The following is a 144,179-nucleotide window of genomic DNA, read 5'->3' on the forward strand; positions in this document are numbered from 1 at the left end:
CTGGTTTGTGTCTTGGTTGGTCAGGGCCTCCTCTGGAGGTGCTCATTCAGGTGAGAGGGGACCAGCACATAGTGGTACAGCCGCTGTGACAAGGGACTACTGGGGCTGTAGAGGTAAATAGCCTTGGGTGAGAATGGTTTGAGGGAAGAACTGAATTGTAAACAGTATTTTTGTTATTCAGTTCTCAGCACATCTCCCCTTTAGAGAGGCCTTCTCTGACCACATTAGCCGAGATTCCCCACAAAGCTCCTTTCTTTCACACCTCCTTATGCAAGCTGAGTGGTGATGGTGAACAAGATCTGTGGTGCTAGGCCTGACCTCAGAGTCTTTCCCAGTGCTGGGGGAGAGGCAAGAAAGAAATAGTGGGCATGGAAATAAAGACAGGGTTCCCTGAGGTGGCCAGTGGTGAAAGGAGAAGAGTGGCCGACAGGAGGAAAGGTAGCTGGAGATGAGGCTACTTTACATTGAGTGCCTGGGAAGATGTATCTGAGAAGTTCTGTTTCAGGGGCTTTCTCAAAGCCACACAATAGTGACAAAGCTGGGAGGAGAATCTCATTCTCTTGACTCCCACAGAAAGCTTCTGCCCCACACGCATGCCCCATGTTCTATGTCCCAGTGGTCTTTTACAGCAGCCGTCCCCAGATGCACATCACTGGGGCCTGGGGCTTTCCACTCCTCCCAGCTGCTCCAAATGTGTTAGTAATAAAAACTTTTTGTCTGGTTTGTATTGCTGAAGCTTTTTTATAAGCACAAATGAAGAAAACTAAAGAAGCAATTACAAACTCTCTACAGCACAGGCCCAGAATTCATCAGTGGGAACTGTCTTCAATAGGGACATCTATTCCTGATGGGTTGTGACAACAAGTGGTGGCTGTGGTGTCCCCATTAATTTGTTACAAACATGTACACACCACTCACCATTTTCAGGCAGCTTTCTAAGCCCTTTACATATAGCATCTCAAACCACTGTTATCATCACCGGTTCACACATAAGGAAACTGAAGCAAGGAGAGATTTAAGTAAATTTCCCAAGGTCACAGAAATAACAAATAGTGGAGCCAGAATTTGAACCCCTTTAGAGCTCTTGTTTACAGCAGTGTGGTAAGGAATGAGCAGAATTCAATGCATGTGGTAAATAATTATTAATTGCAGTCTTTGGGACCCATACCATCTCTTCTCTGTAGTCAGCAGGGGGAGCCAGAACCCCTGACTGAAAGTGGAACTGCATTTGCAAAAGAGAGATGCCCAGTTATTCACACCTGGTTTGGGGTATTTGAACGAGTCAGATAGAGTTGCCCCATGCGTGGGGATCCCCAGTTAGTGAAAGATAAATCGCCTGAAAATTATTTACCCCAGAGGAAGCCTCAAAACGAAAAAACCAACTGTCTTGGATCATGCAGCTATTAAGTGGCAGATCTGGGACTCAAGACACCAAAGTCTATGCCCTGGAGCATAAAGGAAGACACGTATTCAAATGTTTCCTGCTGTATCTGTACCCAGCACAGGGCCCCACACATCTTCCTCTTCAGTGTGGGTTTGATGAATGTGTGAATGAGGAGAAGCTAGAGCCAACTGAAGAAGATTAGCCAGGGAAGAAGGGAGGTTAGTCAAGGAAGACTTTTCAGATCAACTCCTATTGGGTGGTCTTGAAGGATGAATTAGGAGCTTGCCAAGTGAAAAGGAGGGAAAAGGCATTCCAGGCATATGCAAAGGAATAAGAGGGTGGAATAAAAAGTCTCTCACTTGTTTTAAAAACATCAGAACCTACAACACACACACACACACACACACACACACACACACACACACAAGCACACACACACAATTAAAACTTTATTATATACAATGTCCTCTTGCTTTCTGGTCCATTTTCATTTTTTAAATGTTAATGGAAATCCACTGATTTTCTGTGATGTGGAGGTGTTGGGAAAACTGGAGATTGGAAGGGAGTTTGGAGCCAGTCTGTGAAGACCTTTGGAAATCAGCATGATCATCTGGACCCTTTTTAGTCCTTGCCTCCTGCAAGGTTAGACCCTAAAAACCCCTTGCTCTTTTTCTAGCAATTTGAGGAACTGCCTTCTTTCCTGGCTAATCTTCTTCAGTTGGCTCTAGCTTCTCCTCTTCCCCAGCTGGTTCTTTAACTCATGCTGAGTTCCTGGGGCTCTGTGCTGGGCTCTCCACACTGGGCCTCCTTGGCCTCCCACAGCACCCATTCTCATCTTGGTTTGAATGATGGCTGCTTCTCACTGTGGAGTTCTGCCACTTTTGAAGGCCCTCCCTTTTGAGTGCCAGACACACACAATCAGCTGCCCTCCCACTAACTTACAGATACCTCAAACTCCCAACCCACTTCATCACCCTCTGACTGGCTCCTCTCCCATCCCAGCTCCATGTTGCCCTCACTAGTCCAACACACTGTCTCACAGAATAGGATCTTGTCCTTGGAGTTTCCTCATCATGCTCATTCTTCTCTCAATTCCCTCTGCTTCTTTCCATGCCATCTGCCACTACCCGTGTCCAGGCTGGGCCCTTTCTCTCCGGATAACTGTTTTACCACCTGCCTTTGTCTCCTGCCCCTTTCTATTGATGCCCCATAAGAGCTGCCATGAGCCTCTGAAAAAGAAATCAGATCATGTGACATCCCTGCTTTAAACTTATTGATATTTCCTAAATGTATTCCCAGTCCTCCTCTGGGCCCCTTCTCTGAAACCTTTTCCACTCCACTATCTCTAATGCTCTGTTCTTTAGATCCATGGGCCCTGCTTCCTCTGGCTTCATAACCTCTACCTAGTTAACACCAACTCATTCCTTCTGGATCCCAGTGTAGGAACATCTCCAGGAAGCCTACCCTGATTCACTCAGGTTGGATTTATTGACCCTGCCTCTGTGTTTCCACAATCCACTGTGCATCCCCCAGCTTCATGCCTAACACCTCCTTTTTAATTGCAGTGGCCCAAGTCTGTCTTTTCCATCAGATGGGCAACAGAATTGAGGGGTTAAGGGCAGATGTCAAAGCCAAACCACATAGGTTAAAATCCCAGCCCTACCATGTATAGGCAATGGGAGTTTGGAACTTTATTTAATCTTTCTGAGATTTGCTTTCCCTCTACTGTAAAGTGTTGGTAACTATGATTATAATAATGATATTAACAAGAAGAACAGCTGTTAGAGGGTTAAATGATGCCTGGCACATAGCAAGTGCTGTGTCTTTGGTGATTTAAATCAGAATTCAGACTAGTTACTCCAGGAGAGCAGATCCTGGATTTATTGGACCCACCACTATGTCCCCAGCTCCTGCCCCAACATCCTGGTTATGAGTGTGACACAAATGCATCTTTGGTCTCAGAGAATGGTGATGCATACAGATAAGAAAGAAACATTTGAGAAATGCTTTGGAGGAGACTGTTGAGGGCTCCTTGTGGGTGAGACAGGAGGAGGAAAAACCTGACAAGACAAATCTGTGACGTATCCTCTCAAATATTCGGCTGTTTCAATTCACACCCCCCACCCAAGCACTCATTGGCACCTCGATCCATGAAGTACTCCAGCTAGCATAAGAGTCATTGTATATTTCTCTCTTCTCTTTCCCTACCCCTACTTTTCTCCAATGAGTCCAAGCCCAGCGTTTTCTTTCCTTCCTCCCAATTCTACCCTACTTGTTCCAAATAGGATTGATGTGTCACAAGTAACAGTAACACAGTGGCGTCAAACAACCATTTCATTATCTTCACAAATCATGGGGTTCAGCAATTTAGACAAAGGCACACTGGGGACAACCACAGAAGCAGTCTACAGAGCCTTAGCTGTGGAGAGTCAAAGGCAGGGGTGACTGAATGGAGGCTCCTTCACCCACTGTCTCGCACCCAGACGGGTGATTCCAATGCTGAACTCATCTGGGAATGTGGACTGGAACACGTACATGTGGCTTCTAAATATGCCTGGGCTTTTTCACAGTGTGGCCACCTCGGACCTTCCTTGGTGGGTCAGGGCTCTAACAGGTATTCTAGCTGAGGCAGAGGCTGCACTGCCTCTTATGACATAGCCTTGCAAGTCTTGCAGCATCACTTTGAGCACATCTCGTTGGTCAGAAATCAGCCCAAATTCAAGCAGGAAGAGCACAGAGAACCCATCTCTTAATGGGAGGCATGTCAAATAATTTTGTGGCCGTGCTTCAAAACCACCATCTGAATCCCAAACACTAATGTCTTGTACCTGGACCTGCTCCCTGGTCTGTCTGGCTCCACTGTGGCCAGTCCTTCCAATCTCCTCAGTGGGTTCCCCACTGCATTCTATGGGAGCTTTTAAACACACCAGTTACCCTTTTTCCTGTCCCTCCAATATCTTCCTGCTGAACTTCCCACGGAAATGTAGGCTCCCTGACATGGTCACACAGCTGCATAGGATCTGCACACCCATAACCTCCTTTCCACCTCACTGGACTTCTTTCTCTTTCTTGACTGCTGATCCAGTCATCTTTCCTTCCCAAAATGTCAGGCCCCCAAATCCTGTGTCCTTCAGATCTCAGCAGGAATGCCACCTTGCTGGATCTAAAACAAACCCTGCATCACACAGTGTGTCTCTCCCATAACTCTGTTTTATTATCTCCACCTGTCCCTGAGGTGTCTGAAATTATGCATTTGTTTACTTTTGGTCTGTCTCCTTCACAAGTTCCAAGAGAGAGAAAGACCCTTGTCTCTCTTGTTCCTCATAGCCTAGGTTCCCCACCATGACGAGCAAAGGCATTTGTGGGTTGTGAATGAATGCATGAATGACAGTTTTCCAAGGAACACGTGCGTGGTTTGAAAAAGCAATTATAGAGGAAAGGCAGGCATGGCCTTGGGCTGGCTGTGGTGGTGGAGGTAGCCTTGTTTCTAATCGGGTTCTGTCACTCACTAAGCCGGGGTCTTTGGGAAAACACCTTCGCGTCCCTGAGCCCCAATTTCTTCAGCTGAAATGAGTCCAAAAGCCCCTAGCTCACTGGACGGGTGTGTACAGTATATCACATGAATGATTCAGCACCTCTGACCAGCCCAGGACACAGTCCCTTAGTGAGGCTAAGCTGTAACACCTGCTATGTTCGCCAGGAGTCGCCCACAGTGAGTTCTGAGCCCTGCGCTTTTGGGTGGCTCCGCAGCCCGACGTCTGGCTTCGGTGCGGGGCGTCCGGGCCTCAACCTGACACTGTCCACTAGCCACTAGGAGCGGGGGTCCAGAGAAAGCTGCTCGATCTGGGCACCCACTTGCTATCCCCCATCGAAAAGACAGGAGCAGGGGAAGAATATGCTGAGTCAGTTATCCCCGCTCCGCCATTAGCCCTAAGGAAGGGGTGTCCTCTCCCAAGAGGGTCTCCGAAGCCCCGGGGAAGGCGGAACCCGGATGCGACCCAACACCCTACAGCAGCTCCAAGCTCTCGGCCCGGCGAAGAGGACGGGGAGACAGGCCAGAGCCCAACCAAGCCCCGATTCTCCTCTCCGCCCCGAGTGCAATCCTGAGCGCTCACTCGCCCGCAACTTGCGAGTTAGCGACCTCTGGGGATAGAGCAGACTCCCACCTCTTCCCACCCGGCTCCGCGTTTCAGAGCCGGGAGAGGGCGCCTCGCGAGCGCGCGCCGGGAGCAGGCGGCTGGGTCCGAGGCTCGGGGCGGGCGCTCCGGGGGGCAGGCGGGGTGGGGGTGAGAAAAGAGGGAAGGAGGGGCCGGGCGGGCGGCTGCAGGGTCCCGCACTCCCCGCGCCTCGCACATTCGCAGCGGCAGCTCGCGCGCAGTGCGGTGTCGCCCGGCGGTGCGCTCGCTCCTCCCTTCCTCCTCCCGCTCCGTGGATCCCGCGTTCCCAGAGGCTCAGGCGCCGAGTGCGCGGACGGGCACGCGAACAGACGGCCCAGGGGACGCCTCGGCCCGCACCTCCCGGGCGGGCTATGTTGATTGTCCTACCGGGGTCGGCCCGCGGGATCAGCACAGCTCGGCCCGCGGCCCCGGTGACGAGGGGGGACTATGAACCGGAAAGCGCGGCGCTGCCTGGGCCACCTCTTTCTCAGCCTGGGTATGGTCTACCTCCGGATCGGGTAAGGGCCTCTCGCAGCCCCTGCACGCGTGTCCCGGCAAAGTTGGCGTGGCCTGGGGAGAGGCTGTGCTGCCTAAGAGCCGCCGTCGCCCCATCAGAGAGGCCGGGTGGGCAGGGTGCAGGAGAGGTGGGTGCACAAAGGCAGGTGCCCCAGTTATTATACCTTAGTTCGAGAGGTCCGAGCCGGTAGACCCGCCATCCTGAGGATGTCTGAGTCTGGAAGCCCCCAGAACTAGAGATAGCTAGTAGGGACCCTCCAGTTTGGGGGACTAGGGCTAGCCAATTTCGGAGGCCCTCTAGTCCGGGGCATGGGAACAGCAGGTCCAGCAGAAACACTGAGCGGTATCTGGGACCACAACCTCTCCCAGGGAACTCATCCCCCAGAGCTCCAGAGGCACCGACACAAACGCTCCTAGAAACAGGGCAGTGCCCACGGGGCAGGCGGGGCCGTCCAAACAACAGGGAACAGGTACCCAAAGGGAGGGATGTTCTTTGACAAAAAACACCAACCCTGCTTAGAACCCTGGAACTACACAATTGCCAAGAATCCTTGGACGTTCAGAGCCTTTCCTAGCCCAAGGGGACAGCGTCTACTAGCCGAGACAAACACACAGAGACAGGACAAGAGCTGGCCCCAAGACGCTGAAGGAGACAAGCTCGCAGAGCCAGCGCCTGAGAAAGGCGGGACACCCTACCCTAAAACTGGGTGCCAGAGTCTGTCTGCGCGCGGGCAGAGCTGTCTCTCCCCCGCCCCCCTCCCCCCCTACATCACTGCATTTCTATGGAGGTGGGGCCTGGGGCGGTGCTCTGGTTGGAAGGTTGGAGTGGGGGCTCCAAATGGGTCTTGGAGCTACATTTGTACGGCCAGTCACCCTTTGTACTTAGGAGATAATGCGTATGAAGCACTGAGGGGTGATGAGGGGCCGAGGGAGGGCTTAAGGATTGGTAGAGGTGTGGCGCTGATGGTCCACCTTGGCAGCTGGTGGACCTGCTCTCCTACCCCCAGCTGGGAACCTCCCTACTGCTCTGCTTGGGGCGGGGCGGGCGGGCTGCCCAGGGCTGCTGCGAGGAGTGGTGTGTGGCAGATCCTTTGTGTTTTGTCACTACCACTTCTCCCCTTTGCCCACCTCGCGTCTCCGGAGCAAGGATTTCTCAAGTTGACCTGCAGTGGAAGCAAGCAAGGGAGCACAGAGCTAAAGAGCCGGCCCGCCAGCCCAACTGCTGGCAGAGAGCAGGCGATCGCGGGTGGCGGCTGCGGGCCAGGCGCACTGCCGGCCTCCTGTGTGTTTTAAGTATTATTGATTTGCCAGCGGCTGAGTGGCTTCTCCCTCCCTCTCCTCTTCCTACCTGCTTTAATCTTCACTTTGGCTCGCGCACCCGCTGCCACGCGCGCATCTAGCATCCAGGAAGCCGGTATGGCTGATGCTTGCGGCTTTATTTTATTTTTTTATTTTTTATTTTTTTTTTAAATTAGAAATGGGGTGGAGGGGAGAGAGAAAGGAAAAACAACAGAAAATAATCTCCCCTGGCTGCACCGCGAGCCCGACCTCCCGCTGGCGCCAGCACCTCATTGAACCCGTGGGGACCCAGCTGCCCCGGGGGAGGGGTCCAGGAAAGGCGCTAGCCGAACTGCGGCCCAGCAGCTCCCCTTTGGGGCCCAAAGAGGTCCAGGTCGGGAGGAATTGCAGGGTAATTTGGGACCTGGCCCTTCTGCTCCGTGAGCCTTGGGTTATTTATCTGAAAAATGAGCATGCAGAGTAAAGTCCCTAAGAGGCCTTCTAGTTCCCCCATATGACTGGTTCCTTCTGATGGCAGGGCATCTGTGGTATTCTTATTTTATCTGGATAGTTCCAATCAATGACTGAAGCACTAGCCCCTGTGACAATCAGATCCAATAATAATAATAATAATTACTTTAACAACTTCTTCTAAACACTCTCCATGTTTTAACATGTTTAATTTTTACAGCAAACCTATGCCTCATTTTAGCCATGGAAGTACAGAGAGGAGGTGTAGCTTGCCCAAGATCACACAGCTAGTAAGTGAAGGAAACTTAGATGGCACCCTAGCTCTGACCACTTAGCTACTAGCCTATTGTTCATATGATTTTTTACCCTAATATATCATTACATTTCTCTGCTGGTGTAGGAGTTTCCTTGTGCTCAGGTAAGAGTTCAAAGATTCCTCCTGACTTATGGATAGAACCTCCACTTAATCTTTCTATGCCACTTCTTTCTCAAACAATTCAAACATCCTAGCTCTGTGTTAGATTCTGTTTTAATGGCTGAGATGAATGTTCTGTAGCTTCTGTTTCAAATCCATTACCTGCTAGCCTCCATGCCTCAATCTCTGTGAACCTGTTTTCAGACATGTGAAATGGATATGGTGAGTCCTGTCCAACAGGGCTGTTTAGAAAGGTTGCATGAGCTAATGTTAGTGACAGCATACACCATATAGACTTGACACATACTAGGGATGCTGCAAAAGTTCACTAACGCAGTCAAGTGCATATTTGGGAAGCAGGTGCTCACCTTAAGTGACATTTTTGAAATTCTACAATTCATTTGTGCGCTAACTATTCAGTGAACTGGCAGACAGCCTTCCTGCCCTCAAAGTGCTCACAGTCAAATGAGAAAGGCAAAGAACAAATGAACAGACAAATGAAAAACAAACACATACATTAAGACATTTCAGAGGCGTGGACCATGAGTAGCAAGAGCATTAAGAAAAACAAAACAGAGATTGTGATGGAAAGTTAGGAGGGGAGAGGTAAGAAGACAGTTTCCCTTACCTAGGTTGGTAAGGGCGGTGACTCGAGATCACATAAATGATAAGAAGCCAAGCATGTAAAGCTCAGGAGGTGAGAAAGCTTCTAGGGAGAGGTACCAGCAAGAACAAAGAGCCTGAGGCAGGAAGAAACTGATATGAGGCAGAGGGAAAGTGGTCAGTTAGGCACTTAGAAAGGAGTGGGATCAGCTCATCTCTGGTGCTGTTGACACAGAGTAACTGCTCTTTAAGAAATCCCAGTTCCATAATCATTTGAGAGATGCAAATCAAAACAACAATTAGATACCATCTCACACCTGTCAGAATGACTATAATAAACAAATCAACAAATGACAAGTGCTGGTGAGGATGTGGAGGAAAAGGAACTCTCTTGCACTGCTGGTGCGAATGCAGACGGGTGCAGCCACTGTGCAAAACAGTATGGAGTTTCCTCAAAAAGTTGAGAATGGAACTCCCATTTGACTTAGTAATCCCACTTCTAGGTCTATATCCCAAGAAACCAGAAACACCAATCAGAAAGGATATATGCACCCCTATCTTCATCGCAGCACAATTTACAAAGCTAAGATTTGGAAACAGCCTAAATGCCCATAATCAGATGAGTGGATTAAAAAAACCATGGTATATCTACACAATGAAATACTATGCCACTATAAAAAAAGAAGGAACTTTTACCATTTGCAACAGCATGGATGGAACTGGAGAGCATTATGCTAAGCAAAATAAGCCAGTCAGAGAAAAATAAATATCACATGATTTCATCATATGTGGGATATAGTGATCAGCATAAACTGATGAACAAGAATATATCCAGAGACAAATGGTAAGGAAGTGGGAGAGGTTAGAGAACAACCAAAGGACTTGTATGCATGCATATTAGCATAACCAATGGACACAGACACTGGGTGGTGGGGGCTTGCCTGGGGTGGGAATGACTTGGGGAGGGTTGTCAATTGGGAAAAAGGAGACACATGTAAAACTATAGACAAAAAAAAAAAAAAAAAAAATAGTATGACCTACCCCCCAAAAACCAAAACCCAAAAACAAAACAAAACAAAACAAAAAACCCAAAACAACCTAATTCCAGAACAATTTCCCATGCCTGAGCTCCACTGATTGGCCATGGCCCTCAATAAGTGGAAGCTCCTATTATTATAACTACAATGAGACATCTGGGGTGAGATCTCTTTCACACTAGACTTGAGGATTATACAAAAGGAAACTCCACATGAATGGGCCATCTTTATGCAAAGGAAGGACTACCTGCATCATCAGGGTTACCATCTGAGCCTGTTTGGGGTTATCTTGATATTAGGAAATGGTCCCATCCTCAGGCCAGGTATCCACAAGTCACACTGATGCCCGTTTTTCTACCTTCTCCATCTGTCCTGTTAGCTCCACCCCATCCATCAGTCCATCAGTCTATCAGTCCATAGCAAGTTTGGTCAGCTCCATCTTCAGCCATCCCCAAAGGCCAAGCCACCACCACCTCTTGCCTGCCCAGTCTCCCTGCTTCTGCCCTGGCATCCTATAGTCCTCTTCTGTGGGGCTGGAGAGATGGGATGCTGTCAGTATCATGCTGACAGCCCTTCAGTGCTTTCTGATGCCTGAGAACATTCTAGCCCTGAGTCATCTCTTGCCCCCAGATTGTCCTCCTTCCTAAGCCCTGGTTTGCATCACCTTCTATGGGTTCTTTCTGTTTCTTGGTGACCCCAAGCTTGTCCCCTACCATGACTTGTTTTCAGTTCCTTCTGCCCAGCATACACTTCCCCAGACCTTTCCACTGCTGGATACTCAGTACTCTGCTTCACTGCCACTTTCTCAGGAAGGCCCTCCTTGACCACCCAAGTTAAAGTGGCTCCATCTCTTCCCTTCCAAACTTACCCTTCCTGCCATCATAGCATCTTTACTTAGGCTCCGAAGTGGGCACCAATGTCTGGAATGGCTTATTGTATTTGTTTATGGTATGTACATTGTCTCCCTCTGTAGCTCCTCAAGTGCAGGGCCTTGGCACCTGAGAGATTTCTGATATGTGTCTATTCATATCAGAATAGGCATAAACTTCCTCTAGGCCAGTCATGTCTAGAGGGGGCTACACATACACCATTGGCATTTAGGGAGCAAACTTAGAATTTGTATTCATAATTTCTGCTTAAATATTTTTTTAGTAATAAAACATACACATACATACTAGAGAGTATATAAAACATGTACAAACAGTTTTTTAAATGAACATCTATGTACCCACCAACCTTTCTTTTGCTTGCCTTTGCCATTTTTCCACATAAAGATGATTCCTAAACAATATTGGGATTCATTTTGCATAATTTTAAATTTCATCTCAATTCAATCCTACCATAATTAGAAAGGCATCTTGCTTAGTTCCAACATTTATGTTTGACATACATCATCTTATTTTTTGCTATCGAAAAAGGAAATCAAGCCTCACTAATATTGTTTATACACCCGGCACAGAAACCAATGTGTAACCACAGGTGAATAAACCTGGGTTGGGTGCAGTATCAAAAAAGTTGGGAGACTCCTGCTGGGAGCTGTGGGGTGAGGTGGCCAGGATTGGATACCAGGGAGGACCTATAGTACATACCCTACCCTGAGAGCCTAATGCTCCCTCTCTCTGTGTCTCCTGCTCCAGTGGCTTCTCCTCGGTGGTAGCTCTGGGTGCGAGCATCATCTGTAACAAGATCCCAGGCCTGGCTCCCAGACAGCGGGCGATCTGCCAGAGCCGGCCCGACGCCATCATCGTCATAGGAGAAGGCTCACAAATGGGCCTGGACGAGTGTCAGTTTCAGTTCCGCAATGGCCGCTGGAACTGCTCTGCGCTGGGGGAGCGCACCGTCTTCGGGAAGGAGCTCAAAGTGGGTATGTGCTCACCGGACACTGCAAACAGGCTACTGGCAGACAGAATACTTTTGGGAGCTCTCTGGGACCTCCTCATCTGCCCATGCTGGGATGATCCTACTGTGGGACTTGAATTCAGGTCTCTATCAAGAGTTGGCTCTCAGGTTTGAATCCAGATTACGCTGGCCCTTTATGGCAGAGTTGAATACTAACTGGTTGATACGGCACTTATGTTGTTTTTTAAATTGAAGTCCAAATTTAAAATTAGTTGTTTTGCCTAAAAATACAAATTCCTGAATTCTTTTGAAAAATAGGCTTACACATGTATCCACATAGTTATTATGGGCTAGAGCTGAGAACACAGCTTCCTTTAGCTGGAGCCAGGGCAACCCTATTCACTGCAATAGTTCCAACTACTGCCTATTATCCATCTTATATTCATCCTTATATGATATTAGAGGCCCAGTATATGAAATTCATGCCCTGGGGGAAGTAGGGGGTGTGGGAAAGAGTATCCCTCAGCCCAGCCTGTGTCCTCTGGCAGTCTGAGAGTCCTTGGCCCCTCCCCCTGACTGAGCAGTGCTTCCCCTGTGGGAGCACACTGACCAGCAGGGAGCAGCTCCTGCATTGAGCATCTGCACCTTGGTGGTCAGTGCATGTTCTAGTGACTGGTCATTCTGCCGTTTCAGTCAATTCGCATATTAGCCTTTTATTATATAGGATGCCTGGCCACTGTGGGCATTTCAGTTTGCAACCCCTGTGTGTTGCTTAGACATAGCGTGCGCACGCGTGTGCGCACCCCCACACACACACACAGAGAAGCACAAAGTGTCAGGCCACTTGGCATTTCTCACACTTTCAAACCAATGTGAGAAAATCCTGGTGGAAATGGGTTGGTCACTGGGAGCCCTGGTGAGGGGAAGGCCATGTTGTGTGTCTTGCTTATGTGCATCTGAACTGTAGGACCAGGAACTCTGCAGGCTTGCTTTGAGCTGTGGACCTCCCTGAAGGTCAGGTCAGCCTTGACTCTTTGTGCTGGAGTGGTTCACCTGGCCTACTCCACTGCTCAAAGGGCATCCCTGAGTTACTTCCTCTTGGATCATATAGCTGGTGTATCTGGGCTCTCAGGTCCCCTCTTCCACTCCCATCAACCTGCTGCCCCTGATTCTCCTTCAGGCAAAAACATCCTTTGTAAATGGAAATCAGATTATGTCATTTTCTTGTTTAAAACCCTGGGATCAGGATGAAATCCCGACTGCTGACCTCTATCCATCTCTGCCCCCAATCTTCCCTCTATCCCTCTTGCCCACCCAACTTCATCCTGTTTCCAAAACACATCACACTGGGTCCTGCTTTCAGAACACAGCCCCAGAAGTTCTTTCTGCCTTAGATCCTTTCCCACAGCCCCATACTCCTGAGCCCTCTCCTCCGTGCACAGTTCCCTCAGCATCCAGGTCTCACAAGCCTCCCTGGGTCCCCTTTCTAAAGTCCCCTTTAGCCAGGAAGCCCCATCCCATCAGCCAAGCAGTTGGCACTATCTGCATCTCTTCCTCACTCTTTGGGAATGCTGGCTCTTGGGGGTCAGTCCCTCTGCCACATTCACCATTGAATGTTTTCTTTCTCCTTCTTGTAAGGAGGAGCAGTAGCTCTCGGCCCTGTAGAAGGGCTCATTTTGTCACCACCTTCTGTAGCTGCTTTCTCACTCACACCTGAGGGGACTGCTGAATACAATCCCAGGTTCAGGGTGAGGCTGGTGGGGGGTGTAGGAGCCTCCTCCTTCAGGCCCTCACATGAGTTTTCTTTTCAACATCATTGTGGGATAGGACCTTGCCTTGCGCCGCCTGCCCTTGTTACCCCACTTTCCAACCTCAGGGCTTACTTTTCAGGTGGAGAACTGAGGCCCAGAAAAAAGAGGAACTGCCCACTTGATGCCCAGAAATGGCATCAACACTGAGATTCCAGTTTAGGTCACTGAAATACCCATCTTGTGACCCTCCCCGGTCATCACCTATGGTTTTTCTGCTTACTCATGCTCTCATTCCTGGCCTCCATTTTCAGGACCCATGTCTAGGCTCTGACATTATTTCAAAGATGATGAAACTGAAGCTCAGAAGGGACCTGCTAAGGTCAACAAAAGTGAATGGCAGGGTCCCCCAGGACTGGGTTGATCCCAGAACAGCTTGCAGTCTTTAAATAGCATTGTAATGGTGCCTGCTGGGGTGCAGTGGCAGGGTATGGTGCAGGGAGGCCTGCCCCCACCCCCAGCGGGCTAGAGTTATAGAACTGAGGGATTCTTTGCAGGCTGAGGCAGAGGACTACCACCAGTACACACTGAACAGGAGTGGAGGGAGGCCTGAGGCAAGGAGCATTCTTTAAGAGGCAGGCTTGGATAAGTAGAGGTGGCCTTAGGGAATTCAAGCAGAGAGGAATCTAAGAAAACTCATGGGATAGACCTACCTGGGCCTGAAAGAGAATGGAGTCAGAGCCAGGAGGCATGTGGTCAATCTAAGCAGTTTGAATTTCTAGGTGGTGAGAGCAATTGGCGAATTTTGATCATGGGCATGACTGACAAAGTAGGTCACATTGTATAAAATAGCACCATTCAGTGATTTTTGACCCATGACATCATATGATTCAGTCTAATAGGAATTCTGGAATTAAAGGGTGGGTACAGAATTCATTCGTTCATTGCCATTCATTGATTCACTCATGCATTCACTCACTGTGGCTGGTGGCTGCTGTTACAGCCTGTGTGGTCTTGGATTCATGAAGGAGGTGAGCCTTAGGCAAATTGGGAGAAAAGTATTCCAGGCAAAGGGAATGGCAGGAACAAAGGCCATGAGGCAGAAACATGTTTGAGGAACAGAGAGGAAGCTAGTTTAGCTGGAGAACAGCAAAAGAGAGAAAGAGGAAAGCTCAGAGGTCAGAGAAGGAGCCAGGAGCTAGACAATGCAATGTCTGTCACACCAAGTCAAGTTTTTGGATTTTCCTCCAGTGAATGGAGAGCAGGGGAGTGATAGGGATCTGGCTTTCAGATTTAGCAGCATTGCTCTGGTTCTGGGAACAGAATGAACTGTGTAGGGGCAAGGCTGGGAGTTCAGAGTCTGGTACAATGTTCTAGACAGGAGGTGACCAGTGCTGTGGACTGAGTGTAGCCATGGAGATCACTTGGAAGTGAGCTACCAAGGTGAAGGGAGACTAACAACCTAAAGGACACTGAGGAAGGAGTTGCCTTTCTAAAGTGGTGGTAGTGGGAACAGAGAAGATTAGATCAAGATTGGACCCAACTCCTACAAGGCTGAGAAGTTACTTCCTTTCTGAGCCTTGGTTTCCTCATGTGTGAGCAGGTATCCTGCTCAAGGACACCAAGAAGCAAGTCTCCAATTTAGGCTTTCCGGACTCTTCATCAGTGTTCTTGCTCCCATGGGTTGCCTTTTTGTGGGAGTGACCAGTTAATAAGGGCTGCCTTGCAGGGGTGAGGGACCAGGAGTATGATATTTGACTTTGTTAGCTCTGGCCATCCAATCCACACTTCAGAGAGCTGGACACATCTACCTTTATTTTATTTTATTTTATTTTATTTTATTTTATTTTATTTTATTTTATTTATATATTTTATTGATTTATTACAGAGAGGAAGGGAGAGGGATAGAAAGTTAGAAACATTGATGAGAGAGAAACATTGATCAGCTGCCTCCTGTACACCCCCAACTGGGGATGTGCCCACAAACAAGATACATGCCACTGATTGGAATCGAACCTAGGACCTTTCAGTCCGCAGTCTGACGCTCTATCTACTGAGCCAAACCAATTTCGGCACATCTGCCTTTAAAGAGACTTCCCAGAAGCTCCACCCTGTGTTTCTATTTCTATGTCATTGGCTTGAACTTAGTCATATGACATACCTTGCTGCAAGAAAAGCTGGGGAGTACAATCTTTTATTCAAAACAGATATAAGACCAGCTCAGGATCTGTGACTGAGGAGGAAGGGGAACATTGACATTGGAGTGGGCACTAGCCCTGGCATAGATTTTCCATCCCATGCTGAGACCTAAAGGCTCTCCTTTCACCACCTCCCCAAGTCTCTCCAGTCCCCAGCTCTGTCTGTGTTTTTTGGCTCTGTTTCACATTCTGAGTATTCCAGATTTTGCTTCATAGATCTGAGGACAGCAGTGGGCAAGGCTGTCCACTGACAGGCCCTCTTACAGACCTCTGTGACCTGCATTCCAACCCCATTTGGGCTGTGGGACAGCCAAATAAATACTGGCATCAAAACCCAGTTCAGGCCACCCCAAGAGAAGAGGGGATTCAAGTTGGTCTGTGTAACTGGAAAGTCTGGATGGTGCTGACTTTCAGAATGGCTTGGACCAAAGGTGGTGTTGGCTTCTACCAACCTCAGAACCCACCCCATTGGGACAGCATCACAATTTCTAAGTTCAAGTCCTGCAGAAAGGCCGTAGCTTTCTCTGGCAGTACCTGCAGAGGTCCTATGGTTCACTCAGATTGGATCAGCTAATAGGGCTTGACTTTTGGTTTTGAGTTCATCCACTCCTATCACTGTGCTTTTGTTGGTCAGGCCTGGGAGCCCCACCCAGACCATTTTTCCTGGGAGGGACTTCTCATGAGTCTGTTAGTCAGCTCCGGCTGCTATAACTAAGTACCACAGGCTGGGCAGCTTAAACACAGACATTCATTTTCTCCCATTTCTGGAGGCTGCTTTCTTCTGAGGCTTCTCTCCTTCTTACTGTGTCCTCAGAAAGTCTTTTCTCTGTGTGCATGCTTCGATGTCTCTGTGTGTCCTAATCTCCTAAGGACATGAGTCAGTTTGGGTTAGGGCCACCCTCATTGTCTCATTTTAAGTTAATCACCTCTTTAAAGGTCATACCTCCAGATATAGTCACTTGTAAATTACTGGGGGTTATGAATTTGGGACAGGATGCAATTTGGTCCATAACAATGAGCAACCAGAGGGAAGCATGGTTTGTGCATTAGGGAAAAATATTAGGGGTTTAGTGGTGTTCAGAAGTAAGACTCCAAGGTGGGAGGAATGGACTGGACAATGGAGATGGACTTTCCCTTGGGTCTTATGGGTGGAAAGACTTTCACAACTCAGTGAATTGGATTCCAGGCAGAGGGAACAGCAGTATAAACACATGGATATTTGATTGCTAATGGGATGATGAACAGGAGTTTGCAGCCTCAGATTACTTAACAGGCTGCCTATTTAAGAGTCTTAAAATGTCAGGGATTCAACTTTATCAGATGCTTCCCATTGTGGCCCTTGAAGGCTTAAAAAGATATTCACCAATGTCCAGGGTTTTTCTTTTCTTAAAAAATACAATGACATCCGTCCTTTGAGTCTGCCACCAACACAACAACTAGAACAAGAATAGGTAATTTGCATCCACTTCTGTGAATATCCCTCGTGCACACCTGCCTTTCCCTTCCAAGCCGTATATTCACTATCCTGAATCTTGGGTTTTCCATTCCTTGCTTATTTATGTCTAATTTATCATGTTGCTATATTCCCTAGAAGTAAATTATTTGATTCTATTTGTATTTAGTTTTATAAAGAAAAGTGTCACACTGTATGCAATCTTTTGGCATTTATTCCTTTATTTACTACTAGTAAAACTCATCTATCTTCTATTAGCTATTGTTGATTCATTTTAGCTGTGGTAAATAGACTAAATATGTGCACGTTTGCTTTGGGTTATGGGACATCTGGGTGGCTTCTAAGCATTTGCTGCCACTAACAGTGCCTTATTGGTCTCCTTGTGCCCATCTCCTGGCACCCATGTGTATGCATTTCTCTTGGGTATATACAGAGGAATGGAATTGCTGGTCACAGGGTATGAATGACAACCTAAGTTCCATAGTGATTGCGCCACGTGCCACTCCCACCAGTGAGCAGCATTGATCTATGGACTCTCCAACACTGGGAATCATCTAAACTTCCTCATTTTTGCCTAGGGAATGGGTGTGAAATGTTTCCCACTGTCATCTTGATTTGCACTTCTCTGAGAAGTGATGCTGTTGAAATCTCTTCCCACATTTACTGAGTATGTTTACTCTTCTGTAAGTTTCCTATTTATGCATTATGCCCATTTTTTTTGGGTGGGATTGTGTGTCCTTCCCTCAGTTTTGTTTCATTGTGCAGGGAGCAGAGAGGGCTGGGTCAACAGCACCTTAGGGAGGCAGGATCATGAGAGGCTTCACTCTCTTGTCTTTTATGTTTTCATGGAGAACAGTAGATGCCGGGAGCAGAGACAACCCTTCCTCACATATCAACTCATTTGGTCTCATCCAGTCTGGAAAGGAGGTCTTCTACTAAGGCTTAGAGTAAGCTGGAGGCTAACCAAAATCATATGGCTATTTTGTGGCAGGACTGAGATCGGTAGTAATTCCCTGTTGCTGAGAGATTCTTCTGTGTGAGCCTTCCAGTGTTGAGGGTCTCCATGCTGCTGTGAACTTGAGAACTTTTTTTTTTTGTTTTTTTTGTTTTTGTTTTTTGTTTTTGTTGTTGTTGTTGTTGCTGGGTTGTGGGGCAGCCAAATAAGTTCAAATTCATGCAGCCAGGTATCCATTCCAACCCTACCACTACCTTGCTGGTTACTCTGAGCAGATACCTCACCTTTCTGATCTCAGATTGGTCATCTGCAGAATGCAGGTGTCACATGGCCTACCTTGCCAGGTGGAAGCAACATGACACAGTGTGTAAGACCCTGGCATCTGCTGGGTTAGGACCATCAGAGGATGTCCCTTTGTTCCTCCCAGGAGGCTCACATGATGATGAAGAGCTCAAAGAATTGAGTATCCTGTTCTAGATTTTATTCTTGTTGCAATAGAATGGGAAGATGTAGAGTGAAATGGGGAGAAGCTATTGGTTCAATTACTAAGCTAAGCTCAGTATTTTGACTATCAGTCTGTCTACTTCTCACTAACTCCACTACCACTTCCTCATTCAAAACTCTATTTTTAAAGACTTGTTGTCCCAACAACTACATCAGCCTCCTAATATAACCTTGTTTCCACCATACACATAGCCATTCAGCATAGCATCTTGCCTGTGATCCTGTGATCATGGCACCTCCTGTGTAAAACCCATCTATGGTTTCCTATTGTTCTGGGAATAAAATACTGACAGGCCTCTTATAGACCTCTGTGACCTGCATCCCAACCCCATCTCCACCCCAGCCCTGCTGGTTTTCTTCTGACTTTTACATAAGCAAAAGTCCTTCCAACCTCAGGGCCTTTGCCTGGCTATTCCTTCTGCATGGGCACTCTTCTGTCCTTCCATTCTGGGTTCACATGTCACTCTACCCAAGAGAAGCCCTCATGAGTTTCCCATGTAACAGACTCATCCCTGACCATCCTTTGCTTTGGCACTTTTCTCATATTTCTTTGACTACTTCAGTGCATTCCTGATTTATTTGCTCATTCTCCAGCACTTTGTAATGGTTCAGCCCCGAAGCCACCTGCTCTGTTCTTTTTGCATCCAAGGACCTTGACCACATGGCAATAACAGTGCCTATCATATAGGTGTGGGAGGAGATTAAGTATTCCCCGTGAGGCACTCAGAACCATGCCTGACACACTACACAGGCACTGTAAATCATAATTGAGGTGTTTTCATTTGCCTCTTGGGCTAGAAGACAGCTTGTTGAGAGAGCAAAGTCCTCTGATGCAGAGCCTGTCACATGAGGGCATGGTCACCATGGCACAGTGGATGTGGGGACAGACACCTGCCCCAATTCCTTCTGGAGTAGGAGGAGGAGCAGAAGAGTGACAGGGAGAAGCTGCTGAATGATGGCAGGTCACCTACCCAGCATTATGCAGTTCTCTCATTTGCATTTCTTTTGCAAGCCTCAGATCATTCTGTGTTTTAGTTCTCCTAACACTATTTTTGAGATATGTTTTTGTTATAATGTTCTATTTTCAATTTTCATATGGTGGACACACACACACACACACACACACACACACACACACACCACATACTTTACACCCATAGTCATTCTCTGTTGAGGATTCACAGATGAATAATACAGCTTACTACAATCTAGTTGGTATAAACAGATAGATAATTCAATTAAACACAAACTAAGGATGGCTAATGTGCTGGACCACAAGCAGAGGGAGGACTATCAGGAAGGTCCCTCACAGAAGGGATACCGGAGCTATGTCTTGATGGGTATGCTTCACCAGCAATGCGTTTATCTAGTTAGAGCTACTCTTATTAATCCTTTACCAGGTATTGTGCAGGCCTGTTATGTGTCTTGCTTTATTCACTTCTAACAACCTTAGAAAACAGATATTTTATTATTCATTTTATAAACAAGGAAACAGGCCTTGAGAGGTCAGTTAATTCACTCAAGTTCCTGCCACTGGGAAGTGAAGCCAGAATGTGAACCCATGTTTACCAGTCTCCAGGGCCCTGTTTAGAAACCATTGGGCTACATTGCCTATTACTTGGAAGATGGAAGAGGAAGGGCATTTCTAGACTGAAGGAACAAAATGTGCAAAGGCATGGAGGCAGGAAAGAATAGGTATTGGCTCTTGATGGGCACTCAGCAGTGCTTTCCTCCTTGCTTGGTGGAAAAAGACACTTAGATAGAACCAAGGTAGGAGAGAAAGCTGGAGGCAAAAAGCCTACACCTGCCCCTTCCCCAGGTCCTGTCTCTGTGGGTCCATTACCTTAATTGGACCCAGCCCAGGCCCTGCTCCCTAGTTTCTATGGTTGTTCATCAAAAGGCTCTCTAGTTCCTGTGGATGGAGACACCTGGATGTGGCATTCTGAGCCCAGCGGGTGTGAACTGCCATGCCATAGGTCTGGCAAAAGCAATCTTTTTCCATCTGTGTATTTTCCAAATCATCATGTATTTTAGCCTGTGTCACTGCAGATTGCTCACTCTCTGACCCATTGGCTTTAAATAGAAAAAGAAAAAAATACAATGCTCTTTGTGGTTTCCAGTAAGATACTGTGAATACACCCAGATAATATTCCGGGGCAAACCATTTGCAGTGGATGCTTAGGGCAATGCAATGGAACCTTTAAGGCAGCCTGGACATCAGTGCATTTCCTCTGTACCCGCAAGAATTGCTGTGGAGCTGGAATATGTGGAGGGCATCAGTCAGGCTCCCCCTGAAAATCTCAGTGATAACACCAGTCTTTTCACACAGGGGTTTCATTGAATCATGGCAACTTGGCAGTGTCCTCCTGGTGGTTCCCATTTAACAGATGGGGAAGCTGAAACTTAGGAGGCAGAGTCCTTGCTCAGGGTCACCCGGCTCAATAGGAGCAGAGAGGAGAGACTGACGAGCTCCATTTTATTTGAATTCTGAACTGAAGCCACCTGGACTTCTGGAGGGACATTTTTTTTTTTTGAGATATGGGTAGATTCAGAATTTAGGAAGGTATGGTGGAGCGGGGGGGTGGGGGGGAAGGAGAGGGGACGGAGGGGGGAATGGAGATTCCATACTGGAAGCCAGGGTACCCTGGTTCAAATTTCTCTGGTCTCGCTGAGTCACTGGAGACTTTGGGCAAGTCTCCTGATCTCCTTGAACCTGTCATTCAAGGAAGAACCATGGGCTTCATGTCTGGGGCTCTGGGAGTCTATTCCCTGATTCCACAGGCATCAGAACCCTTGCTGAGGCAGGATAGCAGGGGCCAGAGGACCTGCCAATGTCCTATCTATAGCTTCAGTGATCCCTACACCCCCTCACTCACCTGCTCCCACCACAGACTGTATCATGCCAGGGCCACCACAGAGTCTTCCTCTGGCCTGGAGCCCTCTCTCCCCCCACAGACGACCTCCTAGCTGCTTTTCCATGCTCAAAAGCTACCATGCCAGATGCTTCCTGCTCTGACATTGTCCTGTTCTACATTCTTCCGAGCCCTCAGCTACTACTGAGTGTTTTGATCTCCCTATCTGTACCCCATAAAGTCAAGGCATGTCAAAATACTTCTTGTCAGTTTTCTCAGCCCCTAGTGTGGTATCTGGCACATAATAAGTGTTTAAGAAATATCAATTGAGTGAAGGAATAGGAAACATGGCTCACTCAAGGAGAACAAGGCGATGGCTGGCTTTGATGGAAGCTCTTCCTCTGCTTGTGGGCAGGAGGTAGAGGTGATGGTCAGGGGCAAGAGGTAGAGGTGATGGTCAGGGCAGGGAGGGTGGGGCTGTCCCTAGAGGTTACATGATTAGTGATGGTCAAGCCCAGTGTCTGCTGCTTACGAGCCCCATATGGTAGATTCAGGAAAGAGGCTGGGCTGTGGTCAGTAGGACTGGACTAGGGCAGTGGTTGGCAAACTGCAGCTTGTGGGCCACATGCGGCTCTTTGGCCCCTTGAGTTTTTAGCAAAGGCCAGTTTAGGAGTACCCTAATTAAGTCAATAACAATGTACCTACCTATATAGTTTAAGTTTTAAAAATTTGGCTCTCAAAAGAAATTTCAATCGTTGTACTGCTGATATTTGGCTCTATTGATTAATGAGTTTGATTTCCACTGGACTAGAGTGAGTATCATGCCCTTACAGTAGAGAGTAACTCAGAAGCTAAAGCTGAGCTAATTGGGTTGGAGTCCTTGGCAGGTTACATTACTTCTCTGGGTCTCAATTTCTATGTCTGTAAAATGGAGATAATAACAGCCCACACCTCATAGGATTGTTGTAGGATTAAGTGAGTTGATCTATATTGAGTGCTTAGAACAGAGCCTGGCAAATAGTAAGCAATTTTATGACTTTGCTAAGCTTATTATGAATATTAGGTACATTGTATCACTCCACTTCTGCAGCAATCAAGCAGCCATCTATAAACTGTCTTCCAGATCTTGTAAGGGACACAGGAGATGGCATTCAGGAAATTACCTAGCGGGAGGGGCACTCTCAGGCTAATGGGATGGTCCTTCTCAGAGTACTGCCATAGTCAGGGTCTGGGCATGCTCTGGAGTTGCTGAGATATTTATCATGTGACCTTTAGGCTTGCACCTGGACTCTGCTGGAGCAAGTCTCTCTGAGCCTCAGTTTCTCCATTGATAAAATAAGGAGCTGTTAGTGACCTGGGTTGGGTGAAGAAAGAATAGAAGGCTGGAGTTCGCTGTGGCCTTTCATGCACACAGTCTGAGATTTTGAGATTCTGGAATCCTTCTCTATCTTTTTACTGTCATCAAAACCAGTTCTTGGTTCAGCAAGCTTATCTCATTTGAGTGGATGGGGTCTTACAAATCATTTATTGAGAAGTCTTAACTAAGTGACATCTCTTGACAGCAATAAAGGCATTTTGATGAGTCGATTCCGTAAGCCAAAGGAATGGTAAGCTTTCAGACACAGCAAAGAACCAGGAAGGGAGGGAGGCTGGGACTGAGGAAGGTCACTGTCAACCTGAGCCCAGAATCCAAGCCTGACCAGTGTCTAGGTGGGCGGCCTCAGAGAATGGCATTACTTCTCAAAGCCTCAGCTTCCTCGCCTGTCAAATTGTGAGAAATGCTGGCTATCCAACAGGACTATTGTGAAATATCACACAGAGAGGCAAGTGTGGGTCTGTCACATAGATGATTAACAAATGTTACTTTCTTCCCACCCTTGTCCCCCACCCCAAGCCAAAACCCAACCCCAAGCCTCTGGCTACCTCTGTGCAGACACCCTAGGGGAAGCCATGCTGGCTAGGCTGGGGGTAATCCCCACCCTATTTTGCAGAGCCTCTTGGGACCTTGGTTGGGTTGTTCTCCTTAAGAGTAGGTGAGCACTGCATGGAAGCATTAAATAAAGGTCACGTGATTGTTGGCCACTGTTTGGAGCTGTCTTTCATTCATTCATTTATTCATTTGACAAATATTTATTGAGTGACTACCTACTACTTGTCAGGGAACATAACAAAGTACTTGCCTTCAAGGAAATTACATCCCAGAGGGGTGATGGAGGTGGTAGGTGAGGTAGAAGAACAGACAATAAACAAGTAAGTCTAAAATATAAGGAAGGCTATGGAAAAAACTAAGGCAGGGGAAGTTTCTCTCTGCACCTCCCAACAGTGACTATAATTTCATCCATTATAATAATTATAATACTTAATGTTGTTTATTTAAGCATTGGGTACATGACAAGTGATTCCTAGTTCTCTCTACAGGGTGGCTGATATTAACAGATATGGAAATAGAGGCTCAGAGAGGTCCAGTGACTTGCTCTGTCTGGCAGGGTTCAAATTGGAATTTAGGTCTGCTATTCATTTATCCCTCACACATTATGGTGGGAGTTGTAAACAGTGGAGCAAGATTCACATGGTTTTTGTCCCCTTGTAAATCCATTTGGATGGGCAGACAGGCCTTGGACCAGCCCCATACACCATGAGATTATCTTGTTCTTGAAGGTATCATGGAGCATGATATGTCAAAATGGGACACAGTGGTAATAATAACAATGGCTGGTGTTTTCTGAACATTTACTGCATGTTCAGTGCTATGCTCAGCACTTTTTCCTCATTCTGTTAAAATGCTGTTATTCCCATTTTACAGAGTAAACAGGGGCTTAAAGAGGTTAACAGGCCTAACATCAGTTACATAGTCAGCCTGATGCCCAGGAGAGTTTCTTCAGTGGTCAGTGTTGGAGGAGAAGGGAGATGGGACTGGGTGGTGTCAGCCTAACGTTGGTGGGCAAGGTCAATGTCAAGATATCAAGGGGTCTACAGTACCGTTAACATCCGGAAACCGGTACCTGGGTCTCTGAGAACTTCTGAAGCCAAGAATGACTGCACCTCAACATTCCTCAGACTCTAGGCTACCACCTCCATTCCTCAGCAGGTGCTGAGGTGAGGGAGTTAGGTGGCCCTTGATGAGACTTCACTCTGGTCTGGAGGTCTACCTTAAACTCAGGGGAGTAAAATGTGTGTGGTGCAGTTGCCCTTCACCCATTTGGAATCTGATGAGTATCTTGCATGGGTAGAGAGCTATTATTATTATGTTTAACTAGTGTCTGTCCCTCATCATTTGCAAAGTCATGGGGCTCAGAAAAACCCCAGAGACTGGTAATCACTTGGTGGTGGAGCTCCTGCACACAAAATCACCAGGAAGGGGTTGGACTGGCAGCCCTTATGCTGTTCTTGGCCCCACCTCCCAGAAGGAGCCTGGGAGAAATGTAAGCTTTAGATGACAGGCCAGGCCCCATCCCTTCCAATTTACTCCACTCAAGGTCTGATTAAGGGGACCCCGCCTCCTTTCTTGGAGTCATTTAATCTTTGGGGACAGTTCTTGATCTGTGTGGAGTGTTCAGAGGCAGACTCTGCAGTCCACCAGGTGGGCGGCCTGAGCAAACCAGACCTTTCTCTTGGCCTCAGTTTCTCCAATTGTAAAGGAAGATAAGTGAAGGCTTCTACTGCTTACCACACAGATCTTTTATAAAGAACTGTTACTATTGCCATAGATAAAAATTGCAATAAATCCAGTAGTTGGGGCCATTTTCTCATGCCAGCTCTGTGCTAAATGCTTTACCTTTGCTAATTTTTTTCTAGCACTAAATGAGTGGGTAGTTAGCATCCTTATTTTAGTAGAGAAACTGGAGCACAGTGATGTTGGTGATCCAGCTAAGGTCACACAGCTAGGAGATAATAGAACAGGGAGTCCCCAGCACCCATCCTGCTCTCTCTATATTTTTTATCTGATATTCTTTTTCTTGATGTCGGCGAGGGTCTAATCTGACCATAGGCTATCCCCTTCAGTGTATTATTACCTGTCCATTGACATCTGGAGCAGTTAGTGCTGCTGCTCAGGACTTTATCTTTGTTCCCTTCAAGTAATCACTGGCCTTGGACCAGTCTTCCCCCTTGGCTTGGATGTCCTAGGAACATGCAGGGGAATAAATTTAAAATATGCAGAGGTAGGAATGAGGTTGCAAATTCCAGGAGATTCTGGTTGCCCACCCCTACTCTCCTACCTCCTGCTCTGGACAAGTCAGACTTACCTGCTTGCTGCCCAGCTTTGGGAGAAGATTTATCCAATCTGCCCTCTCCCTGGAAGTCTGTCCATTAAGAGCTCTTGTCCAGTGTCCTGCCTGAGTGGAACTTGAGGTCTGATCTCCTGCCCTTGTGACCTTAAATTTCAAAGCTCCGTCTTTCCCAAAGCCCAGCAGCAGGAGATGGTCACTCCTTTGCTACCTGCTCATCTGGTGGTCAGTTCTGTCTTCAACATATGGCCACAACAGGCCTTCCATTGATCCCAGCGGAGCATTGCTAGTTCTTATGCACCATTTATTAATTTCACAAAACAAAAGCATTGGCAGGTGTCCAGCTTGACAAATTGTCAGACCTGTGTGCATGTCCACCCATCGATGTAGCTCTGTCCCAGGCCCCCTGTCAGGAATTTATTACACGCATGTGGTGTGTAATACCAATATGAGAATATGTGCAGAGTCAGGGACCCAGTAGGTGGGTGACAGAACTGGAATTTGAGCCCCTGTTTTAACAGGGTGCTGTGGATGGGCTGGCCTGGAATGTCAGAGCAAAGTGGCTTGGGCTACAGGAAGCCACCCAGTGGTGATTGGGTGGGGACAGGGGAGTACAGGTTGTCTGTGTCTTAGCAGCCCGGGTTAGGGTAATCATGAGTGGGTGGGAAAAGGGTGTGTCTGAGTGTGGGTCCCAGTGACCTGGGACTTAAAAGCAACTTGGAGGCTGCCTTTTATCCACCTTCCCCACAGCTTAAGCCATTTCACCCCAACATCCTGAAGCATTTCTCCCCATTACACCATGCCTGATCAGCACTATTTCATCTCCTGCTCTGGCTTGGGGGCCTTTCCCAACAGGCTGCTCTCCCTGAAACCCACCCTACCCAGGCTCAGAGTATGAACTTGCTGAATGCTCACTCAGGGTTGATGCTGCACACAGGGCTTCCCACAGAGTGCCTTGGTACATCTTCATTCTGTGCAGTAGACACTGCTTGCATGAACATATTTGAGCCCCAAGAGGCAAAGAGTGTGGGTGGCAGCATTCTTGCACCCTGGCTACTAAGGGCCCTTCTGCCCCTGCTAAAAGCCCAGCACTGCTGGGCAGGGCCATCTTCAAATAGCTGGGAAGACCTGTGGGAAAGTGACTTCTCAGCAGCTCCTCACACCCCCTACTGAACCTTCCTGTTGACGTACCTGCTCTTTTCCACCCTGACTGTGGGCACTCCTCGCTCCTATTCCCCAGCCTCTGCCTTCTGGGAGACCAAGGCCTGGGGATGAAGATGTCCAGGGTCCAGGTCCCAGCCTTCCCCTGGAGATGCTCATGGTCTGGCGAAGAGGCATGGGTGAGCCTGCGACTGTCAAGTGACACACAGCAGTAGTAACAGGGGCTCACAGAGAACAAGGGTGTGTCAGGCACCTGCCAGCAGCCAGATGCAGAGCTGAGAGTGCTAAGAATTTTTTTAGCTTCTAGTTCTTATTTTTGACATCTGGAGCAGTTAGCGCTGCTGCTGAGGGGCTTTATCTTTGTTTACCTTCAAGTAATCACAGGCCTCGGACCAGTCTTCCCCCTTGGCTTGGATGTCCTAGGAACATGCAGGGGAATAAATTTAAAACTTGCAGAGGTAGGAATGAGGTTGCAAATCCCAGGAGACAACATTAACAAGAAAACATTCAATCAAATTTTAAAAGTTAGGGTGGATTAATTTAAAATAAAATAATCAACTCAAAATATCAGCCCTTTCATTTAGGGCCAAAGAGGCCAATAGTTTCCATTTAAACAGATTTACAAAATTTATATTTTAACCTATATTTGATGGCACAGAAATATAAAAAGCATATATCTTCCATTGAGACTTTTCCTTCCCTTCAGAGTATAATTTCATACAATTGCTCCTTTGTTCAGTTCTCAAACTTAAAAAAAAAATAATCACCAGTTCTATTTTGAAATATATCTACAACTCCACTGATAACAAGAACACTCTTAAAACAATTCTTATAGGACAAACTCTTATTGTTCTCTGTCATTGCCATGAAAAAAGTATTGTTGCAGAGTTTTCATTTTACCTCTGAGCACACGGGACTCAAGAAGGGCTCAGTACTGGCTGAAAGTCACAGGACCAGAAATGGACGCTCCTGAGATGTGAGCCCAGCCTCCCACTCCAGAGTCTGTGAGCAATTCAGGTGTTGAAGAAATGCTGCTTTGAAGGTTGTTGCCAGATGCTGTTCATGTGCACAGTTTACACCCTAATTTGAGGGTTGTGGGGAGTGGGTGGTCATCCACAGAGGGATCCCACATGTCTCTCTCCTTCACTGCCCAGTCAGCTACCCAAGGGGGCTGTGATTGGGGCTTGAGTGGGACTGTGCATGACTGGTGCTCAACCTTGGTCATCCCAGCATGGATCTTTAGAAGGTAAGGTATGGGTGCTTAGTGGATCTTTGTGGAGCCTTACAGTGGTGAGCTCAGTCCCCTTCTTATCCAGGCCAGTCTCCTCCCTGGATATCCTGGTTCTGATCCCAGACTTTCCACCCTCTCCTCACAGGGAGCCGGGAGGCGGCCTTCACCTACGCCATCATTGCTGCTGGCGTGGCCCATGCCATCACAGCCGCCTGCACCCAGGGCAATCTAAGTGACTGTGGCTGCGACAAGGAGAAGCAAGGCCAGTACCACCGGGATGAGGGCTGGAAGTGGGGTGGCTGTTCGGCCGACATCCGCTATGGCATCAGCTTCGCCAAGGTCTTCGTGGATGCCCGGGAGATCAAGCAGAACGCCAGGACACTCATGAACCTGCACAACAATGAGGCGGGCCGGAAGGTAGGGCAGACCCAGACCTGGAACAGCCCTCGGGGCTCCCAGAACAGCGACAGAGCTCCATCTCTAGCTGGCTCTGTGGCTCAGGGTGTGGCATGAAGCTTGTCAGTTACTAGAAAGGTTGAATAACTGAATCTTGGTGAAAATTTGATGTAACAGCGAGATGGAAAGAGGGAGGCTTGTGAACTCTTATCCCTGGGTCCACAAAATCAGCTGTACAAACTCTGATTGGGGGAGAGGTTGAGATGGGTCAAGCAGGAGTCATCTCTAAACAGCAGGGCTGCTAGCATGTCATTGATCACTGCAGCTGGAATCTGGCTCTCAAAATAAAAGCAGCATTTTGAGTACCTCCTCAGATGCTCCTGGATTCTGAGCTCAACTTGGAAGAGAGCTAGGAATGTTCCAGGACATTTTTAGTGCAGGTGGCTTGGACAGAAAGGGACTGGACACCCATCCCATGAAAAGTTGGCTGTCCTAAGGCAAGGTAGCAGAGCTGCCTAGAGTGCAGAGTGTGGGCCAAGGGGTGAAGAGATCACGGAGAAGTAGGTTCTGTTGTGAGGGGCCAAGCCACAGCCATAAGATATGGAGTGAGCTATCAAGAAAGGAGTGATCTCTTTATCCCAGGAACTATTTGGGCAGAGGCTGTTCAAGGTACCCAAGTCAGTGCTGAGCCTATGGTTGGGATTGTGTTCTTAAGTGCCTTTAAAGGCTGAGGTGCTCAGAATCCTTCCTGGAATCCCCAGGCCCAGGAGATGCTGGGAGAGAAAAAGCTCAGATGTTGGGTAGAGCTCTGTGATGAAGTGTCTGTGAGCCAGGGCAGATGGAGAGGGGGGCTTAGGGCTATCTGGGTGGGGACAGACCACTGCAGTGACTGGACTTGTGCTGTCACTACCTGGGACCACAAATGCTGGTACCCAGGGTGGCTGGGCAGGAGCAAGAGTGACAAGGACCTAGCAAACCATACACAAGGCTATAGTGGACTCAGGAATGCAAACCCCATCCACAGGCCAACACTGTGGCTGTGTAGGAAGATCAGCCCACTTTGGCCAGACCCAGAGTTTAGACTCAGATTTTTATTTACCATCACTTAATTTTTAAGTGTTGGCATTTCAAACTGATTGACACCAGTAGAAAAGGTAAAAAAGAAAGAGGATTACCAGATGCTCAAGTATTTTAATCTACTGGCTAAGTGTGGGCTATGAATGCCCCATTTGGGTGACAGATGTATTAAGTGGTACATACCTTGTTCTGCTGGAGCACGTCTGTGGGCCAAGAAGTGTTCTAGCTCTGGATGTATCAGCTCACCTAATTCTCAAAGCATCTCTAAGAACAGTAGCATCATTATCCCAATTTTACAGGTGAAGAAATTGAGGTTCATAGTGGGTAAGTAATGGGCTGAGGGTCCCATAGTTAATAAGCAGTGCCAGAATTCTGTCTCTTAAGCTGGCATTCTTTTTTTAAAAAAATATACATTTTTATTAATTTCACAGAGGAAGGGAGAAGGATAGAGAGATAGAAACATCAATAATAAGAGAGAATCACTGATCGGCTGCCTCTTGCTCACTTCACACAGGGGATTGAGCCTGCAACACAGGCTTGTGCCCTTTACTGGACTCAAAACTGGGACCCTTTAGTGCACAGGCTGATGCTCTGTCCACTGAGCTAAACTAGCTAGAGTTCAAGCTAACATTCTTTACACAGCATACACTGCTGTGGCATGGCTGCTTGTAGGCTGGCAATGGGCTGCCTGGTTTAGATCCTAGCTTTGTTACTCCTTCCCAGGAAGGAAGTAAAGCTGGCAGGAGTGTCCTCAGGGCTGAGGTGAGGAGGGAAGGAGACAAGGCAGGAGACCACTTACCCCAGGGCCTGGTACAGAGTTTTTCCTCACCACAGGGTGGCTGTGATTACAAGTTGTGCAAATGTGTAACACAGGAGGGAGTCCGTCTGGCAAATGTTGGGGGGTGGGGGGTGGGGCGGAAGGGAAGGGGTGGGTAGCCTGCACACCTTAGAAAGGATCAGGGCTCCCCTCTTGCAGATGAATGGGAAGGGACAAGCTGTCCCTTCCTTCAGCCTTCAGGTACCCCTCCCTCCTTCCTCTTCTCCAGCCTCTGGCCACATCCTGTGTGTAAGAGCCTCCCAGGAGTCTGGGTGAGTCACACCTGCAGAGCACTCACCTGACACAATGCTGTCCTGGGTTAATTGCAAGGCCCTGTCTGGCTCCACCCAGCTCCTGTGGCTGGCAGCTCCTGTGCGGCCAGCACATCTCTCTAGGCTTTTTGGCTATTCATTTCTCCTGGTTTCTGTGGTCAGATCACTCCTTAGGGCACAGGGCACAGGGTGCAGGCTTCCTCTTGCACTTGAAACACTCCCTTGGGTCAGAAAAAGGGAGTGCTTCAAGAGTCTTCCCACTTCCAGCCTCTGTTTTCTTATCCGTAACTACCTGGATGGGCCACTGTGAGAATTAAAGAAGAGAATACTTAGCTTGGGATAAGAAAGGTTCAGTATATCCAGTGGGAAAGGCTTTCCAAAGCCACGGAGCTCCACAGTGTGAGAGCCACAGCTGCTGTTTCAGGCAGCTCTTGGGTGGTAGAGATGCTGGAAGCTATCAGACATTATAAGATCAACCTCAGTAGCTTCCTGGAGGAGATGAGTAAGGTTTGGCTTGGCAGGGAAAAGAGGAGAAGGCAACACAGGTGTGGTGTGAGGAGGCAGTGGTCAAAGGTCCAGAGGTGAAAGCTTGGGACAAGTTAAGGGCCCAGACTGGCTGGTCTGTGAGTCACAGCAGCTGGAGAGCCTGCATGTTCACCTGCCAGGCCTTGGAGTGAGAGCCTTGATTTATCCCCCCAGATCTGTCAGGTTTCAGCTCAGATATCCTCCCTCAGATAAGCGTCCTTTTCAATTCCTTCCTATCCTTTTCTTAAATGTCATCTTGTTCTTTTCTCTTCCACCTTCCTCCATACCAGATCATGAGCTTGAAGTGTCTTATTCATAGCTTACCCACAATGCTGGCATACACAGCCACTCTCTGTGTAGAGTGAAGGGTTGAGTACCTATGCTCACTGGTAAACCATTGATGGTTCTGGAGCAGGGAAGGGGCAAAGCCATATACACTGACTCTAAAAAGGCAAACTGGGCTCTCCCAGAATGATGAGGAAATAGTAGAGTGAGTGCAAACTGGGCTCTCCCAGAATGATGAGGAAATAAGACATTTTGGCGGAAGGGGGGGGGGCGGGGGGGGGAGGGTGGGTGAGAGGATGGGTGGGGTGTGTGTGTGCTAGCAGCCTGACTCTGTATCCCTAATGTACATTTCTGTTAGCCTATAGTCTAGTCACTGCCCCTTTCTTAATTACCTGGTCTTGCAAGATCTGTTTACATAAATACTCACATTTTAAAGAGGCCATAAACCATGAACAATACACAACCCCTGGAGAGGGTTATCAGCATTGGCGCCAGGCCAGGCCTTTAGGTGTGTTCTCATGGTCCCCATCCCAACACACAGGGCTTTTTGCAAAGCCTGCGAAAGTTCCAGAAGTATGATCCATATTTGGGAGACAAGGAACCCAAAGGTTATAAAGAGAAAGCTTTCTCCATATTGGTTTGCTCAGGATTTGGAAACAGGCTCCCTTGAGTTACAGTATTAGTGCATCTGGAAATAAATGTTTTTTTCCTGTATCCCTGAGTATTTTTCGGTCACCTGGTAAATTCTGTAATAAGCTCAGGGAAACCAGCAGAAGGGCTCTCCCCATGTTGGCCCAGCTCCGTTCTGGCTTGTGAGGACGCTTGTGGGTAGCTCCCCGGGATAGCAGGCACTCTGTATTTTCCAGAGTCAAGAGGTGGGATTTGGGACTCCCCAGTGTACATAAGGAAAGGCCTGACCATTCACAGGTCTGGCCCTTTGTGGTGTGGGGGTGCAAACCCAGGGCAGTGGCCACACTGCTCAGCTAGATCCCTGCAGGATGGTGGTCTCTCAGCCCAGCCCTCTCTGCTACAGGGCACCTAAGCACCCACACACATATCCAAGTGGTCAGGAGCAAGGACAGCCGCCTAGCCTAAGGCTTGGTGTATATCAGTACCGAGTCCCGTCAGTACCTGGGGAGACAGTTTTCCCATTTGTCAAATGGGACTATGACATTGATTTATTCCGTATCCCAGGTGCTGGCCAGGGACAGGTGAGGCATACAGGTGCTCCAAGATTCTGTGTGCCATCTATTAGAAGGCATGGGGCCCCACCCCAGAACCTCCCCCACATCAGGCTTCTGTGGGTCACACACACACAAGAGAAAAGAGGCCAGCCTGCAGCCACTCCTGGCTGAGCATCTTGGAAAGGCTCACAGTGTTTATCACTGACTCCCTCGCTCTTGCTGTGAGCAGACAAGACTCAACCTGACTACAGACTCTGGGTCTTGTTGGCAGCTGTTTGAGAAAAGGAGGAGGCAGGGGGAGTTAGGGAGGGGTTGCTTGTACTGAGGGGCAGAGGTGGTGGCAGATCCAATGAGGGGAAACCAGGGCCAGCCCACTGACTCACCTGGCAGATAGGGAGAATAAATGCTGTGGGAGCATCCTGCCCTCACAGGTCTCCACTCCTCTAGGAAGAACCAGGTGCTGGTCTGTGGATGGGTCACAGGGCTGGGCAATGGGGACTTCTGTGGGACAGCCAGCCTTTCCATTTCCTCATTGTCTCATGCAATTGTGTGGTCTGCAGGGTGGAACCAGAATGACTAGGTGAGAAGATAGAAATTATAGTGTTTCCCTATTGGAATTTTAGGGCCTAATATTTTTTTAATTGAAATCACAGACTGTTCAGATTGAGAATGTAGAATATTAGGTTCACATTCTCGTGTGTGGGGTTTGGAATCATAGGATGTTTGGTTGGGATGGAGAGAGACATAAGGGAGCGTTGGGTTGAAATGTTCAGATGGTAAAATCTTTGTGGCTTTCAATGATTTCTTTCCAGTCTTTTGGGAAGTAGGGATATAAGCAAACCATGATTCTTTCCCTCAAGTTAATCTGTCCAGTGAGAGAGGCAGGTAAGAGGAGCAAGAATTATCATTTAGGGTTCACATCACAGGGGCAATGCCACACAGAATGCTTAGAGGGAGCCCAGGGAGGGAGTGCTCTCCCCAGGGACATGTTTGAAGACCTCTAGGGCAGTGGTCGACAAACACATTGGTCAACAGAGCCAAATATCAACAGTACAATGATTGAAATTTCTTTTAAGAGCCAAATTTTTTAAACTTAAACTATATAGGTAGGTACATTGTTATTAACTTAATTAAGGTACTCCTAAGCTGGTCTTTGCTAAAAACTCAAGGGGCCAAAGAGCCTCATGTGGCTCTCAAGCCCCAGTTTGTCGGCCACTGCCCTAGGGGAACAAGGGACCATTAGAATGGCTTTGAAGGATAAGTAGGAGTTCTCCAGGTGGATGAGATGGGTGAGAAAAAGAAGGGCAGTTCAGACAGAGATAACAACATGTATAAAAGCATGAAGTCCTAGAAAAGCATGGTTGGACTATGGGGAGTGCATTTGACAGGTGGGGAAACAGGCCCCAAGTAGGGATGGAACTCAGAACTGATATACACTAAGCCTTAGTTATCCCACGTTAGGTGGCTGTCCTTGCTCCTGACCACTTGATTATGTGTCTGGGCCCTTCAGATGCCCTGAAGCAGAAAGTGATCACCTCAGGGCTGAGCTGGCAGACCACCTTCCTGTGATAGGGCTGAGCAGCATGGTCGTTGCCCTGGGTGCCCAGGGCCAGGGGCTGGTGTGCTGTGGATGCCTTGCTATACACTGAGAAGAAAGTGCACAGGGAGCTCTGGAGGCCTCAGGAGAGGGAAGGGCCCTCAGCAATCCCTTCCCTGGGGTGTGGTGACTGAATTCAAGGGAGGCAGCCATGGGTATGGGGGCCCAGCTGGGATAGGGCTGGCCCCTGCTGGAATGTGCTGCTTGCTCCCAGAGAGGTGAGCTCAGGGGGATGGAATTTTACCTGAGTGAGGAGGCACCTCCCAGTCCCTGCCCAGCCTCTTGCTCACAGAGGGTGCCGATTTTGTCCCTTCCTGCCCTGCCCTGTCTGGTCTGGGTGCTCCTGGGAGCTGGATTTTCATCCTGCCCTAGCTACCGGCAGGCCTGTGAATCAGGGGACAACAGGAAGCTGGCAAGGCTGCTGAGGTGGGGCCCAGATAAGGTTTGCCCAGCTATGCTCCTTTCCACTGTCCTGAGGGCCACTTGCATAGTTGATCAGATAGAGTGGTCAGTGGTGGTAAATTGAGAGCCCGGGAAGCTGGCTGACCAGGTCAGGCTGTGAGGAGGCCTCCTTAGGCCTGTGCCCTCCGTTCCTGCCCCGGATCCTGGAATAGATGCATTATATGTGCTTTCTTACCTTCCCAGATGAAAAGGCCTCTAGCCAGAACTTAAGGGACTAGGATGTTGAGCAAACCACATCTATCTATGGTCTTAATTTCTTCTGTGGTGGAAACTTATAGTCTCAGAAGGGTCTTCCAGGTCTGACATGTGAGTTGAGTACTTAGGACCAGTGGATGTCAACCTTGTCTGCAGCCACACATTTGTGGAGTCCACCAAACTTAGGGCCTTTATACATGCTATTTCCTTTGTCAGAAATGCTCTTCCTACAAATCTTTGAATAACAAAGACCCTTCCAGACTCTTCTTCTCTATGTCCAGTCATCTCCCTTGGTATACTACCCTGCTTTATTTTCTACCTGACACTTTTCACCATAAGAAATTATCCTATTTACACAGCTTTCTATGTGTTTATTGCCTGTATTTTCTCACTACAATATCAGCACCACAAGAGATAGTATGAGTTTACAGCTGCATCTCCATGTACCTAGAACAGTGTCTGGCACATATTAAGTGCTCAAAAAATATTTGTTGAGTACATGAATGAAATGACAAATGTCTGCTCTTACCTTGAGGAATTTCCCAATTGCCATATTAAAAACAAACAAACAAACAAACAGTCATCCAAGTTAAATTTGTGTTTGATATAAAGTCCTAAACTATTTGCCAGAATGGCTGTGCCATTTTACATTTTCACCAACAAAGTATGAATGATCCAGTTTCTCCACATCCTCACCACCATTTGGTGTTATCACTGTTCTTTTTTTTTCAAGATTTAAAAAAAAAAAAAATATTTTATTGATTTTTTTTACAGAGAAGAAGAGAGAAGGATAGAGAGTTAGAAACATCGATGAGAGAGAATCATCAATCAGCTGCCTCCTGCACACCCCCCACTGGGGATGCGCCTGCAACCAATGTACATGCCCTTGACTGGAATTGAACCTAGGACCTTTCAGTCTGCAGGCCGACGCTCTATCCACTGAGCTAAACCGGTTTCAGTGTCACTGTTCTTTAGTTTTGTCATTTTGATAATTGTGTGAGACATCTCACTGTGGTTTTAAGTAGTACTAGTATTTCCCTAAGGGCTAATGAAGTTGACCATCTTTCCATGTGCTTATTTGCCATCTGTGTATCTTATTCAGAGGAATGTCTGTTAATGACTTATAGAATTTTCTAATTAGTTTGTTTATATTCTTATTGTTGAGTGTTGAGATTTTTTTTATATATGTTCTAGATCAGGGTTTACCAAACTTTTGACATATGTGTACCCCTTCTATAATTTTTGTGACGCTGAGTACCCCTCATACTCATGAGAACGTAGAATTAGGCGCAGCTAAGCACGATGCAGTGCATATCCCCACCAAACTCCGGTGCAACCTGTACTCCCACCAAACTCTTCCTGTACCCCTGGGGGTACACGTACCACATTTTGGGAAACACTGTGGTGGTCTTTTGTCAGACATATGGTTTGCAAAATCACCCCTGCCCCAGTTTGGAGCTTGTCTTTTTATCCTCTTCAGGGGGTCTTCTGCAGAGCAAAAGTTTTTAACTTTGATAAGGTCCAATTGATCCAGTTTTCCTTTTATGGACAGTGCTTTTATGGACAGTGTTGTCTAAGAACTCTTTGCTCAGCCCTGGTCCCCAAAATTTTCTCCTATACTGTTTTCTAAAAGTTTGGTAGTTTTATGTTTTATATTTAAGTTCATTATCTGTTTTTAAATTAATTAACTAACTATAAATCAACAAAGGTTTATATATTCTTAAATTTTATTAAAATATAGACAACATAAAATAGCATTCTAACATTTCAGTGGTGTTAAGTACATTTACATTATGTGCAATCATCACCACCATCCATCTCCAGAATTTTTTCATTTCCCAACTGAAACTCTGTTCCCTCAAACACTAAGTCCCCATTCCCCACCCGGCCCCTGGCAACCACCATTCTACTTTCTGTCTCTATGAATTCGACTGCTGTAGGGACCTCATCTGAGTGGAATCCTACAATATTTGTCCTCTTGTGATTGTCTTATTTCACTTAGTATCATGTCCTCCAGGTTCCATTATCTTGTTTGAGTTAAATTTTGTAAAAGGTTCATTTGAGGTAAAGGTTCACTTTTTGGGGTCTAATTATATGCTCAGTCTGGCCACTCTCCTCAGCCCTACAGCCCTGTCTGTGGAGGACAGCAACTTTTAGAAAGTGCCAAGGAGAACTGTACAATCTTTTATTTAGTTATTTATTTAAAAAATTTATCCCAGTACAGATGTCCCTTTTATTTTTCTCATTGACCCCCTCCAGCCCCCACCCCCTACTCCAGCCCTCCTTGTATTATTGCTTGTGTCCATGGGTTATGCATATCTATAATAATAAAAGTGTAATATGCTAATTAGACCGTATGTCCTTCTGGATGACCTTCCGAATGAAGCTGGGGCTTCCTGGATCCCAGATGCTGGAGGGAAGCCTGAGTCCCAGGTGCCAGAGGGAAGCTGGTGCCGGCAGCCGGTGGAAGGAAGGCCTACTCTTTTTTTTAAATTTAATTTAATTTTATTTTATTGATTTTTACAGAGAGAAAGGGAGAGGGGTAGTTAGAAACATCGATGAGAGAGAAACATTGATTAGCTGCCTCCTGTACACCCTTACTGGGGATGTACCTGCAACCAAGGTACATGCCCTTGAAAGGAATCAAACCTGGGACCCTTGAGTCTGCAGGCCGATGCTCTATCCACTGAGCCAAGCCAGTTAGGGCACGAAGGCCTACTCTTGCGCGATTTTTGTTCACTGGGTCTCTAGTATGCATATAAGTTCCCCAGTTACTCTTTCCCCATTCCCCTTTCCCAATACTTCTGAGATTCATCAGTCTATTGTTCCATGCTTCCATATATCTGAATCTGTTTTGTTCATTGGTTTGTTTTATTAGATTCCAGATATGAGTGAGATCATGTGATACTTGTCTTTCTCTGACTGGCTTAATTTGCTCAGCTTAATACTCTCCAGGTCCCTCCATGCTGTCTCAGAGGATAAGAGATCCTTCTTTTTATAGCTGCATAATATTCCATGATATAAATGTACCACAGATTTTTTTTTTTTTTATCCACTCATCCACTGATAGGCACTTGGGCTGTTTCCAGATCTTAGTTATATAAGTTATGCTGCTATGAACATAGGGGTGTGTAGATTTTTTTTTTATTGTTGTTTTGGGTTTCTTAGGATATATTCCTAAAAGTAGGACCACTAGGTCAAATGGCAGTTTCATTTTTTACATTTTTAAAGTGAGAATAAGATTATTTATTTCAGTTAACATATGGAAGTGTAGTAAGATATAAGAAAGTAAATCAATTAATCACTTTTAAATTAACGTTGAATGCAGCTTGTCTAACTTTTTAAAATTTTATTATTAATGTAAATTATTTATTGTTTAAAATATTACATGAGTCTACTTTTCCCCCCATTGACCTCTCCCCGTCAGCTCCCACCCTCTAGCACATGCCCTTACCACCCTACTGTCTGTGTCCTTTGGTTAAGCTTATATGTATGCATATAAGTCCTTTGGTTGCTCTCTTACCCCCTCTTCTTAACCTCCCCTGACTTCCCTCAGAGGTTTGGCTGTTTATTCAATGCTTCTATGTCTCTGGCTTTATTTTTGTTCATCAGTTTATGTTGTTCATTATATTCCACATGAGTGAGATCATGTGATATTTATCTTTCTCCAGCTGGCTTATTTCGCTTAGCATAATGCTCTCCAATTTCATCTATGCTGTTGCGAATGGTAAGAGTTTTTGTTGTTGTTGTTGTTGTTTTTTACAGCAGCATAGTATTCCATTGTGTAGATGTGTAGATGTACCACAATTCTTTTGTTTGTTTTTTGAAGTGAACATATCAAGATTTTATTGTCATATAATAAAACAAAATATGAAGCTTAGAACTGGATCACTTGTCCCTTTATCTTTTTATTTCCTCCCAGTTCAAAACACTTGCATCTCTTAATAACAAGCATTCTCTTAGATATGCATTTGGGCTCAACACATTCAAGCCTCAGCATAATCTTCTTTGTAGTTTTAGCTTTCTTCCCCCCCAAAAAATTGGCTTAGTCTGTCAATCATAGCCACTCTGCCCTCTGTCATAACACCACTTTCCTTGCACATACAGAGAATCCTTGCCCCTCTTGTATTGTGATACTTGGTGGTGTTGATGCTTGCTACACTTCTTACAGAAAGCTTGATGGGTTTTAGGAATATTCACCATGTTTTTGAGAGTGCTATCAGCAGGGAAAGGAAACTGTACCATAGCTTTTTTTATTCATTCATCTACTGATGGGCACTTAGATTGTTTCCAAGTCTTAGATATTGTAAATTATTCTGCTATGAACTTAGGGGTGCATATATACTTTTTGATTGGTGTTTTGGGTTTTGTAGGATATATTCCTAGAAATGGGATTACTGGATCAAATGGGAGTTCCCATTTTAATTTTTTGAGGAAACTCCATATTGTTTTCCATAATAGCTGCACCAGTCTGCATTCCCACCAGCAGTGTACTAGGGTTCACTTTTCTCCATATTTCTGCCAGCACTTGCTGTTTGTTGATTTACTATTTTGTTGTTTACTATTCTGGCAGGTGTGAGGTGATATTTCATTGTAGTTTTAATTTGCATCTCTCTGATGATCAGTGACCTTGAGCATTTTCTTTTCTTTCTTTTTCTTTTCTTTTTTTTTCTTTTTTTTGTATTCAGTAGTTACTTTTATTGTTTTACTTAAATTTTATTTATTTATTTTTCTTTTTTACTAAATTATTATCTGTGTACATATTTTAACATTGCCCCCCCCCATACATACCCTTCTTCCCCAGTTTTGTGTCTATTGGTTGTACTTATATGCATGTATACAAGTCCTTTGGTTGATCTCTTATCTCATATCTCCCTACCCCAGCCGCTGTAATTTGACAGTCTGCCTGTTGCTTTACTGTCTCTAAATCTATCTTTTGGTTCATCAGTTTATAATGTTCTTTATTATCCATAAATGAGTGAGGTCATGTGGTATTTCTTTCATTGATTGGCTTATTTCACTCAGCATGATGTTCTCCAGTTCTATCCAGGTTGCTGCAAATGATGAGAATTCCTTCTTTTTTATGGCAGCATAGTATTCCATTGTGTAGATGTACCATAGTTTTTGGATCCAATCATCTGCTGATGGGCACCTAGGTTGTTTCCAAATTCTAGCTATTGTAGATTGTGCTGCTATGAACATAGGGGTGCATATATCCTTTCTGATTGGTGTTTCTAGTTTCTTGAGATATATTCCTAGGAGTGGGATTACTGGGTCAAATGGGAGTTCCATTTTCAGTTTTTTGAGGAAACTCGATACAGTTCTCCACAGTGGTTGCACCAGTCTGCATTCCCATCAGCAGTGCACAAGGGTTCCTTTTTCTCCGCAACCTCGCCAACACTTGTCGTTTGTTGATTTGTTGATGTTGGCTATTCTGACATGTGTGAGATGGTACTGCATTGTTGTTTTGATTTGCATCTCTCAGATAATTAGTGACTTTGAGCATGTTTTCATGTGCCTTTTGGCCTTCCTTCTGTCTTTTTTTGAAAATGTTCTATTTAGGTCCATTGACCATTTTTTAATTGGATCATTCATTTTCCTTTTATTTAGTTGTATAAGCTGTCTGTAGATGTTGGAGATTAAACCTTTATCAGTGATAACATTTGCAAATATGTTCTCCCATACAGTGGGCTTTCTTGTTGTTTTGTTGATGGTTTCTTTTGCTGTAAGAAAGCTTTTTATTTTGATGTAGTCCCATTTGTTTATTTTCTCTTTAGCTTCCATTGCCCTAGGGGCAGTATAAATGAAGAAGTTCTTTTGGCATATGTCTGAGATTTTGCTGCCTGTGGATGCCTCTAGTATTTTTATGGTTTCCCATCTTATGTTTAAGTCCTGTATCCATTTTGAGTTTATTTTTGTGTTATGGTGTAAGTTGGTGATCTAGTTTCATTCTTTGGCATGTGTCTGTCCAATTTTCCCAACACCATTTATTGAAGAAACTGTCTTGACTCCATTGTATATTCATGCCACCTTTGTCAAATATTAATTGAGCATAGAGATTTGGGTTGATATCTGGGTTCTCGATTCTATTCCATTGATCTATATGTCTGTTCTTGTGCCAGTACCAGGCTGTTTTGAGAACAGTGGCTTTGTAATAAAACTTGAAGTCTGGTATTGAGATCCCTCTTACTTACTCTTCTTTCTCAGGATTGCTATGGCTATTCGGGATCTTTTATTGTTCCAAATGAACTTTTGGAGAGTTCGTTCTAGGTCAGTGAAATATGCCATTGGTATTTTAATGGGGAGTGCATTGAAACTATAAATTGCTTTGGGAAGTATGGACATTTTGATGATGTTGATTCTACCAATCCATGAACATGGTATGTTCTTCCATCTGTTTACATATATCTCTTTTTTCAGTGTCTTATACTTTTCCAGGTATAGGATTTGTTTGCTGGAAGATTTTTAAAAAAATATATTTTATTGATTTTGTACAGAGAGGAAGGGAGAGAGATAGAGAGTTAGAAACATCGATGAGAGAGAGTCATCGGTCAGTTGCCTCTTGCACACCCCCCACTGGGGATATGCCCACAACCAAGGTACATGCCCTTGACCGGAATCGAACTCAGGAACTTTCAGTCCCCAAGCTGATGCTCTATCCATTGAGCCAAACCGGTTTCGGCATTTGTTTGCTGGAAGCTTTTTGATATCTGTTTCAATTTCTTCCCAAGTCACTGGTCTATTGAGATTTTTAGATTCTTCCTGATTGAGTTTTGGAAGGTTGTATTTTTCTAGGAATATTTCCATTTCCTCCAGGCTGTCCAGTTTGTTGGAATAGAGTTGTTTGTAGTATTTTGTAACAATCCTTTGTATTTCGGCAGGGTCTGTTGTTATTTCACTTCTTTCATTTCTAATTTTGTTTATTTGAGTCTCTTTGTTTCTTGGTTAGCCTGGCTAGAGGTTTATCTATCTTGTTTATCCTTTCAAAGAACCAGCTCTTGGTTTTGTTGATCTTATGTATTGTTTCTTTGGTTTCTATGTCGTTTATCTCTGCTCTGATTTTTGTTATTTCCATCCTTCTGCTTACACTGGGCTTTTCTTGTTGCTCTTTTTTCTAACTCTTTGAGTTGTAGAGTTAGATAATTTGTTACCATTTTTTTTTTTTTGTTTGTTTTTTTGCAATAGGCTTGTAGGGATATGAACTTCCCTCTCAAAACTGCTTTTGCTGTGTCCCATAGATTTTGGATTGTTGTGCTTTCATTGTCATTTGTTTCCAGGATGTTTTTAATTTCTTCCTTGATTTCTCTGGTAACCCAGTCCTTGTTTAATAGCATGCTGTTTAGTCTCCATGTGTTTGATTTCTTTGGATTATTTTTATTATAGTTAATTTCCAGTTTTATTCCACTATGATCTGAGAAGATGCTTGATATTATTTCTGTCTTCTTGAATTTGAAGAAATTTTGCTTATGTCCCAAAATGTGGTCTATCTTTGAGAATGTCCCATGGGCACTTGAGAAGAAGGTATATTCTGTGTCTTTAGGGTAGAATGTTCTGAAGATGTCGATTAATTCCATCTGGTCTAGTGAGTCATTTAGGATTGATATTTCTTTGCTGATTTTTTGTTTAGATGATTTGTCGAAGGGTGACAGTGGGGTATTAAAATCTCCTACTATAATTGTATTGCTATTAATCTCTCCCTTAATGTCCTTCAGCAGTTTTTTATGTATTTGGGTGCTTCCATATTGGGTGCATATATATTTACGAGGGTTATTTCTTCTTGTTGGATTGCTTCCTTTAGTATTATGAAGTGGCCTTCATTATCTCTTGTTATGTCCTTCACTCTGAGATCTAATTTGTCAGGTATAAGTATTGTTACCCCAGCTTTTTTTTTCATTTCCATTTACCTGGAAAACCTTTTTCCATCCCTTCACCCTCAGTCTGTGTGTGTCTATTTTTCTGAAGTGGGTTTCTTGTAGACAACAGATATATAGGCCTTGTTTCCTTATCCAATCTGTTACCCTATGTCTTTTGATTGGTGTATTTAATCCATTTACATTTAAAGTTATTATTGATAGGTACTCATTTGACGCCATTTTTATTCTATACCTCTGTGTTCCTTCTTCGCTTCCTATTTCTTTATTTTTACAGTAGACCCTTTAGCATTTCTTGCATTGCTGGTTTAGTGGAGATAAATTCCCTTCATCTTTTCTTGTCTGTGAAGCTCCTGATTTTCCCTTCAATTTTGATTGATAACCTTGCTGGGTACAGTATTCTTGGATTCAGATCCTTCCTTTGCATGACTCTGTATATTTCATACCACTCCCTCCCTTCATTTACTAGTCTGATGGGGGTTCCTTTATATATAACTTTCTGTCTCTGGCTGCTTTTAAGTTTCTTAGTTTGTTGTTGGTGTTTGCCAATTTAATTAAATGTGCCTTGGTGTCGGTCTTCTGGGATTCATTTTGCTTGGGATTCTGCGAGCATCTTGGATTTGTGTGGTTTTTTTCTTCTCTATCTCAGGAAAGTTTTTGTCATTGTTTCTTGAAATACGTTTTCCATGTCTACCTCAGTTTCCTTTCCTTCTGGAACCCCTATTTTTGATAATATTATTTTGTTTTGTATTGTCCCAAAGCTCCTGTAGGCACTCCTCCTGCTTTTTAATTTTTTTTCATAGTAGTTGCTCTAATTGGGTATTTTTTTCTATCTTGTGTTCTAGCTCACTGATGTGGTCCTCTGCTTCTAGTCTACTCTTGATGCTTTCTATTGCGTTCTTCATGGTAGCGATGTCATTTTTTTTTCATTTCTTCTTGGTTCATCTTCATTTCCTCTTGGTTCTTCTTCATTTCTTCTTGGTTCTTATTCATATTGTCAAATTTCTCTTCCATTCTTTTTAGCCATCTTATGATCATTACTCTGAATTCCTGCTCTGATAGGTTGCTTGCCTCTAACTCGTTTACGTCCTTTTCTGGTGATGCCTGCTTTTCTTTCATGTGCAGGGTATTTCTTTGTCTCCCCTTGTCTCTCTTTTCAGGATGTCTGGTTATGTGGTTTTCTTTCTCCAGCTTTGATTTAAAGGCACAACATACAACACTACCAGGTTAAACACAAAAAGCACTGACCAGGAATGTATTTGCGATATTAATAACCTCTATTAAAGGCGATCACAAGAGAAAGGAAATTAGGTTGTAGAGGAGAAAGAAGAAAGGAAAAAATAGAATGATAAATAATGAGGTAGAAATAAAAAAAGTAGTGTTGAAATGAAATTGGGAAAAGGAGAGAGAGAGAGAGAGAGAGAAGAACTTGACTAAGAGAGAAAGGGGAAACAAACTATATAATATGTGGAGAAAATTCCCATAGAACAACCACTAATTCCCACAAATGCCAGCAATAATACTTGGAGAGTAATACAAACTACAATATCTACTATTATTAAGCAAGGCTACGATAAACAGAAGTAAAAAAATACACAAAAACAAAGCAATTAAAAAATACTAAGCAACGATAACAACAAAAGAATAAGCATATCAATTTCACTAAAAGCATAAAAATTCAATATAATCAACGTTCACGCAAAAAATAACAAAAGGATAGAGAGGAAAACAGTTATTATTTTTTTTTTTATCTAGTTAATATAGTGAAGAGAGTTGTATTTATGCACTTGGAGCAGGGGATTGAAAATTAGGTCTATAAGTATGGTGAGAATTTTAGCTGGGGGTATACAGAAAGAATAAGGAGAAACTAAAGCCGGGAAGGGATAAGATAAACAGGAGATGAAAATGGTAAAGGCTAGTAAGAGAATGATGGCATAAAAGTTGAGTCGAGATAGGGTTGAATGATGCTATAGTAGAGATTAAAATAGAATGAAGATTAATCCAAATGTAAATTAAAGAGAAAATTAAATGGTACTAAAAAAAAAAGGAAACAAAAATGCAAAATAGCAGTAGTAATAATGATGATTGAAATTGAAAAATGTAATCAAGTGAGGCAAAAAGAAAAAAATTTGTTTCTGAAGTAAAAGATGTAAAAAATGAAAATATACTAAAAGATGTAAAAGATGAAAATAAAATAAAAAATAGAAAAATTAGCATAAAAAAGGGCAGTAGTGGTCATTCACTTCCTGTTTCTCTGTCCAGACAGTATTGCAGTTCCCTGAATTCCACTGCACCTCAGTTTTGTAAGCTAGTCCTTAATTTTAAGTAGCCTATTTCTTAGTTATTTGTGTCTGTTTACTTTTGATTAATTAAAAGTAATAAAAAAATAAAAAATGAAAGAAAGGTAAAAAGGGGGGAAAAATAAGTTTGTATTTCAGCCCCTAGGTGGCAGTGTTTCTGGTCTGACTTCCCCGTCTTTTTGGCTGCTCTAGCCTTCTTTCTCTATGGCTCTATATTTTGTTGAGGTAGGCTGCCTGGATGCAGGCCCCCAGATTGTCTTGGCTCCCAGATTATCTCTTCTCGCTCTGATCCCCTGCTTCCAGGAAGGCAATTTTCCCCTGCAGTCTCCCAGGATATGCCAAACTGGGCAGTCCATCCCTAGTACTCAGAAGCAAGGGGGTAAAGGGGATCAGGTGCAGGATGGGTCTGCGCCAAGGTGTCCAGATGTTCTGCTTTTGGCGGGAGGGTCCTGATTCTTAACAATTTGTCCAGCGTCCCTTGGCATTTTTAAAAAAGTCCCGATTTTGGGGAAGATCATGCCAAACCCAGCACCGGGTCTTGCAGTGCACAATTCTCTCTGCAGCCGCTGTCTCTTTCGGTGAAGCCCTGGGCATGGGGCTACTAGGGGCATGGGGCGCTCAAGGCACGGGGCTGTGCGGGGCCAGGGCCACCCGTGGCGCAGGGCCGCATGGGGCTAGGGCCGCTCGGGGCCACCTTCCCTCTGAGCCCGTAGCTCCCGGAGAGGTCTCCGCCTCTGCAGTGCTGGCTGCTTGGTCAAGAAATCTTATCCAGAGGACCCTTACCTTCTTTTAGAGTTCTGCTACCCCTTAGCTTGCCAGTCAATACTCCCTGAGGGACTCTTAGAAGCTGCTTCTATCTGTTCTGGGACTAGGCTCAGAACAAGTCTGTCTGATCGGTTGCCATCTTGTTTCCCTAACCTTGAGCATTTTCATTTCTCTTGACCATCTATCTGTATGTCCACTTTGAAGAAGTGTCTTTTTAGGTCCTTTGCCCATTTTTTAATTGTTGAGTTGTATGAGTTCTATATGCATTTTGGAAATTAACCCTTATCAGATATGTCATTGACAAGTAAGTACAGTGGGCCCCTTTTTCATTTTGTTGATGGTTTCTTTTGCTATGCAGAAGCCTTTTATTAATAATACAATAAAACTTTGTATTATTTCTATAATACAAACTTTATAGCTTGTGTGGAAAACTTGGTTTCCTCCATTGCTGGGGAAACCCAAGCCTCCCTCCTGCTTGCTCAGAGGTGGCCATAGCCATCTTGGTTAGGGTTAATTTGCATACACACTCCTAATTGGCTGGTGGGCATGGCTTGTGGGTTTAGTGGAATGATGGTCAATTTGCATATTAATCTTTTATTAGATAGAATGAGAGATGTCTGATATTTTGCTTCCTATGGTTTTCTAGGATTTTTATGGTTTCACTACTTACGTTTGAGTATTTTATCCATTTTGAGTTTATTCTTGGATATGGTGTAAGTTGGTAGACTAATTACAATTTTTTGCATGTACCTATGCAATGATCCCAACACCATTTATTGAAGAGACTGTTTTTCACCCGTTGTATACTTTTACTTCTTTTGTCAAATATTAATCAAGCATAATGGCTTGGGTCGATTTCTGGGGTCTCTGTTATATTCCATTGGTGTATATACTTGTTTCTTGTGCCAGTTTCAGGCTGTTTTGATTACAGTGGCTTTGTAGTCTAATTTGATATCCAGTATTATGATCCCTCCTACTTTGTTCTTCTCTTTCAAGATTGCTGCTGCTATTTGGGACCTTTTTTAGTTCTATATAAGTTTTTGGATTATTTGTTTTAGTCCTGTGAAATATACTTTGGTATTTTAATAAGAATTGCATTGAATCTATAAATTGCTTTGGATAGTATGGGCATTTTAATTATGCTAATTTGTCCAATCCATGAACACAGTATATTCTTTCATATATTTGTATTTTCCTCTGTTTCTTTTTTCAATGTCATATAGTTTTCCGAGGTTATGGTTTTATACCTCTTCAGTTAAATTTATTCCAAAGTATCTTTTTTGTTGTTGTTGTTGCAATAGTGAATCGAATTTTTTTTTGTTTTGTTTCTCTTTCTGAGAATTCATTACTGGTGTCTAAAAATGCCATTGATTTCTGGGTGTTAATTTTGTATCCCACTACTTTGTTGAATTCACTTATTAAATCCAATAGTTTTTAAAAAATATATTTTATTGATTTTTACAGAGAAGAAGGGAGAGGGATAAAGAGTTAGAAACATCAATCAGCTGAACTTGGATACTTCAGTCTTCAGCCTCCAAAAGATCCCAATATCTGGCAGTTTAGGAATTGTGAGTGACTCAAGTACTGCGAGTCCTCTTCTACTCTGGTCATTGTGGCCCTGGGAGAGTCCTAAGGCACCATCCTCTGCCTGGGACTGGACACTTCTGAACCAGGAGGGAACTTGGCTGTGTGGAGAGGAAGATTCTACATGTTGCCCTCCTCTGCATGGCGAGACCTAGACTATTATGGAGGGTTCAAGATGGGACTCGACCAGGAAGTACCTAGACTAAGGCATGCCCAGGAGTATCCATAACTGTGTAAAAACCTGGGGCACCTCCTGTTTTAATGGAGTTTCTGAGCTTGCTCAGTTTGGTGAAGTTATAAGCCTGGGGAACTATATACTCTCCCCTGGCAGAATCCTTTTAGTCCTTCTTGTTAGCTGTGAGTCACTGTTCTCAGTGAAGTGGGGTGCTTATAGCTATCCAATAGAGTCATCATAGGCCACAAATAAATAAAATTAGACATTCAGATCCTCAGTCACGTTTTGAGTGGCTCTTAGCTACCATATTAGACAGTTCCATTGTCATGGAAGGTCTGCTGGACAGTGCTCACTGGATTAGAGTGCAGCGGCATGGACAATGGTGTTAAGGGGAACCAGGGAGGTATCTACAGTGGAGCAATCCTTTCACCTCCCTGATGCCCTGGCCAGCCCAGGGTGAGGGGTCTTGAAGAGTGGCCATCTGATTTCTCAGCAGGACATCCTGCCGGCCCTTCAGCCAGAGGATCATTTGAAACCAACCTGTGGTGGGGATGGGCAGTTCGGGGAGCCCTGAGAGATCTCCCAGTGAGGTGAAGCCCGAGGGAGCTTGGTTATACCACCACAGTGAGACCAAGTCAAAAGGCAGCCATGGGAACAATTGATGCTTTTGTCCTCAGCGGTGGAACTGGGAATCCTGGGTGTTATCAAATTTTCTGGGATGAGGAGAAGGGGAGACAAGTGCTGGTAAGGAAGATGGGGGGAGGGGGGGAAGGGACAGGAATGGTCTTGAAGAGAAGGGCATGGATTGGTGATGTGGGAAAGAGCAGGCTACTATCATTTCCCCTAATGCTGAACACTTGTCCTGTAAGGAGAAATCCAGGTGCTGTTATGTCCTGAAAAAGGACTCCTTGCTTGACAAAGGGGCTTCTTTAAATTGTCACCTTGCAATGTGCATTTGAGATGCAAATGATAGTCATTGCACACAGTCGTGAGCACTTGCTCTATTCCAACACTGTGTCTACATGAGTTAATCCATTTCAACAACTGTGGGGTTCCTTATTAACTGCATTTTGCAGCTGAGCAGCTGAGATCCAGGCAGAGACTTAAACAGTGTTCCAGGCTCCTGAGCACCAGAATAAAGGTTCAACTTATTTCAGGGCCTTCCCAGGACATCGGAGAAGAGAGAAACACCCTGGGCCAGTGGGGCATGGGCAGCGTGAGGCCAACTCAGCTGCTATGTATGCTCCTCTCAAGATCTGACACATCATGTGTTCTCATGCATGGCCTTAGAGGAAAGGCCCTATTGTCATCACTCCCATTTTACAGGTGAAGAAAACTGAGGCATAAAACAGTTAAGTACTGTATTGTGATTGCCCAGGTAGAAAGTATCTGAGTCAGGATTCCTTCCCAGTCATCCTGCCTCTGTAGCCCATGCTGTATGCAGCCTCTTCTTAGCTCTTACTAGTGTGTGTGTGTGTGTGTGTGTGTGTGTGTGTGTGTGTTCGTTCTTTGGGTACACATATATTTGGAGGGATAGGCATGAGAAGACTAACAGTATTTTGAAACAATATTGATTCTAACAGTGTTTGTGAAAGATTTTATAATATGCAAAACCTTTCTTTTATACTTTCTTGGCCAAGTTTCACACTCGCCTCCAAGTGAACGATGTAATTTTGTCCATTTCACAGGTGAGGCACCTGACACTCCCGCTGGGTGTCTCTCAGTCTACTGGAATGAGGGCTCTGCAGGGAGCTGCTCTCCTTTGGCTCGGAGAGCCCTGGGTGGGGAGGCATGTTGGAGAGCCCTAGCCACATTGTGCTCTTGACTCATGGAAAGATGTTAGGTTTGTTCCATGCTGGGAGATGGAATGCCATGGCTATGGGAAGAGTTGTAATAAAAACCAAATTTTGCCACTTGTTTGCTGAGGGACTTAGTTAGTCTTCTTCTTCTTCTTCTTTTAAAAAAAATATATTTTATTGATTTTTTACAGAGAGGAAGAGAGAGGGATAGAGAGTTAAAAACACCATTGAGAGAGAATCATTGATCAGCTGCCTCTTGCACACCCCCTATTGGGGATGTGCCTGCAACCAAGGTACATGCTCTTGACCTTTCAGTCCGCAGGCTAATGCTCTATCCACTGAGCCAAACTGGTTTTGGCTTGGTTAGTCTTTCTACATCAAGTCTCAGATTCCTTCTTAGGATAATTTGTACTTCTCAGAGAAGTTATGCAGATTGAATGAAACGATACCCATAAAGTGCTGAGTCCCATTCCCTCTTGCATGGTGTATTCTCAGAAACTAGTGGCTACTGTTATGAATATTGTTATTGGTAGTAATAGTAATTTTCAAGCCACATTAGGTTTTAAGCACTATTAGTGTATTATATTCCTTAGACTCTTTCTAAGTCTAAAACTCCTTTGTGTGTGTGTGTGTGTGTGTGTGTGTGTGTGTGTGTGTGTGTGTGTTGGTACCAGCCACATAGCATACTACAAGGACTTGGGGAAAGGAGATGTCCAAGAGGTCATTAAGATTTTCACTTTACTGATCTGAGAGGGTCATAAGGGGACAAAGCTATTGTGATCCCGTGCTGGTCCTACCTCTCTGAGACAGGTGAGGTCTATCTGGGTCTCTCAGTCATATCAAAGCTGGAAAGGGCCCTGCTTTGGACCTTTCCAGCCTCCTGCCACAATACCCAAGCAATGGCCACATTCTGGGGCCAGCAAAGTTGTCCTTAAAGTCCAGTCTTCACCCAAACTTGAGTCTGGTGTATCCAGCTGCCACTCTCCTCCTTCCTACTGTCTCAAACCTCACTCCTGACCTGTCTCCCATGAATGTGCTCCTTCCTTCTCTTCCTTCCCCCATCCATTTCAGGAAATAGTTCTGTTGTCTAGATAAAAATCTTTGACTTTGTTCTTGATTCCTATTATCATACTCCATATCCAATATGTTGGTTCTGCTTACAACATCTATCAAGAATCTTTCCCCTTCTAACAACCTGCATTCCTGACCCCATGGTCCAAGCAACAACCATCTCATGCCTGGGGTAGTAAAATAGCCTCCTAACTTGTCTCCCTGCTTCCATATTGACCAATGTAACTTAAATCATCTTTCCTCCACCCATAATGTTGCAATGGCTCCCAACTCACTCAGAGTAGAAACCAAAGTCTTCACAATGTCCAATAAGACCCTTTATGACTGTGACCCTCTGATCTTATTTCTTTCTGCTTTCCTTTTGTTTACTCTGCTTCATTGATACTGTTCCTCAGACACACTGGGTACCTCCCTACCTCAGGGTCTTTGTATTTGCAGTTCATTTTGCATGGAGTTTTCACTCTCCAGACATTCACCTTCACACCTCCTCAAGTTTTTGTTCAGATATTACCTTCTTCAGGGGAACTTTTCTAATCACCCAATTTGAAATTGACCTTCTGTCTACTTCATCACTTCCTGTCCCTTTCCTTGACCACCTGACATAATATTGGTAGTTAACCCAATGGTCCCAGTGTGGCTGGGAAAGTGAAAATGTTTGTTATAGGAGTCCTCCTGTGGGAACAGTGGAGACTCAGTCAAAAGTTTTCTTCCTGCCTTTTAAACTCAAGAATCTGTGATTTCAATATTTGGTCTTATGGCCAGCCTGAAATTGGGGTTTTATTTTTAAACATCTATGTATCATTTGTCTTACTCTAGGCACTGTTCTAAGCACTTCATATGTATTAACTCATAACATTTTCATAAGAACCCAGTTATAAAATGCTATTATTATTTGTCTTTTACAAATGAGGACACTGAGCACAGAAAGGTTCACTGACTCCCCCAAGGTCACAGAGTGAATGAGTACAAACAAGGGTCTGAATCCAGGCAGTCTGGCTCCAGTGTATATATACTTGCTATATGTAGGTCCTCTGTTTGGGCATTCATTCACTCAGTCATTCATTAAATATTTGTAGCATGTCTCCTTTGTGTCAGGTGCAGTATTTTAGAGGCCAACAAATGACTAAAAATGGTCCCTGCTATCATGGACTTCACAGGTTAGTAGGAAATGCAAAACAAGTAAATAAAGGGAAAGAAAAAATATATTCATTCAGAAAACATTCACTGACACCTACTAAGTGTCAGCTCTGTTTTTAAGCACTGGAAATCAAAGGTAAATAAGAGAAAATTTCTGCTTTCGAGGTGCTTACATTGTAATAAAAGGGGAAGGATGAATTATTGAATGTATTCATAATGGCATAAAATGCATTTGGTAAAAGGAAGTATAGGGGATTGTAGGGCCATAGGTTAGAATGTCTAACCATCTGGAGGTTGGTGTAGATGTATATGGATGGTGGGTGGATGAATATTTGGAAGGATGATGATAGGTGATAGATAGGCAGGTAGATAGCTAGATAGATAGAGATAGATAGATAGATAGGTGATAGATAGATAGATAGATAGATAGATAGATAGATAGATAGATAGATGATAGGATTTGGAAAGATGGTTGGAGAATGGCTATATGGATGGAGAGGTAGATGAATAGATGGACAGATAAAGGGATGAAGGGATAGATGAATAGAAAATTATTAGAATGATGGTTGGTTGAATGGATGGGTAGGTGAAAAACTGAGTTTATTGCTGATAAATCTGATGTTTTCCCAGTGAGGTCATAAGACCAGCTGAGAAAGAAAGGGACAGAAATCCATGTACTCATTCATTTAACAATATCTATTAAGCACCTATTTCTGTGTCTGGGATTGTCTGAGGCTCTGGGATTAGGTAGTACTTTTCTTTAGGAAGCTAACTATCCATAGGGAAAGCAGAGGACAAAAAAACAATCAATTATATCTATTATCAGAGAGTAATGAATGCTATGATGAAAAAATAAACCAGGATGAGAAGTCAGAGGTGATAGGAGGGGGAATTTATATTAGGTAACCAGGAAGAGCCTTTCTGAGAGGATGAGTTCAGAGTAGGAAGTGAGAAAGTGAACCATATGGGGAATAGCACTTGAGACAGAGGGAACAGCGAATACAAGAGCTTGGGCAAAGAGGCTCAATGAGCAGAGGAAGAGGGGAGATGAGGTGGAGATGAGGTAGCAGATGGGTGTGTTTGGGAGTGGGGGATGGGGAGCAGAGGAGATGGGCAGATCTCCTCCGGCACCCTGTGAGGAGTGTAGGTTTGGTTGTATTCTGGAAAGCCAAAGGTGGACTTTGAACTTGGACTTAATTAAATTGGAAAAGGTACCACCCTCCTTGTTCCCCTCGTGCAGTTCCAAGCCCTCCTGGCATATTCACAGTTGGGAAGCTGTCAGCTTTTTAATTACAGCTCTCAGTGCTCAAAGGTTAAAACTCAACCATAAAATAGGCCCTGGGCAACTTGTGGCACATCAGAGTGATTTACTTGCTCATCATTTCCATATTTAGTATCATCCAATGCCTGTGGGCCAAGTTTCCAGAGATTAGAAAAAGGGAGGAATTTAGGGGAGTTGGTTTTTTAACACATAGATCTATTTTTCAGTTGTTTCCTGAGATTATTTTCCAGCCTCTAAAAATTTACAGGATGTAAGCAATTGTGTTCCATGATGCTGTTCATTTCTAAGAGTCTACTCCCTTGCTATACTGCCCTTTTCTCTTGAAAATATGTGTTTGCTTCCTGGCAAGAGAGACATGGGTATAAAAACACCATGGTCTGAGTGTGTGACTAGGGACAAAGGCATCAATCACCCAATATTTCACCTACTCTGGGCTGAACTTCAGGTTATTTGCTCCCATTCCCTTCTGAAACAGGGATCCTCCAGAACTCTAACCAAGTTATCTGCAAGGTATCTCAAATTTTAATGCACACACACAATCACCTGGGGAGAATGTGGAAATTCAGCTTCTGATTCTGCAGGACAGGGTAGGCCTGAGAGTCTGCATTTCCAACAAGCTCCTAGGTGATGCACTGGGACCACACTTTGAACAACAAGGATTTGGCCAGCACTGTTCCATAGAAATTTATGAGTCACACATGTAATTTAAAATTTTTTTCTAGAAGCCACATCAAAAAGGTAAAAAGGATGACATTAAATTTAGTAATGTATTTTAATCTAATATGCTCAAAATATTGTCATCTCAATATGTTATCAAAATGAAAATACTGAGATTTTTATGTTCTTTCCCCCCCATAATAAGTCTTTGAAATCTGACATTTGCTTTATATTTCAGCTCATTTCAGTTCACTTGAACCACAGTTCAAGCTGTCATGTGGCTGATGGCTCCCTTCTTAGATGTGCAGATCTCATTCTAGCTTGAATACCTCTGGTGATAAGGATCTCACTTCCTTCTGGAAACTTCACTTTATCCCTGCAGGCTCTTGGTTGGGAGTGGCCTTATAAAACAATTAGGAAGGGCCAGTTCTACTCCCTCCATCTCCAAGCTGGTTGGCAACTTCTGCAGAGAATAATCTTGCAAAAATTTGGGGGCTCCAACCCATTAAAGTTCTCTTCTCCAGCTCCCTCCTCACATACTGCTTCAGTTAGCAACCCTGAGATGGTCCCTGTCATTGCTACTTGTAAGTCCCAGTTTTCTTGTTAAAGAACCAGGCTCAGATAAGTTGAGTGATTTCCCATGGTTACCCAACCAGGAGGTAGTAGAGCTGGGACTCCCAAGTCAAGGAGTTGAAATCTCTTCTTCCTCTGTTGTGAAAGGCTCCAGTTTATTCAGCATGACCTGCTTTCAGAGGACCTTACCCTCATCCAGACACATAGGACCAGCCCATGTGGTGCAGACAGAGCTTCAGAGATGGCCAGAAGCCACACAGCTCTTGGTGGCCAGTCTGAGACGAACACCTGCGTTCCCCTGTGCCCTGGGTCTCAGCTCCTACAGCAGTTCCCTGTAGCTTCAGACAAGTAAGGAATCCATTATTCCTCAGCCATGCCACCCCCTTGTCTCCAGGAGAGGCCCACCTCGCTGAACACTGCCCTGCATAGAGATAACCCAGTTAACTGGCTGGAAAATTTCTGACTCCACCATGATCAGAAAAACGTCTGTCTCAGGGGAGGTGTCTCTGTACCCATGTCCTTGGGCCAGACAGCCCACCTTCCTAGACACCAGTTCCGGCATTGGACCCCCACACAAAGGAAGTTCCTTTTCTGGGGTGGGAATTCAAAGGGCCTCATTGGTACCTGGTTGCCCAGGCAGGGCCTGTTGGATCCTGGGCAGTCCATCTGGTGGTAGCTGGGGCATAGAAGGCCATGAAGGACAGCAGGAGCTGTGGATGCTGGCTTGACCCTCATCAGCTGTGCACTTGTAACTGATTCACCACCAAAGGGGGTTCACAAGCACCTACCCCTGGAAAATGGCCAGGTGATCGTCTGACTTCTGTCTGCTCCCTTGTTCTTCATCTGCAGTTCTGTCTGGCCGATCCTTTCTTGTACTGCTTCCAGACCAGTTCAAGCCTCTGGTCTGTCCTTCATGTGGCTGCATGAGGGAGCTTCTCAAAGTCCAAACACCTCTGTTCCATCAAGAGGCCTGACCCACTGGCCTCCTCACCATTTCTTGACTACTCCTGCTCTCAGCCCCTTTTTCACTGGCCTTTGCTCATGATAACCCTTCTGTCTAGCCTGCCCTTTCTTTCTTTTTATCTAGACAAGTTATCCTCAATGTCCTCCACTCTGGAGGCCATTTCCTCACCTCCTCATTCCAGTTGGTCCCATTGTTACTTCTCTCAGTCATTCATTCAGGATGTATTTACTGGGCACTGTCTATGTTCCAGGCACCAGTCTGAGTGCTGGGGATGCAGCAGGGAGCATATAGGCTAGTTGCTGCCTTTGGACAGTTAGATTCTAGTGGGATATAGGAGAAACCAAATAAGGAGAATGTGTTTATGTCAGATATTGACCTTTCAGGGAACAAAAGAAACCAGGTGGGGATCCGAAAAAGTGTCCTTGAAAAGGTGAGATTTGAGCAAAAGCCCAAGGAAATGAGGGGAGGAGCCAGGTATAGAGCAGAGAAGAGTGTTCCATGCAGAGGAACAGCTAGGATTAAGGCCTTAGGCAGGAGCATGCCTAGTGTGTTGGAGGAACAGCAAAGGACACATTATGACTAGAGTGTAGATGTTTGGGCATGTGGGTGACTATTTGCAGGGGCAGACAAGTGAGAGAAAAGTGGGAACCTAGAAAGGCAGTTCTAGAGATTAAGGGTTATTTATCCACAAGTCCTCAGTTCATGTGCCTCCAGAGCCAGGCAATAAACTCAGAGCTTTCACCCCAGGACAACAGGGTGCCATGGATAGTCTTTGAGCATTCATAACCTGGCCCACACTGAATTTCAGAGGTCCCAATCTAGACCAGAAGAATTTCCTGACTGGTTTGGTTGACACTGCTCTTCCTGAGGCCAGGTGAAACTCTGTGCCACCTTGTAGTCAGGGCTAACCCAGCTGCACTCCAGTGGCCCTGTTCTAAGGAATGCAGCTTTCCCCTGCCATCCCACCCAAAGCAGACAGGAATATTTTCTTGAAGTCCATGCATCCAATATTACTTAAAGAATGTGACCAAGAAGAAAATACTCCAAATGTTTTAAAAAGTCTGTCTTCTATTTTGTCTGAGTTGCCCAAAGGAATACAGCTGCAGCTGAATGCAAGGAAGCTTTCTACTCATGATGGATTGACACACAGGAGGCGCGGAGGAAGAGGAGGAATAGCAGGAGCAGCAGGAGGAGGGGAACAAGAAAGGGACCAGAATGACGATGAGGAGGAAGAGGAAGATGAGGAAGAGGAAGAAGAATTTAAGGAGGAGAAGGAACAAGAGGAGTATAAGAAGGAGGAGCAGGAGGGGAAGGAACCTAAGGAGGAAGAACAGAGGGAGCATAAGAAAGAGGAGCAGGAGGAGAAGCAGGAGGAGGAACAGAAAGAGGAAGAGCAGGAGTAGGAGGAGCAGAGAGAGGCAGTGTAAACTCTGGGATTGTAGTCTGCAGCCTCCCTCCCAAGGTGTGCTCACACCTATAATCTCCTGGTGACTGGATCCAGTAAGTGCTCTGGGGAGATGCACCTCTGGGTACATGAGGGAGAAGTTGGACTGTGATGCAGCAGCAGAGGCTTCAACTGCCCATTAGAATGGCCCTTTAGAAATGTCCCTAGTTGAAGCAGGGAGAACAGGCCTTTGCATCAACCCGTCATTGGCTGAGGAGAGATGGTTCCCATGATGGAGCACCTCCAGGAAGAACTTGGCTGCAAGCATCAGCAGCCAACACTCCAGGCAACTGGTCAGTTGAGCCCTGAGGTCCTGGCCTCCCTAAGGCCCTTTCAAGCAAACCAGTTTTCAGCTCCCCAGATCTGCTCCAGGTTGTGACAAAACCCACAAACTAAGAACTAGCTCTTGACTTTACAAACGTCATCTCCACTATACAGTTGAAAGGAGCTCTGTACTAGTTAGGGTATTTTAAGCTGTAAGGGACAGAAACCCAACACAAGATGGCTTAAAAACAAGGGGAGTTCATTAGCTGATGGAACTGAATGATCTCAGGATAATGAATTCAGGTTTAGTTTGGTCTAGGGTGCAAATGATATTCCCAGGAAACAATTGCACACACATACTCCTTGCACATACACAATTGCACAGTGTATCCTCTCTTTTCCAGTGCTGCTCTCTTAGTTAACTTCATTCTCAGACCCATGTGGTTACAAGGAAGCATGCAGGAGGGAAATAACCAACAATTCTCATCTACTGTTTAGTGTGAACCCCAGGGCTTGCTCTAAGGGTCCCTGACTGGCCTGAGTTACTAGTCTGACCTTAGCAATGAACAGGTGGATCTGGGAGGAATGATTGATGGGAATCAGGAGAGATGACTGGTGGGGTCTTTGAGCAATGACTGGTAGAGCTGAGAATTATGACCAATGGAAGCTGAGATAGATGATGGGTTGGATCTTGAAGTGATAACCAATGGGAATTGGGAGCGATGACAGGCGGGGTTCCTTTTTTTAGTGGTTGTGGTAAGTCTCTCTGAGGAGTCGGTGTTTACAGAGCCCCAAAGGCCATGCCTGGGTTGTATAAAACAAGGCACAAAGAGAAGGGCATTCAGAGCAGGAGAGATCTTTCTGGAAGAGACCTGCTAGGCTGGATAGTGCAGGGACAGGACAGCTCTGAGAGAGAGGTGGTGCTTGTGAGGCCCCTGACTGAGCCAGGCCATGTGGGGGTGAATGGAAACACATTCCTGGAGAAGAGCATGGCAGGAATGACAGACCCCAAGAGGAGGGGAAATCCTTCTGAACTGTGTTGGGAATGCCAGGTTCTTCTCAGGGGAGGTGAAAGGGAGCAGTGGAATTCAATGCTGGCAAACACCTTTTCTTTTTTAAAAATTAGATGCCCTTCAGAATGCTTTGGAGGGTGAGAGAAGTTCCTGGTCACAGGAGCACCATGTGGCATGGACCCTATGAGAGATCACTGTCTGACCTCTCCCCCTGAGAACCCCCTCCTCCTCTAGGAAATTCACTGGACAGTCCCAAGAGTCTGGGACTGCCAGGGAGGCCACCTTTGATAGTATTTATTTGGTATTATGAATCAAGAAATTTTCCTGAGCCAAGTTTCTCCCAAAGCCCCTCCCTGGCCTAAGAACTCCACCCTGGCAATTCTGGACTCTGGGCAGCACCATTGTTGGCACTTCCTGGGGGCCTGTCAGAAAGAGATTGATTTTCTACCTCCAATGGTGTGGAAAATTCTTCCTGCTGTTCCAGGCAGGTTTGGGGCTTAGCTAGGGGACAGAGAAGCAGATTGAGAAGAGCCACCCCCACCCATTGCAGGAATCCCTATTGCAGACTCTATCTGCTGTTCCCACACACTCCCAGGACAGGGAGCTCATCACCCCCTGCAATGCCCTCCAGCCTTGGTCAGCTTAGTGGGAAGGGCTGACCTATTGCTGAGCTGGTATCTGCTGCCCTGCCCCATGACTCCCCATCCCCGCCAATTAGGGTCTCAGTTTTGCCCTCTGGATGCATAGTGCCTCCCACTCACCCTGCCCTGAGATAGGTCTAAAGAGAGAGAGAGAGAGAGAGAGAGAGAGAGAGAGAGAGAGAGAGAGAGTGTGTGTGTGTGTGTGTGTGTGGGGGGGGGTCACGGGGGAAGACAGGAGTGGGTGTAACCAGGGCAGAAACTATCTTCTGTAGACTAGGCAGCTCCAGCTCTTCAGTATGGCTTCTTTAAACCCCTCATCTACACATCCTTTATCTGTTTCTGTCCATTTGCTGTGATATAGCCCCGTTCTGAAAATCACATAGCAAGACCAGCTCCTCCTTTATTGTAGGCAATAGTTACCTATCTCAGTTAATATGGCCTCACATGGTTGGCTTTTCAGCAGTCTCTTATTGAACTTGTAGTCATCTAAACTTTAAAATTTTTCTGTCTCCCCTCTAATGCTTTTGCAATCAATTTTTAAAAATTTTAATAAATCTTTATTGTTCAGATTATTACAATTTTTCCTCTTTTTTCCCCCATAGATCCCCTCCACCTGGTTCCCACCCCACCTTATGCCCTTACACCCCCTCCACTGTCTTCATCCATAGGTGTATGATTTTTGTTCAGTCTCTTCCCGCACCCCCAACACCTCTTTCCCTTTGAGAATTGTCAGTCCATTCCCTTTCCATGTTCCTGATTCTATTATATTCACCAGTTTATTCTGTATGTCAGATTTTTAATCCACTTGATTTTTAGATTCACTGGATAGATATGTATTACAATTCTAAATGATAGTTTTGCTGGGTAGAATAATCTTGGTTATGGTTTTTACTATTCATCACTTTGAATATATCTTGCTACTCCCATCTGGCCTGCATAGTTTCTGTTGAGAAATCAGCTGACAATCATATGAGTGCTCCCTTGTAGGTAACTAACTATTTTTCTCTTGCTGCTTTTAATATTTTCTCTTTGTCTTTTGCTCTTGGTATTTTAATTATGATGTGTCTTGATGTGATCCTCTTTGAATTTCTTTTGTTTGAGGTTCTATGCACTTCGTGGACTTGTAAGTCTATTTCTTTCACCAGGTGGGGGAAGTTTTCTGTCATTATTTCTTCAAATGGGTTTTCAGTATTTTGCTCTCTTCTTCTGGCACCCCTATAATTCAGATGTTGGTATGCTTGAGGTTGTTCCAGAGGCTCCTTACACTATCTTCATATTTTTGGATTCTTTTTGCTTTTCCGGTTGAGTGTTTTTTGCTTCTTTATATTTCAAATCTTTGACTTGATTCTTGTGATCCTCTAGTTGTTGGATTTCTGTATATTATTTTTTATTTCAGTCAGTATATGCTTAATTTCTAGTTGGTCCTTTTTCATATCCTTGAGGTCTTGCTGAATTTATCAGCCTTTTCTAAAAAATTATTGAAAAACCTTATAACCATGGTTTTGAACTCTATATCCAGTTGTTTGCTTTCCTACATTTCTTTCGTTTGTGATTTGTTTCTTTGTCTCCACATTTTGTCTGCTTCCTTGAGTTGATAAAGTGGCTTTGTATGCTAGGAGTCCTATAGGGCCCAGTGGCTCAGCCTCCCCAGTTACCTGAGGTGGACACTCTTGGTGCACCCCTTTGTGGCTTGTGTGCACAGTCTTGTTGTAGCTAAGCCTTGATTGTTGTTGGTATCATTGGGGGGAATTGACCTCCAGGACAATTGGCTGTGAGGATTAGCTGTGTCTACCTGAGAAAACTTTTGTGCTGGAGACACCCTTATAAGACAAGACTTGCAAAAGCCTCTTTGCTCAGCTTGGATGGGGCGGAGTCTCAGGGCAGAGCAGACAGCATTGGTTTCCCATAAGCCCTGCTAGAAGAGGTCCCCAGGTCTCAGTGTCCTGCAAGAACCTTTGAGAGAAAGCCACCCTCTAGTTTCGCCCACTGCCAGACAGTCCAGTTTCTCCCCAAATGAGTCTGGGTCCCCAGAGTCTTGCCTGAAACTGGAGGAGCTTTTGTCTCCCTCCCACTTGAGAAAACCAGCCATGTACTCAGTTGCTAGCCCTCTTGACAATTGCTGCATGCACGTGCATCTCTGTACATCTGCCTTCTGCAGCTCCTTTGAATCTCAGTGTGCTTTTCTCTTTCCTTCTAGTTGTAGAATTTCCACTCATCCAGCTTTTCTGTGGTTCTGGATGATGTCCATTTTGTCTTTTAGTTGTAGTTTAAAATTGTTGTGCAAGGCAGCAGTTTAGGTGTTTACTTATGTCACCATCTTGGTTTCTCCTGCAATCAATTTTTTAATACAAAAAAAATTTATATTGTTGTGTAAGGCAGCAGTTTAGGTGTTTACTCCACTTCTGGCTGGTTTCAACCACATGTTTTAATCTGTGGAAGTGACCGAATCCTGACTAGGATTTAACTCCTATTTTCCCTTGTGAGCACCTGAGCTGACTGGAACCAGATTTCAGTGGCACTAAAACACCCTGTTGCTCCCCACATGTCCTTCTTATTTACTGTCACTAAAATTTCCTAATTATGCCCTCCACATATACTCTTTCCCAATCTATTCCCTCTTCCTATTCATTGTCTTGTGCACAGTCCCTGCATCCATCCTGTGAGTCACTTCTTGGACCTCTGCAGCCCTCCACCAATTGTCCATATTGTCTTATCAATTTTGCTCCTTCTCTCCTTTCCACTGTCACTGTAATGATCTGAACCACCATCATGGCTCGGGCCTGTTTGATGAGGATACCTTCTTGCCAGATTTCCATCTTACCCTCCGACCTTCTCTAATCTAATGGCCACTCCCTTTGGAACAATTTTTAAGTTGTCAGTTGGATCCCATGACTCCTCTGCATGAAAGCCCCTCTTTGGTGCTCTTGGTTCATGGATGATCCAGATGCTTCTTCTTCGAATGTCTCACAGCCCCTCTCACTCTGCCAGCCACACCTGTCTCATCCCATGAAATCTGGCCAGCTTGCCTTTCTGTGAGAGGCTTTGGGAGCTGCACACAATAGCAGCCCCTCCTGGGACAGGATTTCTTTGCTCTGTTCTGCTCCTTCATAGCACTCACCGATCTACTAGTATAATCAATGATCGATTCCAGGGATGCTCTGGCTTGGGTGTGCAGGCTACAAGAATGCAGGGACAGCATCTGCTTGTATCATGTTCTTCCCAGGGCTTCCAGAACATGGATGATGCCAAAGAGTACACAGCAGTTGTTCAATGTCAAAGGAGAGAACAAGTGAATGAATATTTCACAGAGGAAAATATACACACTGTGTCTTTCTTTCACCTTGCAGCTAGTCAGCACCTTTTCCATGCCAGGTGAGTCTTCCAGAGGCTTGGGAGATCGAGATGAGTGACCTGGCTCCAGTCTCTCAGGTGTGTCCCAGGTGAGGGTCTCCAGAAGCAGAGGCTGAGATGGACTTCCAAGTTAAAGCTGTTTATTAGGGAACTGTGAAGGGAAAGGGGAGGAGCAGGGATGGGCAGAAGCTGCAATGCTGGCCAGGCAATGTTTTGGTGGGAGCTCTGGAGCAAGTAATGTCCATCAGAGTGGCCAGACCTTTAGACACCTCTGCCTCTGTCTGTCCAGTGGGGAAGGTTGCAGCTTTTGCCATGGGGACAGACCCTGAAGGAACTGACCATTAGATGATGTGTGCTAATTCCACTCCTAGTCCTATGTGTGCTGGCATTGGCTCCTTCGGGTTGGGACGACCCAGTGTGATATAGTCAGGAATTTGTGAGCTGATTGTTAAATGTTTGGTAGCTTAAAATCAGGTGGTTTTTTTTTAAAGCCTAATTAAAAGTACACCACTACCTGTAGCTATGAAACATGACCCCTGATGAAGGGGTATCTGGGTAGTATATCTTCATGTCCACCACATAGAGCTGTTAGCCTGATGAGGAAAGTTGAGAGGCAGATAGTCAACAGCCCAGTATAGCTATGGAAATTAGGAGGGAGTCAATGACTGCTCTGGCAACCGGGGAAGGTTTTGTGGAGGTGGTGAATTTTTTTCTAACATGGTAGAAAGTTCAAAAGGTACAAAAGGCAATCCCCTGAAAAGTAAGACTCCTATACAGCCGGTCATCCTATTTGTTCCAGGTGCTTGCCCCAGAGGCAGCTAACTCTTACCAACTTCTCAAATATTCTTCCAGAGATAGTATTCTGTGCTCTTATAAACACATATGCACAAGTCTTTTCTTTCTCACACAAATGAGCTCATGTCCTGGGCACTTTTTTGCACCCTGCTTTGTTGTCTTAATCATGTATCTTGAAAATCAGTCCTCAGTCCTCATTAGTCAATACAGACTGCCTTGTTCTAATATCTTCAGGACATTCCATTTTATAGATGCACCATCATTTACATAACTGGTCCCCATTGTGAATCTTTAGATTCTTTTGGCTTTTGCCATTTCACATGTGCATGAGACTCCCAGTTTATAGTGGTATTCTTGGGTCGAGCATCTGTAAATATTGGCCTTCCATGTACGAAAGAGCAGGTGCAGAGCCCAGAGGAAGACATGAAGGAAAGAGCATGGGACTAGGAATCAAGAGGACAAGACTTATTCTGGACTCTGTCATGGAGGGGCGGTGTGTAGCCACTTGGGTTGTGGCTAGTATAATGGGCACTATCAGGCTGGGAAGTTAAAGGAAGTTTAAAAAGAGAGTACTATCCAATAACTTATGAATGGGCGGATAAGTTGTGACATATCCATACACTGGAATATTATTCAGCTATGAAAAGGAATAAAGCATGCTATACCATGTATGAACCTTGAAAATATTACTCTAAATTAAGGAAACTAGGCACACAAAAGGCCATATATTGTACTAAGGGCATGGTGCACAAAATTCATGCACTGGGGAGAGGTCCCTCAGTCCAGCCTGCCCCCTCTCACATACTGGGAGTCCTCAGGGGATGTCCTAAGGATGGCTTAAGCCTGCTTCCCTTTGGGAGCAGAACTAAGCCGAATTCTGGCCTCCCTTTGCTTGAGGTGACTGGGCTGATCAGGGGAAGGTGCCAGCCCCATCACCCCATTGGTGCAGCACTGCCAGTCACTATAGCTGCCAAGGTATTTTCATCAACATGGACTCCAGTCTCTTCACCATGAAAAAATGACAACTTTCTTTAAGCATTTTCAAGATGTGTCTTTCATAGAATATGACATTTAAAAAAATATTTTATTGATTTTTATTTTTACAGAGGAAGAAAGAAGGATAGAGAGTTAGAAACATCAATGCAAGAGAAACTTCGATCAGCTGCCTCCTGCACACTCCCTACTGGGTACATGCCCTTGACCAGAATTGAACCTGGGACCCTTGAGTCTGCAGGCCAATACTCTAATGAGCCAAACCAGTTAGGGCAGATATGACATTTCTTTCTTTATTTTTCTTTTTATCCTCACCTGAGGATATGTTTCCATTGCTATTTTCCCCTTCCCTCCAATCCCAAGCTCAGCCCCTTCCCAAGCCTAGAGCTTCTGTCCCAGGCTTTCAGCTTGGGAAGGGTTCCCCCACCTCTGACACCTGAGAGTGCAGGCTCGGCCCCTTCCAAGCTTAAAGCCTCTGCCTGTTGAGTTTCCTCCTGCCCTCCCTCCTCTCCCACCCCCCACCTCTCCCGCTGCAGCGGGCAGGGTGGGGCGCACCCTGTCTGCCCTACCCACGCTCACGGACAACTTGCCATACTCTCCATGGCCCGCTCCTGCTGCCACCACCACCTCCGTGGCCATGGGCACCACTACTGCGCACCTCGCCCCACCCCACATGTGCTGCCAGTGCTTTCCCTCCAGCAGCCACAACCACCTTGCTTTCTACTTTGCCGCTCTCTTCCTTCTATGCTGTCTTCAGTCTTCACTCCTCCCTCCCTCCATGTATGCAAATTAACCGCTGTCTTTGTTGGGTTAATTTGCCTACTCACTCTGGCTGGTGGGCGTGGTTTGAAGGGAGGGGATGTGTGGGAGGGAGGGAGGGGGGCAAAAAAAAATCAATAAAATATATTAAAAAAAAAAAAAAAAAAGACTCCACAAAAGAACTACTAGATTTAACAAATGAATTTGGGAATGTATCAGGATCCAACATCAACTCCCCAAAAATGATGGCATTTTTATACATCAATAATGAATTCTCAAAAAGAGAAACTAAAGAAACAATCCCATTTACCATTACAATAAAAAAATAATATGCTTAGGAATAAACTTAGCCAAGGAGACAAAGACCTGTATTTGGAAAACTACAGGACATTGAAAAAAGAGACAGAAAATGATATAAACAAGTGGAAGAATATACTATGTTCATGGATTGGTAGAACTAACACCGTTAAAATGTCCAGAGATTCAATGCAATCCCTATTAAAATGCCAACAGAATATTTCACATATCTAGAACAAATACTCCAAAAATTTATATGTAACTAAAAAAGATAATGAATAGCTGCAGCAATCTTGAGAAAGAAGAACAAAGTTGGAGGAATCACAATGCCAGATCTCAAGTACTACCAAGCCACCATAATCAAAACTGCCTGGTACTGGCACAGGAACAGGAATATAGAGCAATGGAACAGAACAGAGAACCCAGAAACTGACCCAAGCCATTTTGCATGATTTATATTTGACAGAGGAAGCAAAAGCATACAATGGAGTCAAGATAGTCTCTTCAAGCCCTGACCGGTTTGGCTCAGTGGATACAGCATTGGCCTGTGGGCTGAAGGGTCCCAGGTTTGATTCTGGTCAAGGGCATATACCTTGGTTGTGGGCACATCCCCAGTAGGGGGTGTGCAGAAGACAGCTGATTTATGTTTCTAACTCTCTATAGCTCTCCCTTCCTCTCTGTAAAAAATCAATATATATATATTTTTTTAAAAAAGATAGTCTCTTCAATAAATGGTGTTGGAAAAATTGAATAGATACATGAAAAAGAAAAGAAAAGAAACTAGGTCACCAACTTACACCATTCACACAAATAAACTCAAAATGGATAATATACTCAAATGTAAGTCGGGAAACCATAAAAATCCCAGAAGAAACCATAGACAGCAAAATCTCAAACATCTCATGTAGCAAATATGTTTATGGATACATCTCCTAGGACAAAGGAAACTAAGAATAAACAAATGGGACTACATAAAAATAAAAATCTTCTGCACAGCAAAATATACCATCAATAAAATGAAAAGGAAGCCTAGTGTATGGGAGAACATATTTGGCAATGATACAACTCATAAAGGGTTAATATCCAAAATATATAAGGAACTCATACAACTTAACAAAAGCAAAACAAACAATCCAAAAATGGGCAAAGGACCTAAACAGACACTTCTCCAAAGTGGATCTACAGATGGCCTAGAGACATATTTAAAAATGCTCAAAGTCACTGATCCTCAGAGAGATGAAAATTTAAATGACAATGATATATCATTTCACAACTGTCAGAATGTCTACCATCAACAAATCAACAAATGACAAGTTCTGGCTAGAATGTGGAGAAAAGGGAACCCTACTACCCTGCTGGTAATAATGCAGACTGGTACAGCCATTATGAAAAATAGCATATAGTTTCCTCAAAAAATTAAAAATGTAACTCCCATTTGACCCAGTTATCCCATTCCTAGGAATGTATCCTAGGAAACCTGAAAAACCAATCAGAAAAATGTATGCACCCCTATGTTTATAGCAGCACAATTTACAAAAGCTATGATCTAGAAACAGCCCAAGTGCTCATCAACAGATGAGTGAATAAAAAAGCTGTGGTACATTTATACCATGAAATACTATGCAGTAGTAAAAAGAATATCTTACTTTAGTGATAGCATGGAGGGAACTGGAGAGTATCATGCTAAGTGAAATAAACCAGTCAGAGAAAGAAAAATATCACATGATCTCACTCATATGTGGGAATCTAATTAACAAAATAAACTGATGAATGGAGTGGATCCAGAGACATGGAATCATAGAACAGAGTGCGAAATCTCAAAGGAAAGGTGGGGGTGGGTTCGTGGGTGGGAGGTAATCAACCAAAAACCTTATATGCATATATGCATAACCCATGGACACAGACAATAGGGTGGTAAAAGCCTGGGGTGGGAGTGGGGGCAGAACCTGGCTGGAGGGAGTCAATAGGGGGAAAAAGGGAACATATGTAATACTTTCAACAATAAAGATTTATTAAAAATAAAAATAATCTATATATACAAAAGCCTAAATGACCACTACAACAGAATGACCAACTGGTAGCTATGATGCACACTGTTGGGCTCTGACAACCCCGAATCTGGTTCACCCACACTCCAGACAGTACAGGATAGAGGAGGGAGCCCAATTCCTCACAGAATTGTCTATTTGTTAGCTTGCTGCTGGAGCCAACCTCCCGGAATCTCTCCCCCTGGCAGGCTGGAGCCTCCTCCTCCCATTAGCCCTGATTGCCAGCCAGGCCCAGGGACCCCACCTGTGCATAAATTCATGCACCGGGCCTCTAGTCTACTCTAATAAAAGAGAAATATGCAAATTGACCATCACTTCATGATGCCCATCAGCAAATCAGGAGTGAGTATGCAAACTAATCCAACAAAGATGTTGGTGGCCCCACCTCCAGCCACTACAGGCCTCTGGGCAGCATGCATGCAGGCAAAGAATGGCCAGGCAGGGTGGGACACCTGTTATGAGGGGTAAGGTGTGGGGCAGAGGGAACTACAGGAATGTTGCTCCAGCCAGAGCAAAAACTGAAGGCTCCAGCTGGAGCAAAGATGGAAGGTGGTGGCCAGAGCGAAGGCCTGGGTCCTGGGAAGAAAACCAGTGCTGGCAGCTAGAAGAAGAAAGTCCTATTGCCTGAATCTCTGTGCAATGGGCCTCTAGTAAAATAATAATAAAAAACACAGCTTTCTTATAATATGATTGCCACAACATGCAATTCATTCACTTCAAGTACACAGTTTGGTGGGTTTTGGTCTATTCAGAATAGTGTCTATCCCTAAAAGAAACTCCATACTAACTAGTAGTCACTCCCCATTTCTCCCATCTCAATCCCAGGTAACCACTAATCTACCTTCTGTCTTCCTTTATTTGCATGCTCTAGACATTTTATTTATTTATTTATTTATTTATTTATTTATTTTTAATATATTTTATTGATTTTTTTTTGCCCCTCTCCCTCCCTCCCACATATCCCCTCCCTCCCCAGAGTTATGTGTCCATTGGTTGTACTTATATGCATGTATAAAAGTCCTTCGGTTGATCTATTGGGTCGGCAGCTAAGTAATTGCGGATTTTTTAAAGAAAATCAAAGACAATTTTTTCATGGAACTAAATAACTTTATTCTGTAATGTATTGCCCATTTTGATCAATGACCTTTTGCCATCTTTCAGGCAGCATCATAATCCCACGTTCAAAAAACTTCTGGTTTTTATTAGCAAAAAACTGAATCAGGTACGATTTGACATCATCATCATTATTGAAATTTTTACCATTCAAGGAGTTTTGTAAAGATCGAAACAAAAAGTAATAAGATGGTGCAAGGTCAGGACTATATGGTGGATGTGGCAAAACATCCCAACCAAGCTCCATTAATTTTTGCCGAGTGACCAAAGATGTGTGTGGCCTTGCATTGTCATGATGGAATACAACACCTTTTCGATTTGTCAATTCGGGCCGCTTTTCTTCAACTGCATTGTTTAATTTCGTTAGTTGTTCAATGTAGACATCAGAATTGATCGTTCGGTTGGGTGGTAAGAGTTCAAAGTAGACAATTCCTTTGTAATCCCACCAAACTGATAACAAAACCTTCTTTTGATGAATATCAGCTTTTGATGTTGTTTGAGTTGGTTCACCTGGCCTGCTCCACGATCTTTTCCGCTTGATATTGTTGTAAACAACCCATTTTTCATCACCAGTTATCAGTCGTTTTAAAAATGGATCATTTTCATTACGTTTCTTTAGCAAATTGCAGCTGCTAATGCGTTGCGTTAACTGTGATTCTTTCAGTTCGTGAGGAACCCATGTATCGAGTTTTTGAACATAGCTAAGTTGTTTTAAGTGATTTTCAATGCATGTATGTGATACATGAAGCTTCTCTGCAATCTCACGTGTTGTACTGTGACAGTCTGAATTGATTATTGCTTTGATTAGGGCGTCATCAACTTCAACTGGACGACCAGAGCGTTTTTCATCTTTGAGTGAAAAATCACCAGAACGAAATTTGGCAAACCAATTTTGACACTGCCGTTCTTTTAAGGCTTTGTCACCATAAACAGCACATAACTTTTTATGAGCTTGCGATGCGTTTTCCCTTTGCGGAAATAAAAAAGCAAAATATGACGAAAATGTTCCTTTTGATTTTCCATTTTTCAATGAACGCCAAACGAAAACTACAAAACAGATCAAAAAACTTTTTTTACTGATTAACAGCTGAATAGCCAACTATCAAATAACAAAATGTGTTTTACATTTGTACTACGTCTGCAAACTAAAAATTCAACTGAAGCCATATATGTGTGAAACCCGCAATTACTTAGCTGCCGACCCAATATTATCTCCCCCAGATCTTCCTCCCCTTCCCGCTGTAATTTGACAGTCTACTTGTTAATATACTGTCTCTATATCTATCTTTTGGTTCATCAGTTTATAATACTCTTTATTATCCACAAATGAGTGAGGTCATGTGGTGTTTCTTTTTCATTGATTGGCTTATTTCACTCAGCATGATGTTCTCCAATTCCATCCAGGTTGCTGCAAATGATGAGAATTCCTTCTTTTTTATGGCAGCATAGTATTCCATTGTGTAGATGTACCATAGATTTTGGATCCAATCATCTGCTGACGGACACTTAGGCTGTTTCCAAATTCTGGCTATTGTAGATTGTGCTGCTATAAACATAGGGGTGCATATATCCTTTCTGATTTATGTTTCTAGTTTCTTGGGATATATTCCTAGAAGTGGGATTACTGGGTCAAATGGGAGTTCCATTTTCAGTTTTTTTAGGAAACTCCACACTGTTCTCCACAGTGGTTGCACCAGTCTGCATTACCACCAGCAGTGCACGAGGGTTCCTTTTTCTCCGCAACCTCACCAACACTTGTCGTTTGTTGATTTGTTGATGTTGGCCATTCTGACAGGTGTGAGATGGTACCGCATTGTTGTTTTGATTTGCATCTCTCGGACAATTAGTGACTCTGAGCATGTTTTCATGTGCCTTTTGGCCTTCCTTCTGTCTTCTTTTGAAAATGTTCTATTTAGGTCCATTGCCCATTTTTTAATTGGATTATTTATCTTCCTTTTATTTAGTTGTATAAGCTGTTTGTAGATGTTGGAGATTAAACCTTTATCAGTGGTATCATTTGCAAATATGTTCTCCCACACTGTGGGCTTTCTTATTGTTTTGTTGATGGTTTCTTTTGCTGTAAAAAAGCTTTTTATTTTGATGTAGTCCCATTTGTTTATTTTGTCTTTAGCTTCCATTGCCCTAGGGGCAGTATCAGTGAAGAAGTTCTTTTGGCATATGTCTGAGATTTTGCTGCCTGTGGATGCTTCTAGTATTTTTATGGTTTCCCGTCTGATGTTTAAGTCCTGTATCCATTTTGAGTTTATTTTTGTGAATGGTGTAAGTTGATGATCTAGTTTCATTCTTTTGCATGTGTCTGTCCAATTTTCCCAACACCATTTATTGAAGAAACTGTCTTGACTCCATTGTATATTCGTGCCTACTTTGTCAAATATTAATTGAGCATAGTGATTTGGGTTGATATCTGGGTTCTTGATTCGATTCCATTGATCTATATGTCTGTTCTTGTGCCAGTACCAGGCTGTTTTGAGAACAGTGGCTTTGTAATATAGTTTGAAGTCTGGTATTGAGATCCCTCCTACTTTACTCTTCTTTCTCAGGATTGCTGTGGCTATTCGGGGTCTTTTATTGTTCCAAATGAACTTTTGGAGAGTTCTTTCTAGATCGGTGAAATATGTCATTGGTATTTTAATGGGGAGTGCATTGAACCTATAGATTGCTTTAGGAAGTATGGACATTTTGATGATGTTGATCCTACCGATCCATGAACATGGTATGTTCTTCCATCTCCTTACATCTTCCTCTATCTCTTTTTCAGTGTCGTGTAGTTTTCCGCATATAGGTCCTTTACTTCCTTAGTTAAATTTATTCCTAGGTATCTTAATTTTTTTGGTGCGATGGTAAATGGAATTGTTTTTTAGTCTTTGTTTCTGCAGTTTCTCTATTGGTGTATAGAAAAGCCATGGATTTCTTGGCATTAATTTTGTATCCTGCTACATTGCCAAATTCATTTATTAAGTCAATTAGTTTTTTAATGGAGTCTTTTGGTTTTTTTATGTACAATATCATGTCATCTGCAAATAAGGATAACTTTACTTCTTCTTTTCCTATTTGGATGCCTTTTATTTCCTCCTCTTGTCTAATTGCAACGGCTAGTACTTCCAGTACTATGTCAAACAGGAGTGGCGAGAGTGGGCATCCCTGTCTTGTTCCTGTTCTTAGAGGGAATGGTTTTAGTTTTTGCCCATTGAGTATAATGTTGGCTGTGGGTTTATCATATATAGCTTTTATTATGTTGAGGTATGATCCTTGTACTCCCACCTTGTTAAGAGTGTTTATCAGAAAAGGGTGTTGGATTTTATCGAATGCTTTTTCTGCATCAATTGATATGACTATATGATTTTTATCTTTCAATTTGTTTATGTGATGTATCACGTTTATTGATTTGCTGATATTGTACCATCCTTGCATTCCTGGAATAAATCCTACTTGGTCGTGGTGAATAATCTTTGTGATGTTCTTCTGGAGTCGATTTGCTAGAATTTTGTTGAGCATTTTGGCATCTATGTTCATGAGGGATATTGGCCTGTAATTCTCTTTCATAGAGTTGTCTTTATCGGGTTTTGGTATTAGGGTGATGCTGGCTTCATAGAAGGAATTTGGAAGTGTTCCTTCCTCTTGGATTTTTTGGAATAGTCTGAGGAGGATAGTTTTTAGTTCTTCCTTGAATGTTTGGTAAAACTCTCCTGTGAAGCCATCTGCCCCTGGGCTTTTGTTTGCTGTAAGCTTTTTGATGACTGTTTCAATTTCTTCCCAAGTCACTGGTTTATTGAGGTTTTTAGATTCTTCCTGATTGAGTTTTGGAAGATTATATTTTTCTAGGAATATGTCCATTTCCTCCAGGTTGTTCAGTTTGTTGGAGTAGAGTTGTTCATAGTATTTTGTAACAATCCGTTGTATTTCGGTGGGGTCTGTTGTTATTTCACCTCTTTCATTTCTGATTTTGTTTATTTGGGTCCTCTCTCTTTGTTTCTTGGTTAGTCTGGCTAGAGGTCCATCTATCTTGTTTATCCTTTCAAAGAACCAGCTCTTGGTTTTGTTGATCTTATGTATTGTTTCTTTGGTCTCTATGTCGTTTATCTGTGCTCTGATTTTTGTTATTTCCTTCCTTCTACTTACACTAGGCTTTTCTTGTTGCTCTTTTTCTAACTCTTTGAGTTGTAGAGTTAGATCATTTGTTACACTTTTTTCTAGTTTTTTGCAATAGGCTTGTAAGGATATGAACTTCCCTCTCAAAACTGCTTTTGCTGTGTCCCATAGATTTTGGATTGTTGTGTTTTCATTGTCATTTGTTTCCAGGATGTTTTTAATTTCTTCCTTGATTTCTCTGGTAACCCAGTCCTTGTTTAATAGCATACTGTTTAGTCTCCATGTGTTTGATTTCTTTGGATTATTTTTATTGTAGTTAATTTCCAGTTTTATGCCATTATGGTCTGAGAAGATGCTTGATATGATTTCTATCTTCTTGAATTTGAAGAGACTTTGCCTATGTCCCAAAATGTGGTCTATCTTTGAGAATGTCCCATGTGCATTTGAGAAAAATGTATATTCTGTGGCTTTGGGGTGGAATGTTCTGAAGATGTCAATTAATTCCATCTGGTCTAGTGAGTCATTTAGGATTGATATTTCTTTGCTGATTTTTTGTTTAGATGATTTGTCGAAGGGGGACAGTGGGGTATTAAAATCTCCTACTATGATTGTATTGCTGTTAATCTCTCCCTTAATGTCCTCCAGCAGTTTTTTTTTTTATGTATTTGGGTGCTCCTGTATTGGGTGCATATATATTTACCAGGGTTATTTCTTCTTGTTTGATTGGTCCCTTTAGTATTATGAAGTGGCCTTTATTGTCTCTTGTTATGTCCTTCACTCTGAGATCTAATTTGTCAGATATAAGTATTGCTACCCCAGCTTTCTTTTCATTTCCATTTACCTGGAAAACCTTTTTCCATCCCTTCACCCTCAGTCTGTGTGCATCTCTTTTTCTGAGGTGGGTTTCTTGTAGACAACAGATGTATGGGTCTTGTTTTCTTATCCAATCTGTTACCCTATGTCTTTTGATTGGAGCATTTAAACCATTTACATTTAATGTTATTAATGATAGGTACTCATTTGATGCCATTTATATTCTATACCCCTGTGTTCCTTCTTCGCTTCCTATTTCTTTATTTTTACAGTAGACCCTTTAGCATTTCTTGCATTGCTGGTTTGGTGGAGATAAATTCCTTTAGTCTTTTTTTGTCTGTGAAGCTCCTGATTTCCCCTTCAATTTTGATTGATAGTCTTGCTGGGTACAGTATTCTTGGATTCAGACCCTTTCTTTGCATGACTTTGTATATTTCATCCCATTCCCTTCTGGCCTGATAAGTTTCTGTTGAGAAATCAGTTGTTAGTCTGATGGGGGTTCCTTTATATGTAACTTTCTGTCTCTCTCTGGCTGCTTTTAAGATTCTAACTTTGTCATTGGTGTTTGCCAATTTAATTATAATATGTCTTGGCGTCGGTCTTCTGGGATCGATTTTGCTTGGGACTCTGCGAGCATCTTGGATTTGTGTGGGTTTTTTCTTCTCTATCTCAGGAAAATTTTCTGTCATTATTTCTTGAAATACGTTTTCCATGTCTACCTCGGTTTTCTTTCCTTCCAGAACCCCTATTATTCGAATATTGTTTTGTTTTGCATTGTCCCAAAGCTTCCTTAGGCTCTCCTCCTGCTTTTTAATTTTTTTTTCTAGAAGCTGCTCTAATTGGCTACTTTTTTCCATCTTGTCTTCTAGCTCACTGATGCGATCCTCTGCTTATTCTAGTCTGCTCTTGATGCTTTCTATTGAGTTCTTCATAGTAGCGATGTCATTTTTCATTTCCTGTTGGGTCTTACTCATATTGTCAAATTTGTCTTCCATTCTTTTTAGCCATCTCAAGATCATTACTCTGAATTCTTGCTCTGGTAGGTTGCTTGCCTCTATATCGTTTACTTCCTTTTCTGGTGAAGCCTGCTTTTCTTTCTTATGTGGGCTGTTTTTTGGTCTCCCCATGATCTAGGATGTCTGGTTGTGTAGTTCTCTCTCTCCTGCTTTGATTTAAAGGCATAAAATACAACACAACCAGGTATAACACACAAGGCACTGAATAGAAATGTTTTTGCGATATTAATAACCACCAATAAGGGTGACTAGAACCCAGCTAACAAAGACATACAATCAAACAAAAAGCATAGGCAAATCAATCTTATAAAAGAAAAGCATACAACTTCAGTAAAGTTGACATTCAACATACAACTTCAAAGAGTTAGAGAGAAAGACTGTTTTGTTTTGTTTTTTTGTTTTTAGGACAACTGCGAGGGAGGTGTGAATGGGTTTGGAGCAGGTAGTTGGAAATTAGATATATACAAGTAGGGTGAGATTTTAGGAGGGGGTAGACAGAAGGAATGGGGGAAATCTAGAGCAGGAAAGGGTTAAGATAAACAGGGTATCAAAGGAAAAGATTGGAAAGAGGGTGAAGGCATAAAGGTAGGGTTGAGATAGAATAAAGCGTTGGAGAAAGAAGGTAGATAAAGACTGTAGAACAGTAATCCTGAAATTAATATATATATATATATATATATATATATATATATATATGTAATCAAATGAAATAAAAATAATAAAAATAAACAAAAGAAAATAAGATAAAAAGGTAAATTAGTAGTAGTAATAATGTTGATTACATATACAATGTAATAATCATCAAGATAAAATCAAGTGAGGAAAAAGAAAAAAAATAGTTTCTTGAGTAAACGTTGCAAATAATGAAAACAAAAATAAAAACAAAAATTTAAAAATTAAAAAAATAATAACAAAATTTAAAAATTTTAATTAAAATTTGCAGTAATGAAGGTCATTCGCTTCCTCTATTGTTATGATCCAGTCCTGATTTTTAGGCAGGTTTTGCTTTGTTTTTATTACACTAGAGTCAATTTGTGAATTAGCCTCTGGGGGCAGTGTTTCTAGGTTGACTTCCAGACTAGAGCCTCTCCAGCTTTTTTTTTTTTTTTTTTTTTTTTTTGTCCTCTCTGAAGCTGTAACTACTAAGGGGGGGAGGGAGCAGGTCCGAGCATCTGCAATCTCCCACAACTCTCTGATATCCCTCCGAGCCGGATCCAAATGTGTTGCTCTTTAGATATCTCCCCTGTTAGGAGCCCTGTCCACTTTCACAGGCGACACCCACCCAACAGCGGGGGCTTCTACTTGTAATCACCGCCCTTGTCCTCCAGCTTCCGCGAGCGCACTCTGTGTGCGCAGGCTTTTTTTTCTGCCGTGAGCGCTCTCCACCCTCTCCCCGCGAAATCTGACCTTTTCGCTGAGCAGTGGGGCAATCCTGTGAGGGCAGGTGTTCGCGCCGCCTGGGATCCGCGTTCTGGGGGTCACAGATACTTGGTAGTCGCTGCGGCTGTGGATATTCAGGCCTCTGACACGATCCTATCTTCCTCTCAAGATGGCGAGGTTTCCCCGTCCAAGCCGGTAGGTAGCTCCGGGCAGGGACACAGCCCGCGTGGGTGCTTCCCTGTGAGGGGCACCTCTGTCAGCAGCCCCCCAGCAGTTTCTTCTGGTGTTTGCTGTCTCCCAGCTTGCTAATAAATACTCACAGCACAAAACCCTCAGTTGCTCTCTCTTTCTGCTTCGGGAGAGGGCTCAGAATCCACCCATCTATTCTTCCGCCATCTTCAATCGAAATGTTCTATAAATGTCAATTAAATCCATCTGATCCAATGTGTTCTTTAATTTTTTTGGTTAATTTTCTTGTTAATTTTTTGTCTGGAAGATCTATCCAGTGAAATCAGTAGGTGTTAAAGTCCCCTAAAATTCCTATATTGGTGTCTATCTCTCCCTTAAAGTCCTCTTAAAGTTTTTAAAAATATATTTAGTTCCTCCTATATTGTGTGCATGCATGTTTAACAGGGTTATATCCTCTTGTTGGATTAATCCCTTTAGTATTATGTAGTGACCTTTGCTGTCTCTAGTGATGGCCTTAATTTTGAAGTATATTTTGTCAGATATAAATATTGCTACTCCAGCTTTTTTTCTTCTCCATTTGCATAGAAAATATTTTTCCATCTCTTCACTTTCATCCTGTGTGAGTCATTTATTCTGAAGTGGGTCTCTTTAGATAACATGTAGTTTGGTCATGTTTTCTTATCCATTCAGCTACCGTTTTTATTTAATCCATTTACACTTATGGTTATTATTGATAGGTATTTATTTATTGCCATTTTAATTCTGTATGCCTAGGCTTCTCTCTCTATTTCTTCTTCTCATTACAGCAGTCCTTTATCATTTCTTGTAATGCTGGCTTGGTGGCAATGAGCTCCTTTAGATCTTTTTTGTCTGGGAGGCTATTTATTTCACTGTTTATTTTGAATGATAGTCTTGCTGGATATAGTAGTCTTGCTTTCAGATCCATGCTTTCCATTACCTTGAGTACTTCTTGCTAGATAGTTTCTAATGAGAAATCAGATATCAGCTTTATGGGAGCTTCTTTGTAGGTAACAACTTGCTTTTCTCTCTCTTCTTGCCTTTAAGTTTCTCTCTTTGTCTTTAATTTTTTTTTTTTTTTTTTTTTTTTTTTTTTTTTGTATTTTAATTATGATGTGTCTGGGCAGGGCCTGTTTGAATTCTTCTTGCTTGGGAATCTTTGTACCTACTGAACTTTTGTGACTTTTTCCTTCACCAGGTTTAAGAAGTTTTCTACCATTATTTCCTTTTTTCTTTTTTAAAAAAAAATATATTTTATTGATTTTTTACAGAGAGGAAGGGGAGAGATAGAGAGTTAGAAACACTGATGAGAGAGAGTCATCGATCGGCTGCCTCTTGCACACCTCCTACTGGGGATATGCCCACAACCAAGGTACATGCCCTTGACCGGAATCAAACCCGGGACCTTTCAGTCCTCACGCCGACACTCTATCCATTGAGCCAAACCGGTTTCGGCTCTACCATTATTTCTTCGAACATATTCTCTATCCCCTTCTTCCTTTATGCTTATTTTGGCACACCTGTCGTGCAAATATTGTTATGTTTCATGGTGTCCCACAGCTCCCTTTAAGCTGTTTTCCTGTGTTTTTTTTTTTTGTTTTTTGTTTTTGTTTTTTTTTGTTCCTTATTTTTGGTTCTCTGATTGATTTTTTCCTACTCTGTCTTCTAATTCACTGATCCCATCCTCAGCTTCCCCTAATCTGCTGTGTATTCCTTCCAATGTGTTCTTTATTTGTACTATGTCATTCTTTATTTCTGCTTTCATAGTTGCTATATCTTTTCTCATGCTGTTGAGCATCTTTACCATCATTATTCTGAACTCTATATCAGATATATTTCTTATCTTCATTTCATTTATCTTTTCTTCTAGGAGAATTCTCTTGTTCATTTGGGGGTTGTTTCTTAATCTCCTCATTTTGGGTACCTATTTGGGTTTGTGACTATGTATTAGGTAGTTCTGCTATACCTCTCAATCGGTAGTGTAGAATAGTGTCAAGTGCTGTTTCTGAGTAATTAGATCAAACAAAGATTCAAAGCCTCCAGAGGGTGACTCTGCTTGCAGACTGATTAGATTTAGTCTTGAGTAGCCCTCATGCATAAGAGTATTTTTCCCAACAGGGTGGGGTAATTGCCTCCCTGGAGGTTAACTGTTATTCTCATTCTTTCAATGGGCCTCAGAAACTCTACACTGTGGGGAAGGTGTTTTCCAATATGGTGGGTAAATTGTCTTCCCTCAGGCAAAACTGCCAAGATAACAACTGTCTGTTTGAGAAAGATGACCTCATCAGTATGAGGATATGACTCAGCATAGGAAACTGGGGTGTTTGTTTTCTGAGCTCTAACCTTATCGACTCCAACCTTTGCTTCTGTTCACATAACTCCAGTTTACTCTTCCCTCCCTCTGCTGGAGCATAAGGTGAATTGCTCCACAGGGAATTTTGTGTATTGGACTTTTAAGAGAGTCTCTCCCAGGCAGACAGCAACTCTTCTGTTTTTCACAGTCAGATGTTATGTGGGCACCCTTCTCAGTTCTGGTGCTCTCTGCTGGGGGACCCAACTTGGGGATTAGACCCCAGTGTTTTCATTGGAAACCCCCTACAGCTGAGATATCTCTCCAGAACTTCAGTTGCTATCTATGGGTGCCTGGCCAGCCCTTTCATGCCCCTGCCCCTCCTACCAGTCTCTGTGTGGTCTCCACTCTCTGTCTTCAGGTATCAGGGTTCTCTTCAGCAAGTCTTCAGTTGATTATTCAAAATTTTTTCAGTATTTTAATTGTAATTCCAGTTTAGTCCTGGGAGTGTGTCCATGCAGCATCCACTTACTCTGCTGCCACTTTAAGTATCTAAGATGTATTTTTTTTTAAGAGAGATTGCTAATAAAACAAAGGACAATGTCAAAGGAGCCAAAACCGATGGTGCAGAACCATGGCTTTGTGAACAACTAAGAACCATTATTTCTTAGGCTAGAAGTGTCAGGAGGTTGGCTTGCTAGAATCCCAGAGCCTGTAAGAAGAGGACTTGCATGCAAGAGCTGTGATCTTTGATAGGGAGTGCAGCCATCTGGGTGCCAGTGGAGATGAGCAGGAGGACGAATGGCCAGGACTTTCCTTCTGTCCTCTAAGCTCCCTCCAATGCCTTTCATTGGTCAGACCCACCTGGAAGTGACCCAGCTGCAATAAGACTATCCCACAACCCAAATACCCTGGGCCCAACCTATCACCTTTAGGAATGGTTAGAGTCCTGGAACAAGCAAGCTCATTGGTGCAGTCCTATAGTCTAGCCTCCAGAGGGCATAGGACAGGAGGGGAAAGTATGGAAGTAGTCTGCAGAGACATAGGAGGAGGTCCTGCATACTCTGAACCTGGGTCTCTTTTTTTTCTCTCTGGAGGTTTCAGAAAATTCAATTCTATCAGAACACTGGAAATGCTTTTATGGGTTAAAGAACAGCATGGATAAAAGGATAAGAGTATCAGAGAGAGTAGTCTTGGAAATCATCTAGTTCAAACTCTTGAGTTCAAATGGAGAAACTAAGGCCCAGGGAAAATACCTACCCAATCAACATCAGAGTCAGCCAAGTCTCACCTCCAGAGACAGTCCCTACACCCAGCTTCTCTGCTGAGATCTTGTTTTATTTTTTAGAGCAGTTGTAGGTCCACAGCAAAACTGAGCAGAAGGTATAAGGAGTTTTCGTATATCACCTGCCTCCCCCAACCCACATACACTCTCTGTACAAGAGTGGTTCATTTGTTATAACCAATGCGAGATCTTTTTAAAGTCATAAATCCTGCTCCACTGGTTTCCCTGTCCACTCACAGTAAAATCTCATCTCCTAGCATAAGGAGACAGGATGACTAAATGTCATGTGGTGACCTAGTTAGTATTGTGGAACAGAAAAAGGACAGTAGGTATAAACCAGGAAAATCTCAATAACATATCAACTTCAGTTAATAATAACATATTAATATTCACTCATTAATTGTAATATTTACCATACTAATGTAAGATATTAGGGTGTATGGAACCTCTATTCACAATTTTTCTGTAAATATAAAATTGTTCTAAAAAATAACGTTCTTTCATAAAACTCCGAATATGAAAAAAAAATCCCACCTCCTTAGAGTATGTAGGATGGAACTTCTGCCTATGCCATCTTGGCATCTTGCTTTGCCCAGTCACCAAGCTCCAGCCACATGGCGTTGGCCCTGCAGAAGCCTCTGGCCCTTTGCCCCATGTCCCTCAAGTGAAAACAAAATGAGAGAATGAGTCTATTCTGCCATGTGTTGGCCTCCTCTAGTGGTCTGCCCTCTGCTCAATGTCACCTCTCTCATCTAGGTCTCATAGCCTACCCACCTCATTTCTCACTCTCCAACTGCTACTCATATCCCATTTTCTTCTCACTTATTTTATTATTTGAAGCAGTTACCTGTTCCCTTCAACCCCTTAGCATGTCCTCTTAGCTTTGTCCCTCTTTCCTTTGCTGAGTCTCCAATCCTTGCATGATGCCAGCACATAGTAGTTCCTCGGTTTGTCCCCTCAGTTTCTGTGAAGATCAGTCCCCAGACCTGCACTAGTGACATGTGAAAATGAGTGGGGCCTGTGGCTGGACTGGAAGTGGGACTGGAGCACAGCACCTCATCATGTCATCTGACCCTAAACCACCACATAGCTGAGAGGCGGAGAACTATGTGTGCTCAGTGCTTGCTGAGCCAGACATCTGGGCCTCACTCTTTTCTCATTTCTTTTCCTTTTTCACTCAGGCATCTCTGCACCACAGGGTGGTGACATGGTAGACCCTAAGCACTCTCATGTCACTGGTCTTTAAGTTGGGACCTAGCAGTGTAGCCAGGGACATAAAATATTGACAATGATTCATACCAACGATTCCAAGCCCCCTCTCCTCTACTATGGCTCCTCCCCTGGGTCCTCCTGACTTCCCCCATTCAGAAATGTAGGTTTGGTGCTCTCATGGTTGTTGGGCTAGAAATGCAGTTGTGGAAGAACTGGAATGCCCCCTGTTAGTGAATTAACCTTTGGGAATTTCCTAAGAGAACCAACTATGTGCCAGGAACTGGGAAGGTGTGTGTGTGCAGATCCTTCAACTACCTGACAGCTGACCCACAATCCAGAGTATTCAAGCACAAAGGAATACCCAGAAGTCCCCCTGGACAGCTCAGAAGCTGGTAGCCAGACTGGACTCAGAGTGGGAAAAGAGTGCGCAAAGCGTGATGTTTGTCCCAGACACACTTCCTCTGCTGTTGTCCCCTGCCTTAGGAAGAGGGCTTGCTGCCTGTCTATAATTTCCAACTGGCTGACCAGTCCTGGCCAAGAAAGCTGTTGTTATGCCCAGCTTTATTTGGACATAATGCGATCACTGAGGCTCTCAAAATGCAGAGTTTGCAGGGTTAATGAGCTGGTGTCATCTGATTAGGGGCCACACAAATACCATCACAGCCTGAGGCAGCCACAGAGGAAGAGGGAAGTAGTGTGCAGGGGGCTGTGCAAGGGAGCTGGTGCAAATGATGTGGGGCGCAACTGCACCCAGCCCGAGGACCCAGGAACCTGGCCTCTGGCTTTGGGCCTCAATGCTCAGGGTCCACCTCAATGAAAACATTTGGTGTCACACATAGGCAAATACAGCCCATGCTTCCAGCAACTTTTTAAAAAACCCACACAACTTTATTGCATTATAATTTACATAATATACAGTGCACTCATTTAAGGAATGCAGTTAAAAAGTTATTCTCAGGTCTGTGCAACCATCACAATAGTCAATTTCAGAATATTTTCATGACCTCACAAGGAAACATGTATCCTTTAGCAATTACTCTGTATTTCGCCAAACTGCTCTTCGTCCACTAATCCACCATCTGACTTTATAGACCTGCCTATTCTGGACATACCATACAAATGCAATCATATAACATGTGACCTTTTCTGACTGGCTTCTAACACTTAACTTAGTGTTTTCAAGGTCTATCCATATAGTAGCATGTGTCAGTACTTCATTCTTTTTGTGGCTAAATAACATTCCATTTATGGATAGACCACATTGTACTCATTAGTTGATGGACATTGTGGTTTTGATTTGCATTTCCTTGATGATTAGTGATGCTGAGCATCTTTCCACATGCTTATTGGCTATTGTACCCAATCAATTTTTTATAAATTGCAAGATATAGTTTACACGCAAAAAAAAAAAAAAAAAAAAAAAAAAAAAAAAGCACAGAGATCATCTATGTTTATTTAAAAGAATAATAATAAAGCACCCATATCTAGGAACAGAACATTACCAGAACCCCAGATGATATCTGGGTGACCCTCATCAACCATAGCCCCTTGCCTCTAACTCCAGAGACAAGCACTCTTGGTATTTGTGTCCCTCATCTCTTTACTTTCCATGCGTCCCCTCTCTGTGTGCTCTGAAAAATACAATATTGATTTCAAAGAGGAAAGGAGAGAGATATATATAGAAACATCAGTAATGAGAGAAAAATCATTAATCTGCTGCCTCCTGCATGCCCCCGACCAGAGACCAAGCCAGCAACCCGGGCATGTGCCCTGACTAGGAATCAAACCGTGACCTCCTGGTTCATAGATTGATGTTCAACCACTGAGCCATAACAACCGGGCAGTTTTGCCAACTTTTAAACTGATAAAGATAAAACAATTCTGTGGAAATCTTTCAATTGTTTCTTTCCATCCACACCGTGTTTCTGAGGTTGGCCTGTTTGTGTGGTTGGTTGTAGTTGTTCACTGTCATTGCCCTTCTGTGCCCTGTTGAGTACACATGCCTCAGTTCATTCTTCCTACTATGACGGATGGACATCCAGATGGTGCCCCATTTGGAATTATAAACACTGCTGCTCTGAGCATCCTGGAGCCTCTTCCTGTCCACATGAGCAGATTTCCCCAGGCTCTGCTGCTTGCACTCTTCAGCTTTCTCAGGCTGCTGTGTTTGCACTCCCACCAGCAGTTGGTGTGAGCTTCACCCACACTCAGTAATATCAGAATTCATTCTGAACAACTTCCAGCATTTTTCTGTTCAAGTCTCTGACTGCACTAAAATCTCAGTCATCTTGGCCGTTATGTCTCAGGAACACCTACCTGCCTGACCCTGCATCCACATGCATCACACCTCTGAGCCTTGCTATTTCCCACTTTTCAGGCCAAGGTGAGCTGGCCTGTGGGAACTCTCTTCTCACTGATGACACAGTGGCTACTCATCTGTAGCAGCTCTAAGTTTCTGAAGGTTGTGTGAGGGTGCTGGCACATAGTATGTGCTCTGTCATACTAGGTGTCCTGATACCAGAGACTCAGTCAGCCTGGATCTCTATCCCTGAACATTCTGGATGCTTGCAACATCGCTGACTTGTACTGTGGTCAAAACACAGGTAATCCTACCTTCCCATTGAGTATATTGACCAAGCATTAGTCACCTCCTCCTGGAAGCAGAACAATTAGAGCTGGGTGGACCCTGAATACCGGCCCATTCTAGGTGACAAACCTCTGTGTCCCCAGCACCTGCATAGACCCAGGCCCAGAGGCAAAATTAATAACTACTTTTGAATATCTGATTTTGTTCTAGCACCATTACTTTTGTTAGAAAAAATAAAATTGGCCTTGCTCCATGTTTCAGTGAAGGCAACTGAGCCTCAGAGATGGGGTGTGACAACTCCAAAAGCACATAGTAAGTAAGTAGTGAGGGTTGGGGGAGGGAAAAGCATTCACACCCCTCAGCAATAAGACCCTGCATCTGAATGCCTCACACACCAGTATGCCTGCTCTAGGAGTCAGCTGAGCCTGTTTATCCCTACAGATGGAATCATACTAACATGATGAAGTGAAATAAGATGCTATATATAGAAGCATGTGTATGGGTGATTAATAAATGTTAATTTACTCATTCACTTATTCTTTCACTATGTAACAAGCAAAAGTATTTTGACAATCTGGATGAAGAACCATGAAAATGCTTACACACTATGACCCAGAAACTATGCTTACGAATACATCCCCATCCCTCTGCCTGCTATACAGTAGCAGCTTAATACATGTCTATTAGGATGACATCAGGCCAAAGATAATGAGGAAGGAAGAGAAGCTTCAGTTCAAAATATACTTGCTTCCACATTACATATAGTTAAAAATAAAAAATGAAGAAAAGAAAGAAAGAAGGGAGGGAGGGAAGGAAAGAAAAAGTAAAAATAATAACCAAAAACAACCTAAATACCCTGTGCTTTAGGGGCTTTGGTAAATGACGTCTCCTCTTACTGCTAAGATATTCTAAAGCTGGGGTCAGCAAAATATGGCCCATGGGCCACCTCTGACCCACTGCCTATAGAGTTAAATAAAGATGAAATGAAAACCAGCCATTAGTTTTCCTGTCCTTGAACTTCATAGCAATAGAATCCCATATTATGTTCTTTTTAGTGCCCAACTTTTTCACACAACATTACATCTAGGAGATCTGTTCTTATTGCATTAATAGTTCATTCTTTTTCACTATTATCTAGTATTTCACTGCATAATTATAATTAATTACTACTTATTATTATCCCCATCTACAAATGGGGAAACTGCAGCAGAGATTTAAAGAAAGTTTCTCAAGGACACACAGCAGGTTCATGTTAGTTCTGGGACTTAAGTCCCAGGGTCCAGATTCTGTGCTCCTCCCCAACTCCCACCCCATACAGTACTGCCTCTCATGGATGATGGTGGAAGCCCAAGGGGCCTTGGGAATTCATAAGAAGGGCGACAGCATCCAGCCTGGGAGCCAGGGATAGATGCCAAGAAGCTTCAATCAGAGCAATGGGTTTCCAGACTTATATGTCCATAGTGCCTGGCAGGTGTCATAGGTGATCAAAGCAGTTAACCTCTTAAAAACCATAACTTAAGGTCAGGTAAGTAATGGGGAGTAGTGAGAACTATGGCAAATTGAAGGATACCAACTCATGAGGAAGACAGCTGCTGGCATAGCTCCAAGTACTATTGCCATATGATAAGGCTGGCAGAGGTTGTGGTGAGTCAGGACCCAACGGGACTACAGCTGGCATTTCTTACCAGATTCTGTGCCAGGAAGATAACACCACTTATTAAATAATTTGACTCTCACCCCAGAGTTGCCAGATGCACTTTTTGTTTGCCAAAAACAAATGCACATGGGAGTGTGCCTTTTAAATACTTCTGATTTATAAATGTTGTTTCAGACACTGTTTTAAACCTGGGCAGGCCAAAGAGAACCTATGTGTGCTCTGGACTGGTCTGAACTGATCTAAGTGCATCTACAGATTGCACAGGAGTTGGGAAGCAAGGAAGGCAAGTTTATTCCAGGTGGAAGGCACAGCACGAGGGCTGGAAATGAGAGGAATTTGAATCCAGGCCTGAGTTTCCTGCACCAAAAGGAGAAACAAAAAAAACACAAACCCAGCTAATGGGGCAGGAGGTGGGCCAGGCTGGGCTGCATCCTGCAAACAATGACCTTCATTGTGCTCTCCCCCTCCCACTCCTGCAGATCCTGGAGGAGAACATGAAGCTGGAGTGTAAGTGCCACGGCGTGTCAGGTTCCTGTACCACCAAGACCTGCTGGACCACGCTGCCACAGTTCCGAGAGCTCGGCTATGTGCTCAAGGATAAGTACAATGAGGCCGTACATGTGGAGCCTGTGCGTGCCAGCCGCAACAAGCGGCCCACCTTCCTGAAGATCAAGAAGCCACTGTCATACCGCAAACCCATGGACACAGACCTGGTGTATATTGAGAAGTCACCCAACTACTGTGAGGAGGACCCAGTGACGGGCAGCGTGGGCACGCAAGGTCGCATCTGCAACAAAACAGCCCGCCAGACCAGTGGCTGTGACCTCATGTGCTGCGGCCGTGGCTACAACACCCACCAGTATGCACGGGTGTGGCAGTGTAACTGCAAATTCCACTGGTGCTGCTATGTCAAGTGCAACACCTGCAGTGAGCACACCGAGGTGTACACGTGCAAGTGAGCCTAAGACAGCACTGCATGCGCCCTCAAGTCAGGTCCACTGTGGGGAGGACCAGAGTCCAGCTGCACTCACCCTGCAGGTCACTTCCCAGATCACCATAGGGAACAGCAGAAATGCTGAGCTTGTCTTTCCTGCTGTAGAGGCTCCTGTGCAGTTTCCTGCAGACACTTTGGGGAAAGGGCTCTCCAGAGCCCTAAGGATGCTAGTACATACCCAGCCTGCTCCACCCTACCCCAGACACTGCCTGGGCCTCCTCACTGCAGCAGAGCCTACGACAGCAGGAACCCTGGATCCTTGGGCCTCATCAAGCAATATTTAACAATTTTGATTTTTAAAATAATATTAATTTATTTAATTAAAAAGAATCAGTCCACTTCATTGAGATCCGTTTTCTGCAAAGTGGACTGGCTGCTTTCTTTGCAAGAAAATTTTGTCACTGGAACAAGGAGCCAACTAGAACTGTACATAATTATTCTTTATTAAGATATTTCTACTAGCTGATTCTGCAAGTATCCACTGCATTAGATGTTTAAGTACAGAGCAGATGTCATATATATAAAAGCTGGTCCAAGTTTGGAGATGTTTTTCACAATACGTTTCCCATTCTTTAGTCCTACCCGACTCACACTTCACCATTAGAAAAAATTCGATTTGGAATACATAGAAAAGGGAAAGATAATAAAAGCAATTTTAATCTTTTGGAAAGTGAGCCACTGGATAGGAGCGAATGTTTTGTAAGAGACTATTTTTATATGAATATTTTATTTATTTTGCATCTGGCTGCATCATTCTGTGGCCTGGGTTCTTAATTCCAGGACTTGCTTTGTGGTAAGGAAAGACAAGGCCCGGGTGTTGAGTCAGCTTCCATGAGGACCCTCACACAACTGGGTTTTCAAGTTCTGTGATCAAATCGGCAAAAGTGGCCATGGATGCCTGGGCTGTTGTGCCATTGGTATTACCTGGGAAAGAAATTAGATCTTCAGTCTCAGCCTATATTAAGCTCAGGCTTTAAGAGCAAAGTCACTGAGTGGTGACCTCATGACTAGCCATTTGGTGGGCAGATCTGTGCATTGGGACGATCATAGGGACTTGGTCATGGCCACTCGGCAGAAGCCAGCTCAGGGAACCTACTCCTCACCAGAATGCCCCTGAATTGCTGAGTGCCCTGGGCGGGTAGGAGTAAGTCATAGTCCTCAGTTATAAGGCAAAAAAGCTGGGGTGAGAGCTCCCATGAGCAGCTGGGTTTCCTGGATGTCACAGCCCCAGGGAAGACTGTCAGAGAAAGGTATGGATGAAACCTCTCTGCCCTGGGTCGTCCCCCTTCTTCCAGTGCCTCTCTACTTTGGAAGCTTTCCTTAAGAAGGCTGTGGGTGTTCTGCATCCGTGTGTGTGTGTGTGTGTGTGTGTGTGTGTGCACGCATGTGCAGCTTTAGGGAGTCTTGGGGTAGTTATGTGACTTTGTGCTTTCAGGTATCTCTTGTGTGCTTCTGTGTGTACCCAATTATCTGTTTCTCTCCATGTGTGTGCCTGAAAGATTTGGAGTGGTGTATGCACATGGGTGTGTGCCTGTGTATCTCTGCTTGCAGGGCAGGGCAGATGGTGTTGAGTCAAACTATAGGGACCTTTAGTGATTGTGTTGAGCCACCAAGAGAAGGCATTTCTGAACTCCATGCCCACAGGTACTCCTAAGATCACAGTCCCATGGCCCCATGCACTAGGAGCCTCTCCATATCTAGGCTGTATTGGACACTCCAGTGTCAGCACTTGGCCTGGATCACAGCATAGACAAATAAAATGGCTGGACAGTTGGTTGATTTCTTTCCTTGGACCATTTTTTTCTTCTTTACTTGGGTATCAGGATGGGTAGGCATGAAGGAATGAGTGCATGGGTGAATGGGTGAGTGGGCAAGTGGGCAAGTGCAGGGGGCAGGGTGGTCAATGGGTGAGGGAGGAGAAAACGCAGAAGTTTCTTGAAGTCTCCATGTCACAGTTTATCTTTGCCTCGGAAGCCTGCAGTGTCCACCGTGAGCAAAGAGGCTTCTTAAGCCTTCAGCCCCTCTGCTCCCAACTGGCCTCATGGCATCTGAGAGTGAGGGAGATTCTGATCACCTCCCAGAGGCCAGTTTAATGTAAGCTCCATGTCTTGTTTTACTATTCAGATGAGGAGTGGGCCTGGCAGGGGGCAGCTGGGCTTGTGAGAATAATGGCCAGGTCAGCTGCCAGCCTATCACTTGGCTCCTTTAGTACACTGTTAGTTTCAAATGTAGGGACCTGCCCTCCGGCCGAAGGTACCCAGCTAAGTTGTGCTCTGAGCCTTAGTTTCTCCATCGTAAAAGTGGAATAAAAATACCTACCTCACAGGGCTGTTGTGAGGGTCCTGCCAATAATGATTGTGTGGCACTTTGAGTTTCAAAGCAATGGATGGATGCTAAGTATTATTATTATTATTGTCATTGTTGCTATTATTACTGTTTTCTCCATAATGATAATATTTTTAAAACATAGCTTATAAAAATACATATTTTGCGCTGTGTTAGGCAGAGATTTCCCCCTTTGTTTGTTTTATTCCTAAAGTGGTTTTTCAATAAAACTGCCATTAAAAAGACAAAAATCTTAAGAGACTGAAACAAAAACAACAGCAGAAAGTCCAGGACTCTAGTGTGGAAAGCTCAGGGTCCAGGTGGATAACAATTGGTCGAAGTGAGCTGCTCAATGCAAGCCCATTGGAGCTGCATGAAGATGTGGGCCTTCTCATAGCCAGACCCTCTGACTTTTCTTTAATCCTCACCTGAGGATATGTTTTTATTGGTTTTTAGAGTGGGGGTGGGGAGGGAGAGAGAGAGACAGAGAAACTTTGATGCAAGACAGAAACATCGATAGGTTGTCTCCAGTATGCATTCCAACCAGGGATCAAACCTGCAATCTATGTATGTGTCCTTACCAGGAATTGAACCCACAACTTTTTGGTGTACAGAATGATGTTTCAACCAATTGAAACACCTGTTGTGGCAAATCTACTTTTTTGATATGGAGCAAAACAAGACTGCAAGCTGAACTTGCCTTTGTGCCACCAGTGTGCAGCCTCTGACTTGGACCAAATCTCTTGTTTTAGTGATGGAGAAACTGAGGCCCAGAGAGGGACAGGGCTTTATGCAAGACTACAAAGCAATCCCAGGAGAGGGAAGACAAAAACAGGACTTGTGCCTCTCAGAAAGGCCAACAGTGTGCATCACTGAGGCAACATAATCACATGGGAGGGATGAAATTCCTACTTGTTCAGACTACCACAAGGGGAGAGGGCAAAAGTAGGTTTATAGTTATGAGTACACAAAGTACAGAGTTTATTCTTGATTATTATTTATTAATAATTATATTATTTTTCATATGAACAACTGAAAACCTACTTTTGCACCACCCTGTATGTGTTCTCAGGTGTGTGTGCAAATGCACTCGTGTCCTTCTGGACTTAAGTTTTGAACTAACTCAAGGCTCCACAGGGTGACAGGCCTGTACTCTCAACCACTCTGTAGGGGGTGCCCTGGCAGTCAGCCAGTGGAATCCCCAAATCTACCATTCTCTTACCCACACCTCTTCAATCAAGGAAACTCCTTAGCAAGACCCAGGTCAGGAGAATCCTGAGTTGACCTGTTTCTCTACCCAAGATAGAGTTATACCTTGCAATCTTCAAAGCAAGTTTGTGATGTGTTTCCTGAGACCCTAGGAAAGCTCTATTCCTACTTATAAATAAGGACCAGCCTCAGGGAAGGAAGTGCCTTCTTCAAGACCTCAACCTGAGGAAGTGGGAAACAGGCTACAGTCTGGTTGTCTCACATTAGCCTATGGTCCTGATCCAAATGTAACCTCTAACAGAAGCTTAAAAAAGAAAGAAATGACAGTGGGTCACACAGGGCATCCAAGTCTGACACAGATTGTCATTGACAACTTTTTTCCACCTTACTGAATGTATCCAACAGGCCACCAAGACCTGGCACTTCTTCCTAGGGCATTGCACAGTCCACCCATCTTCCTCACTAACTGGCCACCATTGTCTCTCACCTAGAAGAATGCCTCCACCTCCTCCCAGGCCTCCCTGGATACACTCACACCCCCTCAAACCAGCCTTTCAAGCTCTGGATAGCCCGATCCACTTCCTGATTACAACCAGATGTGGCTCCCCATTGCTCTGCAGATAAAGAGCAAGTTCATTAGTCCTTCACAACCTGGCAGCCTTGCCTCTGCCTCTTCTGCCCAGCAGTACTAGTGCCATTTGTAAAGTTATTGTTTTGTGCCAGGCAAGGTTCTAACAATTTTCATGAATTCTCTCTTATCTTCACACCACCCTGTATGCCTTGTACCTTTGCTATGTCCTCTGCCAGGAACACCCACCTTCCTTTCCTCTACCTGACAGACTCCTGTTACTCTGAGGAGCCCTTCTGTGCTATTGCAGGAAGGATAAGGTCTGGATCCACCTATGTACAGGTGAAGCCTTGTTGTTCTTTTTGTCCTGAGCTACTGGAATCAGAATTACACTCTCTCTTACAGTTTTCTAGAGCCATCTTCCAGCTGAAGGCAGGGAGATGTAGGGATTCACCCACACAAATCACTGACTAGGCTCTATAACCAGTGTATCAGTTTGCTATTGCTGAGTAACAAATCACCACAGACTCAATGACTTCAAACAATTGTATTATTGCAACTAAGGCTATGGATAAGTTGAGCAATTCTTCTGATCTCAGATGGGTTCCATCATGCACCAATGGCCAATTGTGGTCAGGTAAGTGACCCTGCTGATCCTGGAAAAACACTGTCATATGTTTTGGGGTCAACTGGCTAGCAGCTGGTCTAGAATGACTTTAACTAAGATGAATGGGCCATAATCTCACCAGTAGGCTAGCACAAGCTTATTTCCATCAGAAAGGAAGGATTCCAAAGTAGGAGCAGAAGTTGCCAAGCTTTTTGAGGCCCAGGCTCAGCACTGTCACAAAGTTAGGTCTGCTACATTCTATTAACCAAAATAAGCCATAGGACCAGCCCAGATTCAAGGTGTTTGGAAGGAGACTCTTTTTCAATGGGAGGAATTGCATAGTCACATAGCAATGGGTGTGGGACAGGGAAGGGACTTAACCACACACAGGATCACTGTGAAGACATTCACATTTGCTGTCCTGAGCAGGACAGTTTTAGCACTGATAATGTGGCAGGGACACAGCAGCTCTGTATAATGGGCCCCCAAACCTCAGCTTCTCCACCTGTCAGTCGCTTGTTCTGGAGTCAATCTTGTATCTTGTCTTCCTCTACCCCAGTCCATCAGCAAAACCTCTTGAGTGTACTTCAAAATATACCCAAAGCACATCCACCAGCCATCTTTATCTGAGTCCAGCCATACCTAGGTTCTCTATGTAGGTCTTACTGCTAGACCACATTCCCTGTTTTCCTTGTGGTTATGACTCTGCAATATGGAGTAGGGATGTTTGCTCCACTTCCAAGTCCATCGACACCTCCTATGCTCTTTCCCTTCCACTGAGGCTGTAAGGTGTGGACAGTAGAGCCACACAAAATTGGTTCCTAGGCCCCTCAGGTCCACCTGACAATCAGAAACACTTATGGGTAAGAAATCTGTTGTGAGAAGCCACTGAGATTAGTAAATTCATCTGTTACAGCACAGAGATCCTCCCTTACTATACTCTACAGTGCCTTCCTTCTGATCTTCCAATATAGTAGGTTTTACCTCCAGGCCTTTGCACATGATAATTTCTCTGTTTTTTTTTTTTCTTCATAGCTGAATTTTCCTACTTAAAAAGGATTGACTCAAATGCCAGCACTTCAATATGCACCCTAATCACCTGGGCTTCCAGCACCTTTCATCTACTACTTTAGCATTTATCACTACCTGAATGATATTTCTCACTTATTAGAAATTTACAGTATAGTGGTTAACTGCATCAACACTGGCCTTGGCCAGGTGGCTCAGTTGGTTGGAGCATCGTCCTGTACACCAAAAGGTCGCAGGTTTGATTCCTGGTCAGGGCGTGTACAGGAAGCAATCGATTAATGTTTCTCACATTGATGTTTCTCTCTCTCAAATTAATAAAAACATATCATCAGGTGGATTAAAAAAAAAAGAAAAGAAAAGAACATCAGCCCTGAAATCAGATGCCCAGTGTTCAAACCTGGCTCTGCTATTTACTGACTGTGTAGTTTAGGGTAACTAACAGCCTTCCTGTAGCTGTGTTTCACCATTTGTAAAATTGGGCAGCAATAGAATCATCACAGTGATTAAATTAACTGATCAATGTAATAAAGTGCCTGATACATTGTAAGGGCCATGGAAGTGTGAAGGTTGGATATTACTGTGTTTGTTCCATTTCATGGGTGCAGGATATTGGCTGCCACTGTATCCTCAGTGTGCAGCACACAGGGTTAATAAGCATTTGTTGAATAAGAATAAATAAAGAGCTGGAGCCCATTTCCAGACTCACCCAGCCACTGCTTGGGAGAGGGGCATCTGAATCTGAGAGCTGGAGGACAAGAGACCAGGGGCCCGAGGGTGTGGAGACAGATCAATCCCCTTGATGTGGTTACAGACACATCTGCTCCATTGACAAGGTGGCTACTGGTTGCCACAACAACACTTCTGGCCCCAGAAGAATGTGCTAGAGACAACGGGAGGGCTCAGCAGCCACCCATGACTTAGCCTCGGATGGCAAGCTGCCTCTGACCCAAAGAAAGTGTCACACCCTATTCTCCTGCATGCACACACCCCCACGGCTGCTCATGGACATGGAGAGAGAAATCCAGGGGGACTTGCACACACAGCCAAGGGGAGGCATCACAAAGGAGGCCAGAACCCAGACAGACCTCATAAGAGACATAAGAGATACACACAGGCCACCGCAAGGGGTCCAAGGTCACACTACTTGATGCCACCCACCTAGAGGCTGGGCAACTTGTCTTATCTAGGAAGCCATGGATTAAACTTCACTATTCACCTGTGGTCCCTGGCACTTGCAGACCCCCAGTTTGTGTGTGTGTGTGTGTGTGTGTGTACATGTGTATATGTAAGTATATGTATATGCACATGTGTTTATTTGTGGTATGTGTTATATGTGTGTGTGCATATGTGTTTATTCATGTATGTGTGTGTGTGTGTGTGTTGGTAGTGGGAGTCACCATGTATAGGTTGGAGGAGAACACAGTACCATCACCCTCAGGAGGGAAGCCACACCCACAGTGGAGATAGTTGAGTATGAAGAGAGACAACCACTGAGGCATTACAGCTACAGTCCTGCTCTCTGGCCAAGATTCTGGGTTCCAATCACAGCTCTGCCCTCACACTGTGGAGAGATGGGATAAACAAGGCCTTCTACCCTCAGCCTCAGGTTCCCCACACTCACAGCAAGTGCACACAGGGGTTTCACATGGAGCTCCCCAGTGCAATCAGGGTAGACAGCAACTGTGAGCTCCACATTTACTAGATAGGGCTCTGTACTGCCTCGGAACTGCAAGCCTGGGCTCAGTTCCCATTGATATCCAGTTTGGGGTAGGTGCCAAGGACTGCGGGGGGCTTTTGCCTACCATAGGTCTCAGACAGGGTTTCTGAAAGCACAGTTCCCAGACCCTCTCAGGGGGTCAGGAGGTCAAATCATTGTCACAATCCTTCTCCCAAAGGTGCCTGGCAGAGTGCTCAGGCTGTGACTAGATGTGACTTTACTGCCAAAGTGACTGAACACAGGGGCTGATATGAGGCACTAAAGAGATCTGAGAAAATGTAAAACAATGAACTTTTTCTCACTAAGTTTTCTTTTTTTTAAATTTATTTTTTATTTTTTATTGATTTTTTACAGAGAGGAGGAGAGAGGGATAGAGAGCTAGAAACGTCAATGAGAGAGAAACATCGACCAGCTGCCTCTTGCACACCCCCTACCGGGTTTGTGCCCTCAACCAATGTACATGCCTTTGACCGGAATCGAACCTGGGACCTTTCAGTCCACAGACCGATGCTCTACCACTGAGCCAAACCGGTTTCAGAACTTTTTCTCACTAAGTTTTCTTTTATTGATTTTAAAACAAAAAGCTATTTTTCATTAAAAATGTGTTATTTATGTATCAATAGACATACTGGATTCATTATTTTTTAAAGTAAACTTTTTATTGTTGATAGTATTACAGATTTATCTCCTTTCCCCCCTTTACACCCATCCTCTCAGCCCCTCCCCAATTCCCCCATCTTTAATACCCTACTGCCAGTATCCATGGGCTATGCCTATCCTATATAATAATAGAAGAATATGCAAATTGTCTGTTACTCTGTAGAGTGATGACCGATCGAAGTCATGGGCTTGAACAGCAGAACATTGCTCTGGAGATGGAGCAGAAGTGGGGATGCACCTGAAGGAGGTGGGCCCAGCCTGAGGTGACTCGAGGGACTGAGGGTGGGGTTTGTAGCAGCCAGAGAAGGCCAGAGGGTCGGGTGCTGAGCCAGGAGCACTGGAGCTGTGTGGAGAGGTTCTGATGTCAAAGCAGAGTGGGCAAAACAATTTCCTGCGCTGGGCTCCTAGCATTTAAGTTCTTTGGTTTATCTCTTCTCATCTCCCCAACCCCACATTGAGGTATGTCAGTCTATGCCTCCATACTTTGGGTCTTATTTTGTTGGTTAATTTATTCTGTGAATTAGATTCCACAAATAAGTTCATGTTATATTTGTCTTTCTCATTTCACTTAGAATAATATTTTCCTGGTCCATCCATGCTGTTCCAAAGGGTAAGAGATCCCCTTTTTAATAGCTGCATAGTATTCCATAGTGTAAATGTCCCACAGTTGTTTTATTTATCTACTCATCTAATCTAGGGCACTTGGGCTGTTTCCAAATATTAGCTATTGTAAATAATGTTGCTATGAACATAGGGTGCTTATATTCTTTCTGATTAGAGTTTTGGGGATCTTAGGATATATTTCCAGAAGTGGGATCTCTGGGTCAAATGGAAGTTTCATTTTAAAATTTTTGAGGAAACTCCATACTGTTTTCCATAGTAGCTGCACCAGTCTGCATTCCCACCAGCACTGAACTAGTGTTTCCTTTTCTTCATATCATCACCAGCATGAATTGTTTGTTGATTTTTTTTATAATGGTAGCAATTCTGACAGGTGTAAGGTGATATTTCATTGTGACTTTAATTTGAACCTCTCTGATGATTAATGACTGAGAATTTTTTTTACATCTCTTGGCCATTTATATGTCCTCTTTGAAGAAATGTCTATTCAAGTCTTCTGCCCATTTTTAAATTGTATTATTTGTCTTCCTTCTGTTGGGTTGTGTTTCCTCCTTTTCTTTCCTTTGGGGGTAACTTTGTCTACCCATTTTTGGTCTCACTGATTGATCTCGATGTTGAGACGTGTAGCAGCTGCTCCTTGGCAGTGGCTTCTTGGGCTGTGGTCAAGGTAGCATCAGCTTCTCAGTTGGCAGCGGCTCCTCTGGTGAGTGTTGTTCACAGCAGTGGTGTCTCCTCTGGCTGGTGGGTGAGGCTGCTCTTATAGCTGCTACCCTGTTTCCCCGAAAATAAGACATCCTCCGAAAATAAGACCTATTTACAGGTTTCCTTCTGAGTGAAATATAAGGCATCCCTGAAAATAAGGACCCCCCCCCCAGGCTAAACATGAGAGATTTGGTCCACTGATTCTGAAAGAAATGGAGTCACAAGAAATTCACCAGGAAATTCAGGAATTGGATTGTTATGATGATGTTCCAGAAGATGATGACATGATTGTCATTGAATAAATGAGTAAATTCTTGATACTGTAGGATTCACAGTTTGTCTGGTTTGTATTGACAACTACCGTACTACCGTATACAGGTAATAAATTTCCTTTATTTTCATTTAACAATAAATGTGTACCGTATTCTTCTTCATGGAAAAATAAGACATCCTCTGAAAATAAGACCTAGCGCATCTTTGGGAGCAAAAGTTAATATGAGACACTGTCTTATTTTCAGGGAAACAGGGTATTCCTAGGATGGGGGTGGGCTGATTATGAGGTTGCTGCTCCTTGGATGGGGATGGGTTGCTCGTGTCTGCTGCTCTTTGGATGGGGGCCAGCTGCTCATGTGGCTGCTGCTCCTTGGACAGGAGCAGACTACTCATATGGCTGCTATTCTTTAGATGGGGGCTGGCTGCGTGCTTCTGCTGTTCCTCAATGGGATGGGCTCTTGTGATGCCACTGTTCCTTGGACAGAGGCAGGTTGCTTGTACAGCTGCTTCTCCTTGGATGGGGGCTGTCTGCTTATGCAGTTTCTGCTCCTCATGTGGGAGTGAGCTGCTCATGCTGTTGATGTTCCTTGGACAGGGACAGGCTCCTCACCCAGCTCCTTCTCTTCGGACAGGTGCAGGCTGTGTGTGGGTGCTGCTCTTGGACCAGTGAGGACTGCACAGGGCTGTTGCTTCTCAGATGGGGCAGGCTGCTCTTTTGGCTGCTGCTCCTTGGATGTGGGCAGGTGGCTCATGTGTCTGTTGCTCCTCGGAAGAGGGTGGGCTGCTCATACAGGTGCTGCTCCTTGGACAGGGGCATGCCACATGAAGCTGCTGCTCTTAGACTTGGGGTGGGTTGCTCGTGGAGCTGCTGCTCCTTGGACAGGAGCAGGCTGCTCATGTGTCTGCTGTTCACGTGGTTGCAGTGCCCTGGGCTAAAGCGTTGGGCCGGTCAGAAGGCAGCAGTCTTCAGAACTCACAGGAGCCTGTGCCTTGTGCAGCTGGAGCCTCGTTGACCATGGAATCATAGCCTAAGTAGCATGTCCCTGGCAGGGGTGGCTGTAGAGGGCACTCTGGGTCAAGTTGAGGCTGGGAACCCAGTTATAGCAGCTCTTCCCTTCAAAAAGGCTAGGCCCCTTAGGGCAAGCTGGCCTTCCAGTACTGTTTGCGATGGTGGCAGGAACTGCCTAATCAGGCGAATCTGAATAACCTACCCCTGAACGTCCTGTGGGATCTAACTGCGCCTTCTTCACACACACACACACACACACACACACACACACACACACCACTTGACCACACACTCCTCTTTTACTCCCTCACTCACTCATGCTCTTTCCCTCACTGCTGCATTCTCCCTGCCTCTATAGTTGGGTCTGGGGTGTTATTAACCCATTTCTGGATGGAGTTTCCTCTCCACGTGTCTGGTTATGTGGCTTGCTCTCAAGCCTGTTTGTCAGACAGGATAAAATTCACCTCAACAAGACACAGCACAGAAGGAACTAAGCACAAATGTACTTACAACACCAATAACCCCAATATAAGTGATCACCTGAGAAAACAGTTAGGGCAGAGAAAAGAGAGCATAAATGCTATAGAAGAGAGAGAAAAAGATAAGAGATCAAAGAGAAAGGAAGAAAAAGGAGAGGACACACACACACACACACACACACACACACACACACACACAGGCAAGATACTGCAGAACCAATAAATAAAACAAAACAAAAAATACAAACACCACACACCCAGGAAAGAGGGTTGGGGCATAATCTGTAGAGGGTGAGCTCATATACTGAAAATAAGATTAAGAATTGGATGAATATGGGGAGGACCTCAATTTAGTATTAAGTAAGTAAAAAGGGAATAAGTGGATGAGAAGAAAGAGAATGAGAAGAAAATAATAATAAATTAGCAAAAAATTTGTTTAAAAAATGGTATAAAATAGCAAATAAAAATAGTAATGGTAAAATAATGTGAAAAGAAATAGAAAATAAAGCAACAAACAAAAACAGTAAAACAAAGAAAAAGGGATAATAAAAAATAAAAATGAAAAAAGTGAAGTGTCATTCCTTTGGCTGGCTTCTGATTCCAGTCGTCTGTACTGTACTTGTTTCTCAGTTTCCCCATTGCTGGGGCTAAAGATTTCTCTTTAGGCCAGTTTCTATGACATCAGGAAGTATTCAGATTCCTTTGTATTATTCAGGGTGGGATCTGGGTATGGCTGTATTGGTTGCCTGGAGACTGGAGGGAGGGGCTATCTCTCAGTGGAAAATGGCGACCAGGGCTCAGGTATGACTCAGCACCAGACTCACTACCACCTCTCTTGGACTGCTGCCCACTCTCCCCAGATTCCACAAGTCCACACCTTCTCCTGCACCTCAGCCACGAGTAAGTGTCTGTATCCAAAAGGTCCTATGAACTAGGTTCAGTGAAGAAAAGCACAGGATCCAGAGTGAGGAGGGACTGCGTCCCTGCAAGCTCCTCTCAACCCTTCAGGGCTGCCTTTGAGCTCAGATGCAAAATCCAGACTTCAAGATCCAAAATCCCCTACCTCCCGCAGTCCTGTGAACCCTTTTTCACAGTCAGATGCTTTGCCCGTCCTCAGGGATGCGGCTTGGCGCTGTGTAGTTCCTCCCTGACCCTCTGGGCACAGAGGTTCGGGCAGACTCTCTTGCCTAGATCCTTGATTTCACCTTTATCCAGGGGACTTATGCCCTTTTCAACTGCAAACTGTCTTACTAGCTGTGTCTCCTTTGCCAATTCTGGCTGAATTCCACTCGTTTCAGCTGCTCACTCTATTTGCTCCAGGACAAGGCTCAGGACACGTCCATCTATTCTGTTGCCATTTTGTCTCCCCTCGACCCTTTTTCTGAGCATTTATTATGTGAGATCTCTGGGATTTTATTGCCTATGTTCTCCTCTAAAATTTTATGGTTTCATGCCTTACATTTAAATATCTTATCCATCTTGAGTTTATTCTTGTGTATTGTGTAAGTTAGTGGTCTAGTTTCATCGTTTTGCATGTCTGTCCAGTTTTCCCAACACTATTTGTTGAAAAGACTGTATGTTATTCCCTCCTTTGTCAAATATTAATTGACTGTAATGGTGTGGGTTAATTTCTGGGGCCTCTATTCTGATCCATTGGTATATATTTCTATTCTTGTGCCAGGCTGTTTTGGCTACAATGGCTTCATAGTATAGTTTGATATCTGGTATTGTGATCCCTCCTACTTCATTCTTCTCAAGTTTTCTGTAGCTATTCAAGGTCTTTTATGGCTCCATATGAATATTTTTGGAATATTTGTCCTAACTCTATGAAGTATACCATTGGAATTTTAATAGGGATTGCATTGAATCTATAGGTTGTTTTAGATAGTTTAGACATTTTAATGATGTTAATTCTAACCATGAACATGGTATGTTTCCATTTGTTTCTATCTTTTTCTATTTCTTTTTTCAGTGTTCTATAGTTTTCCAAATACAGGTCTTTTGCTTCCTTGGTTAAATTTATTCCTAGGTTTCTTATTTTTGTTGTTGTTGCAATGATAAGTGGGATTGCTTTTTTAGTTTCTCTTTCTGAGAGTTCATTATTGGTGTATAAAAATGCCATCAGTTTCATTTTTAAATTTTTTAAAAATTTTTATTACTTTTTAAAATAAATCTTTATTCATATTATTACAAATGTTCCTCTTTTTCCCCCCCTCCATTGCTCTCTTCCACCAGGTTCCCAACCCACCCTCTGCCCTTTCCCACCCCCCATTGTCCTCATCCATAAGTGCAGTTTATGTTGTCTCTTCCCCTTTTCCCTGAGAATCATCAGTCCACTCCCCTTCCATACCTCTGATTCTATTATATTCACCAGTTAATATTGTTCATCAGATTTTTAATTCCCTTGGTTTTTACATTCACTTGTTGATAGTTGCGTATTTGTTGTTCATAATTTTTATCTTTATTTTCTTCCTCTTCCTAAAGAACTCCCTTCAGCAATTCATATAATTCTGGTTTGGCCTTGATAAACTCCTTTAGCTTTTTTTTATTTGTGAAACTCTTTATCTGGCCTTCGATTCTGAGTGATAGCTTTGCTGGGTAGAGTATTTTTGGCTATAGGTTCTTGCTATTCATCACCTTGAATATTTCTTGCCATTCCTATCTGGCCTGCATGGTTTCTGTTGAGAAATCAGCTGACAATTGTATGGGTGCTCCTTTATAGGTAACTACCTGCTTTTCTCTTGCTGCTTTTAATATTCTCTCTTTGTCTTTTGCTCTTGGAATTTTAATTATGATGTGTCTTGGTGTGGTCCTCTTTGGATTCCTTTTGTTAGGGGTTCTGTGCACTTCCTGGACTTATAAGTCTATTTCTTTCACCAGGTGGGGGAAGTTTTCTTTCACTGTTTCTTCCAATATGTTTTTGGTATTTTGCTCTATCTCTTCTTCTGGGACCCCCATAATTCTGATGTTGGTTCGCTTGAAGTTGTCCCAGAGGCTCCTTACACTATCTTCAACTTTCTGGATTCTCTTGTCTTCTTGCTTCTGTGGAGGAGTGTCCTCTGGCTCTTTGTGTTCCAAATCTTTGTCTTGATTCTTGCGTTCCTCTAGCTTGCTGTTGGGTGTCTGTATAATATTTTTCATTTCAGTCAGTGTATGTTTAATTTCTAGTTGGTCCTTTTCCATATTCTTGAGGGTCTCTCTCATATGCTCGAGGGTCTCACTAAATTTATCAGCCTTTTCTAGGAAATTCTTGAAAAACCTTATAACCGTGGTTTTGAACTCTATATCCAGTCATTTGTTGTCCTCCATTTCTTTCGTTTGTGATCTATTTCCTTGTCTCGGCATTTTCACTGCTTCCCTGAGTTGGTAGGGTAGCTTTGTGTGATAATGTGTCCTATATGGTTCAGTGGGTCAGCCTCCCAGTTACCTGAGGTGGACACTCTTGGTGCACCCCTTTGTGGACCATGTGTACAGCCTTGTTGTAGTTAAGTCTTGATTGTTGTTGGTATCACTGGGAGGAACTGACCTCCAGGCCAATTTGGCTGTGAGGATCAGTTGTGTCTATGCTGGGAGACAGCCTTATTCGATTAGACTTGAAAAATTGCAAAAGCCTCTTTGCTCAGCTTGGATGGGGCGGAGTTTCAGGGTGGAGCCTACAGCCTTGTTTTCCCGTCAGCCCCGCCCTATGAGGTTCCTGAGTCTCAGTGTTCCTCAGTGTCCTTCAGTACTTGCTGTAAGCACCCCTGAGAGAAAGGTGCCCTCGAGTTTCACCTGCTACCAGACAAGAGTCTCTCCCCCAATGAGCCCGGAACTTGGGTTCAGTGCAGTTGTAAGTGGGGTTCAGTGCAGTCCAGAGCTTTTGTTTCCTTTCTGCTAGGGCAATCCAGCTGCACAGTTAACAGTCCGCCCTCTGCACGCATTCACGTGCACTCCTCTGGAGCTCTGCCTTTCACCACTCCCCTGAGTTTCTGCCTTACAGCACAGATTCCCTCTGTATGAGCCTGGGTCCCCAGAGTCTGGCCAAGAGCTGGGGTTCAGTGCAGTCAGAACTGGGGCTCAGCACAACTCCAGAGCTTTTGTCTCCTTCCTGCTAGTGCAATGTAGCAGCATAGTCAATAGTCCATCCTCTGCACGCATTCAAGTACGCACCTCCAGGGCTCTGCCTTTCTCTGCTCCCCTGAGTTTCCACCTTACAGCCTAGATTCCCTCTGTATGAGCCTGGGTCCCTAGGATCTCACTCAGAACTGGGGTTCAGTGCAGTCAGAACTGGGGTTCAGTGCAGCCCAGAGCTTTTAAATCCTTCCAGCTAGGGAACACCAACCAGGCACTCAGTCGCCCCTTTTCTCAGGCTCCATCCTCCCCACACGCGCACACAGTGTCTCCGTATTTTAGGCTTTTACAGCTCCTCTGATTTTCCTTCTGGTTTTCTCTTTCCTTCTAGTTGTTGTAGAATTTCCAGTCAGTCAACTTTCCTGTAGTTCTGGATAATGTCCATTTTGTATTTTAGTTGTATTTTTTGAAATTGTTGTGTGAAGCTTCAGTTAGGCGTTTACCTATGTCATCATCTTGGTTTCTCTCCCTGGGTTTTTCTTACTGTTCTCTTTTTTCATTCATTTAGTTTTAGGGTTAGATATTTTATTAGTCATTTTTCTTATTTCTTGAGGCAGGCCCGTAGAGCTATGAACTTCCCTCTCAGGACTGCTTTTGCCATGTCCCATAGGTTTGGGGTTGTTGTGTGTTCATTTTCATTTGTTTCCAGGAAGATTTTATTTCTTCCTTGGACTAATTGGTAACTCATTCATTGTTTAATAACAGCTATTTAGCCTCCATACATTTGAGTGCATTTGTTTCCAGGAAAATTTTATTTCTTCCTTGGTCTAATTGGTTACCCATTCATTGTTTAATAACATGCTACCCTGTTTCCCGAAATTAAGACAGTGTCTTATATTAATTTTTGCTCCCAAAGATGTGCTTGGTCTTATTTTCAGGGGATGTCTTATTTTTCCATGAAGAAGAATACGGTACACATTTATTGTTAAATGAAAATAAAGGAAATTTATTACCTGTATATGGTACGGTAGTACAGTAGTTGTCAACACAAACCAGACAAACTGTGAATCCTACAGTATCAAGAATTTACTCATTTATTCAATGACAATCATGTCATCATCTTCTGGAACATCATCATAACAATCCAATTCCTGAATTTCCTGGTGAATTTCTTGTGACTCCATTTCTTTCAGAATCAGTGGACCAAATCTCTCATGTTTAGCAATAGCATTCTGAGACAGAGCCTAGGGGGGGCCTTATTTTTGAGGGATGCCTTATATTTCACTCAGAAGGAAACCTGTAGGTAGGTCTTATTTTCGGAAGATGTCTTATTTTCGGGGAAACACGGTATTTAGCCTCCATATATTTGAGTGCTTTTGAAAATTTTTAATTGTAGTTTATTTCTAACTTAATACTATTTTGATCTGAGAAGATGCTTTAATATTCTTGAATTTGTATAAACTTGTTTTGTGCCTAACATATGGTTTATCTTTGAGAATGTCCCATATGTACTTGAGAAGTATGTATATTCTGTTCCTTGGGGTGAAATGTTCTGTAAATATCAGTTAGATTCATCTGATCCAGTGTGTCATTTAAGGCCTCTGCTTCCTTGTTGATTTTTTGTCTGAAGATCTATCCAGTGATCAGTGGGGTAATAAAGTCTCCTATGATGACTGTATTGCTATCAATCTCTCCTTTAAAGTTCTTCAAGCATTTTTTTTTATGTATGTGGTTGCTCCTACACTGGATGCATATATGTTTATAAGGGTTATATTTTCTTGAATCATTTCCCTTTAGTATTATGAAGTGGCTTTCTTTGCCTCTTATTATAGTCTTTGTTTTGAAATCTTTTTTGTCTGATATGAGTATTGTTACTTCAGTTTTTTCCCCTTTCCATGTAATTTTTTCCCATCCCTTCACTCTCAGTCTGTGTATATCTTTTGTTCTGAGGTGGGTCTCTGGTAGACAGCATATATATGGGCCATGCTTTCTTGGTCCAATCAGTCACCCTATGTCTTTTGACTGGAGCATTTAATCCATTTATTTAAGATTATTATTGATAGGTATTTATTTGTTGCCATTTTTATTTTCTTGTGCCTATGATCCTTTCTCTTTCCCTTTCTTCTTCTTAAATCAGTGCCTTTAATAGGTTGCTTGCCTCCATTTCATTTAGTTCTTTTTCTGGAGATTCCTTCTTTTCTCTCATTTGAAGGTTGTTTCTTTGTCTCCCCATTTTAGCTGTCTCTTTATATTTGCTTCTATGTATTAGAACTGTTGTGCCTCCTGTCTTTGTGGGATGGCCTAATGTAGAAAGTATCTTGAGGGATCCAGAGGTGCAGTGCTCCTTGTGTGCATTATTTGGGCTCTCCTGTTCTCACTGGGACTTGATTGTTGATGCCCTGTTAGTAGGAAAGGTACCTCCTCTGACTTGCTGCCAGTGAGGTTGGGGCTTGCTGGATTTTGCTCTGATGTTGATGAATCTGGTCTCTTAATGTATCTAACTATCCATCACTCACTCACACACACACTAAGCATATCCACACACTACTCTCCTCTCACTCATTCACACTTTCTCCCTCACTCCTGTCCTGTCAGCCACCATGTTGAACCTTCATTATCATTTAAAATAAATTAATGCATAAATATTTTTTCAGCTCTAATTTTTATTACTATAAATATTGATAGGTTTACACACATGCAACAGCTCTGGGTCTGCAATAATTTGTTAAAATGTTAAGGGGTCCTGAGCCTTTGAGTTCCTCCACTTGTCCAAACCCAGTAAATAATAAAAATAGGGAGCAGATGCTGAGCCCTTTCCATGCACCAGGCCCCATTCTAGGGTTTGAGAAGGTGATCTCATGGAGTTCCAACACCAGCCTTAGGAGAAAGGGACTTGGAGACAGGAGGACCCAGGCTGGGTTTCCTCATTATTATTGATTGTTAGTGTGTGCCAGGCACTTTTCCAAGCACTTTCACACATTCTATCATGTAATCCTTGCAATATAAGGAAAGTACTGTTAATAGCCTTAGTATTCAACTTTCCTAGGCCTGCTGTGACACAATTCCACAGACCAGATGTCTTAAACAACAGAAATATATCTCCTCACTTCTGGAGGCTAGAAGTCCAAGATCAAGGCATCAGCAGGATTAGTTCTTTTGGAGACTGTGGGGAGAATTGGTTCTGCTTCTCTCTCCTTGGCTCATAGATGGTCATCTTCTCTACTCCATGAATCTCCATATTGTCATCTTCCCTCAATGCATGTCTCTGTTTCCAAATTTCTCCCTTTTATAAGGACATTAGGGGCCCAGTGCACAAATTTGTGCACCTTGAAAGGATCTGTGGGCCAGAGGCTGCAATGGGCTCAGGGGCAGGTCTTGGCCTATTCTCTGTGCCCCAGCCCAGCCCCTCCCTCCATGGCTCCTTTCTGCTGGCAGTACCACTCCTGATGCCATGGCTCCCTATGCGCTGAAGACACCAGCCCTGCTCACACCCACTGATAGTGTGGAATGATTGGGGATGGCGCGAACAGCAGGTATGAGCAGGGCTGACACTGTCAGTGGGTGCAAGCACTGGCAGGACTGCAGCGCATGGGAGTAAAGAATTTTTAGTAACCACCAGAGGCTTGCCCAATGACAGCGACTGGTGCCCTGCTTTGGTCTGGTGATCCCACTCACCACGGCCAATGCCTTCCATGTTTCACACACGTCTCCTGGTAGTAAGTGCACATCATAGGGACTGGTTGTTTGGTTGTTTTGCTGTTTGGTCTATTTGCATATTAGACTTTTATTATATAAGATATTGGATTAAGACCCACGTTAATGATCTCATTTTAATTTGATCACCTCTTTAAAGATTATATCTTTAAATAAGATTGTATTCTGAGGTCCTGGAGATTAGGACTCTAACATATGAATTTGGAGGGACACAATTTAATCTATAATACCTGGTTATAGGTGAGAAAACTGAGGCAAAGAATTTAAGTGACTGGCCTAAGACCACACATGCTTTAAAAGCTAGCAGCAGGATGCCAGTTCTAGTGCACCATCTCTGTCCACCCTTCAGCAGTTTTGCCTGTTCATACTGAGCCAGTCATTCCAGCCTGGCAGGGCTGTATGGGGAAGAAACAACAGAGGTCAGGGGAAACATCCAGAACAGTGCCTGGCACAGAATCAGTACTGAACAGATGTCAGCAGCTAATATATGGTCTGCCAGGCCTGAGTCCAAATCCTGCCCTTACTTTTTATTCTGTGTGACCTTGGGAGGGACTTAACCTCCCTGAGCTTTTCTCATCTGTGAAAGGTAGGCTGGATAATAGTCTTTCCTGAGAGCTCTACAACAAGGGTCTACTGGGCTTCCTGATGTCCTCAGGGCATATCTGCCAGTACCAGGAGAGGGCTGTGATGGCAACTCTTCCTTCTCCTCCTCAGATGCAGAGGTCCCTACCAGTCTGAGCCACTCTAGACCTCCAGACCCCACCCCATGTGGCTTCCCTCATAGTATGGTGGAAGGTCTGACTCAGGGCACACATCAGCCTGCATTGGCAGAGGGAAGAAGAGGAAAGAGTTCTATATAGGTGAGGAGGGCATAGAATCATTGGGGATGTCTGCTTCTGGCCAAGCTAGTGTCACAAGAACCAGTTTTTCCTCATACCTGAAACAAACTAACAAAACAGACAGAACAGTTGAAACAGTGGTTATCAAGACAGAGGATTTCAGACCACAAAGGGCAATGATCCTTGCATATAAGAAACCAATGAGGTGAGCCCTATGACTGCCTCACTTGCTGCCTTGAGAGTTTCCAGGCTGAGGCATAGAGAGTGGGAGCTGCACAGGGGCCCATGGAGGTCAAGCAGCCATGGTTTTCAGGGAAGAGAATACCTGCAATGAGAGAGGGCCCCAAGAGAAACCCGCAGACCCACGGGGCCTTTGTAAGCATCCAGAAGTACCCAGTGCATGTACTGAGGACATTCTCTGAAGTTGGGGAAGAAGCAGTTGAAAGGATTATGGTCAATTAGCATCACACAAGACTAGGAATAGTACCTGTTCTCACTGTCAGACTAAGAAGCCTCCCAGCTCAGGCCAGTTGGCAGAGCTCTCAGGAGGGCCTCGCCTCAGTGCTGAGGCCTGATTACCTCCTACTGAGCCTGCTTTACCCACCTACCAGACCAGGAAACAAGACCCCAGAGAACCAAACAGTTTTCAAGTTACTTGACTGCATTTCTGAAAAACATTCATAGGAATACAAAAATATCCAATACCCAAACAAAACTTCACAAGCTCTGGCTCTAATTGAAGGTCACCAGGCATGCAACGAAGCAGGGAAACATACCAACAGTGAAGAAAAACATCAACCAAACAAAATCAACCCAGAACTGACACAGAGGCTAGAATCAGCAGAGAAGGACATTAAATAGTTCCTGTGACTGGACACCATAGGTTGAAAAAGTTAAGTGAATATGTAGATACAGTAAAAAAAGACCTCATAAAGATTAAAAAATATAATATAATGGACATTGGATTAGACATTGCAGAAGAAAATATGAAAAACTTCCATCATCAGAATAACAAGAGAGCCCACTACATGGGAGAACATATTTGGCAATGATACATCTGATAAGGGGTTAATATCTAAAATATATAGGAAACTCATTTAACTTAACAAAAGAAGGCAAATAATCCTACTTAAAAATAGGCAAAGGACCTAAATAGATACTTCTCCAAAAGGGACATACAGAAAGTCAAGAGACATATTAAAAAAACTAGAGGCCTGGTGCACAAAATTTGTGCTGGTGCACAAAATTTGTGCACAGTGTTTGTGTGTGTGTGTGTGTGTGTGTGTGTGTGTGTCCTCAGCCTAGGCTGCACCTTGTCAAATCTGGGACATCCCTCTCAAAATCCAGGTCTACTGGCTCCCAACTGCTCACCTGCCTGCTTGATTGCCCCTAACTGCTTCTGCCTGACAGCCTGATCACCCCCTAACCACTCCCCTGCCAGCCTGATTGACACCTAACTGCTCCCCTGCTGGCCTGATTGCCCCTAACTGCCCTCCCCTACTGGCCTGGTTACCCCTAACTGTCCTTTCCTGCTGGCCCAGTTACCCCTAACTCCCCTCCCTAACTCCCCTCCCTTGCCAGCCTGGTCGCCCCTAACTGCCCTCCCTGCCAGCCCAATTTGCCCTAACTGTCCTCCCTGCTGGCCTGGTCACCCCTAATTGCCCTCCCCTGCAGGCCTGGTCTCCCCAACTGCCCTTCTCTGCAGGCCTGGTTCCCCCTAACTGGCTTCCCTTGCTAGCCTGGTTGCTCCTAACTGCTCTCCCCTGCAGGCCTGGTTTCCCCCAACTGCCCTCCCCTGCTGGCCTGATCACCCACAACTGCCCTCCATCCTGTGCTGGCCATCATGTGGCAGTAATCTTGTGTCCACACGGGGCAGCCATATTGTGTGTTGGAGTGATGGCCAATTTGCATATTACCTCTTTATTATATAGGATGCTCAAAGTCTCTAATCATACGAGACATACAAATCAAAATGACAATGAGATATCACCTCCCACCTGTCAGAATGGCTATCATCAACAAATCAACAAGTGACAAGTGCTGGCAAGGATGCAGAGAAAAGGGAATGCAGATTGATGCAACTATTGTGGAAAACAGTATGGAGTTTCCTCAAAAAATTAAAAATGGAACTTCCATTTGATCCAGTAATCACATTTCTAGGAATATATCCTAAGAAACCTGAAACACTGGTCAGAAATAATATATGTACTCCTATGTTCATAACAGCATAATTTACAATAGCTAAGACTTGGAAACAGCTCAAGGGCCCATAAGCAGATGAATGGATAAAAAACTATGATACATTTACACAATGGAATACTATCCTACCTAATAAAAGAGTAATATGCAAATTAACCATCACTCCACTCAAGCCACACCCACCAGCCAATCAGAGTGAGTGTGAAAATTAACCCCAACCAAGATGGCTGCAGCCACAGAGAGCAGTTGAGAGGCTTGTGTTTCCCTGGCAATAGAAGAAGCCAAGCTTTCCACACACCCTGGCCGACCTAGGCCTACACTGAAGGATACAAAGTTTCAATTATAGAAGGTAAATCCAATGAAAAATGGCGGCAGCCATGGAGCTAGAAAGGGCAGGCTAGGGTTGCCACTGGCAACAGAGGAAGCAAAGCTTTCCACCTGCCCTTGCTGGTGTAGGCCTTCACTCAAGAATACAAAGTTTCAATTATAGAAGATACATAAAACCAAACAGAAATGGTGGCAGCCACAGAGTGAGCAGGGGGCTTGGCTCTGCTCCAGGCTACATAGTTTCAATTGTAGAAAGTAAATAAATTCCAGATACCAGAGCCTCTGCTTGGGTCACCAGGGGGCGTGGCTGGCCTGAAAACCACCACAGGCCCCTCACCCATGCTCCCCATGCTCCAAGGAAACCCTCTCTCTGATCTGGGACACCTTTCAGGGCAAACCAGCAGGCCCCCACCCGTCACCAGGCCTCTATCCTATCTAATAAAAGAGTAATATGCAGATTGACCATCACTCCAACACACAATAGCTGCCCCCATGTGGTCAAAGATGGCCCCCATGTGGACACAAGATGGCCACCACAAGATGGCCAGCAGGGCAGGGCAGTTGGGAGGCAGCAGGTCTGCAAGGGAGGGCAGTTGGAGGCGATCAACTCTTCAGGGGTGACCAGGCCAGCATGGAAGGGAAGTTGGGGGCAAACAGGCTGGCAGGGGAGCAGTTAGACATCAATCAGGCTGGCATGGGAGTGGTTAGGGGGTGATCAGTCTGGCAGGCAGGAGAGGTTAGGGGCAATCAGGAAGGCAGGCACGCAAGCAGTTGGGAGCCAGCAGTCCTGGATTGTGAGAGAGATGAACTGCCCATTTATAAACAGGCAGTTTAACATCCCTCGAGGGGTCCCAGATTGGAGAGGGTGCAGGCTGGACTAAGGGACACCTCCCCCCACCCTGTGCACAAATTTTGTGCACCAGGCCTCTAGTACTACTATAAAAAAGAAAGAACTCTTACCATTTGCAACAGCATGGATGGACCTGGAGAGCGTTACGCTAAGCAAAATAAGCCAGTCAGAAAAAGATAAGTATCATATGATGTCACTCATTTTTGGAATCTAATGAACCAAATAAACTGATGATCAAAAGTAGACCCAGAGTCATAGAAGCATAAAAAGATTGTTGAGCCTCAGAGGAAGGCATGGGAGGCTGGGTGGGAAGAGATCAGCCAATGAACTTGTATGCTTATATGCATAACCTGTGAACACAGACAATGGTTTGGTGAGAGTCTTGGGTTGGGTAGGGGGGAGTATGGGAGTAGGCTGGAAGAGGTTAATGGAGCTAGGGGGAGAGAAGGAGGACCTATGTAATACTTTCAACAATAAAGATTAATAAAAATAAAAAAAACTTGGAGATCCAACATGAAAAACACAGAGAAAAATAATTTTAAAAAATGAAAAGTGCATTTGTGAGCTGAGACAACTTCAAGACAAATTCAAATAATTGGAAATGAAAGGACAAGTGGGAGGAGGGCAGAAAAAACACTTGAAGACTTTTTTTAACCATTGAAGACTTTTACAAATGTCATGAAAAATTATAAACCCACAAACCCAGGAACTCAACAAACCTCATGCACAAGAAACATGAAGAAAATCACACTAAGGTACATTTTATCAAATTTTGTCAAAGCCAGTGATAAAGAAAACATCTTAAGCCAGAGGGGAGGGAAGTATGTTACTTTTTCAGAGATACAAACTATGAAAGAACTTATCACCAGCAAACAAACACAATAAGAAATGCTAAAGGACACCCTGCAGGAAGAAGGTGACTCCCCCAACGCTGAGTTTACACAAAGACGTGGAAACCCTGGAATGTAATCCCATGGGGAATGTAAAGCACAACTTTTCATATTATTCAAATGTATTTAAAAAATAATTTACCGTTTAAACAAAACCCTGATCCATCTACTGTGGGTTATATTAGATGAAGAGAATATGGCACAGTGCGCTTTAGTCACCTGCCCACCAATGACAAAGGCACTTGGCTCCAGGTCTGAGAGCTCTGCTTAAAGTTTAAGTTTGGTTGTATTTTTGTTGTAAATAGAAATATTATAGTTACAGATATGTGAATATATATAGTAAATATATAGATATATGAATCTATACATATGTAACGAATATTTATATAGAATTTGCCTTCACGGTTATTCAGTTTGATTTACCATGTGGTGAACTTATACGCTTTGTGTTCTTTTTGCTTATCTGTATTTTGTAATTTTACTTTATTTTAATTTGGTGCAAAAACTTCCAATTACTTAGAGGAGAATAAAGCCCCTGGTCACACCGGGGTGTGTGAGCTGTTTCAGGATCTGTTTCCTTTCTCATCCATTTACTGAAGTTGGTCTCCATGGCAGCATGACTCCCATTGGGGAATGTGCTGGCCTGGGTGGCTCTGAGACACCAACAGGACCCTCCAGTGCAAGCTCTCCAGTTGCTTCTTGGATGTTGCCGTCTAAGTAATGGTATAGAAAATAGCATCCAAACTAAAAAGATAAAGCAACTCTCTATTATTCGGCTCCGCACTGTGCCAGGCAGAGCACATGGTTCATATCTTTGGCTGCACATGGCATTACCCACCAAACTTTGGAAGGTGATGCCCTACCCCCTTCCCCACAAGTACAATTAAATGAGGTTGGGGGACAGTCTGGAGGTAAGATCTGCCTCCGGTTCTCTCCAGCAGCTGAGGCTGGGGACCACTGCCACAGCACCAGGTGATATCAGTTAACTGCCTCTTCCCCCATAACCATGGTCGGCAAACTGCGACTCATAAGCCACATGTGGCTCTTTGGCCCCTTGAGGGTGGCTCTTCCACAAAATACCACGGCCTGGGCGAGTCTATTTTGAAGAATTGGCATTAGAAGAAGTTTAAGTTTAAAAAATTTGGCTCTCAAAAGAAATTTCAATCATTGTACTGTTGATATTTGGCTCTGTTGACTAATGAGTTTGCTGACCACTGCCCCAGAACTTTGCAAGGTAATAATATTTATCCCCAGGTTGCAAAAGACAAAATATGGAACAGGCTTCTGATTTGTCCCAGACCGTGCAGCCAGGCAAGGGCAGACCCAGGTGTGAAGACCAGCACATGTCCCACCAGGCATTTCACTCCCCAGTTGCCAAGTCTAGACTCATTTTCTTCTGTATTCCACATTATTTTTTATTTATTTAAATTCTTTATTGTTTAAAGTATTACAAATGTCTCCTCTTTCCTCCCTCCCCCATTGACCTCTCCCTGGCTGTTTCCACTCCCCAGCACATGCCCTCACTCCTTTACTGTCTGTGTCTATTGGTTATGCTTATATGCATACCTACAAGTCTTTTGGTTGATCTCTGCATTCCACATTCTTAATCTAAGAAAATAGTCCTTCTCAAGCTCCCCAGTCACTTAAGGTGGAACCCCCAAATTCACCCTTGGTTCCCCACCTCTCAGCCCCCAAATCCAGTCACTGGGTGCTGCAGCTTCTCCTTTTTAAATCTCTCTTCTCTAGCCACTATTAGTGCCTACTCAGGTCTCATCTCTCCCCAGGGCTATGACCTTGGACTCCTTTCTAGCTAGCTCTCCAAGCCTCAGTCATCTCTCAAAGCATCCCTAACTACTGTGCTGCTCTTTTTCACACTGGATGCCTCCTCCACCAGACTGGGAGCAATTCAAGAACAGGGACCATGTCTGATCTGGCACCAAGGCCTCAGTTCCCCCCATAAGGCAGGGCTCTCTGTGGGCCCTAAGTGGATTTATAAATGAATGAATGAATAAGTGATTAATTTATTAAAGAGTAGGACTTTCCTTTCTTCCCTACTGGGCTCTAATCTTCAGAGTTAGGAATCATTTCTTTTTGCTCTGAGCGTCGAGCTTTCAGCAACTGCCTGATCTGAGTAAGTTCTAATAAATTTTTGTTGATTGAATAAGGAAAAGGACCTTTGCTGCTCCCTTCATCTGGAATGCTCTTCTCTCCAGACACTCCTGAAGGAGACCAAAGTTTTCCCATCCTAAAGCTGCCTTTTTTTGGATAGTGACTAGTAATATTGTTATTAAGAAACAGGACTCAGAAAGAACCTTTGAACCCCCACCTTTCCTGCCTAAGATGGAAAGACCTGCTCCAGGAAGGAAATCTTAGGATGTTCTCCAGAACCTAATTTAAACTGAGTGTGGTGGATGGCAGGGCGGGAGGAGGAGGGGAAAGCAGAAGCCTGCTTACCGGATTACCCTCTGTATCCCATTGTTCCAGAGTTACCTAGCAAAAATTCACCTGTCTGTGTTCTGCTTTTCTGTTACCTGTAAATTGCTTATTCTCATGTTTGAAATCTAAGTTCCCATCTCCCCACCTCTTCTCTTTTGTTCAAAATGTCATATATACCTAATTTTGCCTCACTGTTTTGGAATTTTCATGTTTATGTGAATTCCTCATGCATTAAACTTTGATTTTCTCCTGTTAATCTGTCTCTGTTAATTTGATTATTAGCCCAGCAAAAAGAACTTAGAAGGTGGAAGGAAAGAAATTCATTTTAGTCCCACATCCCCATGGCTTATTTCTTCACCTTCAAGTCTTTGCTCAAATGTTATCTTTGCAATGAGGCCAGAAAATCCTACTTAAAACTGAAAATGCCACTTTTCTTCCAAGACTCCAATCTCCCTTCCTTTGTGTGGTTGTTTCTACCTCCTCACATATGATATCATTCCCTAAATTATTATGTTGACTATTTATTGTCTGTGTTCCCACCATCACCATAAAAAATGTTTTTCAGCCGAAACCTGTTTGGCTCAATGGATAGAGCGTCGGCTTGGGGACTGAAAGGTCCCAGGTTCGATTCCGGTCAAGGGCATGTACCTTGGTTGTGGGCATATCCCCAGTAGGGGGTGTGCAAGAGGCAGCTGATCGATGATTCTCTCTCATCGATGTTTCTAACTATCTCCCTTCTTCTCTGTACAAAATCAATAAAATAAAAAAAATGTTTTTCAGCCCGGTCAGTGTTGCTCAGTGGTTGAACATTGACCTATGAACCAGGAGGTCAAGGTTTGATTCTCGGTCAGGGCACATGCCCAGATTAGGGCTGGATCTCAGGAGGGGGGAAGGAGCCCGCGTACAGGAGGCAGCCAGTCAATGATTCTTTCTTCTTATCATTGATGTTTCTTTTCTTTTTAAAAAATTTTATTTAAAAAAAGATTTTAAATATAATATTACATGCAATAAACAATATTTTAAGAAAAAATGATTTTAAATACAATAATATTACCAAAACTGTCCTAACATAGTATAATATCACAAAAGTTGCAAATGATAAGAGTTCCTTCTTTTTTACAACAGGGTAGTGTTCCATTTGTAGATATACCATAGTTTTTTAATCCACTCATCTGCTGATGGACACTTAGGCTGTTTCCAAATCTTAGCTATGGTAAATTGTGCTGCTATGAACATAGGGGTGCATATATCCTTTCTGATTGGTGTTTCTAGTTTCTTGGGATATATTCCTAGAAGTGTGATTACTGGGTCAAATGAGAGTTCCATTTTTAATTTTTTGAGGAAAGTACATATTGTTTTCCACAGTGGCTGCACCAGTCTGCATTCCCACCAGCAGTGTAAGAGGTTCCTCTTGCTCCACATCCTTGTCAGCACTAGTTATTTGTTGATGATAGCCATTCTGACAGATGTGAGATGGTACCATACTATCATTTTGATTTGCATCTCTTGGATGACTAGTGACTTTGAGTATGTTTTCATATATCTCTTGGCCTTCTGTATGTCCTCTTTTGAAATGTGTCTATTTAGGTCCTTTGTCCTTTTTTTTTTTTTTCTTTTTTCTTTTTTAAATATATTTTATTGATTTTTTACAGACAGGAAGAGAGAGGGATAGAGAGTTAGAAACATCGGTAGAGAGAATCATCGATCAGCTGCCTCTTGCACACCCCCTACTGGGGATGTGCCTGCAATCAAGGTACATGCCCTTGACCAGAATTGAACTTGGGACCTTTCAGTCCGCAGACCAATGCTCTATCCACTGAGCCAAACCGGTTTCAGCCCTTTGTCCTGTTTTTAATGGGATTGTTTATCTTCATTTTGTTAAGATGTATGAGTTCCCTATAAATTTTGGAGATTAAACCTTTATCAGAGATAACATTGGCAAGCATGTTCTCACATGCAGTGGGCTTTGTTTTGTTGATACTTTATTTTGTTGTTCAGAAGCTTTTTATTCTGATATAGTTCCATTTGTTAATTTTTTATTTAGTTTCCATTGCCCTAGGAGCTGTATTGGTAAAGATATTTCTATGACACATGTCTGATATTTTGCTGATTATGGATTCTTCTAAGATTTTTATGGTTTCCCACCTTACATTTAAGTCCTTTGTCCATTTTGAATTTATTTTTGTATATGGTATAAGTTGGTATCTAGTTTTTTGTTATTGTTTTTTGCATGTATCTGTCAATTTTCCCAACACCACTTATTGAAGAGGCTATCTTGACTCTATTGTATGCTCTCATCTCCTTTGTCAAATATTAATTGAGCACAATGGCTTGGGTCGATTTCTGGGTTCTCTGTTCTGTTCCACTGGTCTATATGTCTGTTCTTATGCCAGTATCAGACAGTTTTGAGAATAATAGGCCCGATCCCTCCAACTTTGTTCTTCTTTCTCAGGATTACTGCAGCTATTTCAGGAATTTTTTAAATTCCAGATGAATTTTTGGAGAGTTTGTTCTAGGTCTGTAAAATATGCCATTGGTATCTTAATTGGAATTGCATTGAATCTATAGATTGCTTTGGTAGTATTGACGTTTTAATGATGCTGACTCTACATCAATTCTTGAACATGGCATATTTTTCCATTTATTTATGTCTTCCTCTATCTCTTTTTTCAGTGTCATGAAGTTTTCTGAGTACAGGTCTTTTACCTCCTTAGTTAAGTTTATTCCTAGGTATCTTCATTTATTTGGTGCAATTGTAAATGGGATTGTTTGTTTAGTTTCTCTTTCCATGAGGTCATTATTGGTGTATAAAAAAGCCATAGATTTCTGGGTATTAATTTTGTATCCTGCTACATTACCAGATTCATTTATTAAATATAGATTTTTTTTTTTATGGATCTTTGAGGTTTCCTATGTACAATACCATGTCATCTGTGAATAATGACAGTTTTACTTCTTCTTTTCCAATTTGGATGCCTCTTATTTCTTCTTCTTGTCTGATTATTATGTTCCAGTACTACATTGAACAGGAGTGGTGAAAGTGGTCATCCCTGTCTTGTTCCTGTTCTTAGGGGAAATGCTTTTAGTTTTTGCCCATTGAGTATGATGCTGGTTGTAGGTTTGTCATACATGGGCTTTATCATGTTGAGATATGCTCCCTCTATTCCAACTTTGCTGAGAATTTTTATCACAAATCGGTGTTGAATTTTGTTTAATGCTTTTCCTCCATCTATTGATATGATCATGTGATTTTTGTATTTTAGTTTGTTTATGTGATGTATCATGTTTATTGATTTGCAAATATTGTACCAGCCTTGCATCTCTGAAATAAATCCCATTTGGTCATGGTGTATGATCTTTTTAATATATTGTTGGATGTGATTTGATAATATTTTGTTGAAGATTTTAGCATCTATGTTCATCAGGGATATTGGCCTGTAATTCTCTTTCTTTGTAGTGTCTTTATCTGGTTTTAGAATTTGGATAATGCTGGCCTTATAAAAATGTTTTGAAGTCTTCCTTACTCTTGGATTTTCTGAAATAGTTTGAGGAGTATAGGTGTTAGTTCTTTGAATGTTTGGAAAAACTCCCCTCTGAAGCCATCCAGACTTGGGCTTTTGTTTGGTGGGAGTTTTTTGATTGCTGCTTCAATTTCATCAATTGTTATTAAACTATTTAGGTTTTTTTTTACTCTTTCTGATTCAGTTTTGGAAGATTGTATTTTTTTTTTTTAGGAATTTGTGTATTTCATCTACATTGTCCAGCTTGTTGGCATACAGTTGTTTATAGTATTTTCTTACAATGCTTTTTATTTCTGTGAGTCCATGTTTACTTCTCCATTTTTGTTTCTGATTTTATTTACTTGTGTCCTCTCTCTTTATTTCTTGAGAGTCAATTTTGTTTATCCTTTCAAAGGACCAGCTCTTGGTTTCATTGATTTGGGGAGAGGGGTAAACTTTTTTTAATTGGAAAACAAATATACAACTTGAATGGATTTAAGGCAAATTGTGCTTACACAGATTTTCTTTAAGTGGCTAACCAAGTTTAAAAAGCAAGTAACAATAAAAGAAAATGTGTCTGGTTATAGAACCAACAGTACAAAAAAATAATGTATGAGTACCTGTATAGTACACCCATTTTTCAATAATGCAACTTTTAAATACATATTGTTGACTGTCCATAGTCCATGCAGAGTTACAACTCCATACTTCAACAACAACATGATGACAATTTCTAAAGAAAACTACTTTTAAAAAAGGTATAACCAGATGTTCCCTCATTTGACCAACATCTAAGTTTAGATGTGCAAAAGGGCTTAGATATATCCAGAGTAAGCCACATGCAACATGTTACTTGATGAATTTTCTAAAATAAGATTTCAGGACAATAACAGTAAGATAAGGGAAGAAAACATGGAGGAATTAAGTCCTAATTACTATACATGTATATATTTTTTGACATTAGAGGGGACCTTTTACAGATAAGTTACAAACAAATAAAAGGCAAATAAACAATTTTGTAAAAAAAATTTAACACATTCTGTACAATATCTTCACTTTGCTGTCATCATTTACAAAAACTCTTCATAGTTTACTTGACCATCACCATCAATATCTACTTCCCTGATCATCAATTGTTTGCATAAACTCTTCATAGTTTACTTGACCATCACCATCAATATCTACTTCCCCGATCATCAACCTCTACATCTGTTAACTTCTCTCCAAGGTTTGTCATCACATGGTGAAGCTCTGCTACACCAATATAGCCATTGTCATCCTTATCAAACACACAGAATGCTTCTCAAATTTCTTCTTCACTGTCTACGTCTTTCATTTTTCTTGCTATCATTGTCAGAAATTGTGGGAAGTCGATTGTTACATTAATATCAGCATCCACTTCATTTATCATGTTCTGTAACTGTGGGATTCTGCTGAAGAGACCTCATTACAGTTTCCAATTCCTTTGCTGTTATAGTTCCATCAATATCCTTGTCAAATAGTGAAAAAGCTTCTTGAATTCTGCAATCTGCTCTTCAGTTAGTTGTTCAGCCATGCTGCAAGTGCTACTGGTTTCCAAGAAGCAACTATACAACGACTCAGCTAGCTTGATCCACTTGGACTAATTCCTTCATTGAGTTTGTATTTTTTTTTAAGTCTCTATGTTATTTATCTCTGCTCTAATCATTATTACTTCCTTCTTTCTACTTACTCTGGGATTTTCTTATTGTTCTCTTTTTAGTTGTTTAAGTTGTAGGGTAAAATAGTTTATTGCTGATTTTTCTTATCTTTTTGAGGTAGGCCTGTAGTGCTATGAACTTCCCTCTCAGGAGTGCTTTTGCTATGTCTCAGAGATTTTAGGTTTTTTTGCATTCACTTTCATTTGTTTCCAGGAAGTTTTTGATTTCTTTCTTGATCTCCTTGATAACCCATTCATTGCTTAATAACATGCTATTTAGCCTTTATGTATTTGAATGTTTGTGAGTGTTTTTACTATAGTTGATTTCTAATTTCTTTCCACTGTTATCTGAGAAGATGCTTGACTTGATTTTAATCTTCTTGAACTTGTCAAAACTTGTTTTGTGTCCTAGCATATGGTCTATCTTTGTGAATAATCCATATGCACTTGAAAATAATGTATATTCTGCTGAATTGGGGTAAAATGTTCTATAAATGTCAATTAATTTCATCTGACCCAGTGTGTCCTTTTGAGTCAATGTTTCCTTGTTAAGTTTTTGTCTGGAAGATCTATCTAGTGAAGTCAGGAGGGTGTTAAAGTCTCCTATTATGACTATTTTGTTGTTGATGTCTCCATTAAAGTCCTCTAGAAGATTTTTAAATATATTTAGGTGCCCTATATTGGGTGCATATGCTTACCAGGTTGTATTCTCTTGTTGGATCAACCCATTTAGTATTATGTAGTGGTATAAAGTATTATTTCTTGTCTGTTGTGATGGCCTTCATATTGAAGTCTATTTTGTATGATGTGAATATTGCTACTCTAGCTTTATTTTCCATTTTCATGGACAACTTTTTTTCTCATCCCTTCACTCTCATCATATGTGTGTCTTTTGTTCTAAGGTGGGTCTCTTGAGACAGCATATAGTGAGGTCATGTTTTTGTATCCATTCAGCTACCCTATGTGTTTTGATTGGGTTATTTAACCCATCTATATTTAAGGTTATTATTGAAAGGTATTTATTGCCATTTTAATTCTGTATGCCTAGGTTTCTCTTTCTGTTTCTTCTTCTCATTACAGCAATCTCTTTAGCATTTCTTGCAATGCTGGCTTGGTGGTGATGTACTCCTTTATACTTTTTTATTTTTGTCTGTGAACTTTTTATTTGACTGTATATTTTTATGATAGCTTTGCTGGATATAGTAATCTTGGTCTCAGATCCTTACTTTCCTTACCTTGAGTACTTCATGCCATTCCCTCTGGCCTGTAGAGTTTCTGAAGAGAAATCAGGTATCAGCCTTATGGGAACTCCTTTGTAGGTAACAGTTTTCTTTTCTCTTGCTGCCTTTAAGATTCCCTCTTTGTCTTTAATTTTTGGCATTTTAATTATGATGAGTTTGGACATGGGTCTGTTTGGGTTCTTCTTGTTTGGGGTTCTCTGTGCTGCCTGAACTTGTGTGACTTTTTTCTTTACCAGGTTAGGGAAGTTTTCTGCCATTATTTCTTCAAATACCTTTTCTCTGTCTTTCTCCCTTTCTGCCTCTTCTGGCACACCTGCTATTCTAATATGTTATGCTTCACATTGTTCCAAAGAGAGCTCTCTTAAGCTGTCCTCCTGTGTGTTTTTTTTTTTTTTTTTTTGTTTGTTTGTTTGTTTTTTCTCTTTGGTTCTGTGATTGAGTGATATTTTCAACTCTGTCTTCTAATTCACTGATTTGATCCTCAGCTTCTCCTAATCTACTGTGAATTTCTTCCAATGTGTTCTTTATTTGTGTTGTTATTCTTTTTCTCAGTCTGTTCTTTTTTTCCTAGTTACTATATCTTTTTTCATACTGTTGAGCATTTTTACCATTATTACTCTGAATTCTGTTTCAGATAAATTTCTTATCTCTGTTTCATTTATCTCTTCTGGAGAATTCTCTAGTTCTTTAATTTGGGAGTTTTTTTCTTGTCTCTTCACTTTGGTTGTCCCTTTGGGTTTGTGACTAAATTTTAGGTAGATCCTCTACATCTCTCAATCTCTAGTGCAGAACAGTGTTAAAGGCTTTTTCTGACTAATTGAATCAGGCAAAGTCTCAAACCCTCCAGAGGCTACCTCTGTTTACAGACTAATATGTTTCTGACTTGAATTGCCCCTAGGCAATAGTCCTAAGGTGGAGAAAGAGTTTTTTCAACAGGGTTGGGCAGTTGTTTCTGCCTGGAGGCTAATTCTTATTTTTAATCTCTTAAGTGGCCTCAGGGCAAGGATTTTCCAATAGGGTGTGTCAATTGTCTTCCCCCCCAAGCAAGGCTTATGTCTGTGTGGAAAAGATGTCCCCAGTCCTGAGTTCTGCCCTCACAGCTCCAGTCCACTTCACCCTCCCTCTGCCAGAGCACAAGGTTGGTGGCTCCACAGGGAGTTTTTGTGTGTTGGTCCTTCAAGAAAGTGCCCAAACTTTCAGCTGCCACTCTTTGGCAAACAGCACCCTGCTGCTTTTCACAGCTAGATGTTATGTGAGTACCCTCCTTGAATTTTGTGCTCTCTGCTGAGGAGCTCAGCTTGGGGATTACATCCCAGGGTTCTCAATGGCACCTTCCCCCCCCCCCCCCCCCCCGCCCCACACACACACAGCTGAGACTTCTCTCCAGGACATTCGTTGCTGTCTGTGGACACCTGGCCAGCCCTTTTATGCCTCTATTCCTCCTACCAGTCTCCATGTAGTCTCCACCTTTGGTCCTTGGGTATTAGGGTTATCTCCTGTGATTTTTTCATTGATTATTCAGGAAGTCTTTCCATATTTCATTTGTAATTACAACTTGTTCCTTGGAGCATGTCTGTGCATCCATCTACTTTGCTACCATTTTAAATCTCTCCTCATTGATGTTTCTATCTCTCTTTCCCTCTCCCTTCCTCTCTAAGATCAATAATATCTATCTATAATAATAAAAGGGTAATATGCAAATTGATCAGGGCGCCCTCACAGTAACAACCAGACAGCAAGCTGTGTGGGGTGACCAAGCTGACAGAGGAGTTAGTGAGGGACAACCAAAAAACTGAACAGCAGGCTGCGTGGAGTGACCAGGCCAGCAGGTGGGGCAGTGAGGGGCAACCAAACCAGCATGGGGTAGAGGGGCTGTTGGGCATGACCAGGCCAGCAGCGGGGGATGGGGGGGGAAGCGGGGGACAGTTAGGGGCGACGAGGTCAGTGGGGGAGGCAATTGAGGGCTGGCAGGCTGGCAGGCACAGGTGGTTAGGGGTGATCAGGCCAGCGGGGGGGGGGGGGGGCAGTTAGGGGAACCAGGTAGGCAGGCAGGTGAGCAATTAGGAGCCAGCAGTCCAAGATTGTGAAAGGGATGTTCGACTGCTTGTTTAGGCCTGATCTCCTGGATCAGGCCTACCTAAAATGGCAGTTGGACATCCTCCAAGGGGTCCTGGATTGGAGAGGGTGAAGGCTGGGCTGAGAGGACTCCCTCCCCATGCACGAATTTTATGCACTGGGCCTCTTTAATATATATATTAAAGAGACTCATATTTTTAAAAAATTTTATACACAGAGATTTTTGACTCCTTGTTTTGTGTAATTTCCCCAAGGCCTAATACAGCCTGCAACATAGTAGTTATTTAATAAAGAGTTATTGAATAAGGAAATTACTCTTATTCTACCAGTGACTGCTTTGTGGTCTGAGGCTGACTCCTTGATCTCTCTAAGCTCCAACTTTAAAATAACACTAGCAACAATAATAATAGTAATAAAGAAGGTTGGGTGGTCTGGCAGTCATTGGCACTGTTTGCAAATATTCCTGTCTCTCCATCCTCCAGCCACATAGTAGGTCCATGTTCATTGTCCCTGTGGGGTTGACCATGTGACTTTCTTTGACCAATTTGAGTGGAAGAGAAAGTGATGTGCCTTACTTTCAGGAAGATACTTCAAGAGCCAGTAAAAACTCCTCACTCCCTTATCCCTTCTTCCACAGTGATTGGCAGTGTTCCTGATGGTGGCTGCTCCATCAGCCTGACTCAATGACACAGTGGACTCATTTTTTATATGTTGTATGAGTGAGAAATAAACTTTTGTTGTATTAAGCCAATAGGATTTGGGGCTTTTGTTATTGCAGCATAACTTGCCTCTACTGACAAGTCAGATTCTTCAGTTCCTGGGTTGCCCTGAAGGTTCATTTCCCTGTGCACTGGGGGGTGGAAGATGAGGGAAGTGGACCTGCAATAATAGCAATGACAGTGGCTTATCACCTAATGATCCTAAATTGTCCCATCATGTGATCATAGAAAGCCAGACTAGGCACTGCAATTGTCCCCTCCAGTGTACAAAGACATGTAATATTTTCCCAGGGAGCTATGAGGTGGCAGGACCAGGACTTGAACTCAAGCAGCCCAGCTCTAATGCCTGGGCTCTTCACAGTGAGCCAGACACAGGTGTCTCTTGTTCTTGTCTCTGTTGTTCCTCAGGTTCCAGATGCCAAATTGAGAGAGGCCTTGTGCCTCAAGACCTTCCCTCTCTGTTATACTTGGGCCCAGGATGAATGCAAGGGATACCAGGCCCAAGTGTCTTTGCTAAGACAGTTATGAGGGAGAAGGTCTGTTGGTCATAGAAGGCTGGCATCTAACAGGCACCACGACACAGATTGGCTGCTGTGAGCCATCCACATGACTCGGGTGTCAATGTGGGAACTAATCCACACTCCTTTGGGGTCCATTCTCTCTTCCTTAAATAGCTCTTTCTCCTGACCAAGTAATGTGTTTGGGTCAGAGAGTGACCATCTAGGGGGAGGCAGAGGTCCCAAGAGGGCATGCACTTAGTGAAGGCCACAGAGCAGAATGAGACTTCAGTTTGCCTGGATTTAACTTTTGAAAAAACAGTTTTCATGATTAGACACAGTCCCTTTGATAAGTCTTCTCTATTTAAATTTGGGGTGGATGACGAGACATTTTTCCCATGTACCTAAGGAGTGGGGAGAAAGGGGAAACACATTTGTTGTGCCAGGAGCATGACATAAGAAATCTCAGTAAAGCCTCTGAGATGTTTCTTATTGTGCCCCAAAAGGTGGGAACTCTGAAGATGCTGAGCAAAGAGGCCATTTGTCTGAAGTTACAGGGTTGCTGAGGGGCCAAACCAGAACTGCCACTGGGCTCCTGGTACCCTGTTTCCCCGAAAATAAGACAGTGTCTTATATTAATTTTTTCTCCCAAAGTTGCGCTAGGTCTTATTTTCAGGGGATGTCTTATCTTTCCATGGCTAGGTCTTATTTTCGGAGGGTGTCTTATTTTCGGGGAAACACGGTAACAGCAGGGCATATTCTGAAGGACCACAGACCTCCAGCCCATGGCCATCATCTCTGAAGAAGCTGCCTTCTGGGGGTGGGGAATGGAGTAGGGAGTGGAATCCACCAGCACAGGTGACTTAGGGGGAGGCAGAGTCACACAGACCTGAGCTCCTGCCTCTGTTACTGGAGCCAGGCTTTGTGCCTACTGAATCTTAGCTTCCTCAGCAGCAAAATGGTCATTAGAAGGGTTCCTTTCTGCAATGGAATAATGAGGTCAAGTACACTGCACAGAGCCTGTAGTACATGTCCACCAGGCACTCCCCAAGTGACAGGCACCCAGGTGCCTGCAAAGCTTGTTGCCCCAAGTAGCGCTTTAGGGCATTTCCTGTGGTCTTGCATTGCATGCCATCCAGGGATCTGTGAAATGTCTTGGGATAGGTATTTGGGAGCAGAATTGCTGAGTTACAAGTAGGTGTCACTCTGGGAGATGGTTCTCTTGATTGGCATACCAGTTGCTGTTCCCATGCAGAACACCAGGGGTCCTCTATGCTCATACCCATGCCAGCACTTGCGTGTGTGCAGCTTTCCAATTCTTGCCAATTTAATTGACACATAAAGTGATGTGTTGCACTTTTCTTGTTGCTGATAGGTTTGCCCTTCTCTTTGTTTCTTGGTTTTTGTTTGTTTGTTTGTTTGTTTGTTTTTTGTTTTTTTTTTCTGTCTCCTCTTCTATAAATGGCTTGTTCACACGTTTTGGTCCAGCTTTTTTCTGGGGCCACTACCTGAGAAACCTTTTCTGAGCTTCCCACATGGCCACCCTCCCTACTCCCCGGGCACATCTCCTTAGAAAGCTTGCACTGGCCTAGTCTCTGCAGGGCTCTCTGGACTCCTGCAGTTTCTTGTGCTTCGCTTTTCCCTGCCAGAGACTGACCAAACTGTGCTGCAGTCTCATCCCTGTTTGCTTTTCTGCCACATTTTTTCATCAGTTGTTATTCCCATAACAATTGGAATAGTATTCAAACCCTTTACCATGGTTCGACTATCATAAATGACCTGGCTCCTGCTGGTGTCTATCTTTCCTGAAAGGCTGGCTGGCTTGCTTGCTCAAGCCAGGGCTTCCAGGCTGGATTGGGTCTGCCATGCTCATCCTCACACTGGAGGATTCCACATGGCTCCCTCCCTCCATGAAGGTGCCTGTACAGAAGTCACCTCCTTACAGAGCCCACCCTAGACTTCTCTGCCTAAAATATCAGTTTGTCTCTATATACTGGCCTTTAATCCTGAACCGACTCATCTTTCTTTCTGGCATGTGCCAATACTGTTAAGTTGTACAAACCTTTGTTTAGTGGTGTTTTAGATGTAAGTAAGTTGAGGAATGCCAAGTCCACAGAGTAGCCCCTGGAAGAAGCGGGGGTGGGGAGGGAGAGGCCTGGGCTCAGAGCAGATTCCATGTCCTTTCCCAGCACCACCCTGATTGAGTCCCTTGGGCAGTTTTTACATGAATAGTTAGGAGAGTTCACTCAGGTTTATTTCCTGAGCACTGCCTGCTTCTAAGTCATAGTGGCTTAATTAGCAAAAGAAAAGATGCTGAGAATAGAGGTGAAGAGGCCTAGAGTCTGTCTCAGAGCAGAGTCACTTCCTGAAGGTCCCAGTCCTCCTGCCTCTGTGAGATGCTTCCTAGGACTTCTCCTCTGTGAGTCAGGAGTAGGTGTGTCCATGCATCACATCCAACCTGTATAGGGAAGAAGTGGGCCCCACTCACCTCTTCTCCAGCTGTAGCCACCTTTACAGAGGAGCCACAAAGTGACAGGAGCCCAGGACTAGCCTCCCCCATGGGGACTCTGCCATATGCCCCTTCCAGACTACTGAAATGCAAGAAGCTGTCCTCAATTGCATTAAGCCACATGATGCCTACATTTCACTATTAGAGCAGTTGAAATTACCAACTAGAGCAGTAGAATTGGGGCCATGTTCATCTCATTAGTGAGAGACAAGTGTTCATCTCTGCCTGAGTGAAGGAATCTATAAACAGGATTATGTGGGCCGGCTTTCCTTCCTATGGACTCTCTCCAGTGGATTGTCTCAGGGTAAGAAAAGACATCTCTTTTTTATATTTTATATACATACTACCCTGTTTCCCAGAAAATAAGACAGTGTCTTATATTAATTTTTGCTCCCAAAGATGCGCTAGGTCTTATTTTCAGGGGATGTCTATTTTTCCATGAAGAAGAATACGGTACACATTTATTGTTAAGTGAAAATAAAGGAAATTTATTACCTGTATACAGTACAGTAGCATGGTAGTTGTCAACACAAATCAGACAAACTGAATCCTACAGTATCAAGAATTTACTCATTTATTCAATGACAATCATGTCATCATCTTCTGGAACATCATCATAACAATCCAATTCCTGAATTTCCTGGTGAATTTCTTGTGACTCCATTTCTTTCAGAATCAGTGGACCAAATCTCTCATGTTTAGCCTAGGGGGGGTCTTATTTTCGGGGATGCCTTATATTTCACTCAGAAGGAAACCTGTAAGTAGGTCTTATTTTCTATGGATGTCTTATTTTTGGGGAAACACAATAGAGAACCAGTGCAAAAAATTCCTGCATGGGGGGCATGTCCCTCAGCCCTGCCTGCACCATCTCCAATCTGGGACGCCTCAGGGGATGTCTGACTGCCGGTTTAGGCCCAATCCCACAGGTTTAGGCCTAAAACTGGCATAATCAGGGACTGCTGGCTCCTAACCTCTCATAATCAGGGACTGCTGGCTCCTAACCGCTCACCTGTCTGCCTGCCTGATTGACCCTAACTGCTTCTACCTGCCAGCTTGATCACCCCCTAACCACTCCTCTGCCAGCCTGATTGACACCTAATTGATCCCCTGCCAACACGACCGCCCCCAACTTCCCTTCCCCTGCCGGCCTGATTGCCTCCAATTGCCCTCCCCTGCAGGCTTGGTTGACCCCAACTGCCCCCACTGCTGGCTTGGTTGTCCCATGCAACCTACTGTTCAGTCGTTTGTTTATTCCTTACTAACCCCCTTGCTGGCCTGGTTGCCCCACTCAGCCTGCTGTTCAGTCATTTGGCCATCCCTCAATAACTCTCCTGTCAGCTTTGTCACCAAATGCAACCTTCTGTTTGGTCATTATTGTTACTGTGATGGCATCACAGACAATTTGCATATTCCTCTATTATTAGAATAGACTAGTGGCCCAATGCATGGATTCATACACATTGAAAGGAAATTAATTAGAAGGTGGCCAGCAGGGTGGGCCTGGGCAAGACAGGCCAGACACACCCTGAAGCCAATCTCCTACAGTCTCTCCTCAGTTTCTGCAGAGTGAGCGGGCTTCCTCTGGTAGGTGGAGTCCCTCAGTCTGGCCTGTGGGGATCAGGCCAAAACCGGCTCTCTGACATCCCCAAGGGGTCCCAGAGTATGAGTCGGCACTCTGCAAAGTTGCTGTTGTACAGGGTGTGAAACACCAATGCAAGTGTGCAGTAAACCAAATTTGGGGCATACAGTGTCTCAGCAACAACATAACCTATGGCTGAAGGTGGAATCACATGGCCCAATAAGGAACCAGGTTCCCTCCTCTCTGGTTTCGTGGTGCATCACTCAAGAACCACCGCTGCCAAGTCACTGCAGCTTGGCAGCTCCTGCATTGAGCATCTGTCCCCTGGTAGTCAGAGCTCATCATAACATCTGGTTGGACAGGCAGAGGGACACAACATATTAACCTTTTACAATATATATAGATATATTTTTGTATATTTTAATAACAAAAGTAATACAAGCTTTTTATTTTAAAAATACACACAAGATTTCAGGTTAAAGATGGAAACATGCACATCTTCCTACCCCTCTTCTCCAGGGACCGGGATTCCTTTTGTATGAACACAAAGACATATATGCTACCTACCTCAAGCATGTTTTATAAGTTGTTTTGCAATGCACATACAAAGACCTGCTCATTCTCTAAACAGGCATGGAGTATTCCATGGCAGGGAGGTGCCCACATTATATCATCAACCTCCTGCTGGTGGATATTAAAAAGAATTCCATTTGTTTTTCCACCACCACATTCAACATCATTACAAAGATCCTTGAACACCTTCTTTCTGCACTGGATGAGTCTGCTATAAGGCAGTGTCCTAGGAGTGGGGTTTAAGGGTCAAACAGTCTTGGCTTCTACACCATGATATTGATAGATTCCCCCAGGGTGACTCTGAATAAACCCTAGAAAGAGGTTTTCTTTGCTAGAGGAATTCAAAGGACTTTAAACAACCTGCCCCCAACCACTACCACCAGGGTGCTGCAAAGGGGGCTCCTCCATCAAGGTTTAATTTGCCTTGGACAACCTTTCATTCCTTCCCATGGGCAGATTTTATTTTTGTACAAACCTTTTGGAGAGCAGATCCTGGCTGAGATGTGCATGAGTTTCCTTCACAACCACAATCTGAAGTTCCTTCTGGTGGGGGCCTGCTGGTGGAAGTAGAGAAATAGAGCAGCTGCCAACCAAAGGCACAGCCAGCTGAAGGATGGGGAATCCTATGCTCTCCTGGGAGTCCACAGAAGAAATGCATAACCTTGTAGAGTCCATGCAGCTCTTTGTTTCAGGTGTTTGGGGCAAGGTGCTTATTTATGCAAGCAAGCAAGAGGGGGAAAATGGGAGAAAAGCTGCTAAGAGGCTGGGAAGACTGAGCTGAGGAAGTGAGTCTGTAGGAGGAACTGACCCGTGGCACACAACATTAGGGTCTCCTGACAATGACATGTAATGAGCCTGAGAATGAGATTGCAAGAGCCTACAAAACTATTAGACTTTCTATCATCAGTTTCCTTCAGTCTGCACTCTATTTTAAAATGTTCTATCCTTCTGGGAAGATGGTGGCATAGGTAAACACTTATATTTGCTGCCTCTCACAACCACATCAGAGCTGCAACTGGGGATCTTATTTGAGACCTGAAAAAACCACAACTGTGGAGATCACGGAGCAGCTATGGGGCCCCGACCGGTGCGGACACGTGGATCCCACAGAAAGGTTGGATTTTGCCGGGGATAACATGGGGTGCCTGGATCCTGGCAGTGGAGGTGGCAGCTGCAGAAGCTGTGGCAGCAGAAGCTGCGACCACTTTGGCGGAAGACACTAAAGTGTATGCACTGAGACTGCAAAAATCTGTGTCCACAAAAGGACCCCGCTGTTGGGTCTGGCATGATTTGAGAGAGTGGATGGGAGTCCTCAAGGTTGCTAATAGTGGGGTTCTCTAGGGAGCAACCCATTCTGATCTGACACAGAGGGAGAACATAGGAGTTGGAAAAGTATGCAGTCTGTTTATAAGTGCCCACAGTCTGTAAGTGCACACAGACTGGGCCATCGCACACCTAGGCTGGTTCCCCTGCAACCCTTTGCTTCTGATTACAAAGGAGAGACCACCCAGATTGGCTGGTCCTGAGAGACGGCATGGAGAAACTGCTTTTCTGGAAGCTGAAAAGCAGATGGGGAGAAATCATCCAGGATTCAGCTCCAAGGCAAAATAGGTATTGAGTGCCATAGAGAAAGAAGGCTAGAGTAGCCAAAAAGATGGGGACATCAATCTAGAAACACTGCCACCAAGGGGCTGGAGTACAAACTGACTGTGTTTATTACTAGTTTTATTTAATCAAAAACCAAGAAACTAAGAACTCGCCATCTTAAAATTAAGGACTAGTTTATAACACTGAGGTGCAGCAGAACTCAGGGAACTGCATTACTGTCTGGACTGAGAAATAGGCATGCCAAACAGAATAATGGAAGAAGTGAATGGCCTTCACAACTGCACACTCTTTTTGCTAAGTTTTTTTATTTTTTTATTTTATTTTCATTTTTTGCATCTTTTACTTAAGAAATGAATTTTTTTCTGTTTTTCCTCACTTGTTTTTAACTTTTTAATTATTACATTTTTAGGTTCAATCAGCATCATTACTACAGCAATTTTAACTTTTTTTTTTAAGTGCCACTTTATTTTCTCTTTATTTTACATTGGAATTAGTGTTCTTCATTCTATTTTCATTTCTCCTTTAGCATTGTTTAACCCTCTCTCAACATGACCTTTACACCATCACTCTCTTCCTATCCTTTCCTCTTTTGCTATCCTGTTTATCTTAACCTTTTCCTGCTTTAGGTTTTTTCTGCTCTTTCTGTCTCCCCACTGCTAAAATTTCTACCCTACTTATGTATCTAATTTCCAATCCTCTGTGCCAAGTGCATATACACCCCTCTCTGCACTGTATTAACTAGCAAAAAACAAATTGTTTTCCTCTCTCTCCTTTTGATGCTATTTGTGTGAATGTTGATTATATTGTATTTTTGTGCTTTTTAGTGAGATTATTTTGCTTATTCTTTTGTTGTTGCTGTTCCTTGGTGTTTTTAATTTGCTTTTTTTTTTTTTTAACTTCGGTTTTCCCTTGCTTTGCTGGATATTAGTGTGTATTGTAGTTTGTATTATTCTCCAGGTACTGTTGCCAGCATTTGCTGGAGTTAATGTTTTTCTATTGAAATTCTCTACCCATATATATAGTTTGTCCCCCTTTTCTCTCTTAGTCTCTTTCTTATCTCTCTCTCTCTCTTTTTTCTTCTTCTCCCTGTTTCCCAATTTCATTTTGACATTCCATATATATATTTTCCCCCCTATCTTTTTCTTTTGCTCACTCCCTCTTCTCTTTTTACTCTCCTTCTTTCTCTCCTATTCCATAATTTACCTTTCACTAGTGGTCACCTTTATTGGAGGTTAATATTGTAAATACATTTCTGTTCAGTGCCTTGTGTGCTGTACCTGGTTGTGTTGTATTTTGAGCCCTTAAATCATGCAGGAGAGAGAGATCTACATAACAAGACATCCTGAAAAGAGAGACCATTGGGAGACAAAGAAACAGCCCACAAATGAAAGAAAAGCCGGAATCACCAGAAAAGGAAGTAAACAAGCTAGAGGCAAGCAACCTACCAGAGCAAGAATTCAGAGTAATGATCATAAGATGACTGAAAAGAATGGAAGACAAACTTGACAATATGAGTAAAAACCAAGAGGAAATGAAGAAGAACCTAGAGGAAATGAAGATGAGCCAAGAAGGAATGAAAAGTGACATTGCTATTATGAAGAACTCAATAGAAAGCATCAAGAGCAGACTAGAAGAAGGAGAGTACTGCATCACTGAGCTAGAAGACAAGATGGAAAACGATACCCAATTAGAACAGCTTCTAGAAAAAAAATGAAAAAGCAAGAGGAGAGCCTACAGGAGCTTAGGGACAATACAAAACAAAACAATATTAGAATAATAGGGGTTCCAGAAGGAAAGGAAACTGAGGAAGACATGGAAACCGTATTTCAAGAAATAATGACAGAAAACTTTCCTGAGATAGAGAAGAAAAAACCCACACAAATCCAAGATGCTCACAGAGTCCCAAGCAAAATGAATCCCAAAAGACCGACAACAAGGTACATTATAATTAAATTGCCAAACACCAACGACAAACTGAGAATCTTAAAAGCAGCCAGAGAGAGACAGAAAGTTACATATAAAGGAAACCCCATCAGACTAGCAACTAATTTTTCAACAGAAACTCATCAGGCCAGAAGGGAATGGGATGAAATATACAAAGTCATGCAAAGGAAGGATCTGAATCCAAGGCTATCAATCAAAATTGAAGGTGAAATCAGGAGCTTCACAGACAAAAAAAAAAAAACTAAAGGAATTTACCACCACAAAACCAGCAATGCAAGAAATGCTAAAGTGTCTACTGTAAAAAAGAAATAGGAAGCGAAGAAGGAACACAGGGATATAGAATAAAAATGGCATCAAATGAGTACCTATCAATAATGACTTTAAATGTAAATGGATTAAATGCTCCAATCAAAAGACATAGGGTGTCAGATTGGATAAGAAAACAATACTCATATATATGTTGTCTACAAGAAACCCACTTCAGAAAAAAAGATGCACACAGACTGAGGGTGAAGGGATGGAAAAAGGTTTTCCAGGCAAATGGAAATGAAAAAAAAGCTGGAGTAGCAATACTTATTTCTGAGAAATTAGATCTTAGAGTGAAAGACATAACAGGAGATAATGAAGGCCACTTCAAAATACTAAAGGGAGCAATCCAATAAGAAGAAATAACTTTGGTAAATATATATGCACCCAATATGGAAGCACCCAAATACATTAAAAAAAAAAAAAAAAAAAACAGCTGGAGGACATTAAGGGAGAGATTAATAGCAATACAATCATAGTAGGAGATTTTAATACCCCACTGTCACCCTTCAACAAATCATCAAAACAAAAAATCAGCAAAGAAATATCAATCCTAAATAACTCACTAGACCAGATGGAATTAATCGACATCTTCAGAACATTCCACCCCAAAGCCACAGAATATACATTCTTCTCAAGTGCCCATGGGACACCCTCAAAGATAGACCACATTTTGGGTCATAGGCAAAGTCTCTTTAAATTCAAGAAGATAGAAGTCATATCAAGCAACTTCTCAGATCATAGTGGAATAAAACTGGAAATTAACTACAATAAAAATAATCCAAAGAAATCAAACACATGGAGACTAAACACATGCTATTAAACAAGGACTGGGTTACCAGAGAAATCAAGGAAGAAATTAAAAACATCCTAGAAACAAATGACAATGAAAACACAACAATCCAAAATCTATGGGACACAGCAAAAGCAGTTTTGAGAGGGAAGTTCATATCTCTTCAAGCCTATTGCAAAAAACAAAAACAAAAACAAAAACAAAAACAAAACAAGAAAAAATGGTAACAAATTATCTAACTCTACAACTCAAAGAGTTAGAAAAAGAGCAACAAGAAAAGCCCAGTGTAAGCAGAAGGAAGGAAATAATAAAAATCAGAGCGGAGATAAATGACATAGAGACCAAAGAAACAATACATAAGATCAACAAAATCAAGACCTGGTTCTTTGAAAGGATAAACAAAATTGATGAACCTCTGGCCAGGCTAACCAAGAAACAAAGAGAGAGGACCCAAATAAACAAAATTAGAAATTAAAGAGGTGAAATAACAATAGACCCCGCCGAAATACAAAGGATTGTAACAAAATACTACAAACAACTCTATTCCAACAAACTGGACAACCTGGAGGAAATGGACATATTTCTAGAAAAATACAACCTTCTAAAACTCAATCAGGAAGAATATAAAAACCTCAACATACTAGTGACTTGGGAAGAAATTAAAACAGTCATCAAAAAGCTTACAGCAAACAAAAGCCGGGGACCAAATGGCTTCACAGGAGAGTTTTACCAAACATTCAAGGAAGAACTAAAACCTATCCTCCTCAGACTATTCCAAAAAATTCAAGAGGAAGGAACATTTCCAAACTTCTTCTATGTAGCCAGCATCACCCTAATACCAAAACCAGATAAAGACAACTCAATGAAAGGGAATTACAGGCCACTATCCCTCATGAACATAGATGCCAAGATGTTCAACAAAATTCTAGCAAATCGGCTCCAGCAGAACATCACAAAGATCATACACCATAACCAAGTAGGATTTATTCCAGAATGCAAGGATGGTACAATATCTGCAAATCAATAAACATTATATATCACATAAACAAAGTGAGAGATAAAAATCATATAGTCATATCAATTGATGCTGAAAAAGCATTTGATAAAATACAACATCCTTTCCTGATAAAACTCTCAACAAGGTGGGAGTACAGGGATCATACCTCAACATAATAAAAGCTATATATAATAAACCCACAGCCAACATCATACTCAATGGGCAAAAACTAAAACCATTCCCTCTAAGAACAGGAACAAGACAGGGATGCCCACTCTCGCCACTCCTGTTTGACATAGTACTGGAAGTACTAGCCATTGCAATTAGACAAGAGGAGGAAATAAAAGACATCCAAATTGGAAAAGAAGTAAAGTTATCCTTATTTGCAGATGACATGATATTGTACATAAAAAAACCAAAAGACTCCATTAAAAAACTAATAGACTTAATAAATGAATTTGGCAATGTAGCAGGGTACAAAATTAATGCCTAGAAATCTATGGCATTTCTATACACCAACAGTGAACTTACAGAAACAGAGACTAAAAAAACAATTCTATTTACCATCACACCAAAAAAATTAGATACCTAGGAATAAACTTAACTAAGGAAGTAAAGGACCTATTTGCGGAAAACTAAACGACACTGAGAAAAGAGATAGAGGAAGATATAAACAGATGGAAGAACATACCATATTCATGGATTGGTAGAATCAACATCATTAAAATGTCCATACTTCCCAAAGCAATTTATAGTTTCAATGCACTCCCCATTAAAATACCAATGGCATATTTCTCTGACCTAGAATGAACTCTCTAAAAATTCATTTGGAACAATAAAAGACCCTGAATATCCATAGGAATCCTGAGAAAGAAGAGTAAAGTAGGAGGGATCTCAATACCAGACTTCAAGCTGTATTACAAAGCCACTGTTCTCAAAACAGCCTGGTACTGGCACAAGAACAGACATATAGATCAATGGAATAGACTAGAGGATCCAGATATCAACCCAAATCACTATGCTCAATTAATATTTGACAAAGGAGGCACGAACATACAGTGGAGTCAAGACAGTCTCTTGAATAAATGGTGTTGGGAAAATTGGACAGATACATGCAAAAGAATGAAATTAGATCACCAACTTACACCATACACAAAAATAAACTCAAAATGGATACAAGACTTAAACATAAGACAGGAAACCATAAAAATACTAGAGGCATCCACAGGCAGCAAAATCTCAGACATATGCCAAAAGAACTTTACTGATACTGTCCCTAGGGCAATGGAAGCTAAAGAGAAAATAAACAAATGGGACTACATCAAAATTAAAAGCTTTTTTACAGCAAAAGAAACCATCAACAAAACAACAAGAAAGCCCACTGTATGGGAGAACATATTTGCAAATGTTATCACTGATAAAGGTTTAATCTCCAACATCTACAGACAGCTTATACAACTTAATAAAAGGAAGGTAAATGAGCGAAGTAAAAAATGGGTAAAGGACCTAAATAAAATCTTCTCAAAAGAAGACAGAAGGAAGGTTAAGAGGCACATGAAAACATGCTCAAAGTCACTAATTATCCTAGAGATGCAAATCAAAACCACAATGCAGTACCATCTCACACCTGTCAGAATGGCCAACATCAACAAATCAACAAAGGACAAATGTTGGCGAGGTTGCAGAGAAAAAGGAACCCTCGTGTACTGCTGGTGGGAATGTAGACTAGTGCAACCACTGTGGAGAACAGTATGGAGCTTCCTCAAAAAACTGAAAATGGAACTCCCATTTGACCCCGTAATCCCACTCCTAGGAATATATCCCAAGAAACTAGAAACACCAATCAGAAATGATATATGCACCCCTATGTTCATAGCAGCACAATTTACAATAGCTAGGATTTGGAAACAGCCGAGGTGCCCATCAGCAGATGATTGGATCCAAAAACTATGGTACATCTACACAATGGAATACTATGCTGCCATAAAAGGAAGGAATTCTCATCATTTGCAGCAACCTGGATGGAATTGGAGAACATCCTGCTGAGTGAAATAAGCCAGTCAATGAGAGAGAAACACCACATGACCTCACTCATTTATGGATAATAAAGAACATTATAAACTGATGAACCAAAAGATAGATATAGAGACAGTAAAGCAACAAACAGACTGTCAAATTACAGCGGGGAGGGTAGGGATATCTGGGGAAGATAAGAGATCAACCAAAGGACTTGTGTACATGCATATAAGTACAACCAATGGACACAAAAGTCTGGGGAGGGAGGGCATGTATGAGAGGGTGGGTGGCAATAGTATATGTACGCAGATAATAATTTAATTAAAAAATGTTCTATCCTATTATTTTGAGCCTCTGATTCTTTTAAAACTCCACAGGGGCTACACAGGGCAGTCAACTTTGGAGCAAGGCTCCTGGAGATCAAATACAATTCTCATGAGTGTTGAGAACTTGGACATAATGCTGGCCAGTTCCGTTCCTTAGTTTCCATTCCTTCATTGGTTAATGGGTATAGAATAGTGTTGGTTCATAGTTTCTGGGAGGATTCAAGCATCCATGGGTGGCCAAGAAGAGAGCCAGGTACCCAGTGGGTGCACAGAAAAGGTAGATATGTTTGTTCTACAAGTAGTCTTATCAGCCAGGTTTCCAAGATTCAATTCTGGGAGCCTAGGCCAGGATTGAGTTGTTCTAAGCTGCTTCCTTGTTTCCTCCACAGCAGACAGCTGCTTGGAAGCCAAGTGAGCATCCAGAGAGAAGGAAGCTCCCTGGGGCTGCGGGAAAGCAAATTAGGACCACTTCTTTCAGCCACAAGCTGTGGACGCCAACATTTCCCAGGGTTAGTCCTTGGGAATCTATCTCAGGCACTGCACTTGGCCTGTATTTAGACAGCTTGAGTAGTGAGGGGGCAGAAAAAAAAGCTTCAGCCCCATCCTACCAGCCCCTCTGCAGGATGGAGTGCCAGGGCTCAGGATACAATAACATCAATAATAATAATTAATATTGCCTACATATTTACCAGGAGCCTAGCACTATTCTATTCTTAGTGTGCTATATGCAGACTATTTTATTTACCCCTCATAACAATAATAATAACAGCAATTAAAGAAACTGAGGCAAGTTTGAGTAATCATACAGCCTAGGCTTTAGGTACCACACTCTCAATAAATCACATCATTTCAAGAGGTAATGATGATGTTTTCTGAATACTCTGCTTGCATAATCTCTCTCAGGTTCTTTAATTACCCTGTTAGGTGGATATCACTGTAGGCCTCCTTTTTCAGCTAAAATACCTCCCCTGTAGGCCTGGGTCTCCCATAACTGTCCTCCCCTGCAGGCCTTGTTTCCCACCCCCCAACTGCCCTCCCCTGCAGGCTTGGGATTCCTCCAACTGCCCTCTTCTGCCAGCCTGGTCACCCCCACTGCCTACCTCTGCTGGCCTGGTCACCCCTAACTTTCCACAACTGCCCTCCCCTGCAGGCCATCTTGTAGCAGCCATCTTGTGTCCACATGAGGGCAGCCATCTTTGACCACATGGGGGGCCATCTTGTATCTTGGTGTGGTGGTCAATTTGCATATTACTCTTTTATTAGATAGGATCAGGCCTCCTGCATAATCCAGGATAATCTCCCCACCTCAAGATCCTTAATTTACTAACACATCCAAATTACTTTTTGCCAGCTAAGGTAACAGGTCAGGTTCCAGAGATCAGAGCATGAACATATTGGGTGGCAGCAGGGGGCATTATCCTGTTTATCACAGTGAGGTTAGGCTGTGTCTTGCTGAAGCAGAAGTAATGAGCTCCTAAATGTATGGAAGCAAATTTTAGGCCCACTCAGAACTCTGGTGGTGTGAGTCGTAGGAGTCTAACTTAAAACTTGAAGTCCTCAGAATTCACTGTCAACCATCTTGCACATTTCTGGATGGAGAAGCAGAAGCATCCCTTACTCCAGGGGGAGTGACCTCCTCCACCAGTCCCAGCACTTAGCCTGTACATTTTTCCAGGGCTAAGCACACCCAGGCTTATGTTACTATGATGTGCAGCCCAGCCTTCATTACACTGCCTGCTGCAAGCTTGACAAAGGCCGAGCTCAGATGCTTTCCCTCTAGCTCCAGCACTCAGTGTGTACCTATTAAATGTGTGTGGAAAGAGCAGGCAACAGAAGTGGAGTCTGGCACATTGTAGGCGCTTCACAAGTGTATGTTGAATTAATGAACCCAGAGCTCTAAAGCTGTCCAAGAGAACTTTCTGTGATGATAGAATGTTTGGTAGCTGCACTGCCCAAGGTGGTAGCCACTGAGCACTCAAAAATGGCCAGTGGGACTGAGGAATTACATTTTTAATTTTCTTTTTAAATGTGGCTAGTGGAAACAGCAACTCTGAGGTCTTCCGAGGACCCAGGCTTTCCCCAGCCTCAGACCTTGTTTTGGGGCCAGGCCTTCACTGGGCCAAGTTCTCCCTCAAATTCCCAGGTCCTGGCTTGAATTGCAGCTCTGCAGTCTGTCCCCATCCCTCTCTGATAAATGCAGGCTGACTTGGGAGAGTTTCCATCCTAGACCCCCATAGTAAAAAGTTATGGCAAGAAAGATAGTCACACAATTTTTAAAAATTTCCCAGTGCATATAAAAGTTATACTTACACTATATTGTAGTCTACTAAGTATGAATAACATTATATTTTTTAAAAATACATACCTCAATTAAAAGATACTTTATTGCTAAAAAATGCTAACTATATACCATCTAAGCCTGTTGGGAAAATGGCACTGACAGACTTGCTAATGCAGGGTTGTCACAGATCTTCAATTTGTAAGATATTTTGTAATATCTGTAAAGTGTAATAAAGCTAAGCTCAATAAAACAAGATGTGCCTGTATTGCTGTGAAGGTCTCAACCTCAATTTTTAGAGCTAAGCCTGAACCTTCTCACTGTCCTTAGGCAAAACCCTCCCACCTGCTTGTCCCACTCTTGTTCCAACTGTGACAAGTCTGCCACCACCCTTGCCAGCATTAGCTGAGGGCCTACTGAGTGCTGAATGTCAATGTTCAGCCCTGGCAAAGATGCAGGAGGCAGGCATCACTGTCTCCATCTTTTAGACAAGGAAGAGAAGGTTCAGTAAGAATCTTTCTAGAGCAAAGGAGCCCAGACTTTTGGGACAGGAAAGAGATGGAATCAGGCGATAGTGGCATCCGTCACCCAACTCACCACTCTCAATCTGCTTTCTGGCCTTGGAGCTGGTGACCCCCTGAGGGCCTGGGGAGCTGCCCGGAGGCAGATGGCTACATTGGCAGAAGCAAAGCAGACCTGCATCGTGCCAGGCCCAGTTCTTCCAGGGCTGAAGAACAAAGGGCTTTCACGGGGTGTAATCCAGGCTGAGGGGAGAAGAATGGTTAGGTGTATGGAGAAGCCTGTTCACATGGAGGGAAGGAGTGAGCCCAGCAGGCCTGGCTGGCATGGAGGCTCGGGTTCCGGCCCACACTCCCAGGGCGGCAGACGGTTGCTGGCGGCAGGTGAAGGCCCGTTTGTGCTAGATGTCAGCAAGGAGGGCAGGCCTTTTAAAGGGTGAGATCGTGTAGCCCGATAGCACATCAAGGGCCTCTCCCTGGGGGGCCTAGGCCCCCTGTGAGGACTGTTGGCCATTGTTAACTGTACCTCATGTAAGGGAAAATGGGACATGGGCAGTTAGCTGATACCTGTGCGATCCCACTGTTGGGACCAGCTCCATTCACTGTGGCTCTGATTACATAGCACAGCAGGACAGGAGAGGTGGGGCACGCCAGCCCAGGGAAGGGCTCATGGAGCTGCTGGCCCAGCTGAGGTCCTTGGCATGTCTGCATCAGAAGGGATGTGGTAAACCAGCCTAAAGTAAACAGGAGAGAAGCACGAGGCCACAGGATTGGTAGTCCTGGGTGCTGGGAGGGCATACCCTGTTTGCTTCCACAAATACTCTAGGGCCACAAAGCCCCCACACAGGAGAAAGGAAGAGGACATTCTCCAGGACCTTGTCTATCCAACTGTCAGCATGGAAGTGGAGGTAGGGAAAACATGAGGAGGTTAAATTATGTGGGGAGTGAGGGTGACTCCAGTTTGTAGTGTTTATAAATTTCTGTGGTGTCAGTGCTGGCTGGTGCCTGCTGCAGCATCACTGCTAAAATTTGAACATGACTCCCTAGTACGTTGTTCATGTGCTTAGTCCTCACTTGATAGGTCTTATAATAACAACCATCCTCACTTTACAGTTGAGGCACAGAGAGGCTGAAAAATGTGCCCAAGGTTACACAGCTGTAATAAGGCAGAGCTGGGATTTGAACCCTGACTGTTTGGATCCAGAGTCCAAGTTATTAACCACTATCCTATCTTGCCCCCCATGGCATAATTAAATAACAGTAATGTGTTGAGCACTAGTAGTGAGCCAGCCCTCTGTTCACCTGCCCTAAAGGTGATCATCACTAGAGGCTTGGTGCACAAATTCAAGGGATCAGGATTAAACTGACTCTCTGACATCCCCCAAGGTGTCCCAGATTGGGAGAAGGCACAGGCCAGGCCAAGGAACCCTACTGGTGCACAATTAGGGCTGGGCAGGGATGCAGGAGGTTGGCCAGCTTGGTGTGTGGGGGGGGGGGGATGTAGTGGGGGGAGGACTGCAGTAGGATTCCAGGGCATGTCCGGCCCATCTCGCTTAGTCCCGTTCAGCTGGACTCCAGCAGCAAGTATGGTAACCTATCGGTTGGAGCATCTGCCCTCTGGTGGTCAGTTCACATCATAGTGACTGGTTGACTGGTTGAATGTCTTCCCCTTGGTGGTCAGTGCACGTCATAGTGAGCAGTTGAGTGGCCTTAGCAGGTCATTAGCATGTTACTCTTTGATTGGTTGAATGGCTGAATGGCTGACTGGACACTTAGCATATTAGTTTTTTATTATATAGGATTCTCCTTTTATAGAAACCAAATTCAGGAAGTGACATCATGTCAGGGTCCTGGTGGGAAATGCCAGCAGAGTCAAGTGCAACTAATAACAGGGCCAGTTACAGAGGCGTGAGCAGGTTGAGGGAATCAGCCCAGCATGGCAAGCCACCCATGGGCTAGCTGCAGTGGGAGCTGTTGTCTTCCCAGGCCTGTGGCACAGAGAGCCATTTCTGGAGCTGCTGAGGGCTGAGGGCAGCTGAGTTTAGTGAGTGGCTGCCAACTGGCCACAGACATTGGTGTACAGCACAGCCACCTGGCACCCTGCAGGAGGGGCCTGGGTGTTCTGTGAACCCTTTGACCCCCTTTCAGGTCCAGAGGTCTGGGAGGTGGTGGGTTCAGGTCCCCAAAATCAGACCCCAGGGCACAAAGCAGGACCAGGAGTGAATATGGAGGATCCGATGGAGACTAGCCAATCCACTGTCTCCACAACTCTGGTGACTGCTGGAGTCCAGGCTCCCACATAGCACTTGCAGTCCCCATCAATCCAGTGGCTCACCATGCTGCCCGTGAACCAGCCCCAGCCTGCAGGCCTACCATTGGCCACAAGAGATGACACTAAGTCCCAAGGATGTTGTGCCTCCATTTAGCAAGCACTTAATTCATCCATCTACTAAATGCTTCTTTATGCCAAATGGGCTGTAGCACTTTGCTGGGCACAGAGTAAACAGAGTAAACCAGACAAGATGTGGAGGCTACAGAAAGTGTTCACTTCTCTATCCACTGCAAGTTCTCTCAGCCAGACAACCAGGCATCCACTGGTGCAGAGTGGGCAGAGTCTGGACATGCATATGGCATTTTATTTATTTATTTTTAAATTAATTTCTTTATTGACTAAGATATCACATATTTGTCTTCAAACCCCCATCCAACCTCCCACCCTCCTACTCATGCCCCCACCCCCTTATCGTCCTTGACCACTGGTTAGGCTCATACGTGTGCACATAATTCCTTTGGTTGATTTCTCCCTTTTATTCCCACCCTCCCTTTGAGGTCTAACAGTCTGACCCATGGCTCCTTATCTCTGGGTCTGTTCTTGTTCATCAGTCTATGACATAGACTGTGTTTCCCAAACTTTTGACATCTGTGTACCCCTTCTATAATTTTCTTAATGCTGAGTACCCCTCGTACTCATGAGAACGTAGAATTAGGCACAGCTAAGCACGGTGCAGTGCATATCCCCACCAAACTCTTCCCATACTCCACACTTTGGGAAACACTGGTCTATGTTGTTCATCATTTCCCCTAGATGAGAGAGATCATGTCCTACTGGAAATATACTTATAAAAATAAAAAATGAGACAAGCAATAATTGTTATGCTGAAAGGCATATGAATCAGTCTGTAGTGAGCTTCTTTTTGGGCCACCAGTTCTTTTGAGACCCAATTTCAATGTCAAACAGTTCCTTATGTGTACATGTCAGCAATGATATTTCAGTTCTGGATGGTGGGCAAATGGTGGTAATGCAGGTCCAACCCTCTCTGATTTGGTCCTGGGCAACCTGCAGTGATAGATAGCTACTGACTGCTATTATGCTAAGGTGTCATCAGCGACTTCCATCTCTGGACTGCTTCTCTTCTGTCTTCATGGTTGGAGTAGTCCTATCAAGTCCTCTCTGTTGCCAGAATCCACTTGGTCCTGGAGTTGTTTTCTGAAAATATACAAACATATTCTCGACCAAAAGTTAATACAGGAATATTTTCTATAAATTTGACTTGGGATTCTTTTTAATTTTTTGCCCAAATGATTTTCCTCTGGCTTGTTTGTTGACACCATGTGTGTTTTTCATGGGTGTCTTGCTGATAGCATTACAATTAATTTTCTAAAGTAAAAATTTTCTAGATGTAATTTACTTTCAGGATATTTTCCCTTACATGATATTCCTACTTTCCCCCTTTTTTGATTTAGATATTAGGAGGTTTTTGAAAATTTTATAATGTAGTCTTGATAACTTTGAAAATTTAATTTTTTGCACTATAATATGACTGCTTTGGGTGCATTTCCTGTTGTGAGATTTTATTCTGAGATGAACTACCAATAAAAATTTTGTTAACATTTTAGGAATAACTTTTTGTCAAGTACAATTAATTTTTCTAGGATATTCACTTATTTCAATTAGCCAATTTAAATTAGCCTGAAAACTTGACTACTATTTTACTCTGAAATTTATTACTCAAATTTACTGTCAAATTTATTTAAAAACAAAACAAAACAATCTTTTTACCATGTAAATATTAGGGGAACGGATTATTTGCCTTCTTGAGTAGGCCCTGAGCATTCCTGGTGGTAGGCTGGATTTAGATATCAAAAACCCACTTCCCCACACCATGTTTACAAGACAACTCAAACAAGTCTTGTTGTAGTGCAAGGGCAGCTGCTGTCAGCCAAGTCTCTGTCTTTTACTCGGGTCCCAATTTCAGCTGGGCATAGGAAGTTAAGCAGCCATGGGAGCAGGAGACTCCCTCAGCAGGGGTGAAGTTTCAGGCCCCTGCAAAGTTTGGGGGGTGAGGGTCTGTGCCCCACCTCAGTTGATCCCCAAGTTCTCTCCTGATGGCCCCTCTGTGACTGTGTCTGTCTTAGATTGTTCCTTCCCTGAGGAATCTTACCTGTCACTGGCTAACCAGCCATCCTCTGGGGCCAAACAGGGTGATGTTAGGTTCAGTTCTGTCTCCTTGGTATCCTATGCCCCTGTGGCCTCCAGGTCCAGCTCCTGCCTTAAGATTCCCAAGCCTGCTGGCAGGGCCCCAGCACTGATCACATATCTTGGGGAACCCAGGTATCTTCTCCAGGGAGAGCCCAACTCACCCCACTGGGTGAGAGATAGATCCATGGTACCAGTCATTACGAGGCTTCAACCTCGACATGAACAGAAAGCTCAGGCAGCAGCTGTGGGCAATTGGAATGTGGGAAGAAGGCCCCTCTTGGACAAAAGAGCAAGAGGGGCCAATATAGGAAGTTCAGGTGACTTCCCAAGAGGCCCTTTACACAATGGAAGGGATTAAATCCTTTCATGTCATTTTTTAAATTGCTTCCAGACATTCAAAGAATTTGGTTTGTAAGTTTGCTCGGGATAATTGTATGTTTTTAGATAATTGGTATAATTTTAGAATATTAAGAGATGTGTTACCTTTGTCTCCAAGCACCAAAAAGATGATTTTTCTATTGATCCCCAAGGGTTCGAGATACTATTATAAGTAATTGGGGTAACACAAATCTGGGAAAAATTCTAATGACATTGTAGAATAATATCATGTAAGGATATTCTTTGTTCTAGGCCATGGCAATTCCATTTCATACTGGCTGTCTATTTCTTTTTCTATGGACCAGGTCTTAGTTACATTTTCTGGACCTCTCCAAGGGGTTAGTAGTGATAGTAGTGACACCCTTTCTTTGGTGTCCACACAAGCCAGAAACCGCTCTTTAATTTTACACACAAAGGGGCAGTGTTTTGGGTCATACAAAAGGGAAGCTGGGTGGAGACCCCTGTGTAATTACGCTTTCTTGGGCCTCCCATGGTCCTCCTGGATGACCAAGGTGTTTGGTATTATTGGTGACTATATTAGATAGGGGATCAGCCCATGTAAGGGGTCTTACCTGTGAAGTGTCAGGAACACAAGTCCAAAATACTTCCCCATTTGCCCCAGATATTACCATACATCTGATGATTGCTAGTACAGCTAGAAAGGAGTTCTCAGGCATTCTTGAGTTTCTGGTTACCTCACAATTTCTTCCCTGAGGTTATTTGTTCTGATTGGCATTTCTCTGTCTCTGGATATATATATATATATATATATATATATATATATATATATATATATATATATATATATATAATTTCCCCACCCCCTAATCAGTTTATGTTGTTCATTATATTCCACAAATGAGTGAGATCATGTGATATTTATTTTTCTCTGTCTGGCTTACTTCACTAAGCATAAAGTTCTCCATCTCCATCCATGTTGTTGCAAATGGTAAGAGCTCTTTCTTTTTTACCACAGTGTAGTATTCCATTGTGTGGATGTACCACAGTTTTTTAATCCACTCATCTGCTGATGGGCACTTAGGCTGTTTCAAAATCTTAGCTATGGTGAATTGTGCTGCCATGAACATAGAAGTGCATATATCCTTTTTGATTGATGTTTCTATTTTCTTGGGATATATTCCTAGAAGTGGGATCACTGGGTCAGATGGAATTCCATTTTTAGTTTTTTGAGGAAACTCCATACTGTTCTCCACAGCGGTTGCACCAGTCTGCATTCCCACCAGCAGTGCACAAGGGTTCCTTTTTCTCTGCATCCTCGCCAGCACTTGTCATTTGTTGACTTGTGAATAATAGCCATTATGATAGGTGTGAGATGGTACCACATTGTTGTTTTGATTTGCATCTCTCTGATGATTAGTGACTTTGAGCTGGTTTTCATATGGCTCTTGGCCTTCCTTCTGTCTTCTTTCAGTTGCCCATTTTTTGATTGAGTTGTTTATCTTCTTTTTGTTGAGCTGGATGAGTTCCCTGTAAATGTTGGAGATTAAACCCTTATCATTGATATCATTGACAAATATGTTCTCCCATGTTGTGGGCTTTCTTGTTGTTTTATTGATGATTTTCTTTGCTGTGCAAAAGCTTTTTATTTTGATATAGTCCCATTTGTTTATTATTTCTTTAGTTTCCATTGCCCTAGGAGCAGTATCAGTGAAGAAATTCTTTCAGCATATGTTAGAGATTTTTCGGCCTATATATTCTTCTAGTATTTTTATGGTTTCCCTTCTTATGTTTAAGTCCTTGATTCATTTTGAGTTTATTTTTGTGTATGGTGTAAGTTGGTGATCTAGTTTCATTTTTTTTTGCATGTATCTGTCCAATTTTCCCAATACCATTTATTGAAGAGACTGTCTTAACTCCACTGTATGTTCATGCCTCCTTTGTCAAATATTAATTGAGCATAGTTATTTGGATCGATTTCTGGGTTCTCTGTTCTATTCCATTGTCTATATGTGTGTTCTTGTGCCAATACCAGGCAGTTTTGAGAACTTGTAATATAGCTTGATATCTGGTATTGAGATTCTCTCCTACTTTGTTTTTCTTTCTCAGGATTGCTGTAGCTATTCAGGATTTTTTTTTTTTCAGGTGAATTTTTGGAAAGTTCGTTCTAGGTCTGTGAAATATGCCATTGGTATTTTAATGGGGTGTGCATTGAATTTATATATTGCCTTAGATAGTATGGATATTTGATGATGTTGATTCTGCCAAACCATGAACATGGTATGTTCTTCCATTTGTTTATGTCTTGCTCTAACTCTTTTTTCAGTATTGTGTAGTTTTCTGTGTATAGGTCTTTTACCTCCTTAGTTAAGTTTATCCCTAGGTATCTTAATTTTTTTTTTTTTAGTGTGATAGT

At 43.4% G+C, this 144,179-nt stretch overlaps 1 protein-coding gene and 1 pseudogene across 2 annotated transcripts; one reads left to right on the forward strand and one right to left on the reverse strand.

The window, feature by feature from the left end:
- Nucleotides 1–5,842: 5,842 nt before the first annotated feature.
- On the forward strand, nt 5,843–87,377 carry WNT7A (Wnt family member 7A). Its single transcript, XM_084872650.1, has 4 exons — nt 5,843–6,059; nt 11,499–11,725; nt 28,174–28,445; nt 84,771–87,377. Exons 1-4 carry the CDS (start codon nt 5,989–5,991, stop codon nt 85,248–85,250), a joined length of 1,050 nt encoding a protein of 349 aa, XP_084728776.1. The 5' UTR covers nt 5,843–5,988; the 3' UTR covers nt 85,251–87,377.
- Nucleotides 87,378–116,089: 28,712 nt separating this feature from the next.
- LOC311616441 (calmodulin-alpha-like) lies at nt 116,090–116,844 on the reverse strand (annotated as a pseudogene). Its single transcript has one exon. The product of its transcript is annotated as a calmodulin-alpha-like (transcript).
- Between the last annotated feature and the right edge of the window lie 27,335 nt (nt 116,845–144,179).

This window comes from Pipistrellus hanaki (genome assembly GCF_964339955.1).
Source record: "Pipistrellus hanaki genome assembly, chromosome: 2".
Taxonomy (NCBI): Eukaryota; Metazoa; Chordata; class Mammalia; order Chiroptera; family Vespertilionidae; genus Pipistrellus; species Pipistrellus hanaki.

Coding starts and splice junctions, on each gene's coding strand:
- WNT7A (XM_084872650.1), top strand. CDS start 5,989: ATGAACCGGAAAGCGCGGCGCTGCCTGGGCCACCTCTTTCTCAGCCTG. Junction 11,726..28,173: donor CGGGAAGGAGCTCAAAGTGG/GTATGTGCTCAC, acceptor CTCTCCTCACAG/GGAGCCGGGAGGCGGCCTTC. Junction 28,446..84,770: donor ACAATGAGGCGGGCCGGAAG/GTAGGGCAGACC, acceptor CCACTCCTGCAG/ATCCTGGAGGAGAACATGAA.